This window comes from Sciurus vulgaris (assembly GCF_902686455.1).
Source record: "Sciurus vulgaris genome assembly, chromosome: 11".
NCBI classification, from domain to species: domain Eukaryota; kingdom Metazoa; phylum Chordata; class Mammalia; order Rodentia; family Sciuridae; genus Sciurus; species Sciurus vulgaris.
Window position 1 is genome coordinate 71,999,743 of NC_136472.1, and position 144,179 is coordinate 72,143,921.

Below are 144,179 nucleotides of genomic sequence, written 5' to 3' on the forward strand. Positions count from 1 at the left end.
CAGGGGGAAGCATGCACATGTCGGAAGGGCAATCTACTGGAAGAAGCTCATCAAATCCAGCTGTGCCCTTTTTTCTGCCTTCACTCCCTGCCCACAGGGGAATCTGCCTCTCTGCTTTCCTGCCACTCAACTTTCCATCAAACACCTCAGGTTGACTGAAGGCTGGCCTGAAGCGGCTAGCACGTCTCAGGGCCTCCTGCTTCCCATTCTTCAGTCATGCATTAATCTCCTCTGCTTTGAGTGGACATGATTTGCATACCACATGCCCCTCCCTACCACATGGTTTAGTTTCCATCTTACCTGCTTTTAAAAACGGCTCAAATTCCACTTCAGTTTATTATTCAGTTTATTTTATTATTTATTTACTCAGGTAGTGGCTCATTATTTGCTTTGGCTTGGTTCTGGGCACTTAGGTTCTGAAGAGAGTCAGCCAGTTCCAGCCTCAGGGAACCCATTACTGACCACACAGGAAACACTGTGCCAGATGTGGCAAAGGGACCTGAGGAAGTAGAGGCAGGGCCCTGCCCAGCTTGATTTGGGGTAATAGGCAGGTTTTGGGGAAGGGATGGTGTTTGAGTTCAGAGAGGAAGAGTTGAAGAAGAGTCCTACAGCATGCTGCAGGCTGAGGCCTCTCTGTCCACCCCATGTCAGGCAGAAGTCCCACCTTTCTCTACTGTGGGCCAGTTCTACCATTCCTAGGGGATTATATTCATTTCCAGAAACAGCTTTTTAACAATAAACTGTCTATAGGGTGATAAGGAAAATGAAGGTACCCTGAACTGGTCATGTAAGGAACTGTTAGCACAAAAGAACCAGGCCGGATGCAAACTCCAACAAATCAGCCAAAATCCTTTATTCAGGAATGGAGTCATGGTTCTGATGGACCTACTTAACTGGTGGAAAATGAACTTCTGGCCAAAGGAGGAGTTTGGGCTTACACAGGTTATACTGAGAGGTGATTCAGTGAGTGTGTCAGTCTGGGTTTTGGGATTGGGTGTCAGTGGCCTGCATCTGCAGAGGATTTATCTTGGAAGAGATTAGTGTTTCCTGGAGACTATTTATTCCAGGTTTGATGAAACACTTTCTCCCCACCAGTGGCCAGCATCGGAAAAGGATTTATCTTGAAAGAGATGAAAGTTATCAGTGTATGTCTTTCTTTTTCACTCCCTTTTCTCAGGTCACACTACTTTGGGGTTCTTCATTTTCCATATCCAATAGGAACAGTAGTTGAATTATGCATATTTAGACTAAAGTAGGAAGACTGGGTTAAAAGGAAACAGACTTGTAAAACACTGAGTTTTCAAGTGCAACCAAAGCATAGAAGCTTCAGGAGGCAAGTTTTGGCTGAACATAAAGAGCTCTAGTGGGGGCTGGGGTTGTAGCTCAGTGGTAGAGCATTTGCCTAGCATGCGTAAGGCACTGGGTTTGATCCTCGCTCGGCACCACATAAAATTAAATAAAATAAAGGCATTGTGTCCATCTACAACTAAAAAAATATTAAAAAGAAAGAACTCTACTGGACTTTAAGAGGGAACCAAATTGTCTTGGCAAGTCAGACGTGGAGACCAGAAAACACATCCCTATTTGGTAGTCATATTGCAGGAAATGATGAGAATTGAATAAGATGGCTCTTAAGGTTCTTTCCAGTGTGGATTCCTTGCACCCCTGACCATCATCCCTGGACACTCTCAGCACCTGACTGAAGGCCAAGTCCCACAGCACAGCCCAAGGCTCTACCACTGTTCAGTCACTTCCCTCCCCACAACCAGCCTCATGCTCCAGGAGCAACACCAAGCCTCTTGTTCTGTGACTGTTCTTGCTGTTTCTGTACTTAAAACACCCCCTCTCCCTTTTTGCCTAGCATTCGCTTGTTTTCTAAATATTCTCTGGCCCTGCAGTGAATGTTAGTCTCTTTTAGTATACACCATAACTTTTGATTTGGTAGATTAATTCCCCCAGTATGACTCAATGGAAGGATAACTAGTGGCCTCCCCTCTCCACCATTCTAAGGGAGCTGAGGGAATCTGATTCTTTACTTACCAGCCAGCAGGTAGGCGTGGGACCATATCCACCTTTTCTCAAGGTGGGCCTTCTCTTGAGGTCCTCTGCATCCTAAGACATAAGGGGTAGATAAAAGTGATATATCTGGTGCTGTGGGGGCAGCGGGAATTATGTCCTGAACAGGACACTCAGGCAATGGTTACTGTTTTTTCCTACTTTTTAGCCTTCTAGGGTGCCCTCTGTTCCTGTCCATTTCCAGGTTAACACATATTTATAAAACAAATGAGTAAAGCAGAGGGATATAGGTCAAAGACTTGATTTAAAACAAATTACATGTAATGTCGGACCACTTAATGATTAGAATCAGAGGTAAGGAGGAGGAAATAAAGAGGAGAATCATAAAGTTATAACGAGGAAGCGCTAGGTCAAGGAGGGCAGATGGTAAATAACAAATTTTTCATTATAATCCCCCTCTAAAACTTTTATACACACTAACTGTTCTCCTTTGGGGGTGATAACAGTCGTCTTAGGTTAAGTTAAGCCTCTTTGTCTCTGTTTAGGTGGGTCTCAAACCAATGACCTTGTCTTTACTGTAAAGACTGTTAAAGAACTTGTTGATTTGCACATTTCCAGTGCAGAAGAAATCAAAGATGACCTAGAGTTTTCAAACCAGGAAGATAAAAAGCCCATAAGGAAAATAAGGAAGAAATTTTTTTTTTTTTTTTTTGCGGTGCTGGGGATTGAACCCAGGGCCTTGTAGCTTGCATGGCAAGCACTCTACCAACTGAGCTATCTCCCCAGCCCAGGAAGAAAATATTGAGCCTGAGATTTCAGCAGGATGTGTACTGTGGGTAGAGATGACCCAGTGGCAGCAAGAGGCCTCTGAAGCAAGTGGTGTTGCTGCTGTGCATTTCTTACCACGTGCAACTCTGTGCACCTGCAGAACCAAGGACTAATTTTTTGTCTGCAAGAGGAAACATGAGATGGGTTCATTCATTTAAAAAAAAAAAGTTATTGGGCACCTACTATGAGCCAGGCATTGGTCTAGGCAGTGGTATATTAAAAAAGCTACACTCAGGAAGATGAATGATAACCACTACTTCAGTTCATTTGTTTACTTGTTTATGTGCTATAAAGAATAATAAAATTAAGTAAGGGTTAAAGATAGGGTCAAAATGGTTCTCAGCATTCAGTTAAGAAGGTGACAGAAGCACCTTGTAGAACACTACTCTCACTCCTCTCTTCCCTTTGAGTTTGACCAGGGATGAGACAGACAATGAAGACCAGGACTACAGACAAAACCACCCCTGGAAACTCACTCTCCACCACTATTGCATCACACATCTGTAGTTGCTACCTTGATGGATTTCCAAACCTTTTAACTTTCCTACGTTATTATGGAAGCTAGTGCTAACATGGGCAAACAAATTAGGTCTGCTGAAGGAAAGAAAAAGAAGAAAACTGAAAGAACTCTAGTACTAGCTTTTACTTCTAGGACATCAGATGAGTCAATCAGGAAATATTTTACTGAGTGATCAGTCAGAATATTTAGACTCAAAAGTAGATTCTAGTGTCTATCATGCATAAATTTCAAGAACATTTTCAGTTTGGATGGAACATTTTCAGTTTGGATAGCAAGCTTTATGAACTACACATAAATAAGATAATAAAAATTACACAGAAACTCATGCTTATGAAGAGACCTGTTTATTACTGATAACACTTCATTTGGCTAAAACCACAAGAAATCCACACACAAATACATAAAGTGCAAATTCTCATAGGCAGTATTTATAATACACCCTGGTATTTTGTTGGGGAAAATGAGATGTTGACAGAAACTGTTAAAATAAGGGCACAAGTTTGAACTACTTCTACACACTTAGTCAGAAAAATAATTCATTCTTAACTGTATTTTATCTGGGATAGTCAACAATGTATACCAAGAGTTTGTTCTAGCCTATAACAAGACCTCACCATATATAGATGCAGATTCTTGCCTGAGTTGCACATGATGAATCATAATGCTGGACAAAAAATATGCCAAATAATACCAAATTTAGTTGTGGCTCATTTGGAAAGTAGTACTAATAGGCTCAAAATGGCATTTAAACGAGTAATATTAAGCCTACAGAGATACATTCTGAGCCACATTCTGAGCCTATTAGTACTGAGCCTTCCTGGTCAACACTTTGCTTTTGGATGTAAAATACACATTATACACAATTTCCGCATAGAAAAATGCTCGGCTCTCTCAAAAGAAGTTGAGTATTTAAGGGTGTGCATTCTTAGTAAATATCACTTATTATAAATTTCAGTAATGAGAGTCTTTAAAAAATTGAGTTAGAAAATCAAAATTTTAATTACTTTTTAAAACTATTCATGTCTTTAAAATAAGATCCCTTAGTTACTGCATTTAAGTACTGAACTAGGTACTGTAGATATGAAAAATAATGAGCCCTGATTCTCGCTCTTAGGGAGCTGACAGGTGGGTACTCCTTCTTAGTCAAGGAATGCCAAGGAATTGAAGAGAACAAACAGGTCAACACCTCAGACTATCTTGAAAGGTTCAACAATAACGTGTTTCGGGTCAGTTTAATTAGGCGTTAATATTTTAGGAGATCAGCTTCTATGGGCAGGGAATATCCTAGATATGTTCTATGTTTATGTTTCTCACACGAGAGTCAGTGTGTGAACCCCTAGGGATATGCAGTCACTGGGGGTGGGGGCAATGAGGAAGGAAGTTGAGAGGCCACGTGATAAAGGTGGTGCTCCTTTCTGGTAGACCAGTTTCATTCAAGACTGAAGATTTAATTTTTATATTAAACAGTTTTATTAGGAAAAGGCAAAATTAATTTAAAGTTTAAAGCCAGAACACGAAATTTCATTGTCAGTGATGGGCTACTTCTGATTTTGCTCTCAGGTCTCCTTCCCCCTCCTTAATGCTCCTCTGCTTTAGGGTTCTGCTGGTGAAAAAAACTGAGAAGCAAACTCTAGGTATGTCCCTTTGCCCCATATCTTAGCCACTTTATTTATTCTTGTAGGTCCTCTTCTTTAAGAACATAGTCTTGACTTAAACAAGAGGAAAGATACCTTAGTGAATGTAATAGTATGTGACTATTTAAAAATAACCAATAGTCAACATTAACTGTTTCCAACTGAAACTGAAGTCAAGCTTTGTAGAGCCAAACAATGAGCCAGTCTCTTTTTTCTATTTAGATTTCTTATGGCTTATGGTAAAATGCTTTGAGAGACAAATATCAGAAAAATTTTCTTGAATTGTGTGCTTTGGCTACCCAATGTACAAGGAAATCTCAAATAAAATGCTAGAACAAGTGACCATTTTGGTTAGTATGTCTACTTCCTCATCAGTTTCTAGAATAAGCTCAGAAAACAAGTGAATTGTAAAAGGCTATAATAAATTAACATATAGTAGTATCCAGACAGACTAAAACAGGCTATGAAATAGATTTAAAATTACTTCTTACAATGTCTTAAATATTCTGATAACAGTAACAAAATTTTAAAAGTTCATAAACAGTTTATGAATAAGTTTAAAGCTCTGTGAATGAAAACAGTTAAATTTCTTATCAGTGAGGTAATAGGGCAAAAGCTTTTCACAGTAACAAAATGTAGAAGAGTGTGTGGCAAAAGAGGGAGGTAGAGAGAAAAAGGCATAAAATTAAATGTATCAAAGAGGAATTTGGATTTTTCAAGCATTACAAACATCAATGGAAAACATCTGGAAAATAAAAAACAATAGCAGTTCATAGAACAATTTCTCCATCAGCCTCCAGCTAACATGCTGTTGCATCAGCTTCAGAAGAATTCTTCCTAAGAAATGGGAGGTCTATTTTCTATATGCAGATTTTCCAAAATGTCTAATCTCTCAGATCCTCTCTGTGGAAGTTTCTACATCTAAATAATGATCCTTTATGTTTAAAGCAAAAACCTCAAAATATCCTATAACACTACATTCTTCAAGATGAACATACTAGTGTTCAAGTCTCACTTGATTTGCAAGGTCAAATTAAAAATAACATCCAAGCAGGTTTTTATTCATTGCATTCATGCATCTACTATTCAAAAAACACAAAATCTTGTGAGCTGAAGTCTTCTAGATGTGGAGTGAAATCCAAATGTTACTGTTAGTGCTCTTTACAACATCATTTTTGTTCCAACCTGAATTTTAAAAAAATGTGCTGGAAGGAAGGAACATTTAAAGTCATTTAATATATCCCTAAATATTTTTAAAAATATTTCCTTAAAAATAAAAATGATTCCAGATAGATTTTATGACAATCTCTGCTGAATAAGTTCTTAAACATTTCATGCTGCCTATTTTTTTTTTTTTTTTCAATCCAAAATTTCCTCTGGTCTATCTTCACTAGAGATGGAAAACAGTATGGCAATAGTACTTCTTGTTTTGAGTCCTTCAACAAAAAACACTGATTAATGACTTAGTAAATAATCTTAACAGCTTTCTCTTCTTCAGAATTAAATGATTATAATTTCTTGAACTTTTTCCTGGAGGTCTTATTTGTATAAAATTAAATGTATTCAGGCAGAATTGGGGTAGTTGATTTCTTTTTATTTCTGCTCTATCTCCTCCCAAGTTCTCCCATGATTCTGACACAGCATCCTAGCAGGAACTGATTCCATAATTAGCAATACTTCTTCTCAGTTCCCAAAACTTGAACTAATAAAATAAAACAGGTTCACTGCCTGCTCGTATTAACAACAAATAAACACAAGTAAAAAACTGTGTACATGGCTTATTCTCTGCCTTTATGGTGTTAAGTTTGTTCTTCACAAGAAGAATTTTCTGTCTTATTGCCCTTAGATCATTTATTTTTTACTTTTTTCTTTGACCTTGTCCCACTAATTCTTTTCTTTTCCCCAAAGCTTCAGAAAATCCCAGTTTTGATTTATGTGCTGAATGAGAATGTACATATTTCCATGATATTATTAAAAAACAAAAAACAAAAAAACAAAACAAAACAAAAAACGGCCCAGGGTTGAGACCCCAGGCTAGCATTTCTGTCTTTTGGGCAGTCTCTGAATGTATCCTGTTAGGCAAGGTACACAATGTAACATTTATGTTAAATATCATGCCCAGAAAGACTCAAGAGTTTGGATAGGAATCAGAGAGTTCCCTCAATTTATATATTTTGGGAACCTTTATAAAATTTTGTTAATTTTAACTTTAGAATTAGAAATTTTGAGATGAGAATCCAAGCTTCAATAACTTTTCACCTTAAGATGACTTACATGTTGCATTATATTAAAGCACACAAATGAAACTGTTTTCTTCATAAAAGGACACTCACGACATGGCTTTAGTGATTCTGAATGGGATGTTGTATCACTTTAAATTCATTTCAAATAGAGTTTTTAACAATCTCTGAAACACAGATACTAAAACCAAATATACATGTTTTCCGTATATATATATATAACATTGTTCATACTTTGTAGAATATATGCCATTTCCTAAATTACAATCTATATTACTAAAAGCCAATAAAACAAAAAATGTTTTATACATTTTTAAATAAAAATTCTACACAAACTCATTCATAAAAATGGTATTCTACATTTAGCTAGCTATTATCTATAGTCATACAAGATCCAGCTAGAAGAAAGCAAGGAAGGAACAAATTAACAATAGTGGCAATACAATAATTTAAAAATTATGTTTGTATTATATCAGCTTAAAAGTTAGTTGATGTCTGTAACAAACCAAACCATGACATTCACTCAGTTCAAACTTTTATATCTTTGTCATTATTTTTAGGAAATAATTTCTCTAATACCAGTGTTATCTCCCATAGGCAATCTGTTTAGGTGATTACATTCAAGGCCTTGTTATTCTTACCTCTTAGTTATACCATTTGCATTCTGAAAACTGTACAAGAGAAAATACACTTTAAGAAGATTAAACTGTATTTCTGCATTGTCTCTTCAGATTATAGAATCAACCAAAAGTGACTTTCCTAAAAATTACTGTTTTCCATATTAAAAAAAAATAGTACTTGTGATGAAAAATTCCACAGTTCAGATGTTATTTTTAAACAGTATTTTTAGTGTTCAATTAATACTTAAAATCTGGGTGCTTTCTTAGTAAAATTAGCATTATTTCATCAGCTAAAGAATAAATCTACTTATAAACATGTGATTCAAAAGTTAGACTGTCAAATTGAGAGCTATTTCTAGTTTCCTTTTTTTCTTTACTTAAAGATTAAGATAACTAATGCAATTCTAATTTGAAAACTCTTGACTATAGTTACATTAAGCTTGCTTTTAGTAAGACCTTCTTCTACAATCATAGGATTTTAAAATCAACAAACCCATTTGATACAGAGGAAGCACCCGTAAAGTTTGGAAGATTTTTCCTTAACTATTTGAAAATTGATAAGATTAAATTCAGTGCAGGAACATTGTTTCAGTTCATAGCATTCTCGTGAGAAGGCACTGAGAAATTTGACAAGAATAAAAGCCACTAGGAGTGTTGCCACTATTGTTTTATGTTCAGTAAACATCAGAGTTTTTAATACATACAGTAAATTTACACTGCACCAAGGGCACCTGAAACAGAGGTGCTAACCCACATATTGTAACATCTGTCCTAAACTGGAAGTACTAAATGCCCTATTTCAAATACTCTAATTTATAAGTTAATACTTGTGATACAACAATGACACTCTTCCATAATGCTCTAGTAAGAGAACTATTTTCTTGCCAATTTTAGTATTTAATTTCCTTAGCTACCACTATAATTATATAACATTTATCTATTTACCCTTTTTTTTAACCATGCTATACACAATTACAAGATATAGAACTAAGCTTAATCACACTACAGTAAGAAAACTCACTTTTATATTGTTAGTTTTGTTTTAAAGGAAGAATGATATATCACTATAACATTTTAATGTAATGACTTTCATTCAAGATTAGGAAAAACTTGAATTTCATTTCCTCCAGATATTTTATTTTCAAATTGATACTCTTAATTTAGTCAGCTGAACAAAAGAAAAAGAAAAAAAAAGGAAAAAAATACTTGGCCAGATGAGATAGAGAATGCTAACACGAGGTTCAACACGTGGAGTCTTGGGTTGTCTGTTCCATAAGCCAGTGCAAAGTCGTGACATGCTGACATGCCCCTACACAGAACGCCAGATCAGTCCATTCTTACTAGGCTCAAGAAAATTCTCTATCAGAGCGTCAATGAGTTTCTTCAACTCTTCTTCTAGCAAGGCAGTATCACTAAGGAAAAAGATTTATAGTTTCGAAATTCTTTATTTTCATAGATTTTAAGTTTGTTTAAATTATTTTTACTTTTTAAGAGGTCATATGCTGATGTAATGATTAAATAATTGATAAACAAAAGACATATTCACTTAGTTAAAGCTACCCCTTCAAATAAAATCACAAACAAAGAAAACAACATGGTCATAAGCTAAAACTGAACTTCATTAATAGGAATTCCTTGACTTATGATAAAGAATGAATTACAGTATATCTAAAGGATTCTCTTTAGGTCAGGCAATTTAATAGCTTTAAACATCAATACCAGTATTATAAAAGAATGGCTTCCTGAAATGCTTTGAAGGAAACTCAATATAGGTGTTGTGGGATAATGTGACATTATCCTTCAGGTTGCTGGTAGTAGAAGAATGAGGTGTTTAAAAAAATAGATACACATAAACTTACAAGCAAGCCCTTCAAAATTGTCACCGAGGAGCCTCTTTCAAACAGGCTTCACAGTCATCTTACAAGCTACACAACAAATCAGTTATTACTTTAATAATTGTCCTTTGTTTTTAACTAAATATAGCATTACTTAGTTTGGTTAACTTTAAATGCTGCTCTGAAGACTTTCGGAGGTCTTTTTTCTCCCCCAATGGAAATAAAATCTTAATGAAGATGTGAGGAAAATACAAAGTAATGCACCCTGGTTGGGTTCTGAAGCCTATTTCAAAAAATAGAGGGGCTTGAGATATGTGGAGCTGGAGAGGCTGCATATTCACAACCTGGAGCATCAGAGGTGGTGAATAATAGCTCTTCAAGTCTGCAATGAAAAAAAGGCCTCCAATAAAACTACATTGCAAAAAATAGAAATAAAAGAATGGAAAGAGTAAAAAAGTTGAAGAGCTAGGGCCTGAAAAATTTGTGGTGGAAGAAGTATTAGAGTGGCATGTAGTAAATGGAAAGGTGGAATATTTCCTGAAGTGGAAGGGATTTACAGATGCTGACAATATCTGGGAACCTGAAGAAAATTGAGATTGTCCAGAGTTAACTGAAGCATTTCTTAATTCTCAAAAAGCTGATAAAGAAAAGGATGGTACCAAAAGAAAATCTTTATCTGACAGTGAATCTGATGATATCAAGTCAAAGAAGAAAAGAGATACTGCTGACAAACCAAGAGGCTTTGCCAGAGGTCTTGATCCTGAACGAATAATTGGTGCCACAGGCAGCAGTGGAGAATTGATGTTTCTCATGAAATGGAAAGATTCAGATGAGGCAGACTTGGTGCTGGCAAAAGAAGCAAATATGAAGTGTCCTCAAATTGTAATTGCTTTTTATGAAGAGAGACTAACTTGGCACTCTTGTCCAGAATATGAAACTCGGTAACTGTTTGCATTGCTTTTTTATATATATTTTTATATATAGAAAATCTGGGTCTTGGTTTTTGATTAACTAATGTGAAAAAATAATTACATTCTAATGAAAATCAAGTTTGATGTGCTGCTTTTGAAAATAGTATCAGGGGAGTTGTTTTTTATTTTTTTGATTTTGCATCAATAGCACTGGTTACTTTGAACAAACAAAAGCTTTCTGTAGTTGCAAAAAAAAATGTTGGTCAATGACAACACAACAAGGACAGGCAATACTATTTTCAATAAGTTTAAATAGTCTTTGGATACGTTTATTAAACATGTTAACAATTTGTGACAGAGTCATAATTCATACTCTTAGAAGGAAATGAACTGGGCAGATTGTGTCAAATTGAATTAGACACAGAAAACAAATATTTGGCAACACATTTTTTTAATCATTTCCTTATGCTCATCATATAGCAGTTAAAGTTGAGAGAGTCTTCTCAAGAACAGAAATTCATGGGCTGGGGCTGGGGCTGGGGCTGAGCCGTGGAGCACTTGCCTCGCACATGTGAGGCACTGGGTTCGATCCTCAGCACCACGTAAAAATAAAAAAAATAAAGGTATTGTGTTCATCTACAACTAAAAATATTTTTAAAAAATAACAGAAATTCACTATGACTTTGAAATTCAATTCCCAAAAATATAGCTTCTTTGGAAAACAGTCTGGCAGTTTCTTAAAAGGTTAAACATAGAGTTATATAACCCAACATTTTTAATCCTGCATACCTAGTCAAGAGAAATGAAAACATATGTCCACACAAAAATAGTTGTTCACAACTGTTCATAACAGTACTATTTATAATAAGCAAAAGTACAAATAATCTGAACATCCACTGATGAATGGTTTAAAAAATGTGATATATCTATACAATGGAATATTTGGGGCCAAAATAACAAAACTTTTAAAAAAGTGAATAAAATACTAACTCATACTATTAACATTGATAAACCTGGAAAACATGTTAAGTAAAAGATGCCAGTCACAAAGGACCACATATTGTATGATTTCATTTATATGAAATGTCCAGAATATGCAAATCTATAGGGAAAGAGAGTAGAGTAGTGGCTGCTTAGGGCTGTGAGGGAGGAAAATAGGAATTGATTTCTACTGGATATGGGGCTTCCTTTTGGGGTAATGAAAATGTTCTAAAGTTGACAGTGATGGCCACATAACTCTGAATATATTAAAAACCACTTAATCATACCTTTTAAGTGGATGAACTTACAGTATGTGAATTATATCTCAATAAAGCTTTTAAATATGTATCTAAAAAATCAATTCTCACCTCTGGTCAGGTGATGCACACATCTCTGCATAATACTTTATCTTTGGTTCTGTCCCACTTGTCCGAAGAGTAGCAACACATCCATTTTGAAAAGTAAAAGTAATCATTTGACTGTTTTTACTCACAGGCAGCACCTATGCAAGATTGCAACGACAGCTTAATTACATCTGGTATCTTATTCATTTTTCAAGAATTACAACAAACATTCCAGTTATGTGAGGTATCTAAACTAGTCTAATTCATTGAAACAGAAAGTAGAATGTTAGTTGTCATGCTGGGGGAATGAGACTCGGCAGTTGTTGTTTAAAGGGTTTTAGTTTAGCAAGGTGAAAGATTTCTAGAGGTCTGTGGCACAACAATATGAATATACTTAACATTATTTAGCTGTAGCCTTAAATATAGTTAAGGCAGTAAATCCTTTGTGTTTTTAGCCACAATTATGAAATTTTTAAAATGAAAAAGAATGAAAATATAAAAGATTACCTACATAATAATTGATAAGCATATCATTTACTGAATCCTTATAATAATCCAGGCTTTGGTTTATATACTTTACATACATGATTTCCAGGTTTCAACAATAACCCTACAAAGTTAGTATAATTGCCATTTTATGAACAAGGCTCAAAGACAGTAAACAACCTGCTCAAGACAACTAGCTAAGTGATAGAACAAAAAGTGGAAGTTGGAGCTATCTGCTCCAAAGTGCCTCTGTATTCGCAAAGTACTTTCACAGTTTATGGCCTCCAAAGATGAATATACATATCCTAGAGTATATGCAAAAGAATGTACTAGGTGCTGACAAAAACTATATTTTTAAAAAAGAAATGAAGTTTTACTGACATTGAATGTATGAATCAACACTGCTACTCTTCCTCGTTTACACATTAACCTGTTGAAGTATCTCGAGGGGACTGTGCGGTTGTCCTGTGACAGAGAGGTTGGCAGTGCTACTCCTCCTCAGGTCTCCCAAGCCCTGGTCCTGGCCTAAAGAACCCTCCCTCAGTCAATGCATTACGATAAACCAGATGCTTGAAACAGACCTTCTGCTCCTCTTTTTCACACACAGTCCATTAACTACCAAGTCCTGTTTATAATATCCTTCATTCAATTCACCTTTCCAATTCTCTCCATCACTACTGCTACTCTATTAAATCCTGGCCATGGTTATCACTCACCTAGACTGTGAAACAGCTTAGTAACTGATCTGTCTGCCTGGAAGTCTGTCCCAGAGGTAACCCACTCACCAGGCCATTCTTGCTCTCAGCCCATACTCCAGTTACAGACAACTACTTGTGGTTTTCTGAAGGAGAACATGCCTTCTTGCTGCCAGATCTTGCACTTCCTGCTTCCTTTGGCTGAAACAGTCTCTACACCTGGGTACCTGGTAATTGCACCAGGGTAACTCCTAATTATACTTGAGAACTCAGTAGTCTCAGTAAGAGGTCTTTCCCATGCTCTTCCATCCCTTGGTAGCATGCATCATTTTGTAAAGTAATTGCTGTTTACTTGACCCTTTCCACACTCATTTTGTGAGTGCAGGAAGGCCTTTGCTATCCCTATATCTCTAGTGTACCTGGGTTTGCAGCACAGAAAGATTTTGATAAATGAATGTACAGATAAATGTGAATCTGAAATGTAAAGACAGAATTCAGGAAGTCTTTAACACTTATCAGGAATCTTGGGATAACATCATCTATGCTACCCATCCTACAAAGCTGTTTCAGAGGAGAAGAGATGAAGAAGCCCTTAAATCTCACTTAGCATTATATTCTCCAATTTCATCCATTTGCCTGCAAATGCCATAATTTTATTATTCTTTGGCTGAGTAATATTCCATTATATATATATACACACACACACACACACACATATATATATATACACACACACCACAGTTTCTTTACCCATTCATCAATTGAAGGGCATCTAGGTTGGTTCCACAGTCTGGCTATTGTGAATTGAGCAGCTATGAACATTGATGTGGCTGTATCTCTGAAGTATGCTGATTTTAAGTCCTTTGGGTATAGGCCGAGGAGTGGGATAGCTGGGTCAAATCGTGGGTCCATTCCAAGTTTTCTAAGGAATCTCCACACTGCTTTCCAAAATGGTTGCACTAATTTGCAGCCCCACCAGCAATGTACGAATGTACCTTTTTCCCCACATCCTCTCCAACACCTATTGTTGCTTGTATTCTTGATAATCACCATTCTAATTGGGGTGAGATGGAATCTTAGTGTAGTTTTGATTTGCATTTCTCTTATTACTAAAGATGGGGAACATTTTTTCATGTTTGTTGATTGCTTATAGATCTTCTTCTGTGAAGTGCCTGTTCATATCCTTAGCCCATTTGTTGATTGGGTTATTTGTATTCTTGGTGTAGAGTTTTTTGAGTTCTTTATATATTCTAGAAATTAGTGCTCTATCTGAAGTATGAGTGGCAAATTTTCTCCCACTCTGTAGGCTCTCTCTTTGCACTGCTGATAGTTTCCTTTGCTGAGAGAAAGCTGTTCAGTTTGAATCTGTCCCAGTTATTGATTCTTGCTTTTATTTTTTGTGCTATGGGAGTCCTGTTAAGGACATCTGATCCTAAGCCAACAAATTGAAGATTTGGACCTACTTTTTCTTCTATAAGATGCAGGGTCTCGGGTCTGATTCCAAGGTCCTTGATCCATTTTGAGTTGAGTTTTGGGCAGGGTGAGAGATAGGGGTTTTAGTTTCATTCTGCTGCATACGGATTTCCAGTTTTCCCAGTACCATTTGTTGAAGAGGCTATCTTTTCTCCATTGCATGTTTTTGGCACCTTTGTGTAGTATGAGAAAACTGTATTTATTTGGGTTTGTGTCCATGTATTCTGTACCATTGATCTACCTGTCTATTTTGGTGCCAATACCATGCCGTTTTTGTTGCTATTGCTTTGTAGTATAGTTGAAGTTCTGGTATTGCGATATCCCCTGCTTCACTCTTCCTGCTAAGGACTGCTTTGGCTATTCTGGGTCTCTTATTCTTCCAGATCGATTTCATGATTGCTTGCTCTATTTCTGTAAGGTACATCATTGGGATTTTAATTGGAATTGCATTGACTCTGTATAGCACTTTTGGTAGTATGGCCATTTTGACAATATTAATTCTGCCTATCCAAGAACATGGGAGATCTTTCCATCTTCTAAGGTTTTCTTTAATTTCTTTCTTTAGTGTTCTGTAGTTCTCATTGTAGACGTCTTTTACCTCTTTTGTTAGATTGATTCCCAAGTATTTTATTTTATTTTTTTGAGACTACTGTGGATGGGGTAGTTTTCCTAACTTCTCTTTCTGAGGACTCATCACTTATGTATAAAAATGCATTAGATTTATGACCATTGATCTTATATCCTGCTACTTTACTGAATTCACTTATGAGTTCTAAAAGTTTTCTGGTGGAATTTCCTGGTTCCTCTAAATATATAATCATGTCATCAGCAAATAGGAATAGTTTGAGTTCTTCTTTTCCTATTTGTATTCCTTTAATTTCTTTGGTCTTTCTAATTGCTCTGGCTAGAGTCTCAAGAACGATGTTGAATAGAAGTGGTGAAAGAGGGCATCCCTGCCTTGTTCCAGTTTTCAGGGGGAATGCTTTCAGTTTTTCACCATTTAGAATGATATTGGCCATGGGCTTAGCATAGATGGCCTTTACAATGTTAAGGAATGTTCCCACTATCCCTATTTTTTCTAGTGTTTTGAGCATGAAGGGGTGCTGTATTTTATCAAATGCTTTTCTGTATCTATCAAAATAATCGTGTGATTCCTGACTTTAAGTCTGTTGTTATGGTGAATTACATTTATTGATTTCTGGATGTTGAACCAACCTTGCCTCCCTGGGATAAAACCCACTTGATCAAGGTGCACTATCTTTTTAATATATTTTTGTATGCAATTTGCTAAAATTTTGTGTCAATGTTCATAAGGATATTGGTCTGAAATTTTCTTTCCTCGATGTGTCTCTGTCTGGTTTAGGTATCGGGGTGATAATGGCTTCATAGAATGAGTTTGGGAGGGTTCCCTCCTCTTCTATTTCATGGGCTACTTTGAGGAGTATTGGAATGAGCTCTTCTTTAAAGGTTTTGTAGAATGCGGCTGAGAACCCATCTGGTCCCGGGCTTTTCTTTGTTGGTAGGGTTTTGATGACTTCTTCTATTTCATTACTTGAAATTGATCTATTTAAATTGTGAATGTCCTCCTGGTTCAGTTTAGGTAATTCATATGTCTCTAGAAACCTGTTGATGTCTTCTAGATTTTCTATTTTGTTGGAGTATAGATTTTCAAAATAGCTTCTAATTATGCTTTGTATTTCAATCATGTCTGTCGTGATATTTCCTTGTTCATTACAAATTTTAGAAATTGAGGTTTCTCTTTCCTTCTCTTTGTTAGTGTGGCTAAGGGTTTATCAATTTTGTTTATTTTTTCAAAGAACCAACTATTCATTTTGCCAATTTTTTCGATTGTTTCTTTTGTTTCAATTTCATTCATTTCAGCTCTGATTTTAACTATTTCCTGTCTTCTGCTACTTTTGGTGTTGCTCTGTTCTTCTTTTTCTAGGGCTCTAAGCTATAGTGTTAGGTCCTTTATGTGTTGATTTTTTTCTTCTTTTATTGAATACACTCCATGAAATAAGTTTTCCTCTAAGTACTGCTTTCACAGTGTCCCAGAGATTTTGACATGATGTATCTTTGTTCTCATTTAGCTCTAAAAATTTTTTTGTTTCCCCTGAGGTCTTCTGTTACCCATTCATCATTCAATAGTGTATTATAATCTCAGTAGTTTGTTTTTTATTGTCATTTATTTCTAATTTTAATCCATTATGATCTGATAGAATACAAGGTACTCTATCTTCTTGTATTTGCTAACAGTAGCTTTGTGGCATAATATAGGGTCTACTTTAGAGAATGATCCATGTGCTGCTGAGAAGAAAGTATATTCTCTCTTTGTTGGATGGTATATTCTATATATGTCTCTGTTAAGTCTCAATTATTGAGATCTATGGTCTCTTTGTTCAATTTTTGTTTGGAAGATCTGTCCAGTGGGGAAAGAGGTGTGTTAAAATCACCTAGTATTATTGTGTTGTGGTCTATTTGGTTTCTGAAATTGAGAAGGATTTGTTTGACATACATGGATGAGCCATTGTTTGGGGCATAGATGTTTATGATTGTTATATCTTGCTGATTTATGCTTCCCTTAAGCACTATGAAATGTCCTTCTTTATCCCTTCTGACTAACTTTGGCTTGAAGTCCACATTATCTGAAACGAGGATGCTCTGTAGTGCCAGCTTTCTTTTTGTACATTCTTTTAGCTTTTGTTTATCATGGAAGGATTTTATTTCGTCGTCAAATCTGAAGGTAAATTTTGCTGGGTGTAAGATTCTTGGTTGGCATCCATTTTCTTTCAGGGCTTGAAAAATGTTGTTCCAGGCCCTTCTAGCTTTTAGGGTCTGGATTGAAAAATTTGCTGATATCCGTATTGGTTTCCCCCTGAATGTAATTTGATTTTTCCCTCTTGCAGTCTTTAAAATTCTGTCTTTATTTTGTATGTTAGGTATTTTCATTATAATGTGCCTTGGTGTGGGTCTGTTGTAATTTTGTATATTTGGAGTCCTATAAGCCTCTTGTACTTGATTTTCCATTTCATTCTTCAGATTTGGGAAATTTTCTGATATTATTTCATTGAATAGATTGTTCATTACTTTTTTCGTTTCTCTGTGCCTTCCTCAATCCCAATAATTCTTAAATTTGGCCTTTTCATGATATCCCATAATTCTTGTAGATTCTGTTCATGATTTCTTACCATCTTCTCTGTTTGGTCAACTTTGTTTCCAAGATTAAATATTTTGTCTTGAATATCTGAGTTCTGTCTTCCAGATGTTCTATCCTATTGGTTATGCTTTCTAGGGAGTTTTTAATTTGATTTATTGTTTCCTTCATTTCAAGGATTTCTGTTTTTTTTTTTTTTTTCAGTATCTCTAACTCTCTATTGAAATGATCTTTTGCTTCCTGCATTTGCTCTTTTAACAGTTGATTAGTGCAATCGTTCAAAGCCTGCATTTGCTCTTTCCTCTCATCGTTTGCTTCTCTGATCATTTTAATTATGTACATTCTGAACTCCCTTTCTGACATTTCTTCTGCCATGCTGTCATTGGATTTTATTGATGTAGCATCTAGGTTTGTTTAGGACATTTTCTTCCCTTGTTTTCTCATATTGCTCAGTATCTACCCCTCTAGTAGTGAAACTCTTGAGATATTGCAGATTTCCTCTTTTGACTTATAGTGTCCCTGTAGATTTCCAATAACTCAACTCCTAGCCTTCAGTAGCCTGAAGTCTTGGAGGAACTTGATAATGCGGTACTCCACAAGGAAGCTGCCCCTCTAGGGGTGGTGGCCTTCAGGTGGGGTATATACCCTGCTAGTGGGCAGAGGAGCCTCCACTTGTTGACTGATGGTCAGCCAAAGGGGGACTAGTTTGCGGGCTGGGGCATGGCCGGTCTGGGCCTGTGTCTCTGGTTCTACCACCCTGGTGGGGAAACCTCCACCGGCAGGGAAGACTCACCTGGTGGGGATGTCTCGCTGGGCAGCTCTCCTCTGAGAAGTTCCCTTTGGTCCAGAACTACTGCCCGGGCTGGGCAGACCTCCTCTGTGATGTTCCCTGGATCCAGACCTACCACCTGGGCCAGGGAGCCTTGCCCTGCACCGAAGTCTCTTGCTGGGTGGCCCTCCTCTACAATGCTCCCGGTTGTCCGGGTTCATGGCTCCAGTGGGGGGAGTCTCACTGGGCAACTCTACTCCACGAAGTTCCCTGAGTTCTGGGACTACTGCCCCTTCCAGGGAGCCTCGCCCAGTGGGAGAGACTCACCTGGCGAGTCTGAGTTGGTCCTGCGTCTCTTAATACCTCCTCTTCTTGAATCCTGAGTCCTGTCAAAGGGCCTGCAGTCTCTTGTAGGTGTCTCAGGAAGGGAGCCGCCCTTCCAATGATGATGGCCACACCCTCAGGAATAATTCAAAATGCCTGCACCAGCCTCCAAAGAAGCTGGGGAGCCCCAGCGAGGGTGCGCTGAGTCAGCACAGAGGCAAGTGCAGTGTCCCTCAGCAGTAGGGGGGCAGGCAGGCAGGCAGGCAGCCTCAGCAATGGCGTCCGACCCCGGTGTGGGGGTCGGGTGGGTCAAGTATTTTCTTTTCCCTTCTTCTCTTCCCTCTCTCTGGTCCCCTTCTACTCTACTGATCTCCCTCCAATTTTCATGAGATCTTCCTCCACCTTTCTTTTCCTCTTTCCTCTCCAGTTGTCACAGATGAGAGAAAACATATGATCCCTGACTTTAAGAGTTTGGTTAATTTAACTTAACATAATGCTCTCAAGTTCCATCCATTTTCCTGAAAATGCTATAATTTTGTTCTTCTTTATGGATAAATGAAACTCCATTGTGTATACACACCACATTTTCTTTATCCATTCATCTACTGGTGAATGCCTAGGCTGGTTCCATAGTTTGGCTATTCTGAATTGTACTGCTGAAAAACATATTTTAGCATTAGAGAAGAAGAGTTTAAAAAGCACCTTAAATAATAAAATCATAAATTTTAAAGACAGGCAAGAGGGAAAAAAAATCATACCAAAGACTAAGTATATAGAGAAATAAAAAGAAATCGAGATTTAATTTAATTAATTTACAAGGACAGAAACACACACACATACTGGTTAACATACACAGAATATTACTGCTGTAGTATTCTGACTTTAATTCTTATACTGAGGAGTAATTTAGCTGCATTATATAGGGGTTCCATTCCTAGTCTTTTGAGGAAGCTCCATTCTGATTTCCATAGTGGTTGTATTAATTTTCAATCCCACTAACAGAGTAAAAGTGTTCCTTTACCCCCCAGATCCTCTCCAGCATTTATAATTGTTTGTAATCTGTCATTCTAACTGGAATGAAATGAAATTTCAGTGTAGTGTTGATCTGTGTTTTCCTAATTGCTAAAGATGTTGAATAATTTTTCATATATTTGGGGGTCATTTGTATTTCTTCTTTTGAGAAGTGTCTGTTTGGTTCATTTGCCCATTCATCAATTGCTATTCAGTGTTTTGGTGATAAGTTTTTTGAGTTGTTTATATATTCTGGATATTTATCCTCTGTCAGAAAAGTAGCTAGCAATGATTTTCTCCCATTCTATAGGTTCTCTCTTCACATTCTTAATCACTGCCTTTGTTGTGCAGAAGCTTTTCAATTTGATACCAACCTGTTTATCAATTCTTACTGAGCTTAAGAGGTTCTATTGAGGAAGTCCTTGTCTGAGCCTTTATGTTGGGAGTATGGACCCTATATTTTCATCTAGTAGTTGCAAAGTTTCTGGTTTCATTCCTAGGTCTTTGATTCATTTTGAGTTGACTTTTGTGCAGGTCCAGAGACAGGAATTTAACCTTATTCATCTGCCTATGGTGAAACCAGTTTTCTCAGAACCATTTGTTAAACAGACTGTCTTTTCTCCAACATGCTTTTGGTGCCTTTGTCAAGGCTCAGATACTGTATCTGTGTGGGTTTGTCTTGGTGTCATCTATTCTGTACTACTCTTCCATGCGTCTGTTTTTATGCCAGTACCAAAACTGGCATGAAAACTGGGTATGCAGTTTTCGTTAGTATACCTCTGTCGTATAATTTGAAGTCAGGTGTCATGATGCCTCTGGCGTTGATTTTTTAACTTAGATTTGCTTTGGCTGTTCTGGGTCTTCTATTCTTCCAAAATGAATTTTAGGACTACTTCAGTGAAGAATGTCATTGTTATTTTGATGGGAAGTGCACTGAATCTGTATATTGCTTTTGGTATATATGCTTTTTTTTTTTTTTTTTTTTTGTGGTGCTGGGGATTGAACCCAGAGCCTTGTGCATGCAAGGCAAGCACTCTACCAGCTGAGCTATATCCCCAGGCCCAATATGCCTATTTTAATAATATTAATTCTGCCTATCTATAAGGAATATGGGTATTATCCTATATAAGAAGCTGCAGAGTTCCCAAAATACATTATGTCCCTAGAATCTTTTAACAACATTAGAACATTACAAATGGAAATTTAGGCTAATAATCACTCATAACAATAACAATAACAAAATGAATATGACCAGCAATCTATTGTATATAAGTATTTGCTTGAGCACCTATCACATAGCCAAGGGCTTTGAGAGGCATAAAGTTCCATTAGAAATGGGCCTGCCAGGCAAAACACAACAGTAACATAAATACACCATGTAACAAAACCTCAGGAGGAAGCTATCTGATTGTGGAACCTGGAGGTCATATTTACCTTAAGCCTTAAATAATGTCAAGGTATGAATCTATAGCAGTGGAAGAAAAGGTAAACTAAAGAAACAATTTGATTAGAAATACAGAAATTACAGAAAGAAAAAAGGTAAAAATATAATTTAACAAAGAAAAAAGAAATACGGAACTTAAAAAAATATATATATATACATATACATACATATGTTTGAAATTATGTTACTCTTTTTGGCTAGAGATACAGGAAGTAAAGTTGGAAAGGGAAGTTAAAAGTAGACAAATAGCCCCACATGGGGGATGGTCACACCTGTAATCCCAGTGACTCAGGAGGCTGAGGCAGGAGGATTCCAAGGCACTAAGCACCTTAGAGAGACAAAAAATGGCTGGGAATGTGAATGACTTTGAAATTCTAGGGTTTTAGAAAGACTATATTTTCGACATTGTTTTAGCATCATTGTACATTCTCTTTTTCTCTCTGTCTATACCTTCCTCTTTCTGTCCTCATACCCTTTGCCCCAGGGTATTAGAGATGATTACCTGGAAATCTATGAAGATCACTGGTCACTTAAAACTACTCTAGGGATAAACAATGGATCCTAGTCTCAAGAAACTCACAGGTCTGAATTTCTACTATTTTGGTATAATATGAATTATTACAAATTAGCAAAAAAAATTTTCTTAATTGTTTTTTAGTTGTTGATGAACCTTTATTTTATTCATTTATTTATATGTAGTGCAGAGAAATGAACCCAGTGCCTCACACATGCTAGGCAAGTGCTCTACCACTGAGCCACAATCCTAGACCTTGTTTTTTTTTTTTTTTTTTTTTTCCAAACAGGTACTTTCAGGAGCTTCCAGATTGGTGAGCACATGAACCTTCTGAGAGGGTGGCGTGCCTGGAAAGGGCATGAGCTCCTATTCTATACCCAGCCCCAGTACTCTTCCCTATGCATCTCTTCTGTCTTGGTTTTCCTAAACTGTAACCTTTACAATAAACTAGTAAACATAAGGAAACAGGATTAAGCCTCATATAAAACCTACCTCTGGACTTTTTGGTGACATGAGCCATTAAATTTTCTTCATTGTTAGAAAAATAAGGTACTTACTGATTTCTTATTAGGCTGGCTGCTGTCATATCCAGTGGTAACATCCCGTATATGCAATATAGTAAATGTCCCACAAGATTTTGGATATTCTTTTGGAGAATCAAAATTGCGAAGCCTTTCGAATATACTTTTGATGGTAGGTGGATCATAACACAAGAAATATGAAGTTTTTGACATATGATAACCGTATCTGCACAAAGATTTAAAGTACTAAAATCAGATTTCAGATAACTTTAGAAATGTACACATTAAAGACAAACCTATTAGAATAGTTCATAGAAAGTGGCAGTCCCTAAATCAATTTTAATGTTTTTTTTTAAAAAAGGATGTTAACTATTCTTCAAAAACAAATTTAGAAGCCAGGCATGGCGGTGTATGCCTGTAATACCAGTGGCTCAGGAGGCTGAGGCAAAAGGATGGGGAATTCAAAGCCAGCCTTAGCAATTTATCAAGGCCCTAAGCAACTTAGTGAGACTCTGTCTCAAAATAAAAATATAAAAGGCGGGGGTGCAGGGGATGTGGTCAGTGGTTAAGCACCCTGGGTTCAGTCCCCAGTACAAAAATACAAAACAATACAAAAACAATTTATAAAACGAAGGATGGGACAAAAAAATTGAAAGAATTGCATATGAACTTACTTTTCATAAACCTTAATAAGTTGCTCCGTCAATGTTATACTCATGGTTTCCAGGTAAGACGCCATCTCAGCAACAACAACAGCTGCACTCACCCCATCTTTATCCAAAACAGAAGTTCCACATAGAAAACCTGGGAATTAAAAACATCTTTAGAATAGGGAGAAACTTAATTCTACAATTTCATTAGTTTCAAATTTCTTCAGAAAAGGACTAGTGAATTTAAGAGCCTAGAAACAGATGAAATCCACCAAGATTGAAAGTATTCAGGGGACCTTTAAGTTTCTTTTTTTCTGATGAGACATGCATCTACATATTTTTGAATTCTCTGCAATTTTTACAACTCAAAACATAAAGTCAGAAGGCAAAAAATTCCTCCTACAGGATTGTCACATTTAAAAAAATGTTTTCAATCAAATTTCAAAAGATTTTAATATTTACTACATACCAATAGACTCTTCAAATGCAAAAAGGACTTCTTTCCCATTTTCCAGGAGATCTTTTATCCTACTTCCAATCCATTTAAAACCTGGTAATGTTTCCTGAAATGCAGAGGAAGTACTATATAGTTTAAAGTGACTCTTCCATAAACTTGGAGAAAAATCTATCGATAAATGCACATAATTCCTGAATGGTGGTCTTCTATTAGGTTCTTGGGTCCACAAAGATTTATACAGTGGTAAACATATAGTCTACAGTATAGTAATAGATGATTTATACCAAATAGAATCCCATGTTTATATGTGCTGCTGAAAATAGTTACAAAGTAACATAAATATATACCTATATTATTATCTTTAACATAGGTACTATATATATTTGTTAAGTACTATATTAGTCCTATTTATTAAATACTCTAATAGGTACTTAATAGCACTATAATAGCATGATCTTTTCTTTTTTTAATATATTTTTAGACGTTGATAGAACTTTATTTTATTCCTTTATTTATATGTGGTGCTGAGGATTGAACCCAGTGCCTCACACAGCTAGGCAAGTGTTCCACCACTGAGCCACAACCCCAGCCCATAGCATGATCTTTTCTAAAGTTCATAAACAGTTGCCAGAAGAGAGGCTCAGAGATTAAATAAATGTGCCCAAGATGAAGCATATACAAGATGGAGGCAAGTTTCAATTACACTGCTTCCCAGCAATTGTCCTTTAAGCCATACTATAGCACTAACTAAGAGAGCTGGTGATTTAGTCTTCCCAAGTAATCAAAAGCCATTATGTTTTTAGCAACACATTATCAAAACATATGCTTGAAACAAGTACACCTTTCCATAGCACTGTGACCTAAATAAAACCACCAAGACAATTACCAAGTAATTCATTAATAATTATATTTGAGGAATTTTCATCTGATGAGCTTTAAAGACATGCCCTGTTCTAGAGTCAACACATGCACACTTTTCTGGGGTTTTCCAATACTAACTTTTTAAAATATCTTTTTCAGTTGTTGATGGACTTTTATTTTATTCATTTATTTACATGCAGTGCTGCAAATTGAACCTCACATGTGAGGCAACTGCTTTACCACTAAGCCACAACCCCAGCCCTACCATTACTAATTTAAATTTCCTAAATCACTTTTCTATGAAAAATTCACCAAAAATAAAAATGCTGGCAATCCCCTCAAACCAAAACAAATTTATAATACTGATGTTCAGAATCAGGTTCTTTTCTTTCTTTTGTGCACATACTTTTCTTGATATAGAAGAAACACATTATAGTAATTCAGAATCTTAGGCTTGAATAAATTTTCAGTATCTTCTGCTATTGGTATTTTTGGAAGTCTAAGATTTAAAACTGTATTTCATAAAAATAAGTACAATTTTCTTTTACTCAGTCAATTAGTATTGAGACTTCTAGCTTGAGTATGACTCAAGGAAAATGCCTTGAGGTAACACTTTCACTGACATCTGGTAAAGATGGCAGAGTAAAAGTAATACAGCTGGCTTTGGTCCAAGTAGCTGCAAAACTGGTCTGCCTAACTGTTTGAGGTTCACAAAGATTAATGATGTGGTTGAGATAAAGTCATTATGATGATGAGGAGGAAGAGGATGAAGATGATGTAGAACCAATCGATCTCAGTTTGCAAGTTAGAAGTCTACTTAAAAGTTTATTTATTAATACTGTGCTTGAAGAGTATAAACAAAGGGTTGATGGCATTTACAAGCTTTTTGGGGTAAAGTCTGTGTTGGTGATGAGGTCACTAGGAAACAGATTTTCCATCTGAAAACCAGATGTATGAAATAATATGTGCTAATGTAATTTTTGGAGAAAATGTCATCAAAAATTCACATACTAGATGAATTTGACTCTGGGTATCTAAGTAATTAAAAATATTGAGCAAGTATCAATGATTAAAAAATGAGGGAATCATAAATGAGTCAATGAAAAGTCAGTTTTCCTGGAGTCTTTAGTGTATAGAAATAGGTTTAGAAAAGCAGCACATGGATATTATTTATTCTTACTTCAAAATGAAATCCTTCTTCAAGTGCAATTGCTTTCAAAATTTTAGAAGAGACAGTGGTGGCTAACATATAAACATTCTTCACATCAGCATTTCTTGGTTTATTTTTCTTCCAGCAATCAAACATCCACCATCCAAACAATGCTGCCAGCTCATTTCCCGTGAAGACTTTCCAACGACCACTGTTGAAAGAAAATTCCAAGTCAAGACCTTTCTAGTTTCTCACTGAAACTTCTTTACTCTAAGCCCTACAAATTCTCATCCTTCAGATAGGAAAATCCTAAAGCTAGGCGACTTTAAAAAATTAATCATTTTTAGTTATATACAACATCAGGATACACTCTGAAATTATTACAAAAGCAAGAAAAACAGCCTGTTCCAATTCAGTTCTATAATATGGGACTTTTGAGAAAATATTTACTGCTACTTTTACAAATGACCTGGGGTAAGAGTGGTTATAATTGCTCTCTCTCTCCCCGACCCTTCTTTTTTGTACTGGGGATTGAACCCTGGGGTATTCTACCACTGATCTATATCCCCAATCCTTTTTATTTTTTTATATTGAGACAGGATTTTGCTAAGTTGCTGAGATTCAACTTGAACTTGGGATCCTCCTGCCTCAGCTTTCTGAGTTGCTGGGATTATAGACATGTACCACCACACCTATTTTATTCTTTTACTTAAAGAGAAAAAAATTGTGATAAGTGTTTAAGTCTACATAAAGACATATGTCATATCAAAATGCTGAAAATACATAGCAACCCAGAGGACTAGGATTAGGAAATGATTATATTGATAAAGCAATCTATTGAAATAGGCTGTGTTTAAAATTAATATTTTCAAATATATAAGAATGAGAAAAATGCTCACAGTATAACTGGCATGGAAAATAATCAAGATATAAAGCTATATACAGTATGACCACAGTTTCACAATTTTATAAGAACAAACATATCTTTCTTTCTTTCTTTCTTTTTGTGGTGCTGGGGATTTAAACCCAGGGCCTTGTGCTTGTGAGGCAAGCACTTTACCAACTGAGCTACATCCCCAGCCCCTCACATCTTTATTTGAGTAGGAAAAAAAGGAAGGAAATGTTGAAGTATTGACTTAGGTAGTTTTCTCTGGATGGTGGGGTTATATAAGATTTATTTTCTTTTCTTGTATTTTTACTATTTCAATGAGCCTGTAAAACTTAATTTTTTAAAACACTGCTTTTCAAAGCTCAAACTTTTTTTTTTTTTTTTTTTGATGCTGGGGAGTGAAATCAGGGTCTCACACATACTAGTCAAGTCCCCCACATTGTGTTTTGTAGTCCCAACCCCTCATAGCTCAAGCTTTTAATCAAATAACAGATTCTACTACTTACTTCTCCTGAAGTTCTGCCACTGCCAGTCGATCTGCATCAGGATCTGTGGCTAGCACTATCCGGGCATTTTCTCTCTCTGCCAGTCTCAGAGAAAGTTCCTGAAACAGTAACCCCAAATGCTGGATTGTATTGAAGAACCTAATCAATACTAATATTCCTAAATGTAGGCACTATGTTAGCGATATGAATTTTAGAAGGCATACAATGTGGCTAAATTTAAAATAAGTTGCTTAACATAGGGACGCCTATCATAGATTTCCAACAAAACACAATTATGACTCCAGAATAATTTAAATGATATAAACTAAAATGGTTTCTGCTTTTGTAAGTAATCTCTGAACTGTCAATAAGTTCTATTTATTCTGATGGTTTAATTAACTAATAATAATTTAAATATTAAAAAATACCAGCACAGATTCTCCTTCTTCAGGATTTGGGCATTTAACAGTAGAAAAGTCTGGATCAGGATCTTTTTGTTCTGGTACTGGAATTGGAGGCTTAAAACCAAACGCTTGAAAAGCCAACTGTACGTAGTCATGTCCGACCCCATGAAAGGATGTATGCACAAATTTCAAGGTGGTCTTTGAGTTTAATTCCCTGTAAGGTAAAAGTCACCAATCAACATCATAAAACTTGCTACCTGTGATATAATTCAAAACACTTAAGTTTGAGTGATTAAAGCCTTCAGCAGAACTGTAAGATATTTTTAAAAAATATTTTTAGTTATAGATGGACACAATATCTCTATTTTTTAAAAATGTGTTGCTGAGGATTGAACCCAGTACCTCACACGTGGTAGGCAAACACTTTACCACTGAGCCAACCCCAGCCCTGTAAGTTTTTTTTTTTTAACTATGTGGTATTAAAGTAAATTTCAAAAGATTTTTTATTCTCCCTTTGTGGTTCAACTTCCTAACCTGGATTGCTTCCCTCCATTTCTATACCAATATCCTAACCAAGCTGCTATAGTATCTCTTACCAGATTAATCACAAAAACTTCCTAAGTAGCCTTTCTTATTCTCTGCAGACCCCTCCTTTTTTTCTTTCAAGTCCAGCTAAAACTCCAAAGTTCCTAATTTCAATCACCTTCTTTTATTGTCATTTTGATTACCCTGATCCTTCAAAACCTTATCCTTCACTGAACCCAGCAATGTACCTTTTCCAGACCTGTACCAAAATAGCACAATACTGCTAGAGTAAATCTCAAAAAGGGTTGAAGAGCTTCACTTTCAAAGGGCACTCAACAATGCCAGGCAATCCTACTTTGTTACTCAAAAAACTTACTATTTTACTCTCTAAAATGGTATAAAATCTTTTCTTCTCTCTTATTCCTTTTCCTTCACCTAATACATCAATAATACAGACATCATCTGATGGGAACTTCCTAATCTTCCTACATCAAATCCACAATCTAACAGCATCCATGTATCTTTTCCTTCTTCTGACAACAGTGAGAAAGTGTTCTTTTTTCTCTCAAAGGTCAGTGCCTCTACTTTGACTCTGATCCTCATCTATTCTCACTCAAGAACTTTACAATTCTTGTCACCTCTCCTTTCTGCATCATTTCCATTAACGTCCACTCACAGTTTCTTTGGGTGTTCCACACCAAAACTTTCTACATTCTTATCTACTACTTACTAACCACTCTCTGTAATAAATAAAACTATTAATTAAAATAAAATTTTATTATGACAATTTTCAAAATACACTTAAGGAGAAGAATGCCTAATATCAATATACTTATCACTTCAATTCAACATTTATTAACATTCCATTAATTTAGTTTTAAGACATCAAACTATTTTACATACAAATGCTTTAGTATTTAAAAACATAACCATAATACCAATATTGTACCTGGCAAAATCAACAATAATTTCTTAATGTCATCCAATATCCTCCCTAATGTTCAAATTTTCCCCAAATGTCTCAAAAATACAGTTGGGTTTACTTGAATCAGAACATGAATGAGGTCCACATCATCTGGTCACTATGTCTCTCAAGTCTCTTGTTATCTATACATATTCTTTCCTTTCTTCTCCAATCCCCATGCCTTATATAGAAGAAACTAAATCATGTGCCCTGGAGAATTTCCTGCATCTTGGGTGGGCAGATTACATCCTTTTTGTATTAACATGTTCCCCAAAACTGCTTTTTCTATAAATAGGTAGGTGAATCCCAAAACAACATTAGATTCAATTTCAAATCTTTAGGCAAGAACAGGTATTGAATCAGGAGGGGAGGCATATAATGTCAATCTTACTTTTAATAGTATTGATTCATCATCTTGTCATCTTGATCCATCCATCAAAAATTTCCCAATAACTTTTCACTTACAAGTCTTAGCAGCCCTTGATGATCATCACCTTTTATTAGTGGTAATAAAATAGTGATGTTTTAATTCTTTTATTCATTATGCAATTGTTTTTTCTTTAAAAATATTTATCCTTCAGCAATTATTTAATTAACCTCTAAAGTCAGTTCATATAGAAAAGACAAAAGAAGATCTAAGCATTTATCAATTTGCTGATTGAAAATTCAGAATTTATCAAATTTCACAATGAGTAATTTTTAATCTAGCAACTCTCAAAGGTGACCAATGAAGTGTTTGTGTAGTGTTAGTACCAGCCAATGACCTTGTATGTTTAATGTCTTAATTCATTACAGTTAATTTTTTTTTTTGGTTTTTGGTTTTTGTGGTACTGAGGGATTAAACCCAGGTCTTCAGGCATGGTAGGCAAGAAGTGCCCTATCAGTGAACTACTCTTCAAGCCCTTGTTTTGAGACAAGGTTGTGCACACCTATAATCCCAGTTACTAGGAAGGCTGAATCAAGAGGATTACAAGTTCATAGTCAGCACGGGCAACTTAGTGAATATTCTTTTTGATGCCCAACTGTCCAATCTTTGGTCAACGGAATCTCCCTTCAAGTATGCTCTTATATCCTTCTGATATGATCCCATCTCTCCCAGTACTTCCCTCACTTTATAACAGAGAGAGACTGAGACAAAAAAGACAGATAGACAGAGATAGAGATACAGATACAGATACTGAGATTGATCCCAGAAGCACATTTTTTTGCCCCAGTCCTGGATTTATCAATTTCTCCAACAGTCCTAGTTCCTTTTAATGGGAAATGTTATTTAGAAACTACAATCTGTGCTTTAAGTCTTTTTAGCAACAGAATTAGTAATTTGGAACAAAGTAAATAAATCATGAGTTCATACTAATGTTTCAAATTCAAACTTAAAATATAATCTTAGAATTACTGTAGTTTACATTTGCTTCTCTTATAGTAAAATTTTAGTTCCTTGTTGACATCAAAATAAATATCCATTTGTTTTATAATACACCTATGTATATGTATATGCATATTTATATCAATAAAACCATCAATGGTACTAATAATAGAGATGCCAAGTACAATTCAGGTGTGTGGTTCTTTATCCTTAGATATGACTCATTAGAAAATATAGTAAAATTTAAAGTTATTTGAAATCTGTGTGATTATACTTTCAGCTTGATATATAATTAGATTCATTTGTTAATTTGCTTTCGCACATATACTTTTTCAAAAATAATTTAACCTTTATTTTATTTAGTTATCTTTATGTGCTGAGGATTGAACCCAGGGCTTCACTCATGCTAGGCAAACGCTTTACCACTGAACTATAGCCCCAGCCCCTGCACATATACTCTTTAAAAAACAAGAACTTAAAAAAGCAAAGATAGAAAAGATCAAATTGGTTTTGGTGGTACTAGGAATTGAATCTATGGGCATTCTGCTACTAAACTATAACCCCAACCCTTTTTATTTTTTATTTTGAGACAGGAGCTCAATAAGTTGCTGATGCTGGCCTTGAACTTGCAATCCTCCTGCCTCAGCCTCCTGAGTCACTGAGATTATATGCATGTGTCACCATGCCTGGCTCAAATTCCTTTTAGATTTATTATAGCTAGCATTTAGCTAGTACTATAGCCCACTTATCATTCTGAAAGGAGAAGCAAACAACTGATAGCTGTGATGGGTAAACTTTTGAAAAATAAAATAGAGAAAAAGCTAAAATCAATTTTGTGGGATAGGCATCTTACACAGAAGAAATACATATAATTAAGTATAATTAGTTTACAGCTTTACTGAGATATAATTTGCTTACTAAACAATTCACCCAGTTAAAGTATAAAATGAAATGGTTTTTACTATATTCATAGAGTTGTTCAACCATTATCACAATTAATTTTAGAACATTCTTTTTTTAATTAAAAAATTTTTAGTTGGCAATGGACCTTTATTTTATTTATTTATATGTGGTACTGAGAATTGAACACAGTGCCTCACACATGCTAGACAAGCACTCTGCCACTGAGCCACAACCCCAGCCCTAGAACATTCTTATTACTCTCAAAACAACTCTAAACCCCATTTTTGTCACCCTCCGAACTCTGATTTCTCCCACCCATAGGCAACCACTACTCTATTTTCTATTTTGGTCTCTGCAGATTTACCTATTCTGGACATTATATATGAATAAGATCATAATATGAGGTTCTTTGTAACTGGCTTCTTTCATTAGCATGCTTTCAAGGTTTATGAACCTTTAACATAATCAATACTTTCTTTTTATTGCTAAGTAATATTTCATTATATGGATAAATCACATTTTATTTATCCATTCATTACTTGATGGATGTTTGTGTTACTTCTACTTTTAGTCTGTTATTAGTACTACTTAGCTATAATTTTAATATAATGAATAGAAAACATTTTTATCACTTTTTCTTCCCTCACTTGCTAAACTTATCCTAAGGTAATACCATCCTATATTCCCACTTGGTTACCTGTGAAAACAGATCTTTTTCAGATCTTCCATGTATCTCCTGCAAATGTCCTGCAGAGGATCTTTCTTCAGTGGACTGGTGTCCACTAAATTATCATTCCAGGAACCATTCCAGGGTTCTACACATTCCTCTATACATTTCAGAATTTCTTTATCATGAGGAGATGTGATTTGAGCACCATTTTCCCAATAAACCTAGATGACAGGTAAATATTGCTATAATTGATGTACTGAAATACTTAAATGACCTTTTCTTAGCTATAATAGAGATCTTTGGCTTTAAGAAGCATATCAAATGAATCGAGAAAAAGAATGTCAGCATGAGACTAGTAAATACCAAAATACACTGATGATAATGATTCCACAGGCTCAATAATAAAATAATTATGTATTATTTCCTTTTTTAAGAATTTGCTTAGAAAACAATATAAGTAAAATATAAGCAGGGCAACATGACAACATTAGAATATGCATTCACCACAGTATCCAATCATACTCTTAGGTTTATAACTGCATATTAGAGATGATCTAAAAAACCACAAAATATCCCATAAAACTTCATACTATTAAACTCAACATTATAAAGTGATTCTGTTTTGTGATACAGAAGTTGTTTTTATATTATAAATTAAAGTAGAATTTATGTCACACTAAATAAAATCTGTATCAGGAAATATAATTAACATGTCAATTATCCACATACATCTCAATAAGCTTTCAGTTTGTCAAGTACTTTGATCAACACAGCATTAGGAGCTGTTATCAAAAAAGCAAAAAACATAAATTCTAATAATTTACAGGATCTCAAAATTAAAAGGGACTTTGCTCAGAGCGTATCTATGCTTATTTCTACCATGTATATGACATGAATTCTATTGCATCCCAAATGAAGGAAAGAAAAATACACTTGAATATGTACTATGTACTAAGCTCTATGTCAAGCAATATTGTGAACTATGTACATTGTTCTTGTTCTTATGTACATTATGTGTCAATTAAAAATAAATATATATTTTTAGGGGATGGGGTTAGAGCTCAATGGTAGAGCACTTGCCTCACATGTATGTGAGGCACTGGGTTTGATCCTCAGTAACACATAAAAATAAATAAAGGCATTGTGTCCATCTACAACTTAAAAAAGTTTTAAATAAAATACAAAAATAAATACACATTAAAAAAATTCTTGTTCTGAAAGCAAACACCTCAAATGAAAGATAAAATAGCAAAAAAATTACAATTAAATACATAGCTTAATTCACAAGAGAAAAGGGAAAGCTCTAGGCAGTGGGGAAAAAGGAAAGAATTGAAAACCAGAGTGATAAGCTTGTAAGGGTAATGTTATGGGTTGCCTGGGGTTTGGGAACTGTTGGTTTATCTAGTTCCTGGGTTGAAATGACCATGTTCAAGGGAGGGAGCTGGAACTGAGACCCCCTAATAAAAATGGGAGTCTTAAAGTGTTTCATGATTAGTCAAAGTATAGAACAAAAAGAGTTCTATTCACTATTATAGGGAGATCATGAGGAAGCAGGTCTATTTCTTCTTGGGTTCCAGGCAATTAAAAATGTTTTTCAGCTCTTTGTGTCTGCTACCTGGTTCTAAGTCCCAAGCCACTTCCACCACGATGTTGTGCCTCACCTTGAGCCCAGAGCAACAGAGTTGGCCATCTATAGACTTAGACCTCTAAAGCCCTTTAGGATGTGACTTTCTGGAGAAATAAGTCCCAGATACTTCTGAGCAAACAGTGATCCCACTAACATTAAAGCTAGAGGTGTTGCTTGGCCATTTTAAACCTCTTATACCAGTAGACCAGCAGATATAAAAAAGCATTAACACACTGGCAGGGCCACTTGACCCTGATTTTCATAAGACTGCTACTACAAACCAGGTGCCTAAGCGAATATTTTTTGTACTCAGTTTACTGGGGTATGGTACTTCTATGTCTCGTTTTAACTGTAAATAAAAAAAGTATAGCAGCCATGGACTAATATAGGCCTTATTACCAATGACCCATCAAAGGGTCACCTCACAGTATGATCGGCTGACAGATCTGACTCCATGAGAATGTCATAGGCCAGACTCTAAGGGAAATGACTAAACTGACTCCATTTTGCTCTGAGACTCCATGTTATGTAGGAAATAAGCTTCTCCTATGGGAACACCCCAACATCAGTTACTTAGTGTGACATGTTTAACAATACAGAATGACAATTCCTATGTAAAGAAAAATTGCTTTCTTTTGATTCCTATTGCTCCTAAACAATATACCATGTAAACAGTGATTGTGTGGATGTTAGTAACCATTCTTTAGTTTGTACCTAGGTAAGGGTCATTTTGACCCACTTCCCCCTCTGTTGATGATCTCATGATGTTAGTTTGTAATTTCAAATCATAGCAACGGACACTTATGATTGATGTGATTTTTGGTATAAGAACCCCCACAACCCTATGGTTGGGGCTGTTCTCCCAATAGCCATTTTTTTGGGGCATTGTGTGAGATAGTCAGCCGGCCGGCTTAATAAAGACTCTCAAATTTGGACTTCTCAGTGGTGATTGGTCTGTTCTTAAGTTGCGCCCCATAACAACAGGACTAGCCATCTAGACGAGAAAAAATAACTACCAAAGGAGCAGGGAAGTATAAAGGGTGTGGTCAAAAACAGCGATATGAGTAATCAATTAATTCATCAGAAGCAAATGCAACAGTCAGGGCTGTGGTCCATCCCATAAATCCTCCTTTTATATGTATTTTCAAGAAATTCTGACCAACCAGAATCCTAAATAAGCTGGGCCTGAATGTAATGAGTCAAATGAGAATGGGAATGATACAAGTGAAGGACTACAGTGATATTCTTAGTACCCATTCAGATCCCCTTAGCCAGACTAATTTATCTATAAATTAGCTGCTATGTTGCCTGCAGCTGCCCCATTCTCTGGAGGACTGTCCTTGTCAAAAAGTCCTTGGGAAGTTACCCCATTACCACCACCAGCAACTCTTGGTCAATGACTGACTAACATGGGGGTATGAAGCCTCAAGATGGGACCAGCTTGATGATGTCCTGTGATGCATAAGTTTTGCTCCTGCTGAGACCACAGAGTTGCTTGGTTTCTCCCCACCATCACTCCACCCTCTACCTGCTTCTCTCATTTTCCTATTTCCAAAAGTATTTCCTTAATAAGCTACTTTCACAGAAATTCTCATCTCAGCTTCTGCTTCCGGAAGACCCAACCTAAGATACTATCCCTGATATTACTTGCCTACCTCTCTCAGAGGTAAATACTCTTAGAAATATTTTGTTTATATGCTTGTGCACTTTACTATATGTGCATGGATATCTGCATAATATACAACATTGTTTGAATATTTACTAACCTTATATAAATTGTATTAGTCCCCCCCCCCCGCAACCCAAAAATTCAAATGTGAGAATTGATAACATTGTTATCAATTGTTAACAGAAATTGCTCCCAATGAAAGCCTTGAGGTTCTGGCAGACATTAAACAAAACCTACTCAGAAGAGATGCTCCCACATTCCAAGCTGTAAAAGAAAAAATATTCTCTCTGTAAGCCCTAAAAAACTCATAGTGAGAAAACTATAAGTAAAGGTCAGGAGTCTAAGGTTTACCTTGTATCCATTGTCTTCCTTGCGATTGTGAGATGCAGTAATCATCACACCTGCAACTGCTTTGAGTTCCTGGACTGCATATGGCTAAAAAATAATAACATCATATTTTAATTTTGTTTCAATTGATGTTAGAGGAACTTCGATTAAATAACAGAAAAAGGTATTATGGCTTAAATGACCAAAAACCTCATGAATTCCATGTTGGTTGGGTAGAGTTCACTTCTTTCTCTTTTTTAATTTTTTTAGTTGTGGATAGATGAAATATCTTTATTTATTTATTTTTATGTGGAGCTGAGGATTGAACCTACTGCCTCACATGTGCTAGGCAAGTGCTCTGCCACTGAGCCACAACACCAACCCCTTCCTCCCAGGCTTGTTTAACTTAGTCTAATAAGCATTTCTTATTTTTTTGTTTATTTAACAATATTTAATGAATACCTACTATCTGCCAGATATTCTACCAAACTCAGGAGATGTGACAAATAGAATCATAAAATATTGGAGTTGGAAGTAAATTTAGAAATCATCTAATCCATTACACTTTACATTGAGGGTTATCCAACATTATACAGTCATCAGTAGAAAATTCAGAGGGAGAAGAACATAGGTTTCTTTTTTTTAAATTTTTTTTAGATGTTGATAGACCTTTATTTTATTCATTTATTTCTATGTGGTGCTGAAAATCGAACCCAGCACCTCACACATGCTAAGCAAGTAAGTACTCCACCACTTGAGCCACAATCCCAGTCCCAGAACATGTTTCTTGCTTTCCAATTTAAAGATTTTTAAATATATTATGTGGCCTCTATGTCATATAAGTTTCAACTCAACATCTTCTCTCACAGAGTTAATTCTTAGGTTGCATTTCCCTTCTCAGTAGTAGCTATTATTTGTCTCCTTAGGATATTTTCCCTCTGTTTCTACCATCATGTCTGACTGCCCTCCTGATCATAGTTGTGGGAGGGGAGTGTTGGACACATGAGCCAGGTCTAACCATAGTAATCTATTGCCTTGGTGTGATTCATTCAGAAACTGTTTCATCACCCAAGGCTGATCAGAGCCTTTCCCCAAGATATTCTGACAATAGTCAGTCAAGGAAAACTGCCTTTCACTTGAAGTCATGATGATAAAAGGGTGTGAAATCTGGGATTGCTAAAAATAACTTCCCTACCAGCTAGAGCAAATCTACCTGCAATAAGAGAGAAAAGTCAACACAACAGGACTGATGATGACTGGAACTAACAACTCAGTGGCAGAATCTTACAGAGATGGTCTATATTTCTAGATTCTCCCTGGATTCTACTATTTTATTTTATTTTGGTACCAGGAATTGAACCCAGGGGTGCTTAACTACTGAGCCACATCCCAAGCCCTTTTTACTTTTTATTTTGAGACAGGGTCTTGCTAAATTGCTTAGGGCCTCACAAAGTTACTGAAGTTAACTTTGAATTTGCAATCTTCCTGCTTCAGCCTCCTGGGAATACAGGCACGCACCACGGTAGCTGGTTCTGGCTTCCATTATTTATTGGAGATATGTGTGTGTGTGTGTGTGTGTGTGTGTGTGTGTGTGTGTGTGTGTGTGTGTGTGTGTGTGTGTATACACATTTTATATGTATATATATACTTTATATATATGACTATATAAATAATATTTACATAAATATATAAATAAATGTATTCATATATAAATATATATTATATATACATAAATATATATACATATATAGCAATTACTTTAATTCTTGAGTCAATAAATTTCCAATAAATCACTAGAATATTTATATAAACATTTTTCTATTGCTCAAATATTTGGTAAAACTTACCTATAAAATCATCTGGACATTGTATTTTAGAATATTTAAAAAATACAAGTTCAATGTATTTAATGATTATAGGTTTATTCCAGTTTCTATTTCTTATCAGTTTTGATGTATCAACTATTATTCTAGGAAACTGGCCAATTCATTTACTCATGCAAATTAATCTGTGTTAAGTTGTTCAGAATGTTGTGATTTTCTTAATCCCTACTTTATTATGCTCTCCTTTTAATTTTTAAATTTGTGCCTTCTTTGTTTCTTGAGGACCCTTTCCAGAGTTTTGCATATTTTGTTATTCTCTTCAGAGATCTAACTTTTGCTTTTGCTGACATCTTCTTTATTTCTTATTTACTTGATTTTTTTCTCATACCTTTATTATTTCATACCTTTTACTTAATCTGGATTTGTTCAGTTTTAGGACAAACATATTAAGTTAAAGCCTTAGCTTATTATTTTCTAATCTTTTTTCCCTAATGTATTCGTTAAAGCTATAAATTTCTCTTTACATGGGGCTTAGCTTTAACCCATAATTTCTGCTATTTATTTTTTTCATTATTGCTCAGTTTTAAATACAGGCAGCCTTTGCTTTACACAGTTCCAATAAACATTAATTTCTACTACCATAATGTTGTTGAATAGTACCAACTTCCTAACAATAGGTTCAAGTTACCATGGTATACTAACCACTCAAGCACAAATGTGATTGCTAACCCCTCAGTTCACAAATCACTATATCCATCCTGGTCAATGACCAACTACATCACTCTTTTAAAGCCTATCAGTGTTCAATCACAAACTGCAAAGCACATAGCTATGTTGCCTCTTTGTTTCCCAGTGATAAATCCACATGACAGGTTACAAAAGTGGATAACTGAAAGTGAGAATTAGTCAACAAAGATGGAAGTGCTGCAAAGAAACAAAAAATAATAATGGTGGAAGGGAAATTTGAGTTGAACATAAATGGAATTATAAAAGAAATAGACAGAAATGCTTAGACTGCCACCATTCAAGATGCAATCAAAGAATCTCACCTGCACCATCTGCAAGTGAACACATGGAGGAAATGAGGAACAGGTTGTAATTAAACGGAATGAAAAACATTTCAGAAGTGATGTCAGCAAAGCACTTTTTAGGCAAAACACATTAAAGGAACTCTCAGAGATATTTCACTACATTAAAAATAACACAGGATAAAATGTTGGAAGCTGATCCAAATTTACTAAGATAAGTACTAATTTGTCAAAACAGAAAAAATGGTTACTCATATCGAAAGTTATATAACAGGAAGTAAATACTATTCATACTCTTGAAAAGTTTTTTTAAAATAAAGAAAACACTTTAGTTCTAATGTTTCTATTGTTTTAAATTATACGGTATTTTTACCATTTTCCTCTTCCCTTAAATATTTTAATCAAGAGTAAACTTTGGTGTTTTTAATGTATTGTCCAGATATTTTAAAGATCATGGAATAGCTGAAGTTTTCCCCATTGATGACTAAGAATACTTTGCATGCTTTTAGCCTGCACAGCTGTCTTTACAATTCTATAGTATCATTCAAAGCAAGAACTGTCTGTACCTTTTCATCTTCATTATGGTATCTTCTTTAGCCATGAATTAGTTATGAATGTGTTTTAAAAATTCCAAACACAGATAGTTTGGGGGAATTTTTTACTTTTATTTTATTGTATTGGGGCCTAGGTATATAGCTTGTTTGCTTGTTTTTGGTACTGAGCGTTGAACCTAGGGGTACTTTACCACTGAGCTACATCCCCACCCTTTTTATTTTTTATTTTGAGATAGGGCCTTGCTAAGTCACTGTGGCTGGGCTTGAACTTGCAATACTCCTGCCTTAGCCTCTGGAGTTACTGGGATTACAGGTGTATGCCACTGTATCTGGCCAGATATACAGCCTGATAAGCAGTTCTCTGGCTATTGAGACTTCTTTTGTGACCCTGCTAAATAATAATGTGCATTCTACCATCATGGAATACAGGGTTTTTACACACACACAATCATACCTGTTAACATTCTTCAAAACTACCTGTCAGCCTGATCAATCTATTTCCGAAAGAAGGGTAATGCAATTTCCCAACATAACTGTGAACTTGTCAATTCTTGATCAAATTCTTTAGTGGTTCAACAATTGATTGATGAAATAAAAATAAGCTCAGAGTAAAATTGGTTTTCCTTCCTTTGGTTCCTCATATCCCTCAATACAGAAACATACTCATAACAAAGATTTGAATCCTAATTGATTTAAAAAAATATTTTCAAGGATTGAAACTGAATGATCATTAACACAACATACTTACCACAAAAGGTGTAGGAACATATCTTGAAAAAAGGTACACAGGAACATCTTTAGCCAGCAAGACTGCAGCAGTGAGTTTAGCAAGCCTAAAATAAAAGAGATCTCACTTATTCCTTAGTTTACCACTTTTTCTTTTTTCTTTTTCTTTTTTTGGTACCACAGATTGAACTCAGGGGCACTAAACCACTGAGTCACATCCCCAGCCCTTTTTATATTTTATTTAAAGACAAGGTCTCACTGAGTTGCTTAGGGCCTCACTAAGTTGCTAAAGCTGGCTTTGAACTCGTGATCCTTCTGCCTCAGTTTCCCAAGTCACTGGAATTATAGGCATAAGCCACCATGTCCAGATGAGTTTACCACTTTTTAAAAACCAACCTTCCACATAAATAAATGTTTCATATTGCAATTATTCTGAATATACGGTATCTTAATATAAACCAGTTCTTATAACCATTGATTATTTAAGCATTGCGTTCCAACTTGAAAATGTTAAATAAATACGATTTTTTTAAAAAAGAAGCTTTGGGGTATGGATATAGCTCAGTGATAGAGAACCTGCTTAGCATATGCAAGACCTGGGTTCTTCCCCAGTACCGCACAAAAAGAAAAACCAACACAAAATAAGCAAAAAAAATAAAAAAATAAAAAAAAAAACCCTAAACTAAAAGGAACTTAACAATTAACAGAATTGACATTACAATTCTCCTTTTTCTCTCAGTCATCTTTTGATGGGTCCTTTACTAAGAAATATAACCTGCAAAAGGTAACAAGAATGGAGGAAAGTGAAAAAAATAAAATAAATCCAATATGTATAATTACCCCTGAAAAGAAGTTATCACATCATAATTATCTATTTGTGAGAAAACTAAAAATAATCAGATAGGATTTTAATGAGAATACAAGCTACATAATCATTCCTACCCAGTACCTTCACCAATATATTAATTTACAAGCTATGACATCATTCTGAATATGACCTCTAAGTAGTTGAACAGCTTATTTCTTTCTGTAAAACTAAAGCTTATCTTTGAAATAATTTTACTTCTATTCCAGCTCTAAAATAAACATTGGCATGTGTTCACACTTCTGTTTGACAGTTTCCTGCTTCAGAAATTCTACTACTAGGAAAAAAAATTAATGTTTTAGTTCACTTCAACTTAATCTTTGAAACAAATTAACACTATACCTCTGGCTGCTGCAGCTACTAGTTACTTGACCCCGAGTGTCATATCCAACAACAAAGCCTCTCTGCTTGAAGTCTGAGAAACATCTCTCAAGGTATTTGTACATCCCCTGAAGCAAATAAACATAAAAGATCAGTTCCTGCTGAATGCTTGCATGTTCTAAGACTTAAAACCTCTTTATGTTTGGTGAGCAGCTTCCTGGCTTCTGCCTTTATGCTCACATTTACTAATGTGGACACAACATTGTTCAACCCACAAATGTGGATAACAAACATTTCTTGGATTTTTAGACACATTTAATACAATACAAATATAAATTTAGAAACCATAAAATTCATAAAACATGAGAGGAAAAAAGGTGAAAGGTGAGTCAGTGGCTAAAAAATATTGTCGAAGAGCCAAAATAAATCGTTTCCTGCTTCAAGGCTCTAGAGAACAGAATTTAGCCATTTAGGCCCTTGCTAAATCACATCATTGCAGTTAACCAAAAGATCTGACCTATTTATTACACAAATATTTTCAATCAGCCACACAGTTGGAACATTTCTTAAGATGACTGATACCATCTATAATTTCTTGGTTTTAAAATCTCATAGGAAAAGAAGTCAGACTAGTAACATTCACAATCAAGGGGGACAAAAAAATGAAATATTTCATGTTGAAACTAAATGATAAAATAAATCCACTTATCTTAGAAATGATTTATAACTTTAATAGGCATTTCACCTAAAAATAACATTTATATCCTTACAATTTTTTAAAATTACACACACACAGATACACACAAGGATAGGAAATTTAATCATTATAACAACCCTGAAAAGAAAGAAATACAAATACCATTTTTGTCTTTTAATATTTCTTTAAAAAAAGAGGAAACAGAATAAGACTGAAGCTCCATGTAATGAGACTTGCTCAAGGCTCTTCATTCAATTAAAACTTAAGTTATTTCAGTTTATTGAATACCTATGATATGGCAGGCACTGTTAAGTATGTGGCAGCAACAAAGCCCCAGTGATGTGCAGTACATGGGTCTTTCAAGCACACTTATTTCTTCCAAGTACTCCCTATGAATAATTGAGTGATGGAGATAGAGACAGGTTACTGGGGCCCAAATGGGCTAGTTTCACATTTCTAATGACAACACTATCCTAAAACCTTACAGACCCCCATATTATTGTCTACTATGAGAATCCATTTTATCTTATTCCCTTACACCCAGAGTATGAAAAGGGTTAGGGCTTAAGAACCAGATCTCATTTGGCCATGTTTAGGAGGAAACTCAATAGATACATTAAAAAAAAAAAAAAAAAAAAAAAAAAAAAAAAAAAAAAAAAGACTGAACTGTAAGCATTTCTGGGTGGGGACAAGAATGGATGTGGAGAAGGGGAAGGAAGGTAGGGAAGGTGACATGTATCCTACCTATCTAGCCAGCCTGTCATCCCTTCTTCTCTATCCCCTGCATTAGCCCTTGGCTTTAGAGAATGCTTTTAGAACAAAAATAAAGATGATTTCGTTTGGCAGTATTAATTAGAATTATGTCCACTGAGGTATTCTACAGCCTGGAACTATTTTTAGTATATGCTAAATGCATTACTGGCCTCAAAAGTGTGGTTCCTTCAAACAGTGAGGATGATTCACTGGGAAGAGAAGCAATTTGTTTCGAAAATAAGTTTCATAAAAATAGAGAGAAATAAAAACAAATTATATCTTATAAAAAAACTCTCAAATGGATTTGGAAAATGATGTTTAAGTAGAATATTTTCAACTAAAATTTCTGGTTAACCTTTATGAATACCAGATACCAAAATGAGTAATCTTCTTAGTTTGTTTCTTTATGTTGTCTGGACACATCAATATCCATTTCTTGGTTTCAAATACAAAGTAACACTGGCCAGAAGTCCACAATGACTACCAAAATAACTCTTAATCAGAAAGTTAGTCTGTGATCTTGAAGATACAAAAATTACTTCTAAGATAAATCTCAGGCAAGAACAAAGGTCAGAATTTGGTCTATACTCCTTACTTATGTGAGAATACAGTACCAGACAATAGGTTCCCATCTGTCCCCAACCCATCCACTGCCCCCACCAGCTCTTTTTTTTTTTTTTTTTTGTAAAGAATGACACCACCTAATTTATAAAGCTGAGTGACAGAGTGAGAAAAAGTACACATCTAATTTATAATACCTACCTGTGTTGACTGTATTACTGTAAGATCATTAATATAGCAAAACCCTGCCCCCATGGCAGAACGAAGTCCTGCAGTCCCAAAAGTCATTCGGCAGCAAAGACGATCCCGCAACTCCTTATTCATCCCATTCCGTAAAAGATTTTCAATTTGCTCTTTTGTTTTAGGATTCTACAAAAGAAGTTAAAGCTAAATCAGGATTAGAGTCCTAACAGCAAACTCTTGCTATATATGCATATATCACAAGGTTTTACATTCACTGCAAATTCCATAGTGCTACTTATTAAATTAAATTAGTATATAGCATAAACGCAATACCTGGTTTTATTGAATCCCACAAGGTCAGGTTCCATTAAAAGTGATTTATATACTTCCAATTTTTAGAACATTTTAAAATAGCATACTCAAGAATGTTCTTCTTAACAATTTGATAAACTTAAAAGCTAAGGATCCCAAATAAACTTGTCAAAGTGACATAATTTAGAATCTATATTGTTTTAAAAGAAAGATGAATGCTACTGGATAAATACTATCCAAAACATGCCTACCAACTACCTACCTAAACCTCCGCAAATCCAAATAACTGGATAAACTTTACTAGTCTTCAGAATCACAGAAAACCATTTAATTTATCTGTAGCTGAATACAGAAAGGTCTTAAGTGTTGAGCATATTATGTTGGATTTTCAACATAGCTTGAGAGGCAGGGCAATGCCAACATTCATGTTTTAGGATTCTGTATTTCCTTAGCATATACTGCAACATATTTTCATAAATCTCAAGGAAACTTATGACTGAAAACAGTGCTTTACCAAAAAGTAGCAGATTTGGGGTTAGAGGTAAAAGTTCAGTGGTAGAGCATATACTTAGCACGTACAAGGCCCTGCATTCATTTTTTAAATTAAAAGTATAAATTAAACAGTAAATTACAATACAAAACAAAATTTAAATGGAAGTTTCTAATATTTCTTTTTGGAGAGTCGATTACTAAGAAAATAAGGTGAAATACAACCTCTCAGGTTAGTATGGACTGAGTTTGTACTATTTATATCTTCTGTATCTACAGCCTATAATGAATATTCAGAATTAAAAACCAAGGCAGCTAAAAGGTGCTATTAGAGTATATTTATACTTACAAAGACAGAAATATATTAATATATAATTTAACAAAGCAGTTTTCTATTTATAATGAAAATTAAACAGTACATGGTCAAACTAACAAGAAAAACATTAAAATTCTGGTTAACTGGAATTTTAATCTGCTTACAATTGATGAATGTTGAATATATGTACGTGTGTGTGTGTGTATGTGTGTGTGTACTAAAGACTTAAGGAGTTTTCATTTCAAATGGCACAAACTAAGAAATACACAGCCTACATAAAAAGATGCATAGCTCTTAAAAGGAAAAATCTAAACGATAACAATATCTGGGTTACTGAAATATAATTCCCAAGACTAAGATATCACCAGATTTGATAGAGACATCAAAGAGACTCACAGAAGGTTAATATTTAAAGATTGGCATAAGAACAGCAGAAACTTAATGGATTTTTCACATGTAGGAGGTACATGGCATTATGTCAGTGCGACTGCAAATCAAGATGATCTTTCCAGAGTGATTTAAATTAAAAATAAAAGCAGAGTATTAAATTTTAAACTGCACATGCTTATTGGTTCACAGATTTTTCTGTCCATGGCACTACCTTCATACAAACAAAAATATTTATCCATACAGGAATATTCATTGCAACATTACTGCTGGTAGTATTATTACCACAAAGAAACTAAAATTTACAGGAGCTCAGAAGCACTGAGCTAGTACTGGAGATTTAGACAGGATTTGAACCCACACTGGTCTGGCTCTAAGGACTATATTATCTCACTAAAACAAAATAACTGTATTGAGCAGGTTAATAATGCTTCTAATAATTTAACTTTAGCTACAAAGCAAAACAATATTCATTTTTATTGCTATAGAAGTATAAAAATGATACCCCAGACACAAATGCTATGAATTTACTGAATATTTCCTAATGCTTAACTAAACAGCTACTAGAGTAGGCCCTGAAAATTCCATTTCCTACTACAAACCTCACATTGAAATTTCTGGTTCTTAAAAAACTTGTAAGGTTGAGAAAAATAAAAACAGATAAAGAATTGGGGCTGTGGATATAGGTCAGTTGGTAAACTGCTTGCCGCACAAGCACAAGGCACTGGGTTCAATTCCCAGCACTGCAAAAGAAAAAAAAAAAAAAAGAATCATGATGCATTAAACATAATTAATAAACTTGCATGATAAGAGATAAATAATTATGATAGGCATTTAAAATATACTTTATTTATTTATTTATTTGTTACCATCCAGAAATATTCCATGCAAAAAGGGTTAAGAATTATGATCCTCAAAAGGGGATATCAGAGATGGGGTTGAAGATAGAAAAGTGAATTTTTTTTTTTATAGCTATGGTATTGAGTATTTCCTGTACATATTACTTAATTTTTAAACTACTTGATGTCTATGTGAATACTTTTCACCTCACAAACTGCCTTTATTTTCCCACTCACAGAAAGCTTAGTAATACAATCTGAATTTATAAAACATATATTAAAGTTTTCTCAAATACAAATTATTGTTTGCTTTCTAAATGTGCTTTCTTATTTACAATTCATTCTGTACTTAAGGACAGGAGAAACCAGTCAGGAGGAAAAAAAAAAAAAGAAGAAGAAGAAAATTGTTCAGCTGTCACCAATTATTTAAAAAGTACAAGTAGTGTTATTTAATTTACATAAAATGAAAATTCTTTAGAAGTAAATACATTCAATCTGAAGTAAATTTACTCTTAGCTGGCATCTTAGAATCTTAATAGTATCTCCAAAAAGTAATCCTGTAGAAAATCCAGAGAGATTTTAGTGACTACTAGAATTTTCTATACTTCATAATGAATAAAATAATTGTTTAGTATGAAATCAGTAAGCTAAAGAATACAGAAAAATTCATGCATTATTTCAAATTTTACCTGTATACCAAAAATTTTCCTTTAGGTTCTAATCCTATGGATTGCTGCAACTTTATATGGCTGAAATGAAGAAAAGAAAGTGTCCTCTTACATAATACTCATGGAGGTTTTTTTTTTTTTTTTTCCCATACTGTAGAACCAGAAGGCCCAATGCAAAGAAAATATGGAAGGAATTATTTTTTAAATGTTAAGTATATTAGAAGGGTTTCTTTTAACAAATATAACTTTTTATAAAGTTCACAGATGTGAAGAAAGCTACATGCCAGACCAAAATCACACCAACTCTTCATGCCATCAAGTGGAAGTATCAGCATTCACTTAAGGATCATTCTGGACTCACCAAAACTTTCTGAACCTGCCAATAACTTGGGGCTCCTGTATTATTTATGCACAACAAATACAAACATATACAAAAGTGTGTTAAAAAAAAGTGATCAAGTTTGCCAATGAAGAGTTTACCTGCCTTTTTTTCTATTTTATAATCCTAATAGTTTTATAAGTTGTATGCAATTTGAATCTATTCTATTAATATTCTAGTTCTAGATCCAACAGCTTAAAAACAATCTAAATTATGACCTTCATTATTTAGAAGATTGGAACAGATCTAAAAGAACATAATATATATTAATAATCCCAAATCCTAATATTGTTATTCATGTAAGGGGAGCAAATATAGAAAAGTGACTCTTTAGTAACTTGAATACATCTAAAGTTATAAAACTGCAAATAATATTCTAAAATATTACTGTCAAAGACTTGTGCCTAAATAACAAATATTAATTTAATATAACTACAGAGAAAAAATGTAAAGCTTATTTCTAAACAGAAGTTAAAATAGGAAACTGCAATCAAAAAGCTGAAGGGTGAACACAGCTGACATTTACTTCTGAGCGTCAGCCAACTAGACGATCCATTTCCAGAGTCCTGGAGTAGGGCAGGTTTTCCAAATTGGATGCTTCCTTATGAAGTTCAAAATATAGTCATGCTAAACCAATCAGTGTTTTTCTATTTAAAGGATTTTTGTATAATTTTAAATTTGATTTCCCTATCTTTAAAATTTTGGTAGAAATTAGCATGAATTGGCTTAGATAAAAAACTCAAATGAGTATACCTTTCATATGAGATTTACTTGAATAATCAATAAATACAAAAATCAACCAAGAAAATGATGTAAACTACCTCCAAAGCAGAAAATAAGCCTTGAAAAAGCATACTGTTATCATTTAAGGATAATATTGGATATGCCAAGATTAGTGTGAGATATAAAAATTAAAATTTTAATTATTTTAAAACTTAAGCCTACCTAAACATGGTCCTTGGGAACTCACTAAGTTGCTGAGGCTGGCTTTGAACTTGAGATCCTCCTGCCTCAGCCTCCTGAACCACTGAGATTACAGGCGTGTGCCACCATGCCAGGCCCTAAACATAGTCTTAAAACACACTGTATTTTTTTCTAACAAAGCACATATGTTGAGCCGAAATTTACTATTCAGTAACACTTATCTCTGTTAGGTTTTAACAAAAAAAAAAAAATGTTTAAAGAAAAAGTATTTCTCATATAAGTTAGCCAACATAAAATATTTCAAACGCTCATAATCTTGCTTAGATATTCTGACACATCATGTTTTTCTTGACAAATGAAGGATACAATTATTGGTCAACAATACAGTGGATAATTACAGGGTACTGGAAAGATGAATTATCTATAATTCTGATCTCCAATCTGCAAATGGTCAGCTAGATAATCATGAACAAATCATTTGATCTCCCCTTGACCTTTAGATTCCAAGCAGATGTGTTGAATTTGACATCTTTTTAAGTTCTATGGGTTTTATCAGTAAGCCATCATGTAAGGTACTGAGAATACTAAATTCAAGGGCTCTAGTCAGTACCATGTGTTACTAGTTTTATGACTCTGAACAGGTAATTTCATTGTAGTATCTTTACTTGTAAACACAGGCATAATGCTCTAATCTTCCTGGGCACATGGCTAGGATAATTTGTTTTGGAGCCTTTCTTGGAGATATATGAGAGATGTGACAGAGGTATGGTCAGAGGATAAGAGAAAAAGAGATGTGCATCATTTCCAAGCTTAGCCTATAAACCTCCCCTGTCTATCCTCTTTTTCCATTTACTCAGCAACCAAGAACCTAAAGGAGTTTGTAGTAAAAGGATGGAAGAAAAGATTCATGGAGCAAAATGCCCTCTTCTTTACCTTCTACCTCATGGGCCAGCATTGCACTGTAAGGTGAATAGGAAATAAACTTTCATTGTTGGACCCAATGAAATTCTGAAGTATTTGTTACCACGGTTAGCCTGCACTATTTAATACAGTTAGCATACAGAGAGAATGATTCATATCCCTCAAAACACTTTATAAGGTGGTTTACTGAAAGAAATAGCTTCATTCTTCACATCTGTATTTTCAGCTCATGCTGTATCCTGGTTGGGCTCTTCCACAATGTTCTTAGTCTCTTTATTGCCTAAACTTGGAGGGCTTGAAGCCTTCCTGAGGCTCATCAGTACAATTTGGGGGCTTAAATTTACCTGAAAAGGTCCCCTCCTAGTTTTCAGTTTCTTTATATATTTTTTAAAAAGAAAAGATCCTTTCCAATTCTAACATTTTGATCGTCAGACCCAAGACTGACTTCGGAATCTAGTCAAGAACTCAACCTCTTCTTCACTATTTGATTTTTTTCCCCACAATGAACCTTAAGCTCTGAAAAATTGTTTATCTTAGCTAAGGGCTACATCTTAGTTTGCCTTTATAACTAGGTATAGTTACATAACAGTTATGGTCAATAGCATGAAAATGGAAATATGTTCTACTTTCAGGTCTTGTCTAAAAAGGATTAAATGTATCCTTTCTTAAATCTTATCCCTCCTCAAATGGGCTCAGCAATATGAAAGTTGGAGTAGCCAACTATGGACAGTCACATATTGAGGACGGGAGAGCCACTGTACCAGACCTGAACGTTGTGAGAGAAATTATCTTGTCTCTTCTTTAAGACACTATATTTTAGTCTTCAAGCTCAGACTGTGCTCTAAGTAATACAGTAGGTAATGTTTGTGCCCAGAGTGAAATGAAGACTTGAGTCTTCTGATAATCTTGTCCCAACCTAATCTTTTCCATAGAGTTCTATCCTCTATCAGTTCTCCTTCTTATCCTCAATCTTCTTGCTATCCATACATTAAATCAACATTCACCAAAGTCCTTATTTTTCAGACATTTGAGGTATGATTATGTTCTTGGTATCCTATATTTTCCCTATAATCCAAGTGCAGTGCTACCAAAAATAAGCATTAGAAAAACAGTTAATGAAAGATAGTGGGAATTCCCTTAAAAACAGTAGTCAATTATTCACATGATGGGGGTACTTTCAGTTGACAGTGTTCCTAACTTCTTTATATCTGTCCTCCACAGTTCCTTGTATACAGAAGATGCTTAATATGTGTCCACTGGTTATGAATCATAATAGTGACAAAATAGCAATGTTCTTTTAGAAAAAAGTAAATATTAGAGAAACAAAATATGTCAAGAACTTCCAATAGAAATGAATTTCCTAAATAAGGGTATATATTTTTAAGATAAAAGACATAAATAATTTCATGTTTTCCTTCAGGATTAAATATATACTTCATGAAAAAAACCACTCAAATATATATGTACATAGAACATTTACTTTTTATCCAACCTCTACTGGGGACTGAACTGAGGGATTGGCACTTAAGCACTCTAACACTGAGCTACACACCCAGACCTTTAATTTTTTTTTTTTTTTTTTTTTTTGAATCTTGGGACAGGGTCTCACTAAGTTGTTGAGTCTGACCTCAAACTTACAATCCTGCCTCAGCCTCCCAAGTAGCCACTGCTCTACTGAAATTTTAAATACACAACACTTGACTCCATAATTCCATTTCTAGGAATTGATTCCATAGAGATATTTATACATGATATTTATACAATCAGATGAAGATTATACACTAGAAACATTACTTAAGTATTGTAATAACAGAAAGAGTGAGAAAAGCAAAAAAGAAATAGAAATATATGACTGGTTAGTTTAGAATGGAGCAGATATATATACATATGTGTTTATATATGTGTATATATGATAAAAATATGTTAAATGGGAAAAACGCAAAGGACAGAACATTGTCAGGACAGTATACTACTATTTATACTACTTATATTAGCAGCACATTAAATATCTGTGGAAATATATATATGTATATATATATGTATGTATATATACACATACACACTAATGATAGTGTCTGGATAAAAAAACTAGATGGTTACAGGAAAAAATTGAGAGGTTACATAGTCAAGTAGCTTTTTCATTTGTGTATATATGGGATATTTTTCAAATAATTAAAAAATTATACAGAATAGAAAATATAATCAGCATGGAAATGTGTTCAGTAGGAAAAAACTACAAATTTAAATGCACTGTGCTAACAGGCAAAGAAAAACTAGATATGCTTATTGACAAAGATTAAATCGGAAAAAAAGATAAGGATTCAAATTACAGTGTAGGTTTTCCATTAATTTATACTAACATATTAAAGTTATTTATATATATGTTATAGTTTGGATTGAGGTGTCCCCCAAAAGTGTAAGTGCGAAATAGTGCAAGAAGGTTATGAGCCTTAATCCAATCAGGGAGATAATCCCTTGATTGAATTAACTGAGAGGAAGCTAAAGGGCGTGGCTGAATGAGGTGAGTCATTGAGGGCCTGCCTTTGGGGCATCTAGTTTGCACCTGGCCAGTGGAATTTTTCTCTCTCTTCTTTCTGATCATCACGTGAGCTGCTTCCCTCCACTACACTCCTCTGCCATGATGTTCAGCCTCACCTTAAGCCCCAAGTAATGGAGTCAGTTAGACTGAGACCTCTGAAACTATGAGCCCCCAAATAAATTTTTCCTCCTCTACAATTGTTCTGGCTGGGTCTTTTAGTCACAGCAGCAAAAAAGCTGACTAAAATAATGTAAAATAACTGGTGGAGGGGCTGGGGTTGTAGCTGAGAGGTAGAGTGCTTGCTAGCACTTTTTTTTTTTTTTTTTTTTAAGATATTGATAGACCTTTATTTTATTTGTTTGTTTGTTTACATGTAGTACTGAGGATCAAACCCAGTGCCTCACACATGCTAGGCAAACACTCTACCACTGAGCTACAGCCCCAGTCCTTGCCTAGCACATGTGAGGCACTGGGTTCCATCCTCAGCACCACATAAAAATAAAGAAATATAACAAAGGTATGGTGTCCATCTACAACTAAAAGAAAATTTTTTTAAATAACTGATGAAGGAAAAAGATCTAGATGTGTGAACTTACATGCTTGAGAATGTATTTGGTGACCATGCATGTGAATGTGAGTACATCTAGAAAAGCCCTGTCTAGTACCTGGTCATTCACTGATGCTAAATATTATCTACTCCCTTCCTATCTTCACCCCTCACAACTACCCTAAAGGATGCAGGTCAACATCACAGTTTGTTTTATTTAGCCTTTTATAGATGGGTCACTGAGAGTAAATTCTGGGAGCCAGTCCAGGAAATTTGTGTCTAAACAAGCATGCTCTAGACAAATCTATATTTGGCAATATTTTAAGAGTATTCAGTATTGGATAATGTGCTGGGTCTCACACTAAAATGATTTTTTCTTTTTAATTTTTTAAACAGATCCTGGCAGATACAGGTACAGATTCTATCTGGAAGACAAAGATAAACATCTGTTACAAGGTAATCCAAAAGAGCACTACTGACTTGGACCTTACTGGAGCAAAATTTCTTTCTGTAGAAGCACCCTAAGACCTGACTCCAAAAAGGAAGAAGTTTCCTAAGTTCTATCACAAGTATACAGATCGCTGACTCAAAATGGTTCAAAGTAGTGAATTCTGGAATGTTTTATTCAGAAGTAGAATCTCTTGCAGAATCTCAACTCTTAGACTATATTTTGTTTGAAAAAAAAACTTAAACATTCATTTTAATCTTTAATACAAAGGGCAAATTTAGGAGCACTCAAGTGTTTACTACATATTCTAAATTAATTAAATAGGGTATTATCTATTACAAAGTTATAAAGTTATATATATACTTGCTCCAATTTATGCAAAAATTAAAATAAGGCCTAATGAACTTGTGAGCAAAATAAAATTATTGATATACTTAATAAATATTTGTCAAATATGTGCCATGTACTCTAAAATGTACATATGAGTTTTTTCTCCTGACACAAAATACATGGTATCTTTCCCAATATCAATTATTCACTTCTGTCCATAAACTGAGCATTTAACAATTTAATTCTTGACACCATCAACATAGAATTAGCATCAGAAATCACTAGTTAAAAGGCTTAGCCCCACAAGACTGCCACCTCAGATGTCAATCCCAAATTCTGGGCCACAGTAACTTTTGATCTATGAGCTATAAGCCCACAAGATAGAATTCTCAAGACCATTTCTTTATGTTTAAGAACTTGCTAGAATAGCTCATAGAACTCAGAAAAACACTTAAGTTTACAAGTTTATTATAAAGGATACAACTCAGGAACAGCTAAATGGAAGAAATGAATATGGCAAGGCATATAGGAGAGGAGGTATGGTGTTTCCATTCTGTCTCCAGCATATCACCCTCCTAGTACTTAGAGATGTGTTTACCAACCAGGAAGCATTCTGGATCTGGTTGTTCAGAGCTGTAACAGAGCTTACTTTCCAGTCCCCTGGCCTCTCCTCCCTATAGGCTAGAGGTTGGTGGGTAGGTTGAAAGGTCCAATCCTCTAATCACTTGGGTTCTTCTGGTGACCAGCCCTATTCTAAGGATATTCAGGGGCTCCACTTAAGTTACTTCATAAGCATCAACTCAGAACAAAAAACACAAAACATAAAAGACATTCCTATAACTCAGGAAATTCCAAAAGCTGAGCCAGGAATGAGAAACAAAAACAAATATATTCCTTAAAATAACACAATACTAGATCATTGTAAATCCAAAATCCTATGAAATTTAAACTGTATGTATAGTATATATATATATGAGAAACACTCTTAAAATACAAGGACTAGAAACTTCCTGATTCCGATAATAGGTAGCTATATTAAAAATAGAAAAGAAGAAAAACAATAGTCTTAACTGAGCTAAAAAGGAAAAAGACATAAAATAAGAATATGAACTAAAAAACAAAAACAAACAAAGCTCATATTTTTCAGATGAAATGATTTGCACACATGTGCACATATACACACACACACAAATCCAAAGGACCTTGGCATGGTGGCACACACCTATAATCCCAGCTGTTGGGAAAAGGACTGCAAGTTCAACACCAGCTTGGGCAATTTAGTGAGATCCTATGTTAAAATAAAGATAAAAAGGGCCAGGAAGTAGCTCAGTGGCAGAGTGCTTGTCTAGCATGTGTGAGGTTCTGGGTTCAATCCCCAGTACTGCCCCAAAATAGTCAAAGTCGCAAATAATTTTCAGATGTGTTAGAATATAGTAGGGCTGCTGGATACAAGATTAGTATACAAAAGTTAATTGTATTTCTGCATATCAGCAAACAGAAAAATAAATAATTTTATAAGGCATTTTAAAAAAAGTCATATATTACCTAGTGTGGTAGCACACATCCATAATCCCTTCTGGGATCTGATCTGCCCTTCCTAACCTTTACATTTGATTTAACTGGAATTGGATCCTATTTTTTGTTAATTCCTGACTGACTCATCTGCTGCACTATGAAATTAGGATGAGACAGATGGGAATTACGGAGGGGAATTACAGAGGGTAGCCAGAGATTCTTAGAGAAATGTTACTTTAGGATGCTTATAGAATCTTTGAAAAAAATTAACAAGTGATGACACTTGTTTTTTCTTCTTGAAAAGACAGAAAATATTAATAGAGTTCCTATTTTGTTAATCATAACATTTTGCTTAATTTGAATTAGCTCTTTTTAAAGAAATAAATTGTGGATATAGTTTAGATTCTCCTCTACTGTCATTTGTAACTAAAAATAAAAATAAAATTTAGAAAAAAAAATTCTCACGTTCACTTCCCTGATCTTCCCTTCTTCCTTTCCTCATAGTTACTAATGCATATCTAGGAACTAGAGTTTTGTCTGGAACTTCTTGTTTGGTTAAAAAAATTTTCTAACCAGGCACAGTGGCACATGCTATAATCCCAGCTGTTCAGGAGGCTCAGGCAGAAGAATTGCAAGTTTGAGGCCAGCCTAGGTAAGATAAAAAGGTCTGGAAATCTAGCTCAATGGTAAAGTACTTGCCTCCATGCATGAGGCTCTGGGTTTAATCCCCAGTACTGAAACAAACAAACAAAAAGATTATCCTGGAAGTTAAATAACTCTATTAAAAAAAAAAAAAAAAAAAAACACTTAAAACTATTTCAGTGCCAGAACACTCAAGCCAATATTTATTACACTTCTAATATAGTTAATATGTAATTTTTGAAATGTGGATGTTATTAACTGATCCCTAAATAATATAAGAATTTCAGAAGTTATAGTTCCTTAACAAAATGCAAGCCAACAATAAAATAACACTGCAAATATAACTTAAGGTGTTCTCTAAATAACAATTTTATATTTTACAAAGATATTAATTTCCATTTTGGTTTCTATAAAATTTGGTTCTTCTTTAAAAATTTTTTTTGATTTGTTATTTTTTAGTTATACATGACAAAAGAATGTATTTTGACATATCTAATGTACATGGAGTATAACTTCCCACTTTTGTGTTGTACATGTTGTGGAGTTACACTGGTTGTGTATTCATATGTGAATATAGGAAATTTATGTCCATTTCATTCTACTGCCTTTCCCATTCCTATCCCTCCTCCCTTCTCCCTAACCCTCCCCCCTCCCTACTGTGAGTCAGCATCCTCATATCAGAAAGAACATTGGGCCTGTTTTTTGGGGATTGGCTTATTTCATTTAGCATATCTCTCCAGTTCCATCCATTTATCTGCAAATGTCATAATTCTTTACGGCTGAATAACAGTCCATTGTGTATACGTACCACATTTTCTTTATCCATTCACCTGTTGCAGGGCACCTAGATTGGTTCCATAGTTCAGCTATTGTGAATTGAGCTGCTATAAACATTGAGGTGGCTGTGTCACTACAGTATGCTGATTTTAAGTCCTTTGGGTATAAACCTAGTAGTGGGCTAACTGGATCAAATGGTGGTGCCATTCCAAGTTTTCTGAGGACTCTCCAAAATGCTTCCCAGAGTGGTTGCACCAATTTGCAGTTCTATCAGCAATGTATGAGTGTACCTTTCCCCCAACATTCTCACCAACATTTTATTGTTACTTTTACTCTGACTGGAACGAGATGAAATCTCAGTGTAGTTTCAATTTGCATTTCTCTAATCGCTTGAGGTGTTGAACATTTTTTCATATATTTGTTGTTTGATTATATTTTTTCTGTGAAGTGGTTGTTCAGTTCCTTTTTTCATTTATTCACTGGGGTTTGTTTTCTTTTCTTTTTCTTTTTCTTTTTTGGTGTTTTTTGAGTTCTTTACATAGCCTGGAGATTAATGCACTACCTGAGGTACAGGTGGCAAAGATAAAACTTGGTTCTTGCTTATACAAAATAAGTGGCTTAACCTCCAGTCCCTCAAATATCAAAAAAAAAAATTTACATTACTATAAACAAAAACTTAAAAATAAGTTTTGGGGCTGGGGTTGTGACTCAGTGGTAGAGTGCTTGCCTAGCATGTGTGAGGCACTGGGTTCAATTCTCAGCACTGCATATAAATTAAATACAGAAAATAAAGATCCATCAACAACTAAAAATATATATATATAAATATACATATGTGTATGTGTATATACATATATAAAATAAGAGAACTGATGTAGAAGCTAGAGAGAAAAAAAGGAAAAGAAAGTGGGGGAGACCTTATGAAAATCAAAGGGAAATCAGTATAATAAAGGAAAGGAACCAGGGGAAGGGAGGAGGGATTGAAAATGGAAAATACTGGGGAATGATATTAGCCAAATTATATAATTATATGCATGTAAGAGTATTTAACAACAAATCCCACCATTATGTACAAATATAACGCACCAATAAAAATACGGAAAAGGTAAGTTGATAATATACTACAATACGAACAAACACAAATTGATTTTTTTTGTTGTTCGTTTTGCTTTTTTGGTGCTGGGATTTGAACCTAAGACCTTGCATGTACTGTGCACACTTTAACACCGAGTTGCACTCCATTCCTAAATCTATTTTTATAATTTGCATGCCTTGAAAAAAAATCTCTGCTTCATAAGAAGCCACTATGAATTCAGGCATATTTCAAGTATTGGGTTTTTAACATTAAATTATATTTTCCAAATCTTTTATAAGAGAAAATGAGAATATTATCAAGTATTTTTGCCATTAATTCATACATAAAAGCAAAACACTACCTATTGTGGTTTATCCATACATCCTCTACAATATCAGTTTTAGACAGGGCTTTTCTGTGTACTTTTTTTTTTGTAAGTCAGGTTTATTGAGGTAAAACACATTTACATAATTAGCAGTAAATATCGCCCTTTTACATGTTCAATTTAGTGAGTACTGACAAGCATATACAGTTGTCTAACCGATACTACAATAAAGATACCTATAGTTAGCAATATTGTATTATACACTTGAAAATATGTTAATAGGGTAATATCATGCTAAAAAATACACAAATCTTGTGGGGTGCAGGGGCCCACACCTGTAATCCCAGCAGCGTGGGAAGCTGAGGCAGGAGGATCGTGAGTTCAAAGTCAGCCTCAGCAACTTAGCAATGCCCTAAGAAACTCAGTAAAACCCTGAAAATAAAATACAAAAGGGGGGTAGGGATATGGCTCAGTGGTTAAGTGCTCCTGAGTTCAATCCCTGGTACCAAAAAGTAATAATAATAATAAATAAATAAATATCCGGAGGTTATTTTAATACATATAGATCTGTGCTACATTTTCCACTGAAGAGTGTTTGAGTTTATTTAACCATTCCCCTATAGGTACATGTTATAGTTTGGATCGTGAATGTCCCCCAAATACCCATGTGTGGTTTGGTCCCAGGAGGATGCTACTGTGAGGATGCAGAAACTTTAAGAGGTCAGCCTTCTGGGGAGGTCCTCAGGTCACTGGGGCTGTGTAGGGGACTTTGGCATCTTCTCTCTCTTTTGCTTCCTGTCCATCAGGTGAATGGTTTTGTTCTGCCACATGCTCCTGCTATGTACTGCCTTGCCACAGGCTCAAAGCAATGGGGCCAATGGATCATGGATCAGAACCTCCAAAACTGTGAATCAAAATAAACCTTTTCTCTTTGTAAGTGGATTACCTCAGGTATTTTGTGTAATAGGAGACTGAAATACACAGTGGGCATTCAGCTTTTTCTAATTTTCACTCATCTAAGTAATTAAATATTTCAAAGAGAAAATGATGTGAGAAAATTCTGAAGCAGAAAATCAAACTACTACCTACGTTAAAAGATTTTCTAACAAGGTACGGTTCTGTTTAGCTGAAAACTAAAATGCCTTTGTATCCAAGAAAATATATTTCATTTACAGTATTGCAGGTTTCATACTCTTTTGGCCATTAAATATGACCATTTCCATATTTTGGTAAGATACAGTGCTCATTCAGTTATTTTGTATAAAAGATCCTACGCAGGATTGGTGACATTATCCCACTAAGCATCTCCCTGCCTCTTTTCCAACTGCGTAAATCATTTTCTCCATTAACTCTCAACACCAGAGGGCAGCAGCCTTGGTAGTAACTAGCAGTAATGAAGAACAATTAACTAATGAAAAATATACTCCTTTAGTAAAACCTACACTAAATTACTAATCAAACTTTTATTGTGGGAAAATACTTCTACAAAACAGAACAAATGTGTAAATTAGGTAAAAATAATGAAACAAGTCAATCATGCTGTCTGCAAAAAGATGGAAAAATCTAATTTTTACACAAGAAGGAACCATGAAAATCTGAACTAAAGGAATATAGTAGTATTTATATTCTTTTGTTAATTCAACATACCTCACAAGTAAAATCAGGGGGAACCGAATGATGATAAATTTCTTTTTATTAGATTCTCCATATACTGATTTTTAAAGTAAGAGAAAGGGAAAATAATTCTAGACCAAAGATATAAACAAATAGGCTTTCTAATGGCCTTGTCGGAAACTTGAAGGAACTAAACAAAAATCTTTTCTGAAAGAAAAAATAAGGCAGAGTGTCCCCAAAGGACAATCAAAAGTAGCCAGTCTACCTATTTTGAAAATTGTCAGGTAGAAAAGAAAGGACTTTCAAATATGAATTTCTTCCCTTTCAAATACATATATTACTATATATTATATATGTATAATAGACTATTTATATATATATATATATATATTTTTTTTTTTTTTTTTTTTTAAGTTTTGTATGTGGTGCTGAGGATCGAACCCAGTGACTCACGTGTACTGGGCAAGTGCTCTATCACTGAGGTACAATCCCAGCCTTAGACTATTTTTAGAACAGTTTTAGGTTTACTAAAAACTGAGTATATATTCTCACATACACATCCCCTTTTCAGTTTCTTCTATTAACACTGTATTGTGGTACATTTCATACAATTAATCCAATACTGACACACTATTATTAAAGTACATAGACTACATTAGGCTTCACTCTTCCTATGGTAAAGTTCTAAGGTTTTAGATAAATTATAAAGACATGTATCATTATTGTATCATACATAATAGCAATGCTGCCCTAATAATCACTGGTGTTACACCTTTTCCTCCTTCCTTGGTAACTACTGATCATTTTACTGTGTCCATAGTTTTGCCAAAATTTTCCAGAATGACATGTGATTAGAATCATATAGCATGTAGCTTTTTCACATCCACTTCTTTCAGTCAGCAATCTGCATTTAATGTTTCTTCATGTGTTTTTATGGCTTTATACCCTATTTCTTTTTTTTTTTTAAATTTTTTGTAGTTGTAGATGAACACAATACCTTTATTTTGTTTGTTTATTTGTATGTGGTGCTGAGGAGTGAACCCAGTGCCTCACACATGCACTCCACCACTGAGTCACACCCCAGCCCACCTATTTCTTTTTAATATTTCATTGTGTGGATATACCAGTTGGTGTATCCCATCACACAGTGAAGGACAGCTTAGCTGCCTCCAGTTTCAAGTACATTTTTAATTTGAAAACTAAAAGAAGAGTCTTAGTAAAATGAAAGACTTAAATCACTTGTCTCCTCTCCTTCCTGAGAACTTATTAAAATGACAATGAGGAAAGAAAAGGAAAAAGTCAGTGCCTACAGTGGAGCAGATGTGATTTCAACAAATATTTGAATGACAAAGTCTGATGATACAAATCACAATAACAAAGAACAATAAGTCAAAACCCAAAATAGATTGATTACATCTGCATTTTGATCTATGATCAAAATTAAATCTTATTGCTGGGCTGTCTGTAATTCCAGGAAGATCGCGAGTTCAAAACCAGTCTCAGCAACTCAGGGAGGCTCTAAGTATCTTAGCAAGACCCTGTCTCAAAAAAAAAGGAGGGGGGGAGAGGCTAGGGATGGGCTCAGTGATTAAGCACGCTGGGTTCAATCCTGATTTATTAAAAAAAAATTAAATCTTATCTACAACATGAATGAACCATGAGGACATTATGACAAGTGAAATAAACCAGTCACAAAAAGACAAATACTGTGTGATTCTACATATATGACGTACCTAGAGTAATTGAATTTGTAGAAACAGAAAATATAATGGTGGTTGCTAGGGGAAAGAGAAGGAGGAAATGACAGGTTGTTTAATGGGGATATAGTTTCAGTTCAGTAAGATAAAAATATTCTGGAGATTTGTAACACAAAAATGTGAATATACTTTCAAAAACTATTGAACTGTACACTTAAAAATGGTCAAGATGGTTACTTTTATGTTATGTTTTCTACTATAATAAAAAAAATTGAATTGTGTGCTTTGTCTTCTAGTTGATGTTTAAAATAGTGTAATCACTAGGTGTTACGGATTGGATCTAGAATGTTCGCTAAAGGGTCATGTGTTGCAGGCTTGGTTCCTAATGCAAAAATGTCCAGAAGCATGGCTTTTGGGAAGTGATTGGATCATGAGGGCTTTAAACTCATCAGTGAATGTGAATAGACTACTGGGAGGAGGGGGAAAATGTAGGCAGATGAAGAGTAGCTGGAGGAAGTACATCATTGAAGACATGCCCTTGGGGACTATAATTTGTCCCTTCCCCTTTCTTCCTGGCTGCCATAAGCTGAGCAGCTTTCTTCCAAAACACTGTTCTGCTGTGATGTTCTTGCCTCACCTCAGGCCCTAAGTGGTGTAGCCAGCTACCTATGGACTATAACCTCTCAAACCATGAACCAAAATAAACCTGTCCTCCTTTAAGTTGTTCACATCAGGTACTTTGGTCACAGGGATGGAAAGGTGACTAATATACTAAGTTAAGACCATCTAAATAGTCTTCACTTTAGACCCCACAGTGAATTCAGATTAAGCTTTCTTTTCTTAACATTCACTTTGTGTCACCTGTGAGTTTTAAGATCAAATGCATTTTTTCCTTCAGGTTCACTGATTAAATCTTCAAAACAATGGCCTGTTTTAGTTTGCTTCATTTTTGGACTATAACTTACCTGTTCAAGTCTGTCCTCCCTTTTTTCCTCCTGTGGTGCTGGGAGGAACCCAGGGCCTCATGCATGCTAGGCAAGTGCTCTGCCTCTAAGCTACACCCCAGCTCTCCTTCTTCCCTCTTGCTTACTCAGGTCTGCCCTTCCAGCTTAGTTCCCTCCCTCCAACCCTCCTTTCCTTCCAAGAATAACTGCTTTTTTTTTTTTTTTTAATATTGTTGACAGAAAAAATGCCATCTTCACCATATCAACAACATCTTCCAATTTTACTACTAATAGGGCACAGATATTGCATTCTTTTTCAAGACCTATTTCTTGAAGCCTCTTGTGGATCTAGTGCACTGTTAACAACTAGAATATCTACATTAGGCTGGGGTATTGCTCCACATTGAACTCTTCACATATTTCCTATTTCCTTTTGCCATGTTTTCCCAACTCTAACTTTAATAATTTTTATTATATTTGACAGAGGGTGGAGGTGAAATCACTTTTTATTCCTAATTTCCTAGAGCTCATTCTTGTTTTGTCTCTTTTTCATTGCTTCTTTCTTTCTTTGATGCCATAATCCTCTATTTTAATTTAATTAGAAAAATTTAAGATCTTATGTTCCCTGATTTATCTTTGTATAGGTCCACTGCTTTATCTTATTTTGCATGTAAACTCTTTTCTTCATATAGCTTGATCCTTAGTTATTGATATCCACAGACTTTTCGAGGAAGCCATGGGTTTTCTCTACTTTTGCACAAAGAATATATTTTCTGCCAGTATCCTCTAAAACAGAATGCCCAGTCGGGAGGTCTGTGCTTATGACTTATTTTCCTGCAGACTTCTTTATTATTTAAACTTTCAAAGTAATAAATAAAAGAATAATAGCATAAATATCAAAATTTAGGAAGTGTTACAATTTGGATGTGGTTTGTTTCCCTGTGGTTCATGTGTTGAAGGCCTGGTGCTCAGCGTGGAGGTGTTGAGTTGGTGGGAACTTTAAGAGGTGGGGCCTAGTGGAAGGTAACTGGGTCACTGTAGGCACTATCTTGGGAAGGAAATGCTGGTTTTGTGGAAGGAGTTCCCACACACTTGTTATTTAAAAAATAAAATAAAGAAGGTTGGCCCCTCCCAGCTCTCTGGCTTTCTATCTTACTATGTGATCCCTCTTGCCAGTGCTCCTGCCATGATGCCATCAGCCATGAGGCCCATGGCAAAGCAATGGGACTACCAGGTCTTGGTCTTTCTGTCTCCAAAATAGTGAGCTATATACGTATTACCCAATCTTAGGTATTTATTATAGCAATGTAAAATTAACTAATGAAGGAGACATAGAAAATATAGTGTGAGTGAGCGCCCATGCTTTTACAGCACAGGCATATGTCTGACATACTATCTAAGTTTTTTTTAAATCAAGAATAATGACAAAAAAAAAAAAAAAAAGAAATAATGACACTAGCATATTATTTTGTCTATTCATGGTAATTCCAAAAATAACTAATACACTGTTAAAATGGCATTCAAGGAGCAAACTAAGGAAGGGAAGACATAATTAGGAGCACTGCTTTCCATGATAATCCCTTCTGTGCTATCTTTAAAAAATTGTATGTATTTATCCAAAATAAGTACAAATAAATTGAAAATAAAGTGATAGAAACTGAGTAGAAAGAAAATTTGGAAATAAAAAATTAATGTTAATTCTAAAAAGAAAAAATTCAAACACCTATTTATATACTACATTTCTTGGACAAAAGGGAGAATATTGTTGCCAAGGAGACCAAAGCAACTGTTGAGCAGCTCTTAAAAACAACAACAAAAAAATCCATAACGGTTTATTCTGCAGGATCTTATATCTTCTAGCTTTACAAAGGCAATAAAATGGTTTTAATGAGGTCCTTGAAATTTGGTTATGATATCACTAACATTTACTGGATATTCAATTTATAAAGTCTATTATAGTGATAAGAAGATTAAAGTAAAAGTCACCTGACAGGTTCTAATTCCAAATCTTCCACATAAAAGGCCATATCTTCTTGAGTAAATCATTTTCCTTTTCTAGCCTATTTCTTTACTTTTAAAAATGGGCATCACTACCACCTTCCTACCACACAGGGTTGCTGTATCAGACGAGATTTAGAGCATTGTACAAAGATTGAAATACTATGCAAGTAAATACCAGGAATAAGTACTAACATTTCCCCAAATTCATAAAGCCAATATGTATGCTATATTCTTCATTGATTAAATGCTAAATTGAGTAAAGTATTAGAAAAATGTGAACAAAAAGGTTATATAAACTAGTATCATAAAACTTGTATTAAAATGGTAGCAAATTCAAGTTCAGATTCCACAAAAGGATGATTTCCACAACTTTTTTGGATCGCTACACAATGAAATTGGACTAGATCCAACTTTGCAGAGGTGCTTCATGGGTCTATTTTCCATCATACAATATTGATTTAAAAGGGAATTCATCCACCACCTCTTTTTACCTGGGCTACATTTTGCATGAAAAACCTTCTATTGTTAAATGTTTGAAAATCACTGGCTTATACCAAAGTCTTTTATTTTCAAGCTTTTGATACGCCTAACCTATCTTCAACTGTGTAGTCTACTCTTTCTCAAAGCAGACCTACTTTCTCAGACCAGAATACTCTACTTAGTATTTCTTAAAATTCAACAACCAGTTTCTGCCTCCACATTGTCGTCAATATATAGGAAGTTCAACACCTTTGTTGTTGCTATTATGGCTGTGGTTGAGGTGCTCTGCACTGCCTCAGTCCCACTCCCTGTCTATTCACCCACCCAAGCTTTGCCAGTGCTTAATTTATAGAATTTATGACCACTTTCAGTTAAAATTCGCAATGCATTAGAAACAGGACAGTTACCATGTTAAACAGAATCTGGTTTCTAGGTAAGCATGACTTGTCTGTAATTTGACAATACATGATCACACTGAAAGAAAGAAGTGAGGAGGAGGTAGGAGCCTCAGCCCTAGAACACAGGGTGTTCTAGTGGTGGAAGAGTCATCTATGCACTGCCTGGAGGAGGAACACCTTGATCCATGGACTTATTGGGTTCTAGAGGCAGGATCATCCCATCAAGAAGATGAATGCATTTACTTGTTATAGGCTGATGCTGTTAAATTTATATATATATATATATATATATATATATACATACATACATATATATATGTGACTCCCAGTGATTTGATTTCACAATCACCAAAACCTCCTTTTTCTTTGACTTCCCTTATGGTGCATCTATAAAATGTCCTGACTAGAAACAAATCCATTTAGCTATTAGATCTGTACCATAAATTAATAAAATAGTATTCTTAAATAGGACATCAGTTTCTGTGACCTTGAGTATGAAGAGTCCATCCTGAGACAAGGTAGGCTTAACATATTAGACTGAAGGTCTGGGAACTGGGAGGTTAGACCCTAGACTGGTAAATGTACCAACAGAAAGTCACTCCATGGAAACTACATGGAAAACCTTAGATTGCCCCCAATAAACTTCCTATTTTGTGCTATTTTTAACACATATACTTGTATTTGTTTAAGGCCACTAAACATATACTAAAGCCCTGCTATGACCTGGTCTTCACATACCTGTCCAAAAATTTTATGTACAGCAGAAACAAATATGCTAACTATTCACATTAAAGTGTTAATCTCTCTGCTTGTCATTGTCCTCTCTACCTTAGCAAGTCTAAATCTTAACTAATTCTGAAAACTCAACACAAATAACCTTTTTTCATGAAGCTATTTTAAAGTATCATCAAGGCTAAAATTGGTGATTTTGGTGGCCAAGGCAAATAGCAATCTGCCCTGAGGTCAGTTTATAATTTATCACATACCACTGGAGTCATTAACAATCAGCAGCATTTGGTACCCAGGGCCTTATGCTTAAAAGGCAAGCACTCTACCAACTGAGCTATAGCCCCAGCCCTGGTAGGTTCCTTTTCTAACAAATAGGTATTAATCGGTGTTAAATTTATTTTCTCTATATTAAAAGACTATGTGTGCTATCAACAAATAATGGAATAAAATGCTATAAGTCTGATTTATTATTTTACATTTCTGTCCTCTAAATTTCAGTTCCCTGGGACTTAACCTATCTTACTTACAGTATCCATCTACTGTAGATACACTTTTGTTTCCCAATTACCATATTTTCCCCATTAAAAATGGATCATGATCACACATGTAATGATAAATGAAGAGCCTTCTAATATTATATGGGTACTCTTAAGAATTATTTCATATGAATACAAAGAAGTTAAGAGGCCTCCTATCTCATTCACAGCAGTTTCTCCAAAATAATTTGGTGTTTCAAAAAACAAATGATAATAATGTGGTTGGAATCTTCAGGATCATGAATAGATCATTTGGTTTTACCATAGCTGCCAAGTGGTGGGAGGTACCATACATGAAAATGTATGTTTGTGTTTGTTGTATTTTTTTCACATTTTGTGAATGAAGCACATTTATTAAAAATTTTAAATTTAAAAAAGGGATCATGAAGATATGTATTATACCTACTAAAAATTAATAAATACATTTAAATCTATCCTTTTGCTAAGGGCATTTATTTTGGCTCCCTGCATTACATTTGTTAGCCTCTGTTTCATCTTTCCTTCTATATTCTTTGAAGGTTTGATCCATGTCTGTCTAATCTTTCTATCTCCCACAGGTTTTCAACCAGTGCCTTGTATGTAGAAGGCACTTTCAAATAAATTAAGACTTTCTCTTCCACTTTTAATGAAGGTGCTCCTCATTCTTTTTATATGTATTCTACCTTTTCATAAAGTATCCTTGACCATCCCAATCCACAGATCACTCCCACTTTTGAACTCCTATGAGACTATCTATAAACCATTAATTGCCACCAAAATTATTCTAGCAGTTATTATGTGCAATTTATAGTTTTTAAAGATTTTAATATATCTCAACAGTATCTAGGCATAAGATGGGCAATTAATGAATGTTAATTCATTCAACCAATCTTTTGAAAATTAACCAGGACATTGATTAGGGAAAATATAGTAAAAACAAGCATCAAAGGGCAAAGTCTTGCTATTTCAAATGTGGTCCACAGACCAGGCTCATTGGTATTACCTGGAAGCTCACTCTAAGGCAGCCTCTCAAGCTCCACCCTGAATCTGCATTTAAAGACTGGTTTAGACTCTAGAAGAATGAGAATGCCCAAGATGCATATGACCACGCAATGCCGAATACCTCATCATATAGCTTATCTGTTGGTTATCCTTATCTACTGACGGACAGCTTATTGAGGACAGGAATTTTCTATATTCCTTACCACTAGTATTTCTTGACCCTAAATAGGGCCTAGAACATCTCCAAATGCTGTTTTTTTTCCACTGAACACATGAATGATTGAACAAAGTAAAAAACAGAACTTTTTCAGAAATCTAATCCTTTAGAAATTCTTTTGTACAACATGATTTCACATACTAGTATGCAAACCCCCTAATTCAACATTATTAATTCAATTTTAAATGTGTTGCTTTCTCTGCTTCAACAAATGTATTTTTTATGCACTTGACAAAGCAAAAGCTTGGTTTATCATCCTCTGTTAGAGCCTCCAATGGCCTGTATTACAAGTGAGACAGCTGTATTATAATTTCTGCGTTCACAAATCTATCCCATATGCCTGCACAAGAAGGGCAGAGCAGGGGAGAGGGTAAGGCAAAAACAGTTCTGTATCAAGAGTTATCATATGAAACTCAGAAAACACTATTCTTTGAGCAGGATACTTCCAGAAAACAAAGGCCAGCAAGGAAAAGAAATGAGTTAAGAGAATCTTTGCCTTTGGCAAGAGCAAAAGGTGATACTACAGAATACCAGGGAGTGATAAAGACCAGCGACTACCTAGTGACAGAAGATGGAAACACACTAAAGCGGATAAAGGTTAGAAACTCCGAGAAGGATGCCAGAAACCACTTGCAGGTTTGCAGAGAAGGAAGTTAAAGGAAAAGATATAGCTCTGTGAAGGGCATAATTTACGATGACGATTATTTTTGAGAATGAGAGATGACACACACTGAAGGGAGGAGAAAGAGGGGTTTGCAATTTAGCGCACTGCAAGAGGAAGCGATTGCCGATTCCCCTGACCAGCCCAGACCACCGGAGGAAAGCAGCCCAAGCTTAAGCAGGTGGCAACGCCCGGCTCTCCTGGCCATCTCCTCCGAAGCCTGTGGAGCCCTGCCTGGATGGGCACTGGAAAGGGCGGACTGTGCGTGGGAGGACGTGCAGGAAGAGGGGCTGGATGACGGTTGAGCAGGTACCTACCTTGTCCCAGCGGAGCCACTGCCCGATGGCCGTGTCTAGCTGAGGGTCGCCGGTGCGATAGGGGGCGTGGAGCAGGTTGGAGTTCAGGTCTCCCTCTGCGTTTTCAGCCATGGCAGCGAGACGTGGGTATGCGGGCCTGAGGAGCCGGCGAAGACACCGAATTGGGAACCTGGATGTGCTCACCAGGGTCCGGACTCCCCCTCCTCACTGAAGGGCATCGGAGACCAACTGCAGCGTATTGGTGCCACCTCCCGTTGTAGCTTTAGGGAACCGAGAGAGAGGGCGGATACCACCGCCCGCGTCCCAGGGGACCAGGTCCGGGTCTCTGGGCGATCTGACTGAGGCGGGCGTGCGCGGAGTGAACAACAACAGTCCCAGATGTCTGGGTCGTGGCCGCAGCCGCCGCCGCCACCGCCCTCGCCGCCCCAGGCCCCGCCCCTCAGCCGTAGGCCCCGCCCCTTCCCCTGCTGATTTGAGTCCCGGAGGCAAGAAGCGCGAGCCCGGGAGCGCGTCCCCGGCGTCCCCGCAGCCGGGCGAAACTGCGGTCCGCTGGAGTAGTGAAGAAAGGGTGCACGGCTCTGTTTTTTAATTTGCGTTTCGCCAAGCGTCTTGTCCTCGCTACCATCCCCACAGTCCTATGCCTTTCCTTTCTCCTATCTGCAGTCAAGGCTCCCCGGGGTAGCCCGCCTCAGCGATTGCTCTCTGGTGCCCCCAGCCAGCTTTGTCTAGGGCACGCGCCTGGCGGCAAGGTGCGCGCTGGCAGCGCGCGGCCTCACGGGAGTGGTAGTTTTTTTCCTTTCCGGCGCTCTGTGGAGACCGCCAGACCGCTCGCAGCAGTCCGCGCGTCCCCTTCCCTCAGAGGAAAAAGCTCTTCCTCGAGTCCGTGCCCTATCAACACGCCCTGTGCCTGTTATGCGGTGCTTGGGCATTAAGTTAAACAAGGAGTGGCGTGGTCAGGCAACATCGTGTATCCATTTATCCATTTAACGAGGCGCGTTTTGTGCCTCCAGCCATCCTGGTGAGGTAGGTGGGTGTGAGCCATTCTCCTTGAACACACAAAGAAGAAACAGGTGAAGCGAATTTTCTAAGCAGCAGTGTTTTGCTCAGCTGCCACAGAGGGCTAGGAAATAGGAAGAACTAGGTGACTACAAAATAGATAAGAAAGTGGTTAAGCGGAAAGATGACTAGAAAATGGATAAGGAAGCTGTTAACCACAATGTTAAGAATGTACAAGTCATGAATACACTAGGCAGTGACACTGGAATATAGGGGGAGAAGAAATCGGTTCTCCAAAGTGCAAATAATCTTTGATTTCTTCTCATCTTCAATGGCATGTGCACCTTTCAAGTCACATAACTTGAGGTCGGGGAAAGTGCTGTGTTCTTACCTGTCGTCCAGCCCAACTGCTCCCTAGTTTCTTGGTGTAGCCTTCTTACAATAGTTATGATTTTGATCAAGTCTATTACCACTCTCCCTAATCAGCTCTTTGTAAGGAGGATAGAATAATATTTACAGCACAGCTGCACAGTAACATAATAAGTGGTTTTAGAATGTTTTAAGGTTCACAGATAAAAGAGACAGTAAATTCAAAGCATTTCTTTCCTTTAAGCTTCTGTTTACCATAATAAAATCCAAACTACCAAAATACAAAAAGAATTGTGCCAGTTTCTAAAAAATGTCGTGCCATTGTTGGAAATTGGAGTTTTTGCTAAGCAATTGAATGTTTCTTTTATGGACTCAGCAGGTTCTTTTCATCACGGCAAAGCCTGGAAAACAACCATGTGTCCAGGAAAGAAATTCATCTTCTGTTATCATCATGATTATTGTCCATGACAAATATTGAAAGTTTACTCTATACTAACCATTATGCTAGGAGTTGAGGCTGCAAGAATGTTTGTAATTGTGTATTTCAAGAAGTAAAATCTGTCTAGAGAGAGGGAATATATGCAAGAAAATAGAGCCATGATAAATAGCAAATATTGTTGTAAGCAGCTGATAATTTAAGTTTGAGGTGACCAGTAAAAGCATTGAACTGCACTCAGCTTTCAGGAACAGAAAATAAACAAGTCAAGGAAAAAGGTAGAGGGCATTTCAAATGCATAAACCAGTATTTCTCAAATCTCCTTAGGAGATTGTTTAAAATGTACTGTATATTCCTGGATACTGCCCCCACACATTCTGAATCAGTATATTTGGACAGGACCTAAGTGCCTACATGAAAATATCTATTGACTGTGAAGTGGCCATAATCTTACAGCTCGAAGTGTGATGATAGGACCAATGTATTGGCATCCTCTGGGAACTTACTAAAAAATACAGAATTTCAGACCTTAAACCAGCTCTACAGAATCAGAACCTACATTTTTACATGATCCAATGATGATTTATATTTAAATTTTAGAAGTAGTAGCTTTTATGAGATAATTTTATTCAATCCTGCAATATGCTACCAAATCAACAGAACATTTAAAAAATAGAATTATGTAGGGCAGATGTAGAAAACAGGAGAAACGCAAGCTTTAATTTGATACCAGAGTCAGCTAAACTTCACTTTTATCAGTAAGATCATGATAGACATTAACTGGTTACCAGAAATCTTCCAGCAGATTAAACTTATTGCTGAGGCATTGATAGGTAGCCAAAGTCATTGATGGGTAACCCAAAACTCATCAAATTTAGGAAGAATGTCAAAGTGTTTCCAGAAGGGGGAGTATAGTAGTTTCTCTAGTCTGGAAAAGTTCAGAAGTTTTCATTTCTGTTGGAATTTGCCCTTGGCATCATGTATTTTTTATTTCCTAAGTCTGTCAACCCTAACCGTGGTTATGAAAGAGAATATTCCTCTTGGTTCTCAGAACAGAAATGTCTTCTGAAGAATGCGTTGTTAGGCAATATCATCATTGTGTGAACATCAAAGGCTATAACATCACTACATGATGAAATCTTAAGGAACTACCATTGTATATGCAATCTACCTTTGACCCAAACATTGTTATGTGATGCATGATTGTATAATATAATTAATTTGTAATACATATAACATTATCATTATAGTTATGATATAGTATATTGTGTTAGCGTTCTGTTACTCTGAAAAAATGCCTCAGCTAAAAAAAAGCTTCATAAGAGGAAAAGTTTATTTGGGTTCATAGTTTCAGCGGTTTCAGTCCATGGTTGATTGATTCCATTATTTTTGGGTCTGCAATGAGGCAGCATGTCATGGCAAAGCTCCTGGGAATGATGGGCAGGAAGTAAAAGAGAGTCAGGAAGGAACCAGGGTCTCAATATCCCCTTAAAGGGCACATCTCCAATGACCTAACTTCCTTTTACCACTTCATAAAGGTTCTAGCACTTCCCAATAGTGTGACAGGGTGAGGACCAAAACTTCAGTATAGGCCCCCATTTGGGGAGACATTTAAGACCCAAACTATAACATGATATTTTTATAGAATATATTAATATATATATGATACAAAAACAAGTAATAGACTTAATATTGTGGAATCACCCCCTCATATGGTTCAGAAAAATAATCGCATATCATATATATACACTTATATATGTGTATTCATATATTTCTATATATGAATATTTATTATATATTATATGGTTAGATAAGTAGTAAATGATCATGCAAACAGGGAGAAATGTTAACAATAGGTATGTGTGGTATATATAGGTATTTTTTGTACTATTTCTATTTTTCTAACTTTAAAATTATTTTCAAATAAAAATGTATATAAGAAAAAACTCAATTGTCCATTTCTTGATTATTTTTTAAAAAATTGAATTCAAAGACTTGATGCTCTCATTCTGCTAGGGTAGCAAGAGACTACATTTTTATTAATATCAGAATGTTCCCCCTTCCAGCTTTTTGTAGTATAGGGGAAAACACAGAGTGAACAACTCTAGCTCAGGTTTCCTGCTAACATCTGCATTGTCTAGGGCCATACTGATCACTGACACTGGAAGTCTGACAGCTTTCTCCTTGCATAATATTCATAAGCAATCACCAGGAAACTTGGTTGAGGCTCTGAATTTGAAAGCCTCTGTCTAGGTTTACAATTCAGTCATCCCCTCCAAAGTCCTGCCAATTCCTGAAGTACTGCCACCAAGAAGAGTTCAAGGACTGTATCATCTTCCTATTTTAAGACTTTAAATCTTGAAGAACTTTACCATTCTGCTCTGTGATTACTCTGTAAAAAGAAATATTTTCTTGTTGCTCACAAAGATACTTGTCATAAACATTAGTGAGCTTTTTATTTAAAAAGAGAGAGTATCAGAAAAGGAAGTACCTTGCAAACAACTCTACTTTTAGCCCTATTACATATAACCTCCTCTTAGGCAGGGAGATACAACACCAACAAATAAAAAGGTAGTTACCTTTGCGTAAGGGAGAATGGATGCAGAACACAACCAGGATTACAGAAAAGTAAGGTGAAGAACCCAGATGCAAAATGCAAAAAAGACATTTAATCTCAGGTTTGCAGTACACAGTTGTTACCTGAGACTGAGTATCTCATTACATTTTCAGTAGCTTTACTTACATAAATCATGTATCGTATAATTTATCCATTTAAAGTATACAATTCATGGTTTTTTAAATCACATTCACAGGTATGAATAAACATTATCACAGTCAATTTTAAAACATCGTCATCACCTTAAAAGGAAAACTGTGCCTTTAGCTATCAGCTTCCTATGGGTTTCTCCACCCTTGGACTAAGCAGCCTCTAATCTTTCTTTCTCTGTAGTTTGCCTTTACTAGACATTATATCTAAACAGCATTATATGGTATTTGTGACTGGACTCTTTTAGTTACCATAATGTGTGCAAGGTTCATCCATATTATAGCATGTATTAGTATTCATTCTTTTTTTACTCTTGAATAATATTTCAATGCATGGATATACCAAATATTGATTCATCTGTTGATACACCTTTGGTCATTTCTGCCTCTTGGCTATTATGAATAATGTTACTACAAAGATTCATGCAAAAGTTTTGGTATGAAATACATTTTCATTTCTATGAAGTATACAACTTGGTGAATTTACTGGATCATATGGTAACTCATTTGAGGAAGTTCTATTAGCTAATTATGCTGAGAATCTTTTTTTTCTTTTTTTGATACTAGAGAGTGAACCCAGGGATGCTTAAAACACTGAGCCACATCCCCAGCCCTTTTTATTTTTTTATTTTGAGAGAGTATCCCACTAAGTTTGCTTAGGGCCTCGCTAAGTTGCCGGGTCTGGCCTTGAACTTGTGATATTTCTGACAGCCTCCTGAGCAGCTAGAATTACAGGCATGCACCACCATCCCTGGGATGCTGAGACTCTCTTTACATGCTCATTGGCCATTTGTATATCTTGGAGAAATACCTGTTTAAATTCTTTGTCTTTTTATTATTGAGCTGAAAGTTTTCTTGTATTTTTAGAAATAAAGGTAAGTTATAACTGATACAAATCAGGTATATGATTTGCAAATATTTTCTCTTTCTGGATTTTTTCATATTTTGAGAGTGTCTTTTGAAGCATAGAAGTTTTTAGTTTTGGATGAAATCCAATTTACCTATGTGTTCTTTTGTTGCTTGTCCTTTGGTGTCATATCAAATCCAAGGTCATGAAGATTTATTTACCTTGTGTTTTCTGCTAAGAGTTTTATATTTTTTAGCTTACCTTTCTGACCTTGATCCATTTTGAATTCATTTTTGTTGTTTTTTTTTTTCTTTGGAGGAGGAAAAGTTTATTCTGGGGCTCAGGGTTTGAAAGGTCTCAGTCTATAGGTGGCTAACTCCATTCCTTGGGGCCTAAGATGACAGAAATCACGGCAGGAATGTGTGGCTAAGGAAAGCAGCTGGAAACCTGGCACCAGGAAGCAGAGAGCTCTGCTCAACAAGGACAGAACATAAACCCAAAGGCACGCCCCATGACCCACTCTCCCGCCACACCCACCCGCCTGCAGTCACCACCCAATCCCTAAGGGGATGGACACTGACTGGGGTAAGGCTCTCGTAACCCAGCCATTCCACCTTGAGGCCCGTCAGCTTCCGGGGACACCTCATATCTAAATTGAAACTCTACACATGATTCATTTGCTTCTGCTCCTCTTCTCAATGACTTCGCCAAAGGATGTCCACTTTATCATGCTTTCAAAGTCTTTCAGTTTCTCATGCTCTCAAAGCCTCTGTCCCCTCTGGCTTTCTTCCTCCATTCTGATCTGCTTCTGCTGTTCTTCCTATGCCTTGTGGAGCCAGGTGCTGGGCCCAGGCCCTGGGCTCTTCCTGCCAGCCCTCCAGTGGCTTTACTGCCGGGGCTCTCAGTGGCACCCACAGAGCTCCAGGAGCTCTACCCTGTGCGCTGTTTTGTCTTTGACTTGGGTTATTTGGGTTTTCTTTTCCTGGAACGTGAGTTTCATTTAAACAACAAAACAGACCTGCAGGATCTGGCCTTGCTGCTTGGTGTTGTTCTGCAGCCTCAGAAGAAATGGGAAATGAGCTCACCTGTCTGTGAGAGAAAGATGGCAAGAGAAAGCTAATTTTGAAAAAAAAAAAAAAAAAAAAAAAAAAAAGAAAGCTAATTTTGGGTTGGCTGGGTGATTTATCTCATAGCCATCAACTGTAATAAAAACATATATATATGTACATATATTTATTTGTTTATTTTAAAAACCCTCCAAAATTATCATTTGCTCTTTTCCATGGTGAGTTTTAAAATTCTGCTTCCATCTTTTTCTGGGAGAAGCATCTAGGGCCACTGGCTTGTATGGACACCTCTCCACACATATGAGTGTTCGGTCTCATTAAGAACACAAACATGTGAGAAGACCTAGTCTTTTTTTGTGGTTCCAGGGATTGAACCTAGGGATGCCCTACCACTGAACTACATCCCAAGCCCCTTTTAAAATTTTTATTTTGAGACAGGGTCTTGCTAAGTTGCTGAGGCTGGCCTCAAACTTGTGATCCTTCTGCCTCAGCCTCCTGGGTAAGTGATTTCACAGTTGTGTGCCACTGTGCCTTCCTAAGAGTTAGCATTTGTTGACCCTTCAGTATGCACCAGACCTATACTTAGACTTTCATGCATCAAATCACAGAATTCCTGGAGGCCCTCGGGTTGAGCACATCAATTTCACACAGGAGGAAAACAAGGCACGAGGTGTTTCACTGACATGCCTGAAGCTCCACAGCCGCAATCCAGGGCCAAACCAGGGCCTTCTACGCTCTCCAGCACCTCCCTCCCTCACAGAGATCAAGGACACTGGGTTGAAATACATCTCTTCTCCCCTCACTGAACTGGCAAGGGTGAGAGCCCCACAGCTGCTGGAGGCAGGGGCAACCCTGCTGCCTGCACTGTTGCCGGTGTCTTTGGGCCGGGCCCAGGGGCAGGTGCAAGGCAGCACAGCACTCTGCGTCTGGAAAACAGCATTCACCGTGCCATCGCTTTTCTTGTCTTAGTTTTTCTCATCTTTTCTTGTCTTAGTTTATCTTTTTTTTCCTCATGAAATTATTTATAACAATGTAAGCAAAAATCTGTGTGCCCAGGTTAGGGAACAGTTAAGTCAGCTCTGACCTTCCTAGTCAACCGATCATAAGGCACTCATTAAAAAAGTCATGCTTGCCAATAACAGGAGGGAGAAATCACTGAAAAAGCACAAGAATTCAAATGAATCACAAAGCAGCTGGGCATGGTGGCACATGTGTATAATCCCACTGCTGCCTGGGAGGCTGAGGCAGGAGGATCACAAGTTCAAGTCCAAGTTCAGCCTGGGCAACCTAGTGAGACCCCGCCTCAAAATAAAAAGGGCTGGGGAGGTAGCTCAGTGGTAGAATGCCCAGGGTTCAATCCCCAGGACCAAAAGAGAAAAAAAGAAATCAAACCAAACACAGATGCCAGCAGGGACATGTGGGAGTCCCCTGGCCGCGATGGAGGTCTAAGGCCACTATCCTCCTGGCATAGCAAGCAGCAGAGGGCAGTGTAAGCAGCTCCCTGCCACCCTCTGGCTCCTGTGTATGACCTGTACCCAAGTCTCCTGACTTCCTGGCCAGCCTTTCATGGCCAACATCTAGTTCTGAAGGACTTAAAAGATCCATAGAAAGTTTGCAAAGAACAAGCCCGCAAGCTTTCTGTGGTCTGAATACCCTAACCCTGTACCACAGATAGGCAAAAGACAGCCATGACCTTTTCTACAGGGTCTGGCTGGCAGTCTTGCTTGTCTGCTCCACGCCATCTCTACTGCTATTGCACTACACAGTGACTGAGGTGCCATGATACAGACCGTGAGCCTGCAAAGGCAGGAACACTTGCTCTCTGGCCTTTCATAGGAGACACGTGCCAACCCCTGATCTAGTCACTCAGAACCAACACTGGTCAATCTGCTCTGCAGCTCGGTATGAACACACATTGTTGGCATTGTTTTTTGTTCAACATCTGAACATAATGACACCTGAAATGATGCTGAGCCCCTGAAAACCTCTTATCTTTAATGACCAAGAGGTGGGCTAGGGAGCAGGCACCGCTTTGTTACCTGGTGGTTTCAAACATCCCAGCAATGTGGGCACTCTCCCAATCGAGGACCTCGTGCTGCATGCATGAGTACACACGTCTGCCACACCAACTTCGACACCTGCTTTCCTATATTCCTTTAATTCCATTTCATCAGATCTCCACTTCTGAGACTACAGGCTTCCTCTCAGGACTGAGGTGATCAAGCCTGGGCAGGATGGCCCCTGGGAACAACTAGTGAAGAGGTCCCAGGGTAGGAGGCTCCTCACCTGGAATCCTCTGCCTCATAGGGGTAGTACCAGCCAAGGTCCCCTGCATCACTAAGAGCTGTCCAGGTGGGCCACAGTTGCCCGGCACCCCAGGCCAAGAGCAGTGAGTTGGACGAAGCCCCAGGGAGCCTGGCCTCAGAGACTATTCCAGGGATCTGTGAGGTGCTGTCCTGTGGGCCAAAAGCTGGCCACGGGCAGGTGATAGACTGAGTGCCAGGACCTGCCATCATAGATCAACTGGGTCATAAGCCAAACTCCTACGGCAGGCTTTCACTTGGTTTTGGAATGTAGGTGGATTTTTCTTTTTTGGAGAGTGGCGATGGGGATTGAACACAGGGGTGCTCCACAACAGAGCCACACTCCAGCTCTTTTAACTGTGAGACAGGGTCTCACCAGGTTGCCCAGGCTGGCCTCGACTTGTGTTCCTCCTGCTGCAGCCTCCTGAGCAGCTGGGTTTAAAGGCACATGCTACTGTGCCCAGTTGATTTAGGTGAATTTTAAGCTAGTATGTGTGTGTAAAGCAGAGGGAGGCTGGTGCTAGTGACTTCAGCGTGAACCTTCAGAGAACTGGCTCAAGAGCCGGGGAGTCATGCACCCTCTGCATGGGCCACACGCCAGCCCCAGGTGTCAGGTTCAAGTGGGCTCCTCAGGCCAGGGCAGCTAGCATGCACCAGCAGGAAGAAGTATGCTTTGTGAATACTGCACAGCGCTCTGCAAGTAGAACTGAGCACAGGGGCTGAAAGTGTGTTCAGAATGGCAGGCCACTCTGCAAAGATGGCAATGCCTGTGATGCCTCAGGGGACGGTGGCCACACAGTGGCACTGAGTGTCATAGCTGTTAGGGGACTCAAGAGCAAGAGCTGTTAACCTGGTAAAACATTCCTACTGGGAATGGGACCATCTCAATCATCTGGGGTGGTATCCCTTCCTTGGTTTCTGTGACTGCTTGATGGACACGCCATCTTCTGCTCTGGCTAGGAACCTTTCTTTCTGGGCAGAGTCTTCAAAGGACTCCATTAGGATATTATCAGTTTTTATATCTAGTTGAAAACATGGGTGCCAGCATTCTCTCGATGAAAAGCTGTCCTGCCTCTCGGTCGGCACTGCTCTGCTGCCACTAAGAGAACAGAGCCCCATCCAAATCACTCTTGGGACACCAAGGGCCCACACAGCCATGTGGACTTGAAAGACTTGGGGACAGGCAGGGAGTGGAGGGCCACCATGGGGGCAGGGCCACCACTATGTCTGAAGGCCAAGTGGATGGAAGCTGCAGGTAGCACCCTGGGGGCTTACCACAGGGCCAGGGCAGGAATCTCTCAAGGTGGCAGCATTCAAGAGCCTGAGGAGCCTCTGTCTGGGTGAGTCAGGCTGCCCATCTGGGAGCTGGCTAGGCCGGGAGGGCAGAGATGTGGCTCAGTTCCAGGGGCAGGGGCTGAACTTGGGGCCTGGAGCTCTAGCCCAGGTAAAGAAGCCAGAGCTGGCCACAGACCACTGTTCTCCAGCTTGGGGTCCCAGGTGCCTGCTCAGCTCCTGGGACTAAGCATCCACAGATGGAAGTCTTCAAGGTGTTAGTGAAAAGGCCAGAGGAGAGTGACACATAGGCAGGACCACACAGGAACCGCTGGCCTTCACCAACAACAGTGTCACTCCTGCCGGGTGCCTTCAGGGGTCCCATGGATGGCACTTAACATGCCCGTTTGTTCTGTGCTGAGCACTGAGCAGCACGGAGTAACTGGAGAATGGCTGAAGCCGCGAGGGGCTTCCCTGCCTTCACTCTATCTCGATGCAGAGACTCCCTGAGGCAGAAGGCCCTTGCCCACTCATGTCTGATGGGTGGGCTTTTCTGGTGATGACAGGGATGGGCAACCAGAGGCACACCCAGCACACTGCACCGGAGCCCCAGGCCTCATCAGATGCTGAATGAGGGAGCCCTGGCGCCATGGCAGGAACTCTGTGACCTGCAGGCCACGCCCCACTCAATGCTGCTTCTGTGGGTGGCGTTTCCGGTGCCGGATAAGACAGGAGCTGTATGCAAAGGTTTTCCCACACTCTTGGCATTCATATGGCTTCTCTCCTGTGTGTGTTTTCTGGTGTTTTAGGAGGTTGGAGCCGCAGTTGAAGGCTTTCCCACACTCCCCACACTTAAAAGGCTTCTCACCAGTGTGAATCCGTTGATGTTTAGTGACGTCAGAGCTGTGCCGGAACGTTTTGCCACACTGATCACACTTAAAGGGCTTCTCCCCAGTGTGAACTCTCTGATGGCGAATGTGATCTGTCTTGTGCTTAAAGATTCGTCCGCATTCACTGCATTCATAGGGTTTCTTCCTCTGAAAAGGAACGAACACAGGGACACCCTCGAAGTCATCTTTAAATGAGGCATCGAAGGCATCAAAGAGCTGCGCCTCGTCCTCCGGGCTCAGACTCAGCTCCTTGCGATGCTCTCTGGGTGCCGCAGGCCTCTTGTTTGGCCTCGTGCCACCAGACACTTTCTCTCCTTTGAGAGTGGCCTTCTGTCCATCTGCCTCCACCTTCGAGGCTGGGGTCCTCCTTTTCCTGCCCGCAGATTTTTCCATACTGATCCTGGGAGAAGGCTTCTGGGAGCTGAGGGCTCCCCACTCCTCTGTGGCTCCACGCCCCTAGTGGTGGCGTCCCACTGTGTGCACAGCTCAGGCCCTGGGCCAGGAACACAGCGCCCCTGACCTCTTGTTGCTCACAAGGAGTCTGAGTGCTGTTTCCCAGATGGAACTGCTGAAATGATTCAGGTACAGGCCAGTATCACTATCCAGGCTCAGCCTGGAGATGCCTTCTGCGGGATGGTTCAGGGTCAGGTGGGTGATGGAGCTTAGGTGAAGGAAAGTCACGTGTGCTGGAAGATACTGAGAATACGGCAGCACATCTAGGGAGGGCAGAGGCTCACAGCCCCAGGACACTCTGAGGCTGGGTACTAGCTTTAGTAGGAAGGAGGTGAAAACCAAGAACTACTGTGAGGTACCCTAAGCCTCACAGGAGACTGTACTCTCTGAAGTCCTCTGGGCTCCACAGCACTGTTTCCTCCACATGTGGCTTGTCTCCTAATGAGGTAGGGGTTCTTCAGAGCAGGGCTGTCTTTGTACCCTTAGGTCCTGTCAATGTCACGTCCTCTGCCATCCAGCTGGCAGGCGCTAAGGCAGGGACAGGGTTTGCTCACTTCTCTACCTGCTGCCCACACTGAGAAATAAAACCACCATTAAAAACGGGGCCCCTCACTTCACAGGTCTGTGGACACGCGCAGGTGTCCACTCAGTCCACACCGGCCTAGGCTGCGGCTCCCGGCCTGCTGTGCAACTTCGAGGTAGCTCCTTTACCTCCCTGGTGAAGCTTCTTGAAACTCTGGGCACCCAGCAGCAGGAAGGCCTCCCGGGAAGCCCGCCCAGCCGGCCCGGCTTTCGGGAACTTGGAACCTTCGCGGGCTGTAGAGTCCAAGGTGGACCGGCACCCACGGGGCCCGCCGGACCGCGCAGGCCTGCTGCAGGCCTCCGCAGCGGGCCCTCCGACGCCAGCGCCCGGCCGGGCCCTCCTCCTGCCCATCCCGCCGCGCGCGCGGCCCGGAGACGCCAAGCGCGAAAGCAGGAGGTACCTGGGGGAGGCCGGGGTGGCGAGGGCCTCCACCCCGAGGCGCAGACGCCCGGCCGAGCCCGGCTAGGGGCGGCCGGCCGCAAAGCACCGCTGTCTCGAACCAGCACGATTCTCCCCAGTCAACCACGCCTTGAATTCATTTTTGTATATGGTGTGAGAAAGGGGTCTAACTTTATTCTTTTAGATTGCAGCTATCCAGTTGTCCCAAAACTCTTTGGTTAAAAAGATTATTCTTTCCCCCATCATATGGGCTTAGCACACTTTTTGGAAGTTAGTTGACCATAAACATGTGAATTTCTTTCTAAACTCTAAGTACTATTACATTGGTCTAAATATCTATGCTTGTGCTAGTACCACAATGTCTGGATTACTGTGGTTTTGAGGTAAACTTTGATGTGTGGAAGTATGAGTCCTTTTATTTTATTTCTTTTTCAAGATTGTTTAAACAATTCGATATTACTATTCTATATGAATTTTACAGGCACCTAGTAAGTTTCTACAAAAAAGTCAACTGGGATTGGGATTGCATTGAATCTTTAGATCAGATTGGGATTAATCAACATCTTAACAATGTTAATTCTTCTTGTCTATGAACATAGGTATTTTTCTAATCATAGATCTTCTTTAATATCTTTAAAAATGTTTGTTTGATGGGTTTCACAGTATAGGTTTTGCGCTTTCCTTTGTTAAATTTATTACTATTTTATTCCTTCTTATCCCATTGCAAATTGAATTTTTGTTGATTTTCTTTTCAGATAGTTCAAGTTTATGGAAATAAAATTGATTTTTTTATATTGACCTTATATCTTGCAACCTTGTGGAACTCATTTATTAGTTCTAATAGATTTTTAGTGGATTCCTTAGGATTTGTTATTTATTTATTTATTTATTTAGGTACCAGGAATTGAACCCAGGGGTGCTTAATCACTGAGCCACATCCCCAGCCCTTTATTATCATTATTATTTTGTGATAGAGTCTCACTAAGTTGCTTAGGGTCTCCTTTAGTTGCTGAGGCTGGCCTCAAACTTGTGATCCTCCTGCCTCAGCCTCCCAAACCTTAGAATCTTCAATATGCAAGATTGTGTCACCTGTCCAGATAGTTTTACTCCTTTTTCATTCTGGATGCCTTTGACTTATTTTTCTTCTTTAGTTGCCTTGGCTAGAACCTTCAACAATACAATGTTAATTTTTTTTTTTTTTTTTTTTTTTTTTGTAGTGATGGGGATTGAACCCAGGGCCTTGTGTATGCAAGGCAGGCACTCTACCTTGCTACTGAGCTATATCCCCAGTTCCAAAAGTGTTATATTTTTTAATACCTTTTCTCTATCTGTTGAATTGATTATGTGAGTTTTATTTATTATATTGATATGAAAATTAATTTTTGGAAGTTAAACCAAACTTTCATCCTATTTGGTCATGGTATATCATTGTTTTGTGTTTCCTGGATTTAGTTTGCTAGTTTCTTGAGGATTCATGTGCTAGTTTTTGTGAGGATTCAGAAGAGAGATTTTTCTCGAGTTTTCTTTTCCTGTGATAAAATTTTCTTGTTTTGGTTTCAGAATAATACTGTCCTCGTAAAATGACTTAAGAAGTATTCTCTATTCTTCCAATTTTTTGGAAGAACTTATAAAGAATTGGCATTAGCTTTGTGTGGTGGTGCATGCCCATAATCCCAGCAACTCAGGAAGCTAAGGCATATGAATTACAAATTTGAGGCTAGCCTTGGCAACTTAGCAAGACCCTGTCTTAAAATTAAAAGAAGGTCTGGGGATATAACTCAATGGCAAAGCACCCCTGGGCTCAATTCCCAGCACCACTAAAAACATGGCATTAATTCTTCCTTGAATATTTGGTAGAATTCATTGGTGAAGCCATCTGGGGCTGTACTTTTCTTTGTGAGAAGTTTCTGAATTTTAATTCACTCTTTTCATATACTAGATACATTCTCATTTGTCTGTTTCTTCGTGAGACAATTTCAGTGTATGTCTTTGTAAGAATTTATGCATTTTATCCAAGTTATCTAATTTGTTGATATACAACTGTTTATACTATTACATTATAATACTTTTTATTTCTGTAAGATCAGTAATAATGTTCCCTCTCTCATTTTTGCTTCCAGTAATTTGAGTCTTTTTTCTCTCCCAATCAGTTTAGCTAAAGATTTGTCAATTTTATTGATCTTTTCAAAGAACAAACTTTTGGTTTCACTGATTTTTTTATTGCTTTCCTATTTTTTTGTTTCATTAATTTACACTCTAATCATTATTATTTCTTTTCCTTCAGTTTACTAATTCTCTTTCCAAAAGTATCTAATCCACTACACTGATCTTTTGGTTTTGTGTGTTGCATTGGTATATATCCAATGAAACTCTACTTGCAAAAACAGGTAGAAGGCCAGATTTGTCCCATGGACCACAGCTTGCCTATCTCTAATGGTTCCTAACTGTGAACCATTTGTGAAACTTCTCACAAAGAAGAACTTCTCACATCTTTTTGTGAAATCAATCCCTGGGCTTCACCCCTGACATTGGAGCAACATTAATAGTTTTTATTTGTCTATTTTACGCTCTCCCAGGTATTTCCAATGTGCTGCCAAGGCTGAGAGCCATTTCTTCAGGGCAGGTATCTGACATTTGGGTTGATTGTTGTTAAGACAGTAGAAATTTATTATCTCAGAATTCGGGAGACAAGAAGTCAAAGGTTAAGATATCAGCAGGGACAAACTCCCTCTAAAGATTCTATGGAATAGGGGGCTGGGGAGATAGCTCAGTTGGTAGAGTGCTTGCCTTGTAAGCACAAGGCCCTGGTTTCGATCCCCAGCACCCACCCCCCCGAAAAAAAAAAAAAGATTCTATGGAAGAATTATTTGCCTATTATAGCTTCTAGTGGCTGCAAGTGTTTCTTAGCTTGTGGCTGCATAACTTAAATCTCTATCTCTGTCTTCACCTTGTCTTCTCCTCAATATCCAGAACAGCCAAATGGAAGAAAACATAGGACATATTATGGAGGAGCACATGACATGGTGATTTTGTAGCTTCCCAGGACACACCTCCCAGCACCTTACTGTAGTTACCAAGCCAGACGTTCCACCTTTGGATTTTTTATTTTAATTTTCATTTTTTATTTATAGAATTCTTTAAGATTATTTTGCAGATTTTCTTTAGTACTTTTCCTCATTTCTTATTTTCTATGGAGATCTTCAAACTCGGTTTTTACTTTTTTTTTTTTTTTATCTATAGTCAGCATAATTGTTCAATGTCTAAAATCTTCATGGGTCAGTTTTTTCTTGTCTCTTGTTTTTGCTAGATCCTGCTTATAGAATTGAGTTTATTTGTGAGCCTTGTGTGTTGGACATTGTATTTGAAAAATCATTTGTGGGAATAAATTTAGGCTTGCAATGAAACTTCTTTTCTTTAGAGAGGATTTGCCATGTGCCTGATAGTTTGATTACTTTAAGATTTGAAATTCTCTGGAGCTCTGATGCCTCTTATGTCTTCTGTAATTTCATGGACAATATTTCTCTTTTAGTTTATCCTCACTCTAAGTGTGTAGCTCTTTGGGATCCCAACATATTGTGAGAAGGCTTTCCTGTTAGTCTGTCAACTTTGTGTAACCCTGGGACTTTATTTTCTATCTCACTGCCCTATTAGAGTTTCAAAATTTAAGTTCAAATTTTTCAGGATTGGCAGATGCTTTCAGGGCAAAAGCCACATTTTGTATAACTCTGGGATAATGTTTTCCCTTCACCTTTGCCCTGGTAATTTCTTACTGGTCTGTCATTTACCCTCTGTAGCTTAAAAGAAGGTTAAAATTTATGGTTGAGCTTTGTTAATCATCTAGTAGCTGTAAAATATGTCAAACTGATCTACTGTGGTATTTTAAAATTATTCTCATTTGAAAGACTCTCAGGTTGTTTCCATTTTTTTTCCTGAATAAGTAACAACAATGAATACCTTTGTGCATAAAGTTATTTCTGCCTTTTGCATTTATCCATACATCTAAATTCTTAAGAGAACAATTACTGGGCAATATACTATAAATATTTAAGATGTTTGATTTCCAAGAGTTTGAACCAATTTCTTAGGGAATCAGATTGTGATCTTAATCTTTTTCTCTCTGTTATAGTAATATTAGTATCTTTTAAAACCAAGTACAATAAACTAGTCCTGGATACCTGAATAAACAGGCAGAAGGTGGAGCTTTGTTTTAAAATATTAACTCTTTTGCATAAATTACTTAAGTTCAACTTTATGCAATGAACATTAACTTGTTTATAGTGTACAAGTACCTTTTCAGGTATTCTGGACTCAGGAGTAAACAGGATAAACAAGCTCATTCCTTGTCCTTATGAAGTCTTGGGTAACAGACAAATAACACATCATCGAAATACACTGTGATAATTGTTTTGGTGACAGTAGTCCATAACACTATGGAACTACAGAGGAGGGGCACTAAATTCAGACTGTGAGGGCTAAGGTAGGTATCTGAGAGGAAGGCTTAGCTAAACTTGGTAAGTCTTGAAGTCAGAGAGCCTAAATTCTCCAACTCTGGTCATTTTTTTTTCAAGATTATTTGAATTTTCCAGGTCCTTTGTATTTTCATGTAAGTTTTAGAACAATTTCTACCAAACAAGTCCACTGGGATTATGATTAGGATCATGTTAAATCTCTAGATCTATTTAGGGATAATTAAACCTTAAAAATATTGAGTTTTCCAGTCCATCAAAATTGTATATCTATTTTTAAAAGATTTTCCTAATTTTGCTTGGCAACAATATGCAGTTCCCAGTGTAGACATCTTAGAAGTCTTAAATGTATTTCTAAGTATTTTATGCTTTTTGTGCAAAGGTAAATGGTTTTGTTTTTATAACTTAGCTTGGAACTAAAGAATAAATAAGAGTTAGGAAATAGGGATATGGCATTCTAGGCAAAGGAAACAAAATAAGAATATTTGGATGCAGAAACCTAAAAATGACAAATATCTGCTACAAGCTCCTTTTATGATACTGACAGGGAATAAATGGTGCTAAGTAAATAAAAACAAAAGGCATATTCTTTTTGAATTCCAGAGTCTGTAACTATATACCTAACAATGCAAAACTATGTAGCAATATCTATCAGGTAGACACTCAAATCTAATAATAGAATAATAATTTCTAATAAATTGCTACTTTTGTTTAAGGTTTTTTGTTTTTTTGTTTTTTGTTTTTTTTTGTTTTTTTTTTTTGAACCTAGGGGAGCTTAACCACTGAACCATATCCCCAGTCCCCCTTTTTTAAAAAAAATTTTATTTTGAGACAGGGTCTTGCTAAATTGCTGAGGCTGAGTTTGGACTTGGAATTCTCCTGCCTCAGCCTCCCAAGCCACTGTGCACCCCGCTTAATTTAAGCTCTTTTGTAGAATAAATTTGAAGAACTTATGCTGCCTTACTTCAAGATTTACTAAAGTTGCATTGATCAAAAGTGTGTGGGACCAGTATTAAACAAATAGATTGATGGAACAAAGTAAATGGCCCAGAAACAGACCCACAATCCTTTGGTTCTCAACAAAATCACCAAAGCAAGTCAATGAGAAATGGAAAAATATCTTGAACATATGTTGTTGAAACAACTGAGTATCACCCATCTGGGTGGAAAAATCAAACTTGACCCCTACCTTCCACCAAATACAAAAATTAATTTGAGACAGATCATTGAACCAAACAGAAAGCTAAACTGTAAAGCCACTACAGAAGAAAACAAATTAAAATATCTTTGTTCCTAGGAAAGATAAAATGCTTCTTAGCATAGAGAAAGCATTAATCGTGGAGAGATAGAATTGATAAATTGTATCATTAAAATTAGAAACTTCTACTCATCAAAAGACAGCCTTAAGAAAATTTATATTTTGGGTTACAAATTAGGGGAAAATGTTCTCAAAACATGTATCCAATAATAAATTGCTATTGAGAATATATATGCAGAATTTCTACAAAACAATAATAAAAAGAAAAAAGCAAACAGGGCTGCAGATATGGCTCATGTGGCTCAGTGATAGAGCCTAACATGTGTGAGGCTTTGGGTTCAATCCCCACCACTTCAAAAAAACAAGCAAGAAAAAAAATCCACTACATCTTTTGATTGCAAATGACAAAATCAAACTTAACATAGTCAAAGCAGAAAACTGGGTTTTCCTGTCAGTGTAAAAGTACTTAATACTACTGAACTTTATACTTAAAACTGGTTAAAGGGGCATATTTTATTGTTACATCTGCTTTCAAATATCTATTTTCATATATAATTCAAATTTTTAAAAATTGAATTTATTTGCTATATACCTGAGAAAGGTAGGGGAGGAGCAAGTGTCATGTACTCCCTGGATCCTGACAAAAAGACTGTCTCCATCTTTCAGCTCCACTTTTCTGTTTTCCCCCAATTGCTCCTACTTTATTTTCAGAATAAGACAGTTGTGATTACACAACTCCAGGCAAACATCATCCCAGCTTGAAGCCCCAAAAGGAAAGAGAGGGTTTCTCTCTCTGGTTCAGTAGATAGAAATTTCAGGGAATGCTTGATCCAGTTTGGGTCACATACTCACTATGGCCCCTGTGGCCATAGGGGGAAATGTAAAATGATGAATCATGCCATTAGAGTCATATAAAATGGATAGTGATGAGGAGCAGTTCCTGAAAAGGGAAAAAGGGATGCAATACAGACAAGAAAAGCAGATGTCTTCCATATTGATTTGTTTTTTCTTCCTTGACTTTAAACAAATGTTACCATCTATCAATCATTCTTCTCAATTCCTTCTAAAGAGTCCTAAATCTCGTTTGTATTTTCAGCAACTTTATATTGTTGTGCCATGCAGTCTTCTAAATGTAGGGAGAGTGATGAGCAGATCATGCTACTCTTGTAGCATGAATGATTTCCCCTCTTATTAACAGTCCCACATCTTGGCATTTCCAGATACCATCAGTGAAGAAAAAATTTTTTGTTGTTATTGAAGGAAAATGTTAAATAAGTCTGCTACATTTGAAAGGTCAGAAGTAACTTTCCACTTTAAGTGATATACCAGTATTTTTTACCTAGAGCACCTTAATATATGTGTGTCATTCTGAATTTCAAAAATTGTGAAGTGACTTATTTGCCTCAATCCTAAACCTTTATTTCCCTGGTTTGTCTTCATTTTCTTTTCTGTATACCTCATACCTCACTTTGAAATTATGTTGCTTTCTGTTTAAGAAAATAATCTTTACACTTGTGGATACTGGTACTTTGTTCTCCTATCATTCTTTTGTGTGAGGATTCTATTTATTCAATTGAAAGAACCTGTAGTCTATTCCATATTCCTAACAGTGTTTTATTTCCTGATGAAATCGAAGATCCCCCTTCAAATATAATATGCAGACAGTATGATACATTGTAGACAAAGGGAAATTAAATCTATTGGAGCCAGCTCTTGGTGAGAGATTATGATTTTACCTTGATATGCCCTTAGCCTGATATATCCTGGAAAATTTCTAGAATTAGAAAAAAAAATGACTCATTCTGGACTCAAGGAGACAGAGGGGAAAAAACACATTATTTGATAAGGTGAAAACTAAAAGGTATCATTTTCTGTGGATTTTGTTTGAAAATTTCTATGTAAATCATAAATCGGAACAATTTATACACATGTATACATACATTATTCTTGCTCCATGTCCCATGTGGGCAAGGGAGTGGGTATCTGTTGGAGGGATGGGCTGGCTGTGAAATAAAAGCTATGAAAGTAATATATCAAGAAATAAAAACAAAAAGGCAAGAATTATATATTTTCAAACCAGGGGCAAGATCAGTTGAGGTGACCAGAGGAGTCTGACTTCTAACAAAGAAAAAGCCCTGCTTGCTTTATTTATAGTGGTACAGATCAAAAGGGATGGGTAGGTATAAGGTTTCAGTGTAGCAGGGGATCTTGGGTAAACAGGTTGCTTCGTGCTTGGCAGGTCTTGCTCATCTCCGCCCATCTCCAGGAGGCTGTTTGAATCTAAGGCTGTGAGTTAAGACAGGACGCCAGCATAATCTGGGTTTTCTTGAACAGGAGGAGTTCACCCAGGAGTTCCCAGAGAAGCAGCTTCCCTGCCTTAATGGCTCAAACAAACCTATAATTAATATATGGCCTCCAGCACATTACTATGTGTATGTATATTATATAATGTTTGTATACTCAAGAATTTTATCTTTACTTTTTCTGCCCACCTTTTAGTTAAAATTATCAATAAGAAGTGAAATGGTTAAAAGTATCAGTTATGATTGCCTTTCAGCTGCATGTAGTTAAAGCCAAAATAAATTGACAAAGAGAGGAACATTTTTCTTTTCTATTTAAATAATAAATTCTAAGGAAGGCATATCATATGCAGGTAGTAAAAGAAGTCTCCCAATCTTCTTTTATCTTTATGCTCTGTCTAACATGTTGCTCTCAACCTGATGGCCAGAAGATGATGACTCTGCCATCTTCAGCCTAATGTCTGAATTTTAGGCAAGACAGAGGGTGAAGGGCAGAAGGTTCATATCAGCCAGGCCTGCCTGCATCCCCCTTTTAACTGTTTTCCTCTGAGCCCCTCCCATATACTTTTCCTTCTAACTCATTGGCCAGTACTATGTTTTATGGATTCCTAAGAAATCGGTTTTGAGCTGGACATGCTGTTCTCTTGAACAAAAGAGGATTTCGGATGGTAAGGAAACAGGAAGAATGGATATTCTGTAAGTAATTAGCAGAGCTGCTGCAGGTGTCAATAGGGGGAAAGAAGGTTGGACTCAAGAGCTCGATAATCTACAAATTATGAAATGTATTAAAGAGTTTATTACAGTGACTGCTTTAGAAACTATAACATGGATCTTATGAAGTTAATGAACATATCAGTATCATTTATCCAACATCTAGATAAAGACCTAGACTGTCTCTATGGCAAACACAGCAATGAATTTCAATCTAGCAGTGGGAGCCAGAGATGATGAATTTTATGAAGAAAATATTTTATGGAGTAAATTCTGTCAAACTGATTTAATGCCATGAGCAATATTGTATTTTAAACTATTTTCTTCCAATTTTCCATTTTTGTTTTTATTTTTTCTAAAATTACTTTTGAAATAGTTCCTTTCTTCTTATATCTTACAACAAAGAATTGACTTTTTGATCAGTATTTGCCCATATCAAATGGACAAGAGTTTCCATAAATTCTGCCACTGTGCGATTTCTTTGGTAGTCGTTATTTCCATAAGATCAAATTTTTTCTGGAGTGGATTTTTAAATCTAGGTTTCTTTTTTTTTTTAAAAACCGATGAGTTGCTAGGAAAAAATAAGGGGTGGAACAAAGTATAGATTACAAGAGACTTAAGAAACATGTCAACCAACTGCAATTTGTTGATCTTGTTTGATCCTGATTTGAAGAAATGAGACAACCCGGGAAATTTGGACATTAACAAGATATTTAATGACATTGATGAATTATTAATTTTAGGTATGATAATGGTATTTTCATTATGTATTTTAGGAGTATCTCTTAGAAAGACCTAAAATCTTTATTATTGAAATAATATGAAGTCTTGAATTTGCTTCAAAATATCCTAGAGATAGCCAGGCACTTGGGAGGCTGAGGCAGTAGGATTGGGAGTTCAAGGCTAGCCTCTGCAAATTAGCAAGGCTCTAATCTCAAAACGAAAAATAAAAAGGGGGGTTGGAGAGACAGCTCAGTCAGTAGAGTGCGTGCCTTGCAAGCACAAGGCCCTGGGTTCGATCCCCAGCAAAAAATAAATAAAAAACTAAAAAGGGCTAGGGATATGATTCAGTACCAAAAAAAAAAAAAAAAAAATCCTAGAAATAGGTAGGGTTACACCCACAAAATTAGCCTTGATAATTATTGAAGTTAGGTGATAAGTACATGGAACTTCATTATTTAAGTTTTCTAAAAGAGTATTCACAGTTTATTTTTTTTCTTTCCAAAAATTAAGCAATCAGAAAATGCTTAAACTGGGTATAGTGGCATATGCCTGTAATCCCAGTGACTTGGGAGACTGAGGCAAGAGGATCACACGTTTCAGGTCAGCCTTAGCAATTTAGTGAGACCCTGTCTCAAAATAAAAATAAATAAATAAAAAGAGTTGAGGATGTAGCTCAGTGGCAAAGCACCTGTGTGCTCAATTCCCTGTACCACAAAAAACAAACAACAAAAACCCACAAAGATGCACTTAACATTTTTTTGTCTCTGTCCTTCACAAGTAAAAGCTTATGGAGAAAAGTTGCAATTCTGTTCAAGTAAGGTTTGACCTAGGATTTTGTAATTCAGCAGAATGATGTGAAGACAAAATCTATCATCACATGTCTGGGCAACATTTAGAGTGGCCAGCTATAGCAAAAGTGCACCCCAACCCACCTCTTCCCTTCCTGAAGAAACAGAAACAAGAAGAGCACTGAGCACTTGACAGTTCTTTGAGAACCATAAGCTGGGAAGGGAATCCTTGACACATTTTCTCTTGAGGATGGCGGATTAACTATTAAAATGATGGCCATGGGTAACTTGGGAACTTTCTCCCCATTTACAAATTATTTGTGGTCTCTCTTAGGGGTGTATGTGAGTGATACTTTGCAGTACCCTTGCGTGTTTTTCTACTTCTCTCTTCACAAGGTAAGCACTGGAGCCACAGAATGTGATCAATCCTCCTGTAACTAATCTTGTTGCCCAAACATTCCTTCTCAGGCAAGTAAGATAATTGAGCTCTGGATTCAAATTCCAGTTCTGTTACTTTCTAACTCAGTAGTCTTAGACATGTACTGAACCTCTCTGAAGTTCTCTCAAATAAGCTAATAATAGTGTCTAATACAGGATTCTTGTGAAACTTAAGTACCTTAACATAGTCATATACTTTGTCTGGCACTTACCAACTGTCCCCAGTATCTTAGCTGCTGTCACGTTTTTCTGTTTTTAAAAATATGTTTTACTTTTAATTGACACATAGTAATTGTACATATTTATGGGTACATGCGACATTCCAATATATGTATATAATCTGTAATGGTCAGATCAGATCATTTATCAGACATCTATCATTTTTTGTGTTGGGGACATTCAGAATTCTATTATCGATTTTGAAATAATCAATTGTTGTCAGTCAATGGTCTATAGAATATTAGAAGTTATTACTCTTATCCAATTGCACCCCTGCACTGGTTATCCATACTTTCTTCATCTCCCTCACCCACACCCTTACCAGGCTCTGGTAACCACTATTCTAGTCTCATATTATCTGAGACCAACTTTTTAGCTTCCACATTAAAGTGGAAGTGTCTTTCTGGGCCTGAATTATTTCACTACCATAATGTTCTTCAATTCTATCAATTTTGCAGCAAATGACAGAATTTGATTGTTATACGGCCAAACATTATTCTAGTGTGTATATATACCACATTTTCGTTATCCATTCACTCCTCAGTGGACACCTAGGGGATTCCATGTCTTGGCTATTGTGAATAGTATTACAATAAACATGTGAATGCAGATATCTCTTTCATGTATTCATTTGAGTTCCTCTGGATATATAGTGGGATCAAAGGTTTGATAGTTCTATTTTCGGTTTTATTTGTTGTTATTTGTTTGAGGAAACTTCATTATGGCTTTACTAATTTGCATCCTTAGCAACAGGATATTAGAATTCCCTTTTTTCCACATCCTTGCCAGCACTGATTATTCTTTGTCTTTTTGATAACAGCCATTCTAATTAGAGTGAGAAGATTCTCACTGTGATTTTGATTTGCATTTCCCTGATCATTAGTGATGTTGAACATTTTTTCATATATTTCTTGGCCATTTGTATATCCTTTTTTGACAAATGTCTATTCAAGTCATTTGTCCTATTTTGTTTATTTGTTTGTTTGTTTGTTTCAGTTCTGGGAATTGAACCCAGGGCCTTATGCTTGCTAGGCAAGCACTCTACCACTAAGCTAAATCCCTAGCTATTTTATTTTTAGTTTGTATCTCACCAAGTTACCCAGACTGGCCTTGAACTTGCAATCCCCCTGCTTCATCCTCCTAAGCACCTGGGATTTGCCCATTTTTAAATCACTGTTTTTTTTTTTTTTTTTTTTTTTTTTTTTTTTTTGCTGTTGAATTGTTTGAGATCCTTATATACTTTTTATTAATCCCTTGTCAGATGAATAGCTTGAAAATATTTTCCTCCATTCTATAGGTTGTCCCCATGAATGGTGTTCCATACGATTCCTAGGCTTTCTTCATTTTTTAAATTTTTTCATCTTTCTTTCATCTGCTTAATCAAATCTGCTGTTGAGGCTCTAAATTAAAAAAAAAAAAAAGAACCAAACAGAAATCTTAATTTCTTTTTCATAATCTCTAACTCTGCTGAATTTATCATTCAGATCATGAATTGTGTTCCTGATTTCATTGAAATGTCTGCAATTCATCAATTTCCTTTTCTTTATGGTTAGTCTCTATAGAGTTATGTTCCTTTGGAAGCATCATGTTACCTTATATTTTCATGTTTCTTGTATCCTTGTGTTGATATCTGTGCTTCAGGCAGATCAGTAGCTTCTACTGATTTTCTAGGGTGACTTTCATACAATAAGACTGTCCTAATAATGTGTCTTAGGGTTTTGGTTGGGTAAACTGCATTGGCTTTGGTTCCAGGTAGGTTTGCTTATTTGTTTGTTTCTAAATTGTGTGTGTGTGTGTGTGTGTGTGTGTGTTGGCTGGAGATCAAACCCCAAACCCAGGGCATTGCCAGATGTTTTAGTGTAGTGTCTACATGCTTCTTTAGCTGTAAACAGTGTCTCTGATGTCTGTCATCTGTGGGTGTCTCAGTGGTCTAGGGTGCAGGGGTTGTGGGATTTCATCACCAACTAGGATGCAGCTCTCTTAGGTGGGGCAAGTGTGCAAAGGCAGCTCTGGGCATGATGTGCCAGGCTTCAGGTTTGGGGTGCCCATCATTGTCAGGGGGATTGCAAGGAATTGAGGCAACCCTGATGCTTCCCAGGGCCAGGGTTGATGGGCAAAATCAGCTGTCTGCTTCTCAAGGCCTTAGCAGGCTGAGATTCTGAGACAGGCTGACTGGCTGCTTCTTGGGGTTGTAGGAGGATGGGCAGGGCTATGTGACTGCTTCCCATGGAATTCGACTGGCTTTAGCACTCAGTACAGGCTGCTTGACTGTCTTACAGAAGTTTCTATACTTTGAAATATCTGGGATTTTTTTTTTATTGTAAAAAGTGGGATATAGAAATAAGTCCTATGAAAATTTGATTCTCTAAAACAAACAAACAAACAATAACACCAACAAAACTAATTTTACCATGTGCAATTTTAGGCATGACCAGGTTTATTCTAATTTATTTTAATTATTTCTATAAATTGTATTTATTACAAATTGGAAATCAATAACTTGTACTCATTCCTTAATTATCCCTAAAAAACTCGTGAGAAATTTTCAGCTACAAGTAACTGCAAGCCTTAACTCAATTGGTTACAACCATAAGAGAACACACAATTTCTTGTGCAGAACTCAGGAAATTCTGCATTGAGACCACTCCAGGATTGTTTTGATTAAATGGCTCAGAACTCTGCCATCCTCTATGTATCATCTTTAACCTCATGCTTGCAAGAGGCTGCTACTGCAATTTCAGGTATCATGTTTGAACACAATAATGTCCAACAGCAGAAAAGGACTGTGCGTTTCTTAGCTAAGAAACCTTTTTCAGAGATCCTTGGGAAACTTCTACTCCAATCTAATTGCCGAAATTAGACACAGCTTAATTAATCCCTGGCAGGATGAATGAGACCACATGAGTGCCTTAGATCATCAGAATTTCCTCTTGGAGCAAGAGCTAGAGGGCCTTGGGCAGGAAAGAGGGAACCCACTCAAAGAGGAGCTCTGCGGAGCTGGGGTTGTAACTGAGTGGTAGATGGCTTGTCTAGCACATGTGAGGCACTGAGTTTGATCCCCAGCACCACATAAAAATAAACAAGTAAAATAAAGGTACTGTGTCTACTTACACCTAAAAGTATTTTTTAAAAGAGTGGAGCCCTTGAAGTACAGGAAAAGGAAGAAGTGGCGATGGAGAAGCTCCAGCAGTATCTGCTAAAGATGGAGAAAGACAAGAAAAGTTAACAATGGGAAGAGAGAGAGAGATATCAATGACAGTGAGAGACAGAAAGGCCACAATCTCCTAAGCTCTTGAATGCTCAGCAGCATCAAAATATCCTGAGAGGACATCAAAATGTCATATCCAGCCACAGGAACCTCAAGAGAGAGAGAGAGAGAATGGAATTCACAAAGAAGTTAGTAGGTGCTTATTTCTTATGTTTGAGTACATGAACCTTTAAACTAAAGGAAGTTATAATTTGGCCTTATGAAGTACCTGTTCAAACAATTGGTATACACTGTCCCAAGAACAGTCCACTCTCTCATGTTGTGTGCTCTTTGAACAGTTGAGAAATTATTTCTATGCTTGATCTCAATCAGGGCAAAGTAAACAAGAATAGAGCCCAGTGGACTACCTGTTTATACATAAAACTTCCTATTATCAAGAAATGAACATGTTTGTCTGAAGTGAGTAGAATTGTTAAAATCCTTTGTGAGTCATTTTTAATTTTTTTTCATGATGTCTTTAAAAACCCAAGGCAATTAAAGCAAATAATCATTGGCAACAAGCCTCTTTTAAACAGGTTGAGCCGGTTTCCCCCCCTTTTTAACCTAAGCATGTAAAACAGTTAAAACTAACCACAAAGATTATAGTTTATTTATTACACATATTCAAGATGAAAGAAAGGAAGTGGTCTCAGCAAGTCAGTTGGGGATAGCTTAAATTCTGTATCTAGCCTTGCTGTATGGTTTTTTTCTTTGTACATGGCTTTGGTTACCATGACAACTGGAGGCATCAGGGAGAGAAGATTATTTTGACTGCTGTACTGAGAGACAGGAAGATTTGGGATAGATGTAGAAACATGGTGTGGCTGGTTGATTCAGGAAAGGGAACAATGACAACTAGGGACGATGTGGATGTGTCTATACTAAACATTTCATGTTATTTCATAAAGAAGACAGGCATGATGCTAAGGAACACACAACAATGCAGAATACCTGAGTAAGATGTGGAACACCTAAGGATCAGGGGAACAAAACAGCTTCATGTAGCTACAGCGTTCCTTGGTTTTCTCCACCACTGATTCTGTGCCCTTGCCCACAGAGCGTGAGTGGTACATCCACCCAGTGCATCAGCCAGGCAAGCAACATCCCACCTTTATTCCACCTTTATTCCATAATGCTCCCTATTATGAGTACATCTTGAAAAGAACAACACAATCACTTTAGCAGTTGTTCTTGACAGCTCTTTTCTGAAATGAAGCTAGCAGAGCCCCCAGCTTGTAGAGCAACCACAGCATATTGGGTACAACACCTCCTGCAGGAAGCCTGGGGATAGGTACTAACAATTGACAAGCTGAGACTAACTTAGAAGACATCTATTACTGCCTAAGTTGGAACTCCTATAGTTTGGAATATATTGGTAGAGGCTGGTCCTTACATAGGATGCCCCCTTAGCAATTCATTCTGTTCAGTTCTGCCCTGAGTACCTCTACACGTTGGTATGGAAAACCGCGCTTCCTGCCAGGGCTGCTTCAAGGGCTCACGCCGCACTTACGGAAAACCATGGCTTTTTTGCCTGGCTTGCTCCAAGCAGCTTGGCGCTGCTTCTCGAGCTTACCGCGGACCAGCGGGTCGAAAGACACGTCCGCTTCAGCAGTTCATGAAGCAGCTTCCCGTTTATTCAAATAACACCCTCAATATATAAGCAGTCTCATGCATAAGCAATTGTAACCAGATATGTCCATCCAATCCTGTTAAAGGTCAAGCAACCACTCGCTCGAGCATACATGTAAAGTATATCTGTCCACGCGCTAGGCAGCTGAACTGATTATCATACAGCCAATTGTAAACGTGTCCTGCCATTCTCCAAGCATAATCAGGACGCCATTTGCTCTCTGCCAGTTGCCATCTTTAGATGCATGTGGCGTAACCCTGGGCCCTGGTTTCGCCCGCCACACCTTGGGGTCTAGCGGCCACTGGTATAGTTTTAGTATTGATTCTAGTTTCTACCTATTGTGCATGAAGATCCATCCTTCAATTTGTATTTTAAAATTTATTTATTTATTTTCTTATTTATTTATTTACTTATTTATATTGGGGATCAAGTCCAGGGGCACTCTACAATTGAGCTACATCTCTAGCCCTCTTTATTTTTTGTTTTGAGACAGGTTCCTCCTAAGTTACCAAGGTTGGCCTTGAACTTGTGGTCCTCCTGCCTCAGCCTCCTGAGTTGTTGGGATAACAGGCCTGCACCACAGTGCCAGGCTTTTTATTTAAAGATATATATATATATATCTTTAAAATACATATTTGTTACTTTTGATTGATGGCAATGATGACTTGAAGTAGGATAGAGCAATGTACTTGGCCCCCAAAATAAAAAACGGAAAATTTATTGCTTAAAATTGATGATGACTCATTTGACCCTTGGGAACTATTTCCAAATGAATCACTGACTTGAATTATGTCACTTAATTATTCTAAGTCTGCCTCTTTGTGTTATTTCCTCTACTTCCCTGACCTCATGTTGGTGAAAAGGGAGTTTGGTAATGTGTAACCTTTGAAAAGTACATTCATTATGCAGCTCTTACAACCATGTAATTTGAGCATTGTAATGCTCATTTTGTGTCTTTCCACTTGTTCTCAGTTTTTTATTCCTGAATATTTTGCAGTTTCTCTTTATACATGCTTGAATTACAAGTATACATGAAAAAGGGCAGCTTTATGACATGTTAAGACAAGGATGGTGTGTTCCAGCTTTATAATAATAGCATTGGAGAAAAACATTTTATTTCAAAAAGACTGAATATGTTCCACTTCAAAAGAGTTTCAGTTAATTAAATTTAGGCTGAAAAGCCTAAAGAGTAATTCTTTGACCCTATAGTATTTTTATTTAGCTATTAATGAGTTGTACTTTCATTGCATTTCTGGCTTCACCTATCTACTACTTTGTTTTCAATTAGTTAAACAAAAATGGATATGCAAGTTGAACTGCTTTTCTTATATTCCATTAATTCTTTTTACTACCTTATGTCCTGCTTAAAATAATTTCATATTTTTTTTTCATAAGAACTTTTTATTTGAGGCAAAGAGAAGTCTGGCTGAAAGGATTACAGTTCCAAGCAGTCAGAACTCAATGGTTAGTGGCACTATTTTAAATTTGTAGTTTTTGCTTCTCTTTAGTCAGAAACGTGTGCTCAGGTTGTGTTTTCCCAGATGAACAAGAAGAAAGGCAAAAGAAGATTGACAGAGACACCTAATCTACTGATACTGCTCTTCACATCCAATGTCAAGCTAGCAACCCAGTGTTGCCCATTGCTGAGGGACACAAGCCACACTAACTTGCAAGGAAAAATGAGGCAGGAACAGGTGCAAGTTCCTTGTGGAAAAGGGCATCCACAGCTTCAAAACTCTGCATGGAATGGGTAATCCTTGTGGGTAGCACAGCTCACCCAGGCACATACCCTCCAGTTCTTGTTGTAGCTGAATAAGGTGGCCATGTCCTCACTGCTCAGCTCAGAGTTCTCTGCAATGCGTGCAGGTGTCACAGACTTGGGGATCACCACCAATTTCCTCTGCATGGGGAATCGGATCAGCACCTGTGCTACCGTTTTATTGTACTTGTCTGCAATCACCTTGATCCTGGGATCCTCCAGGAGGGAAGGGTCCTGGTGCTTGGCCCAGGGCCTGTCAGGAGAACCCAGGGAGCTGTAGGCAGTCACCACAATGCCTTTGGAATGGCAGTACTGGATCAGCTTCTCCTGAGTCAGGTATGGGTGGCACTCCATCTGGTTAACTGCTGGCTTATATTTCAAGCCAGGTTTGTTTAAGATCAGATCCTCTTGATCTGGAAATGGTTGAAGTTGGAGATGCCAATTGCTTTACCAGCCCTCATCCACCAACTCTTCTATGGCCATCCAGGTGTCCACAAAATCAGTGTCACTGGGAACCACACTTCCTGCCACATCCAATGGAAAATAGATGTCACCATGCTTAAAGCCCATTGGTCAATGAGTCAGGTAGAAGTCCAGGTAGTCCAGCTGCAGGTTGCTGGGAGTCTTCTGGAAGGCTCCTTTCACCAACCTCTTGTCATGGAACGTGCACTACAGCTTGCTGACAATGAAGAGTTCATGGCACTTCACCACCTGCTCCTTGAACTTCTCCTGAAAGGTCACCCCCACCTCCTTCTTGTTCTGGTATACCTGAGCACAGTCGATATAGTGGTACTGAAGGTCAATTGCTACCTTCATGGCCTTAGTCACCTGTCCCAGAGATGACTTCCAGGTGCCCAGCCCCAGGAGGGGCATCTTGGCACCGTTATAGAGCTCAATGTGGCTGGCCATTGCTGTGGAGCATTAGAGACCCCAGCCCTCAACCATGCAGCTCATGATTTCATATTTGTTGACTTGGTATGATGATTCACATTTCTCACACCGTTAATATGTGAATGTTTTACCTCTCGGAGCAGCAACCTGGTCATCTGTTCTATCTTCTCCCCCACAGCCCATCTGCTTTCTCTTATGAACAGCAGTACTGCTTATATATATCACATGCTGTCTTTGACAAAAATTCATTCATTTACTGACTACCCAAAACATCCAAGGCAAAATTATATAGTATATGCTGTGAGAAATACTTAAAAACCCACTAAATCATATAACGTTTTACAATTAAAAAAAAAAAGTTTACAATGTGCCGTGGGTAGGAAATCGTCAAGGAAGAGATAGGGTTCATTTGAGATGAACCCTAAGGTAGATGGAAGGATATTGACAGACAATTGAAAAGGAGGAGATTCATACGTAGAGAGATGTGCAGTAGGTAAAGTTCATCCTTCTCTCTCCTACAGTATCCTCTTCTTCATCCCAAACTTGTTCCTACCTCATCTCCCTACTACCTACTCGAATGAATGTAAGCTTTATAAGGACAGGGATTTTTATCTATTTTGTTTAATTCTGTATTCAACACCAATAATGCTTGGCATATAAGAGATGTTCACCAAGTGTTATGAATTTTTGTCAAGTGAATAAACAGATGAATGAAAAGAGACAATAACATGTGAGGATTGGAGTCTCTAAACTCTGTCTGCTTATTTTACCCCTCAAACATTGGCCAGTACAATTCATTATCAAACTTTTAAGTGGTTTTACATTTCAGTTTATATTTTCTTTTAATATTGATCTAGGATTTCATTAAATAATTTGAAAATTTGAAAATCATAAAATATTTCATCAAAGTATAAAGTTTTTAGTCAGTGTTGGTTCGTTCTTTTGGTAACAGACCTTAAGGAAATGATTATAATTCAACTTTGCAAATAATTTCCAACTTGGTATGTTCTTTGCTGTCTTCATCTGTTGTGGTGGCTAGAACAAAACACTACAGACCAGGCAGCTTACAAACAACAAAAATGTCCTGTTCACAGTTCTGAAGGCTGTGAAATCCCAAATCAAAGTGTCAGCAGAGTGGTGTCTGGTGAGGTTCCCTTCTGCATAGACAGCACCCTTTGTAGCGCAGAGTGGAAGGGTTGAGGCGTCTCAGGCCTCCTTCATCAGGCACTAACACCATTCGAGAGGCCTCTACTCCAGTGGCCTGATCACCTCCTAAAGGCCCCACTTCCTAGTACTATCACCTGTGGGTTGGGGATTTCAACATAGGAATCTTGTGGGGGGACACAAATGTTTAGACCATACATTATAATTCAACTTTGCAAATAATTTCCAACTTGGTATGTTCTTTGCTGTCTTCATCTGTTGTGGTGGCTAGAACCCTTTTTAGACCCTCCCACCCACATTGTGCACATTTCAAAACAGAAACGATGACAGTTTTCAACTTACTCAGTGAACTTCATAATCTTGCTCAGTAAAGTTTGAATATCCTCAGGGTTTTTTTTTTTTAAGTTTTTTAAAAAAATTTTTGTAGTTATAGGTGTACAGCATGCCTTTATTTTGTTTATTTTTACGTGGTGCTGAGGATGGACCCAGTGCCTCACACATGCTAGACAAGTGCTCTGCCACTGAGCTATGGCCCTAGCCCCTCACATTTTAAAATGCCTTCTATCACTAGTAAACTCAACCTTTTTTCCTCTTAAAGATTCCTCAGGCTGAGGAGATAGCCCAGTAATAGAGCACTTGCCTAGCAAGCTTGAGGCCCTGGGTTTCATCCCCAGCATCACAAAAAAGAAAAAAAAAAAAGATTCCTATTAGCTTATTGATTCATTCTTGAAGCTGTAGAATTGATTCATTCTTGAAGCTGTAACCATGAGTCCAAAAAAAAAAAAAAAAAAAGGACTAAAGAAAAAAACCCAACACTGGAGGGTTTTATTAATGAAAAAGAAAAGAAAAAATCCTTCTAGTTTATTTAACAAAATTCACATAATAATTATACAGTTCCTTTTCTGTAAATGTAACTTGTTAAAACTACTACCATCTTTCATAGACATGGATAAGTAGAAATATTTTAAAATATTTCTGATAAATACATTGCTACACTGTATCTGGCTTGGATAACACTTTTCTGGATGGCATATGCTGGAGCCAATTCTGTGTCATGGTCAAGTCCTAGATCACGGTGTTCAAACTCTTTATCTCAAAATTTCTTTATCACCTGAAGAAGCTCCTCGTATTTTTCAGGGTCCTCCTCCATTAGCATCCTGATCTGGTTGCTAAAGTGATGTGCTATGGACTCTTCCACCCCTACATTGCAGGCCATCATGCTTTCCTTCCCCAGCAAGGGCTCCCAGCCCCCAGTGCAAAGCCCACCATGTTCCAAAAGGGTATGAGAATTGTCAGTCAGACCCTGAAAGCACCCATCAGCTCACTGAACTTTTTCAAATGGTCCTTTCCTTGATCCCACATTTTCTGAATGACTGGTCCAACACTTGTCCTGCCCAGGATGGCCGTCTGACCAGGATGGATATGGTTTGCTCCATTTTTGCCTGCAAGATCCACCCGGATTATTTGATCCCTGGCTGTCTAACATCATCATTGAACTGTGAAACCTGACACTGATTTTTCCACAAGCTGAGAGGGACCCCTGGGTGCTGGTGAGCAGACACCACAACGAGGAAGCTGCCACCGCCCTATCAACTCATCTCCCAAATCGCAAAAGCAGACACCACTTAGCTTCCCAGGCAATTATACTCTTGGCAGGGACTCTCAACTTATATTTTCAAAATTGTGATATTGCACATATTTTGCATATCAAAGTATATATTTTGCAGCCATCATTTTAGTTTAGACCAGAAGAGTTGTATTTCTTTCTTTCTTTTTTTTCCCTCTCTCTCTGTCTCTTTGGCTCCAGGCATTTTAAGGAAAACTCTGTTAGATTGTTGACTAACCACTGAAACAGTGGATCAGTCTTCACTGACCATGCATGACAATGAATGCAGTCTGCAAAAAATAGTTTGAAATTAAATGAACAGATCACTACAGTCCTCAACAATTGACAACATCAAAACTCAGTAAAGGGTGAATATCTGATTTCCAGATATCTTCCAGACACTGAATTTAGTAGACTTGGGAAAAAAAAAAAAAAAAAAAAGAAATCACAGACAAAGAACTAAAGGAAACCAGGAAAACAATCTATGAACAAAATGAGACTATCAATAAAGAGAAATTGTTAAAAAAAAATGAACCAACTGGAAAATTTGGGAGCTGAAAAGTATAATATTTCACTAGAGGAGTTCACCAGCAGATTTGAATATATATAAGAAATTAAATTTGAAAAATAGGACAACTGAAATTGTCCTGTACAAAGAGCAGAAATGATTAGTCACAATTTATCCAGTCCCTATGGGTAGACGCTTGCATTGTTTCTAATTTTTTCTTAATAATAACTATGTTGCAATGAACATCCCCCCTATACATTGGACTTATGTGCATGAGTTACTTACCTTAGGGTAATGGCTCTTAACATCCCTCCACATACACAAAATATTCTGGTTTAATTTGTTTACCATGGGCTCTGTGTATCAGTATTTTTTTTTTTTTTTAATTCAGGCAATTGAGAACCACTCAGTTGGGTATAGATGTAGATTTGGGATTACAAGGTCAGAAGCTAGGCATGTCTTCATTTTGTTAGTACTGATAAATTGCCTTCTAAAGTAGTTATCAATATACAATCCCAAAAGCAACATAGCTGAGCTCCTGTTTTCCTACATTCTTTTTTTTAATTTTTAATTTTTTTGGTTGTTGATGGACCTTTGTTTTACTCATTTATTTATATGCGGTGCTGAGGCTGGAAGCTAGCATGTGACACATGCTAGGTAAGTGCTCCACCGCTGAGCCATAACCCAGCCCTAAGCCACAACCCCAGTTCCCGGTTTCCCCACATTCTTATCAACATTTTGTTGTTTTCACTCTTTGCCAATTCAGATGAGCTTAGAATTGTATGCCATTTGTTTTCATTTGTATTTTACTGATTTTTTTTTAATGAAGTTGAGCCTCTTTTCGTATATTCATTGGTCTTTGAGGTTTCCTTTTCTGTGAATTGCCTGCTTTTACCTTTTGTCCATTTAAAAATTTTGTCATTTACCTTTTTCTTATCAATATGAAGGTATTCTTTGTATGTTCTGGATATTAATCCTTAATGCTTTGTTGGTAACAAATATCCTTTCCCAATTTATGATTTGTCTTTTTACTTCATATGTTATTTCCATCACACAGAAGACTTCGTTTTAAATGTGATCAAATTTAGCAATCTTTTCCTTTAAAGTTTGTGGCCTTTATTTTGTTTAATAAATGCTTTCCTAATTCTGATGTCATAAAGATGTTCTTCTATAATTTCGTCGTAGATTATTATAATAATGGTTCCAATGAATCACACCTTCATTTATCCATGCTCTTATCTGCACTGATTCTGGACTTGACTGAATAGACTCAATGACTTGCTTTGGACATCAGAAAATGTGATATAACATGAGGCTGGAAAAGTGCTTGTGTACCAGAACTTGTGTCTTGGAACACAGCCACGTTCAAGGCTTGCCTGCTAGAGACATGTGACCTAACTTATGGGCAGCAACAATTGCCAGTAATGTGAGTCTGAGTTAGACTCCTCTAATGTTGCTGATCCAGCCACGTGAAAGACCCCAGGTGACATCACCTAGCACAGCATGTATGAGGCCCTCGTTTAATCCCCAGTACCACAAACAAAACAAAACAAAACAAAACAAAAAAACCTTTCTTCTAAAGTTTCGCTTTTCAGATTTGGCTTTATAATCTATCTTCAACTGATTTTTTTAAAAAAATATTTTCTAGTTGTAGATGGACACAATATCTTTATTTATTTATTTTTATGTGGTGCTGAGGATCGAACCCAGTGCCTCATGCATGCAAGGCAAGCACTCTACTGCTGAGCTATAACCCCCGCCCTTCAATTGATTTTTGAGTATGGTAAATAATAGGGGTCTTACTGAATATATTTTTTATAAGTATCACCTAGTTGAACCCAACCTAAACTGCTGACCACAGAATTAAAAGTAAGGTAAATGATGGTTGTTTCAAGCCACTCAGTTTTGGGGTTGATTGTCACATAGCATAAGCAATAATTTTTCCTTAAATAACCCTCGAGGTGGAAACCTTGAGCATGGTGGTGCTACTGGAGAGGCTGAGGCAGAAGGATCATAAGTTTTAGGCCAGCCTGGGCCATCTAGTGAAACCTTGTTTCAAAATAAAATTTTAACAAGGACTAAGGATGTAGCTTAGTGGTAGAGTGCTTGTGTAGCATGTACAAGGTCCTGAGTTCTCTCCCAAGTTCGAAGGAAGGAAGGAAGGAAGGAAGGAAGGAAGGAAGGAAGGAAGGAAGGAAGGAAGGAAGGGGAAGATTAAGAAAAAAAGAAGCTCCAAGAACCTTTCTTCAAAAGTTTGCTTTTCAGATTTCAATTTATAATATACATTTGATTTACTTTTAGTGTGGTAAAATATAGGGCTGTCATTGAGTATAGTTTTCATAAGGCTAACCTATTTTTTAAAATGTTTTTATTAGTTGTTGATGAGCCTTTATTTATTTATTTGTATGTGGTGCTGAGAATAGAACCCAGTGCCTCACACATGCTAGGCAAGTGCTCTACCACTGAGCCACAATCCCAGTCCCCTAACCTATTTTTCTAGCATTATTTATTTAATAATCCATATATGTTTATTTGAAATGTTATCTTTATCATGTACCTAGTTCTAGTACATGTTGGTCTCTTTCTCAGCTCTCTCCTTTGTCTCATTAGCCTATTTAATTTTCTCAGCACCAATACCACTTTCCTTATTACCAATTTAAAGTTTAAGTATCTGATAGGAAGCTTGTTTTATTTGCCTACTTAATATATTATGGTTCCTCTAAGAGAGCTACAAGTCACCTTAGTGAATAGGCTGTTCTCTAAATTCAGATTTGACAAAATACATTATTTTTCAATTATAGAAAATTATCTCCACCTAGGACCAAAGCGTCATGAGAAAAAGGTAAGTAAAAAGATACAGAAGACTTCTAGAGATTTGAGGTACTCAATAAGGCCAGAGGAAATTCTCAACTTTGATAGAGTTCATGACATCAAGTGTGTGTCCCCTGTTAGAGGCAGTGAGTTCTGCTGCTAAAGGAATTTCCAAGGGTTGAATGAAGGAAAGATTCAGAAACCTGAAACTTCAAAGACCTCAGGATAGGTACAGGCTCTGAGTGATGTGCCCGGCTCAGTCCTGGTTGCATGTCTCTGTTCTGTTTTGGTCCCTCAGTGGTTGCTTTTGTGGCTGCCATGGCTACTGTTGACAGTATTTGGCCTAGTAACAAGCACCCATAACTTGGTGCTTGTTTTGAGGCAGTGTTCTTCTCTCTTTGTAGCTTGACTACAGGTTATCCTCAGAGTTTCTTCAACTCTCCTAGATGTTTCCTACTATAGGTGGTGCATTCCTGATGCTGTCTCTGGAAAAGGGGAAGAAGACATTAGTTCCTAGGGTTCTTGCACCCTTTACACCTGTTCTACTCCCTCTTGGATGTTAGTTAACTGCCTGACTCCTTTGTCTGACTCCTCAGTGTAGCATGAATCTGATTTTGGTCCTCCACATGTCTGGTTGGGTAAGTCTGCTCCACAGAAGTAATGTTCCCCATGTGCAGGTCCAAAGCCTAGTTTTGGGGAGAGGTCCAATTCATGTTCTCTAGTTCAATTTTCTGGAAATAGATACCATTTCTTAATTCCCATCTGACTCCAATGAACATTTCTGAATTATTTCAGCATTCAGCTGAAGAGAGATAAAAAAGATGGGACACCCATCAGATCTCAACTGTTTTTAAAAACTGATCTGAGCTTCTGTTGACCAGTGTGTATTTCAACATATATGCAGCTCCCACTCTTCCCTTTCAATACTAGATCCCATTAATGATCATGTTATTACATTATGTACATTATCTTAAATCTATAAGAGCCTAATTATTGTCCTTATTTTACAGATGAAGTTTAGGGAGATAATGATTTGCTCAGTTTCACAGACTGGTAAGTAGAAGAAATGGAATTTGAATACATATGGTTACAATTGCAAAAATTCTGCTGATAATAATTAAAGTTTAAAATAATAATAGCAGTAGTAGTACTGATAGTTTTGTTTAAACCACAGTAAAATAATTGTATAATCTAATAATAATAACATAATTTATTTTTGAAAAAATAAATAGGTGCCTAATAACACTGCTACATAGGTATGCTATGCTTTATGATAGCCCCAGCCTTACATTAAATTCATACATTAAAAAGGTCAGTGGAAAACCAGGTAAGATCTAAATATTCTTTGATTCATGGTGATATAGAATATTTTTTAGGAGCAAGGAATATTTTATGTGTTTATACAGTTGATCCAAGAAGTAAGCCACTGTGCCAGATAGTGCCAAAACCCTTTTCTTTTTCTGGTCTTGGCATTCAGGTGCTATTAAGAAGAAAGAAAGAAAGAAAGAAAGAAAGAAGAAAGAAAGAAAGAAAGAAGGAAGGAAGGAAGGAAGAAGGAAGGAAGGAAGGAAGGAAGGAAGGAAGGAAGGAAGGAAGGAAGGAGGAAGGAAGGAAGGCTCTCATTCTGCAGAGGTTACTAACCTAAGGGTACTGGATATCTTCTACTTGCTCCTTTAAGTCCACCCTCCACCCTTTTATAGCCCACTCAGTGCCTCAGGAGGTTGACCCTGAGGAACTCATCCACAGGCTTCCTTTCCTTCTGGTTTCTGTCAGGGTTGAACTATGGTTCCAATTACCTGGAACCAGCAGGTAATTGGAGGGAGGAAGATGTTGGAAAGTAATTTGATCTATCCCTTCCAAGTAGTCCTCTCCACATTGCCCTGTCAGTCTCTGGTTCCTTCCCCTCATCCCTTTAGGCTTGGAAGTGGTACCATCTCCCCACCAGGCTTTTTCCAGCCCTGGGGCACTGCACTATTCTTAGTGGTATTTTTATCCATATCTTTGTAAATAGTCTGTTTATTAGACTTTCCTCAGATTATTCAATCTGAAAGGCACCTCTTTCCTACTGCAACCCTCACCAATAGACTGATCATGTCCCTGACACATAGTGAAAATTTACATCTTTTGTAGAAGAGAATAAGAGATGGAGGTGGGGAGGAGGGATGTGTCCAGGTGCCATTGAGACCCTAATTCTAGTCCCCAAGGTTCTAATCTCTGCAGTTCTTCCTTTCATACTATGAATTACCTCATAGTTGTGATAATTAGTTTATTTTTATTACTGTTAACTGTATTCTCCATGGCATGTCAGCAAGTAACAGGAGGCCCATTAATGTTTGAGTTGGGTTTTCTGTTACTTGCCATGAATTGGACTAGGATAGTTTGTGATTCATGAAACTGCAAAGTCCAGAGAAAGGCTGTGCTTCAGGATTAATTGATTTACTAGCTTGACAGTGTCACCAGACTCTTGTTTGTCATGCAGTGTCAGCTTCATTCCCAGGCCGGCTTTCTATAGAGTTGTAGAAAGACATGTGCATGTACCTTCATATTTGGTGGGAGACAGTTTCTTCTAGGTGCTGTCAGAAAGTTCAGGAAGTTCTTTCCCAGAAACCCTCAGCAGAACTCTCTTTGCTTCTTATTGGCTGAAATAGTGTCACATGCCTGTCCTTGAGCCAGTAGCCAAAGCCAGGAAATAAAATTGTGCTGATTTATGTTAATCTGAGCCAGGAGCTCTGCCTCTTGAGTCAGGAATGAGATTACCTTCTCCAAAAGCACTTGGGCTCCACAGTTTAGAAGCAGGGGGAGAATGATAATGAACAACAATTAGGGGAGCAACTAAGAGAAAAGGAAATTAATATTAAGGAGATAACCACAATATCTTCTATACCTTCCCATCTACAAAAGCCAATAGTCTATTTCCTGCTTAAACTATTTTATATTGTTTTCCTTCTTGTCTAGGAAGATCTTGGTACTAGTCCTATCTCTGCCATTGACAGCTGTGTGACTTTGGGCATGGAGAAATGGCATCTCAGTCTTAGCTTCTGCTTCTGTAAAATTAAGATTAAGAATATCTACCTGACAAGATTACTGGAGGCTCACATGGGATGAAAGATTTTTTTTAAAAGCACCTTGTAACCCATATTAAACAAATGTAAGAATTTTTTTTACTTTTATTTTATTGTGGTTAGAACACTTAACATGAGATCCACTCTCTTAACAGATTTTTAAGTGTACAATATAGTATTGTTTTCTACAGGCACATAGCAGTGTTCTCATAATACCCTGGAGATCTTGTTGCTCTCTTTGGTGAACAAATTAAATATTCCCACCTGACTTAAAAATGCTAGATTGTTAACAACCCTCCCTAAGGTTTATCCTCTCCCCTTTCCTTAGACTTTCCACTGAACTAGTTAAGAGCCAGAGTTGGTTTGAATTAGAGGTTCTTCTCCAAAGCCCCTCACAACCAAAATGTATGGTTATTCTAGTCAGTCAGCCCAAAAGTATTATTAAGCACTTTCAGGTGTCTCCTCCTGTGCAAGACACAAATATAACTATAACAAATAGTGTGAATTTTCACAGAGAAAGCAGACTTCTATGCATCTGGAGAGTAGTCAGGCATCAATAGTTATTGTGTTACCTTCAAGCATTATACAAGCTCCCATCAATGTAAAGACTTTTCTGACTTGACTGTGATAGGAGTAAAGTATAAAGTTAGTGACGATATGATTAGGAAATGTGTCAAGGTGGGTTTTATAAGTAGACCATAGAGAGCTTAGGAAACTTATGAATCTCTGTTCCCCTTTCTAGTCGCCTGGAAATGAACACCCTATTGTGAGGAAAATAGTAACTGTTTCAGTTTTAAAAAATGGTTTTTTAGTAATCAGAATAATATGGAAATATGGGCAAGATGCTTTCCTCCCTACAACCTGCACAAGTTAATTACAGTGGATATCTTAGATGCTAAGGCTGTCATTGTTCTCACTGAGAAAACATTTCCCACATACTTCTCCTATCTTTGCCCTGTCCTATTCTACGTGCATTAGTGGATAAGGGAAGGAGGACTCAGGTTTATATATTTTGATAAAAGGCAACACACACACACACACACGCACACACACATACCTTTAATACCCACTGGCTTAAGAGCATGCATTTTGAGTACTAAGGGCTTCACTCTTCTCATCCAGTGTTTTCTCCCATAGTACCAGAGAAGCTTAAAGGGTAAGTAACTTCTCGGTCCACAACACCAGAGCCAGCACATAAGCTTAAGTCCTGTGGTTCTAAGTCCATTTTCTTTCCCACTGTTCTATAGCTGCTTCACTCACTGTCCACATAACCTCAACAGAGAGTATTCGGAAAATGTGTTCTATTATGTTTTAGGGTATGATGATAGAACTACAAGATAAATAAAATATATATGTGCATATATGTTACATATATGCATGTATGTAAAGGTTCTTGGTTTTATTAGTATTTTTTATCCAGTTTGGGATATAGGACAGATCCACAAGGATTTTTTAAAAGGAGCATGTGTTTAGTGCCTAATGAAACATTTAAATCAGTGAAGCATGACAAGTAATTTGTTGCTAATAATAAGGTAGCAAATTTTGCAAATGATTTGCCTTTAAAGCAGTTATAGGGATAATAAAGACTTTCTTGTTCACTTGCCTTTCAATAGAATTCTTTAACTGTGAGGAAAGGCATAGTATTAAGATGCCAGTTAGTTGGAGATTATAAACTGTGCATAAAAATAAATAATTTTACATGTAAAGCAAATCTGTTAAGTTCTTTCCCCCTGTGGAGATGAGAGAAAGACTGAGAACAATGAATACATACACAGGACTTTGGAATTTCATGATATAGACAGTTATTAACGGTTGATGATTTTGGACATTTTTGTAGAGGCCATGAAGGTAAAGACACACCTTGATGAAAGTATAGTATTTAAACAGACTGTGGAGAGATTATGGGGAAGGGGAGGATGGCTTCACTCCAGGGCCTAGAAGTGGCAAGTAAAAAAGTGAAGTGACATAGAGCAAGGAGGACTGACATTGGATGAATGATTGCTACTAGACAGGAAGTTTGTTACATACTAACCTATTTCTTTTAATGCTCACAAGAACCTGGGATAATTGGGATTACTTTTTCAATTGTATAGATAAGGAAATTGATCTCAGGAATGAAAATGTAAATTGTCTTCAGTTAATCAGCTAGGAATTGAAGGAAACTAAATATCATCACAAATTCTTTTCAGTAGCTCTCATCAAGGCCACCATCTAGGGAAGTTGGTCTAGCTGGGAGGATAAGAGGCCAATGGAAGGTTCCTTTTCAAGCCAGACATGTATGTGAGGTGATGGTGAACCTTCCAGCCCAGCTGACCCTCCAGCTTAATGTAGCCACATTAGCAACCACAGGAGAAGCCAGCAGATGAACTGCCCAGCCAGTCCACAAAATTGGGAGAAGAAATTGCTATTGTTCTTAGCTGCTATACTATAGAGTGATTTGTTATTAGGGAACTGAAATGGACAACTTTTGATGTTAGGTCTTCCTTGTTGCAAAGATAGTATTCTTTCCAAAACACATATTACTACTTTGTCACCTATAATACAGCAATACTTGATAAGGTACTGTATTATTCTCCTTTGAATTGTTTTAAAAATTACATTATTAGATCCATAGAATTGGAAAAACCCAAGTGTGTTTGGAAAACAGTAGACCTGCTAAGTAAGGTGGAAGGTTGTTGTAGAAGAAATAGTAGAAGGAAGAGTCTTACAGCATAGTGATTCAGAGTAAGAGCCAGGTTTGTCTCTGCTCCATCACTCAGCACTTTATGACATCAGGCATCATAGATTTCCCTGTGTTTTGGTAGTGGCCATCTGTTAAAAAAGTAATAAGAATAGAACCTTGCCTCAAAAGCTTGTAAATGAGGTAACACAAGTAAACTTAGAGCAGAGCTGACTCATAGTGAGCGCTCAAGAACATGGTCACCAAGCAATGGGCAGGCCAGCCTGCCATCAAGGTGAGGGAGACATCCCAAAGGCAGTATTTTATTCTGATAATGTGTTTGCCTGTGACAGTAGCACAGATCTTCTAAAGATTTAAGTGTCTGACCAACTTATGCCTGATGTCTACTGAATTTTTTTCATCTCTGTCAAAAGCAGAGAAAGCTTATATTATAATGATAGTGAGTATGAGTCCCTTTAGATAATAAATCCTTAATATCTGCATTATGTGTTCACCTATAAAACATTTCAATCTTTTTGTCATTTGATTACTACTGTTCAAATAATTAGGAACATGAAGTTAGAGTTCTATTCATTGATTCAACAAATCGTTTTGCAGTATTTGTCATTGGCATCAGGCTGTTTGCTGGGTCATGGGGAAACAATGGTAAGAGGAAAAAGAAATTGTTTTCTGTTGTCACAGATTTTACAGAAGAGCAGAGAAGTGAGATGAAGTCAGCAGGTGATTACATAAGGCATGAAGACCTTTTTATTGGGGGTAAGTGTGGGGTACTACATGATGCCTCTAGGAAGTATCCTGACTCAGGCAGGGGAGAGAAACCAAATGAAATGCATTTCACCTCTTGAAATAATGTGATCTAAATGGATACCCAAGAGATAAATAGGAGTTGGCCAGGATTGTGCCTGAAAATTTTATGTTAGGACTAGCTCACTTTAAATAGTGAGCTCACGCAGAGGAGCAGTGAAGAGAGTGCCACATCAGTGAGGTGTAATTTCTGGTATTGGAATTTCATTCCTGATGGCTGAGAATAAGACTACTAGTTGACAATAACCCGAGGTGAGTAATACAGTGAAAGTGATCAGAGAAGGCATCTCAGGAGGTTGACCGAGAGAGAAAAGAATGGGAAAAAGGTGAGATTGAGGGATTGTTCATCTTAGGTCATAGAACTGCAGAAAAACAAAAAGAAGCATAATGGGAAAGTCAAGTTTCTCATAACCTAGAATCTGATCTTGGTTTTAGCCATAAGTTCCTTTTTTATTATGTGATGTTGGATAGGAATTTTCCTTCTCTGAGTCTCTGTTTTTCCATCTATAAATATGCGGGTTGAAGGAGACAAAAAGTGAACACTCCTCCCTGGGAGTTCAGCAACACTAATACTCCAGTCACAGCTGACCAGAGCATAAAGGAATGTAGGACCTGATGCTGAGCCAGTGAAGTCACTAACAATCTAGAAAAGGGAACCTAACCTTTCTAATTTCCCTAGCTCACTTCTCTGATTAGTGAAGGTTTGCAGAAGAAAGCACACTATGATTTATTTTAGTTACCTATCTCTCTCCTGCTCTTGGCAAACTTCTACTTTCCTCTTTCTATTATAGAACTCAGAGAAGGTATATGGGAAAATGATCTTAGAGGAGCAGGGCCCCAAACAAAGATACCTGATTGCAAATGGTGGCACCTCAGATCTCAGTGGGAGAAGGATCTTTAGAATATTGTAGTGGACATCAATCATTTTGTCTGCCTAGTACCCATTCTTTCTTCTTGAGGACAGTGTCCCCTTCTTTTTCAACACTGATTCCCCCACTTCAAACAAGTAGTTCCAGTGAAGACTGAAAATCATTAGCACAAAGGTAGATGTGTCACTTCAAGCCAGGGTGAGGAGAGATTTTGCCAATTTGAAGTAAAAGTAGGGGCTCTGTTTCTCTCAGATGGCAAAACTGTGAGATGGAACCAGAAGTTATTAGTAGTTGTGTCCTTTTTTGTGAGGAGGAAACAGGTCTGTAGTCAGTAGGCTGACACTCAGAGAAAAGAGGAAGGCGACATTGCATAGGAGGGTGAGAAGGAGGGGAGAATAAGAATATAATCTGCTGGACATAGTGAGACATGCCTATAATCCCAGCTACTCAGGAGATTGAGACTGGAGGAACACAAATTCAAGACTAGCCTTGGAAATTTAGTAAGATCCTGCCTCAAAACAAAAAATATAAAGGACTGGAAATGCAGCTCAGTGTTAAAGTGCCCCTGAGTTCAATCCCCAGTACCAAAAATAAAGAGAAGAATACACTCTGCCTTATGGCATTATTATATCTATTTTCAGCACTTTTTTATGTGAAGCAATAAATTTGTCCTTTGACATTTTGGGCTTTCTGTCCCCAGCATCCAGCCCTGTCCCTGACCCCAACTTTCAGGTCATAAACATGCAGAAAAACAAAGGGAAGTTTAATGGGAAAATCAAGTGTCAGATAACCTGGAATCTGATCTTGGCTTAGCTGTGAACTCCCTTTTCTTATGCGGTGTTGGATAAGAAAGTTTCCCTCTCTGAGACTTTGGTTCTTCTCCATCTATAAGCTATGTGGGTTACACCATTTGAAAGAAGACAAATTTTCTGCTGGAGGTGACTACATGTGGTCCAGCTTCTCTGGGGCAGCCCCTCACTTCTCGTGTTCATTATTTTTATGGTTTACCAGGTGATAGTTCTGGGGTGTGTGTGTGTGTGTGTGTGTGTGTGTGTGTGTGTGTGTGTGTGTGTTTGGTAGTGGGAGTGGAACCCAGGGGTGCTTTACCACTGAGCCATATCACCAGCCCTTTTTATTTTTATTTTGAGACAGGGTCTACTAAGTTGAATAGGGCCTTGCTAATTGCTGAGGCTGGCCTTGAACTTGTAATCCTCCTGCCTCCCAATTCACTGGATTACAGGCATGCACCATCACATCCAGGTAGAATAAGATCTTAAACCAGGATGTAGCTAGTACTATTTACTAGCAATGCCAAGTTCTCTGTCTACTTGGGCAAGAGCATTGAAGTGGCTCAGAATATGTTATTCATTCAGTCAAGGAACATCATTGATCCTGGGGCCAGGGCAAAGTGCCATTCTAGGATCCAGAGTATAGGGCTAAATAAGACATACTCTCTGTCCTCACAAGAGATGATAATATAGCATAATGTATAGCTCAGTAAACTGGAAATTAAATAAACTATGGGTGGATGGAATGGTGAAGGAGTCCTAAGTAGCTATGAGAAGCACTAAAACCTTATCTCTTTGATAGAGATAGGGAAGGACTATCAGCAGGGCTGGTCCAGTCCTCATAGTAACCTTTCTGTGAATCAGAAAGAAAAGAAAAAAAAAAAAAAAAAAAAAAAAAAAAAAAAGCAACCTTTTTCTCAAAATTCTTGATGCCAAATGACAGAAAACGTTATAAGTCTGTATTTTGCTGTGTTCAGCACAACCTAGGTGTATGCACCAGCACAACTGTGTGTGACACTCTGTGTCCCAGAGGAATTACATTTAAGCTGAGATCGAAAGACCAATGTGCATTAGCAGGCTGCCTACCTACAGGCCCCAGGCCTGTCCCAGAACTGGGTCAACTGCCAAACGTGGCCATTATTTATTGAGGCAGTATGGCCCTCCTGTGGCTGCTCTGGTGTCTTTGCTAAAACCACAATTCCTTCTTCTCTTCAGTCTGGTCTCCCATGAAGCCCTGAGCACTCTCTCCCTTCAGGTCATTCAATCTTCCCAGATCTGTTGTCTATCAGGGACTAGGTTAAAGAGTTTATGTTTCTGGACTGTAGCCCTCAGGTGGTGCTTAATTCAAAAAGGGAGTAACCCCAAGAGAAAACCTGATCCGCTCTGGGAGGGCCTAGCCTGGAAGGTTAAGTATCAGAAGGCCTGAGGATTACATAGCCTCTTTATGATTGGCTGCTAAATATGTTATTCCCCTGGACTTCAGTTTTTGTTTTGTTTTCCTTCTTTTTCCCTTTCTTTCTTTCATCTGTGGCATTTTCTTAGTTCAATGGAAGAAACTAATAAGGGTGCAAGTGTCTCTGTTATTCTTAGAGTCCTAAAATATTACTCCTGGGGAAAAAAACCCTTTCAGCATTCTAAGTGGAAATAAACAGCAAAATGCAGATTTAAAGGGGTGTAGAAATTGTTTTTTTTTTTTCAAACAAGAAAAAAAACTGGAAGAGAGTTCAGTACAGTTTCATCTTTTCTTTAGTCACATTGAGTGCTCATGTGTTGATGGAATATATATGAATCACAGATCTTTTAGAATCAGCTGACAGGTGGAACAGCTTTCCTTCTCCAGCCATCTGCGCTTCTAGATAAAGATAGAACAGAATCATATTTTGATGCCCTGGGTGTCTCAATCATGAAATTAGCTCCACCTTAGAGATGTCACTGGTCCCTATTACCAGACTCCACAACCATGGTAATGCTTGTTAGGTTAAGATAGGTTGTGAGAATGTTGTGATATGATGATATATTATTTCTGGATTCATGGGAAATTCTTTCCATCCTATTCTGTCTCTCATGCCTCTCTGTAGGCTCTTCCAAAATTACTTTAAAGAAGCTGTTAGAATTCCAGACTGTTCAAACGGAAGAACTTTAAGAAGTATCTGGTTTAGCTCTGCAAGATTATAGCCAAGGAACACAGGCCCAAAGGGGCATTGAGTGACAAAGGTCAGCCAGAGAGTAAGAGGCAGAGCTTAGATATCATAGCCAGTGCTCTTTCTATCACTGATGCTTTCTTTTGTGCCAGGTGATTAGATTGGAAAAATTTTGATACAGTTCTAAACAGCTTTCTGTCTTACCTCTTCTAGCTACAAATTCCTCTTTTCCAGTTCCTCCTTCTTCTTCCCTCCATTCTCAAATTTTGAATCTCATCCAGGAGCCACAACAGGTGTTGGGCCTGCCTCTCAGCAAATCCAGAATCTTGGCTGGCAGGGTCCTGGGGGTGGAGCATGCCCTTGCACCACCAAGCTGTCTGTCAGATCAGTTTCAAGGTCTCTTTGGCAATCTCCAAGGCCAATTCTACTAAAAGGCTCCTATGTCCTTGGAGCATTCAGTGACTGGCATGAAAACTCTTTAAAAGTCTGTTCTGAGCTCCCCAAAGGTGAGGGATGTTTTATTGCAAACTTACCTTGAGCTCCCTAAGGATTCTTTTCTTTCATTTTAAGCTTGACCTTGTGTTAATATACAATGGACGTTATTAAGACATGCATATTGTTGACAACACTGGTCATAACAACTCCCCTAATTGCCTGAAATCCTCCCAGACTAGCATTTTTTTAGCTTTAGTTATGCCACTGGAGAGGGAAGGGCTGCTGCAGTTCCTAATGCAATATCTTTTATACATGCATTAAATATTTGTAATAAATACACACAATAGGCCTCAGTTTGAGTTTAAATTAGTCCACTTAGGCCAGCCTTAGCAACTGGCAAAAGCACTAAGTAACTTAGTGGACCCTGTCTCAAAATAAAAATAAAAAGGACTGGGGTTGTGCCTCGGTGGTTAAGCATCCCTGGGTCCAATTTCTAGAACACCCTGCCAAAGTATGTCCATTTTGTAATTCAGACTGTGGTATATGCAGCAGTGGTGGCAGGCCCTAGTGGGGTGTGCTGCTCAGATCTCCCAGAGAACCTGCTGGGAAGAGTATAGTCAGCTGTTGGCATCTAGCTGTACCTCCAGGATCTACTGCAGTGTTTACCCTAACCTACCCCACTCCATTACACTCTCCCTGGTCCAACACCAGAGCTCCTCAAATGGACATCTCAGCTTCCCATCAACGGGCTGAGACTTTCTCACATCAAAGTCTGAGACTCCTCTACTTGATCCTGTCCCCTGTTTTAAAACTGGTATTAGACCTGCATCACAACCTGCGCTCTCCCACCTATACCAGATGCCTGCACACCTTTATCCTACCTTTATCCTTTCATGGGTGTTTCCCCCAATAAATTTCTTGCACTTCTTACTCCATCTTGGTCCTGTCTCCTGGTGTAACCCATAGAGGCACTCCATAGAGGCCCGACTCATCAAAAGTCTGTTTTTACATGAGGGTTTTAGGTCTCTCCTGGGAGAGAACTCATTCTAAAGAAGTGAAAAGATAAGCAATGTAGGTCCAGTAACAGAATCTTCAAAATTAAGGAGGAGTGGGTTCAAATTCAACATTGGGTTTATTGTGCAAAATCTGTTTCTTGGCTTCATGGCAACTGTACTCTGCCTATTGGCTCTACCACAATCCTACCCTTGGGCCTCATATTTAGTAATTTGTGGAAAGAAAATGGGGGGTGAGGGAGGGATCAGAAAAATGTTAGAGAATTACTTTACCAAAAACTCTGAGTCAAAAGGGCACATGTAATACCTATTAGAGGCCCAAGCGACAGTGTACAGCATGATGGGTGGAGAGGTGCTCTTCTCCCTGCTGTACATTCCATATGATGGATTCCATGTACAGAGAACTCCAAGAGTCCATGCCTCCCGGCATCTCATCAGTGTAGCATGTGAGATTCACCCTCTGAGCCTCTCAGTTATTAAGAGGAGCATTTCTTAAGGAGAAGGGGCCTTTGTTAATAGGCAGAGTCAAGAGGTCACCAAAACTATAAATTCGAATCACAGACTATAAGACTGAAAAGACACTATAGAGATCATCTAGTCTGCTGGTTTCCAAACTAAGTACCATAGAGATTTCATGGGCTTGGAAGGAGAGCTACAGATGAAATCTAAAGGTTGATAGTTCAAAGAAGGTAACAAGTAGGGCTGGGGGATGTAGCTCAGTGGTAGAGCACTTGCCTATCATAATGTGAGGCCCTGGGTTCAATCCCTAGCACTAAAATAAAATATAAAAAAAGAGGCAAGAGGTTAATTTGATTCAAGAGAATATTGAATAAAGTAAAGGGATAGCAGGTGAATTTATCATGGCTAATAATTGTGGGGCTGAGAATTCTGATTTTCCTGTATCTTGTGTGACTTTATATGGGAAACTAGCTTTTAATTTTGTAATGTTAAGATTATGAGAAAATTACCCAAAGTGGAAAGAATTTTGGGGTCGTAGTGTATGTTTTGTCTTTGTATTTTCCCTCCCGGGAGAGAGGCATATTGGATCTGCCTTTTGGATGCAACTGGGTGACTCTAACAAGTATGCTTTCCTGGAATCTGGTTTTCATTAGTTTTATGTCCTCAGGCTCACAAGTCGGCTGGGACAGGGATGCTGACAGAAAGACCTAATGGAAGGAATATGTGTGCTTCTAATTTGGAATAAGAACAACCACACCCTGCAGATCAAAACCCATGGAAACTTCCACTGCCCTAAAGCAGTGTATAGAGCAGCATTTCTGAAACAGTTTTAAGAGATATTTAATACGCTCCTGAAAGAGGTTTTCATATCAAATAGGCTTTTGGCTGGGTTCCATATGATATCCCTGTCTTGGAGATTCATGTTGCAAAGAGAAAAGTCTGAATAACTCTGCAAAAGTTGTCTATTTAAACTTAAACCAATGTTTTACAAACTTTCTTGTTGATGGAAACTTTTATTCATGGGATATCTATAATCACTACACAGAACACACTTGGGAAATGCTTGGAACAAAGAAGGTTCTAGGTTGCAGTCCTGGCTTTGCCACTAACTTGTATTTTTACTCTTCTTTGAGCTTCAGTTTCCTCATCTGCCTAAGGAGATGATTAGAATCAATGATCTAGAGAGAAAAAAGGGATACAATTTGTTGCACACCTAGTCTGGTGCCACCCTGGGTCATACAATCAGGACTTTGTGTTTAGAAGAGCCTTATACTTTGTTTAATACTCTGCTGTCACCATCTTGAAATTCTTTATCATTTTTTAACAAGGGGCCCCATATTTTTATTTGTAATGGCCCTGAAATTATGTAGTTGGCCCTGTGTACCATTATCTCAAATCTTTACATCAGTCTAATGAGAATGTAGTGTATTATTATTATGATATGCAGACATGCTAGCTGAGAATCAAAGAGGCTAAATAATTGCTTAAGGTCACAGAGGGAGTGAGGAGCAGAGCAAGGATTCAAGTCTAGGCTAAACTGGTCTTTGTTCTTCTCACTAGACCAGCTGCCAGTGCACACAGTTTATTATTCTAAAGATTCTTTTGTTCTTTAAACTTCTACTAGATCTGTCTCAGTGGTTAACAAAATATTATACTAATCCCATTTGCTGTCTGAGTGCATGTCTGGCTAATGAATGGTGAGTGATAAACTAGATGTCCAGGGAATGGCTCTAGGAAGTTAGACGGGAGTCCAACAAACTGGGTTTCTGCCATTTACTAGCTATGTGACCTTGGGCAGCCCACTTTTCTAAGTCTCAGTCTACCTCATAGGTATGTCTGTGAGGATTAAACAAAATAGTGCACTGCCTAATACATGGTAATCCCTTAATAGATTATTACTATTTTTTTATTAACCTGGCCAGACTAGATTTTGTGATATTAAAGCTCCAAATATTGTAACTCATTTTAGTTGTAGTAACTAGTACGGAGACATTGCCTTTCTTTACATTAAAAAAAAAAAAAAAGCTGAACACAGCAGTGTACACCTGTAGTCTGAGCTACTTGGGAGGCTGAGACAGGAGGATCACTTGAAAATCAGGAGTTCAAGACCAGCTGGGGCAATATAATGAGATCCTGTTGCAAAAAATAAATAAATGAAATTTTGAATAAATAAAAATTTAGAAATCAAGATAAATTTTAGCTAGATGTGGTGGCACATGCCTGTAATCCCAGCAACTCAGGAGATTGAGGCTGGAGTATCCCAAATTCAAGTCCAACCTTAGGAACTTAGTGAGACCCTAAGCAACATAATGAGACCCTGTCTCAACATAAAAAATAAAAATAAAAAGGGCTGGGAATATGGCTCAGTGGTAAAAATTCTCTGGGTTCAATCCTCAATACCAAAAAAAAAAAAAAAAAAAAAAAAATTAAATTTTGCTTCACTTCCACCTACAATTTCAGCTCTTTTGTGGGGGTACAAAATCCCAGGTCTTACCAAATCTAGAAAATCTGGCAAATTGTCTTCAGTTCATTGTAGTTGTAGTGAAGATGCTGATTTTCCAAGCAGGTGTAGTCTGGTCAAAAATCCCTAGTCCAGTTGTTCAAGGCATCCATTTATACCTTCCATTATAAACCTGGCTGCCATGAACTTCTGATTGGCTTCTAAGCCATGGTTTGGTATCCACCCCCCAGGTATCCTGGAGTCATCACTGCCAGGGGTAGTGGGAGGGCACTGAGAGAGGGTCAAACACAGGTCATCAACACCCCTCTGCCCTTCCAGTTTTATAGAATCCAGCTCTGTTCCCCTTAATCCTCAGAGCTTTCCTGCACCCAGGCATTGTAACTCTGTCCCTTCAGAAATTTATACATTGGAAACAGCAACCTCTAAGTGTTTCCTGCCAGCGGTAAGGAAAGTCTCCAACCTTTAAAGGACTAAATGTTTTTCTAAATAGGGTGTAGAATAACATTTCCTTTAAGTCTTTTTACTAAGTACACAACAGAAAATTAATTCACTTAATTATACAATGTTGTTGAACTTTTCATTTTTGCGAAGGCTCCCATGACCCTTTCTCCCTTAGTCACTACATCTTACATCTAAGCCTATATGTCCTATCTTCACTGCAAATTGGAGAAGTAGAAGGCGTGAGGCAAGTGGCAGGTCTGAACAGATTACTTTGCTAATTCTCTCCATTCCTAGATGAACCATCACAACTATTTGGAATTCCACATTTCATGTCTTCAGAACCCCTTGGAATAATGAGGGTAGTGGGTAGAAGAAAAAAGAAAACAAACAACAAACAGGCTTTGGAAGCCTTGATTTATGAGAATAAGTTTAGTATATGTAATGGTACAGAGGGCTCAGTGCTAAGGGTATTGGAAGAGCCTAGGACACGGGGATCCCTGGAATACATAAAGCAGAAGGGAATAATGGGCCAACAGTTTTTTTCCCCCATCATAGACAATTATGCTGGGAGTTAAGGGTGAAAATCCGTGCTATGAAGAAGCAGAGCTATAGAGCTGTAGTGCTGGGCCCTCTAGTGGCTGGTTGTTTTTATTCAATGAATATAACAGGCTGTTTCTACGCTGCTGCTCTCTATCATTGCCTTTTCTCCTTTTTGGTTTGGGAGCCAGACGTCATCCGTATTCTGTCATCCATTTCTCTAAGTATTACTGACACTGACTTTGGAACAGGCTCAGTATTAGGGCACAGTTCTTGAGAGAGATATTAATTCCCTTTGGAAACAAACTACAGTAGAGAACATTTCATGCAGAAGGATTTTGGGGGGTGTTCTTGGAAGATATATGTGTAAGGAAATGAGGAAGTAGGAGTGAGCAGAGGAAGAAGCTAACTCACAATGTGGTTGCAACTGATGACTCAGCTGATCCTACTCTGGAGCTGAGATGATCCCTCAGAATTGTCCCAAATTGAGGTGGTAGAGCAAGATCTTTGTATCCCTGCATCACTGGTTGTGAGAGGCTCCTAGAGGGGATGTAATCTTAGTGAGACAGTCCCCTATGGCTCAGGGAATTTCAGTAAGGAAAGCAGTTGTTCATCAAATTAGTTTTTCTTCCCTTTTTACTGATTCTGACTCCCTTATTCCCAGGAGCTCATTCTCCGTCAGTTTGCCACAGGTGGGGGTCTGTAATTTCAACCAGGAAGATTATGTTCTTGACTTCTTAGTGGCACTTGAAAGAGGATTCTTGCACAATATTGACTAAAAGCCTTGCTTTATCTATTTCTCCTATGGTAAGATAATATCAATATATTGATATTATTATTTTAATGAGAGGAGAAACCAGGCTCAAAGGTGCCATAAAAAAATGAGAAAAAGTCCCAATCTCATGGCAGAATTAGTTGTTTATACCTATAAGACTCCCACCCCTGCTGAAGGGAACCTCCTTGCAACCCTCCTCTGATCACTGCAACTCAGTAGGATGGCTCACAATAATGACCGACATAGGTTCCTTTGCCTTAAAGGAGTATGCATTCTGCCAAGTGGTTTATGTTCCAGCCATCTATCACAGTTTCCTGTGGATCAGACCAAGGTCAGACATGACCTGAAACACTTTGACTCTTTTCCCTTCCCTGTCTGCTTCACTCTCTCATTTGTAGGTTTTTCCTCATCAGCGAATGCTTGTCTCAGGTTCTGTTTGTAGGGAACACGGCATCAGGCCACTGGTGTTAATACTCAGCTCTCATTTTCCCAAAGCACCTTCTTACTCTTTTCTGGGGAATTTCAGATGCACACTCTGGGTTGTGAGTGCCACAGGACCTAAATTGGGTTGAGGGTGTGTCCTGAAGGCACAAGATAAAAATGTGGGCTCTTGTGAAGTAATCATAAGAAAGATCTGCAATACAGGGATATTCTGAGGTTAAAAAAAAATTAAATGAGTTTAAAATGCTTAGCCAAGTGCCTGATATGTAGTACATTCTCTTAAGTATTAGAGCAGGAATTTCTTTGTTTTGTTCACTTATGTATCCCAAGTATGTCCAAGTGAGTGCTTAGCCCATAATATGCACTCAATAAATAATCTGTTGAAGGAATAAATTTGGAGGGTTCAAGGTGATGTGCTGGGATTTAACCAGCAGAGGGCAGAACCTGTGCAAAGATCAGATGGGCTGAGGGAGATGGTTGGGACAGAGATTTCAGACAGGCTGGGGCAGATCCAAGGGAGGGTTGAGAGAGCAATGCCTACATCATAGCACATTAGAAAGTTTAAATATACCCCTCTAAAATCCTAAAATTTTATGTAGTCCAATCCTCAGTAACGTCATACACTCAACTCCTATTTTTTGAATTCAGTTCTAAGTCCCTGAGCTCCCTAGATTTGCCTTAGTATCTGTAGCTCCTCTTTTGAACTTAGAAGTTACCCAAGACTTCTCATACATCCCCTTTTGTGCTTATGCTAATTTACACTGGGTTTCTGAAATTTGCAAGCAAAAGCATTTGAGTTATTTTATTCTTAGGCCCTATGAGTATGAAAAGTGTGCAAGGGAGAACCTCCCCTACCAATGGGGACACTAAAGTCTTAGAGGAGCTGTACCAGGCCTGCTTCCTGCTGTCTCTCCAGGAAGGTGTTCTCCAACACTTTGATCTCCAAGCTTCCTTTGTCTTATTCCCTTCATTCCCTTTGCCCACTAAAATCTGTCCTATCTTTCAAAGCCCAGTCAGTGACTCTTTTAGAGCTACTCAGTCTCATTTATCAAAACCCTTAGTGCACTCTCCCCTGGCCATTCATTCTTGCACTCCATATTTTATTTGGAGTTTGGACTGGGCAGTCTCTAAAGTACTATCAGCTATAGACTTCAGAATCTGTTCTTTCCATAGGTCACAGCTCCTTAAGAAGGTCTCGACCTTCTCCCTCAAGAAAAGATAAAGGAGGGCTTGAACACAGATGGGGCTCAACACGGATTTGCAGGTTGTCATACAACTGCTTGTGGGAGAGAATGCGTCCTATACACCTCCATTCAACAAACCCAAAAGGCATTTATTTTTACTTTATCAAAGAGGAAGTAGCTCCCCTCCCTCCTGTTACATAAGTAACATACTTATGGTCAAGTAAGTCAAGTATTACATACATTTATAAAGCAGAAAGGGAAAAATCATACATAATCCTATTCCTCAGAGATCAAAATTTTCTTTCAGAGTTTTGCTATATACAAACAAATATGTTTCAGTGGGGCCTGCTGGGCACCACATAGAGATCTCTTAAATTGAAATCAGACAGACAGAATGGTGGACAGCTACAGTCAGGGATTCCAGGCAAATAGCTTTTAAAGAATTCACTCACCACATTGTACAAATTAGACTGAACCACATGAAATTACTGATATTTGGCAGCTTCTGTCCTACGAACACACAGTGATTTTATATGGTTCAACTTAATGCAAATGAAGCCTCGAAGGTCAGAACTCAAAGGTTCTTTGGAGACTTTCAAGTCTAATTATTATATTGTGCTGAAGAAGAGAAAGGACTGAAGAGAGAAATGTCCAACCTAAGGTCATTTACCACATTAGTGGCAAAAGCAGGGCTTCTCCATCTATTGAACCATGTACCTGCCCTTCACACTCTGAATCTGTTAATATGATAATCTTATAGGTGTGATAATAATGATGATAATGTTCTAGAAGCACATTTCAACTTGGTATCAGAAAATGCGTCAGAATTTAATCAAAGCAGAAGAGGCTGCTTTAGAGGTAGTGAAGTCCCCATGACTGGAGACATGGCTGGCATAGGAACTGTGATACAGCTCAAAAGGCACATAAACCACGGAACTAGTGGAGCATTCATTCAGGGCCTTGCTTTGCATAGGCCCCTTCTTAAGGTCTTAGGAGGAGGATCCTTAGCAACATATTAACATGGCATTTTTGTAATCTTTAAAAGTAAGATATTTCTGATTTTTCTTCTTCTTCTTCTTCTTCTTCTTTTTTTTTTTTTTTTTTTTTAGTACCAGGGATTGACCCCAAGAGTGTTTTACCACTGAGCCATGAGCCACATCCCCAGACCTTTTTTATATTTTATTTTGAGACAGGGTCTTAATGAGCTTAGGATCTTGCTAAGTTGCTGAGGCTGCCCTCAAACTCGTGATCCTCCTGCTTCAGCCTCCCAAGTCACTGGAATTACAGGTATGTACCATCATGCCTGGCTGAATTTTTTTCCTTAAGAGAATCCCCAGAATTGTATAGGCTTCAGGTTTGGCTCCACTCCAGTGTGACAGAGAGTTCTGAAGTGCTAGGCAAGGAGACCAGAACTCCTTGGTTCCAGTCAGGGCACCACTCCAGCCCAAACAGGCAGCATGGCACTTGCCCAGCTTTCTGTGCAAGAAAGGTAAAATCACAAATGTTAAATGTGTTTTTTAAAAACACCAAAAATGTGAACTAATATAAATAAGTAAATTTACTCAGACTTCCTATATGTGATATGGGATAATCATCACTGCATCTCATGGTTGTTGAAGATAACATGTTAAAAAATATGTCTCCAGAGCATCTTCCTATTTCATTTCCTTTTGCTCCAACGTCCTCTTCTCCTTCCTTAACCCCATGCCCCCAATATTCCAGCCACTTGACCAATCATTGGTCATTATCTTTTTGTACTTTTATGTGTTTGTTCATGGGCTTCCACTGTTATATAAAGTCTGTCTTTGCCTGGAAAAAGTCTTGTCTACAAAGCCCGCGTCTACTAGCCCTTCTTCTCCCACCCCAGTGATGACCTCCCTTCGCACTTTCTTGTTGATTTTATAGCTAGAGACACAGAAGGCCAATGTGGTCCACAGCTGAGTTCTGGAGGTTCCGGAAGACACAATCCTCAGGTGTCTTAATCTTCCACCATTCCCCGCCCCTTTGTGTCAGATCATAGACACACGATTCTTGATGTATACATGATAGGGGTCACTACGCTTGTCCACTTTGCGAGAACGCGTGTATCCTAGGATGAGGCTGCCCACAGTGACAGCAAACAGGAACATGACAAAGAGAATATACATGTAGGAGTTGTCATCACGGCCGGGAAGGTTGACCTGACGCTCCTCAGTCTGGTTGTCTGACCCTGGTCCTGGTCCTGTTCCTGGTCGGCAAAGCAAGTTGCTGTGAAGAGTAGCATTTAAGGCCTTCAGCACAGCATGCAGGCTTTCATACCAGGTCTCAGTCCCATTTTTAGTTTCCATAGCAACAGAAATTGAGGCTGACGAAGAATCAGTGGATGCTGTGATGGTGAGAGAAAAGAGGGAGAGGATGGCTTCTATTACCTTCAGCTTGAGTGACTTCCCCACTTTTCAGATCCTAGCTAGAATCCTAACATTATAGTCCACTCTCACTACTTGTTGACTTGTCTGCCTTCTCCACTATACCACAAGCTCAATAAAGGCAGGAACTACATCTGTTTACTCACTAATATATACGAGCACTTGTAACAGCATTTCATAGTGCTCCAGGGATACCTATGGAATAAAACCTTCTCTGACCATTCAGTGAAACCCACATTAATCTCACTTTTTTCTTTTATCCTAGAAGTCACTGAACTTTAGGCTAGAAGGGCCCTAGGGATTATTTAATCTAGCTCCTTCCAGTTTATGCACAGGTAAACTAAGACCCACAACAAACAAGTAGCTTGTCCATGATCACAGGGACTGAGAGGTATGGCTAAGATAAAGTCCCAGTCTTTGAAGACCAACTTAGAGCTCCTTTGCCTCCCATCCCAGCTCTCCACAGGACTGTGCAGCACCATTAGAAGAGAGTTGTCAGAACTCTCCTGCAGAACAATTCTTTTTTTATATAACACACAGCCACCATTTGGAGGATGTTTGGGGATGGCTTAGATTTCACTTACCTGGGGTCAAAGCCTGAATGATTTGACCTCTCAAGCATCCTTGGTGTCAAATACTAGGTATTCCTAACTTTTTGGGAAAATTGTGTTGTAAAGGAGGGGGCTAGAGGAGCAGGGAGATTCCTTCAGGCACTGGAGAAGAAGAGAACAGATCCAACTGACAGCAGGAAGTAAAAGGAGTGTTCAGTCTGTTTGGGGGTTTTCCTGCAGCACCTGAACTATCCTGCCTCCTGAAACGAAGGCACTACATACCTGGTAAATAGTAGGTGATAATAAATGCTCCCTTTCCTTCCTCTCAGAAACCCTTAGTCTATAATATAGAAAAACATCCTAAGACAACTTTGCATCCTTGTCTCTAAAAAGACACATCATTCCCATTAAACCAGGCTCCACACCTACTTCCATCAGGAAGCCTTCGTCCAGCGCTCCCACCCTTCAACCATACCCTACAAGCTTTACCAGCTCAGCTTTCCCTTCCCCCAGCATTTACATAAAAGGCAATGAGTAGCTGAACTCTTGTTTTTGATAAGCATATCATCAGACCACATGGCCATATTTAGCAGGGCTATATCTCTCCTCCAAGTCTAGGAGACTACACTGAGATTCATTGGGTATTCTTTCACAGGGGACTGGCTAGGTATTCCCCTCTTCTCAACAGTCTCTGGTAAAGATGTCTATTTTCAGGACTTTATAGGTCAAACACCACAATTCACTCACTGGTTACAAAGCCCTCCTTCATGTAGGTAGAACTGTCATAAGCCAAAGTTAATAATGACTGTAAGGTCTCTCTCGCAGAGAAGAGGAGGAATATTGGTGAGTGTCTCTTTGAATGCAGAAGTTGGGAAGAAGAATCTAAACAATACATCAGTCCCCCAGGACTGGTCCACTCTTCATGCAAGGCCCTCTGACTTATGCTGTCTCACCTGGATGGAGGAGGGGAAATGATCAAGGGTTCATTCAGTTAAGATCCAGGAAACATAGGTTCTCATCTGCTGCTCTTTTTTTTTTGGGGGGGGTACTGGGGATCGAACTCAGGGCCTTGTGCTTGCAAGGCAAGCACTCTACCGGCTGAGCTATCTCCCTAGCCCTCATCTACTGCTCTTAACAGGCAAGAAATTTGCGTCTTTGCTTGTATGTGCTAATGAATCACTTAGTCATCATTCGTCTAGGCCAGGCCCTGTGCTGGGACCTCGGAGAGGCCTGAACCCAGTCCCTGCACTCAGAGGCTTATCTCCAGTCTTAAATTGTTCAGGGATCAAGCCAGGAGCTACTGAGGCTTAAAAGAAGTGATGAATTCTGATCAGTGTTCAGAGAATGTTCACAGTGAGGGAAACACTTCAATTGGACCTCAAAAGATTTATAGGAGCTAGAGAAGACAAGGGAAGGAAAGGGTTGAACAAAGGTACGTCAACAGAAAGTGCATAAAATGCTTAGATGAATGGAAGGTAGCACAAGAGGTTAGAGCATAAGGTCATGGAAGGGCAAGACAGGATGTGGGACAGGAGAAACTGACTGGAGCCAGATCACAGAGAGCTGTGAGTGCCATGCTGCAGAGTTGGACTCTATCCTGTAGTAGGATTAAAAGAAAAAAAGAAGAATAGAAAGAAACCATAGGAGAGCAACCTCAATCTAGAAAACTCAACAAATGGCAGGCAAACTCACTGACTCTAAGATGGCTTTTCAGAAATCTCTTTGTGGCTACCCAAAGGCTCCTTAGTTGCTCAGCCTCTTCAGGATGTCTCTGAACATGTCTGGGGTCTCAGGATTGACTTTAGGAATTAGAAAGGGCCAAAGCTGGAAAATGGGAAGGAGACAGAAGAGGAAGAAACCAGACACACAGAACAAACTTTAGAACAAGGGTGGATCACTCAAGGCCAGTTCCTAAAGGTTGTGCAATAGTCTTACTGTGGGCTCTGACCCCCTTCTGGTTCCCCTCCCCGTCCTGCAGCAGCTGGGTCAGGCCAGCCTGGGGCTGTAGTTACAGGAACTCTGCAATGGCCAAGGGGGTACCTTGGTTGCCCAGCTCCAGACTCACAATGACTTAACTGGATGACTTCATGAGAAGCCTCAGTTTAATATGTGGACTCCTGCTCTGGGATCAGCTAATGGTGCAGCTTAAAACATTCGCTACCCAGGGGTACGAGTACCTTAGTAGGAGCCTTTTAGAATCCTGAGGGAATGATGCAAGTGCTAGAATGGTAGTCAGCAGTCATGTAGGAACAAATGATGTGCTACGGATCAAATCTATTCGAACCCTGTCTATCCAAATAGATTCATTTGTCTCAGAATTAACACTATTTGTACACACCATTTTGGGAAAATTAAAGGAGGATATAATGAAGCACATGGAACTAGACACTTCACAGGTGGTGGTGGATGTTTTATTTTTGTAGAGAAGAGGCTGGGAGGGCCTTCAAAGTCCATCTAGTCTATGAGAGAAATGGAAACCCAGGGAGGTGCCTTGGCTCAGCTGGGCATGTGACATCCTTTTTTTGGCTTTCAGCTTCTGTGTGCAACTGTAACATGAAGGGGTCCTCATCAGCTCTAACATCCTGTGACAGTACAAATCACAAACCATGCTGTGAGATCTTGGGAGGGTGGATAGGCTGGTGGGAGAGGCACTTCGATGGTTTTTCTAGAGCCCCTCAATTCCCAGGATAGAGAAGGCTGCAGATGTTTTCCTCAGGTAAGATACTCCTGAGCCCTGGGACCAACCTACGCCTAATATTCCAGTCTAGATAAGCTAAGGACCAAAACAAGTGACTTGTTCATTTTTCCTCTTAGCAGCCTCCATCCCTCCCTGGTAGTGTAGCTTGGGAAGGAGGCACACCATGTGGAAAGTGGTGGATGGGGCAGTGTGGAGGACAGGGTAGGCACTGAGTGGGGTTCACTGAAGGGTGTGAAGATTCATCATCAGGCCATCCTGCCAGGGCTTCCTTAGATAGATTCAGGTACCTATGGTTCTGATGGGAGGCGCAAAGAGGCCATCTGCTAGGGATGAGGGCCTGGGTACAAGGGCATCCTGTTTTAGTCAGGAGAGGCAGAGAGCTGATGAAGGGACAGGTTGGTTCTCTATGACCTGCCTGCCTCTCATTCCAGATTGGGGATTGGCAGGAAGTAACTTTGGGCATTTTGCTTTACTTTCTTGTGCTCCTTGGCTTCTCTCTCTAGGAGAGACAGCAATAGATGACCAAGCTCCCAGGATGGAGAAGCCTTGACTTGAAACAGGAGAGAGACCAATTTAGAAGGAAGGTAAAAAGTTCCTGAGCAAGCTGAAAGGAACTTTAAAGATTATCTCCAGTCTGGATTCTAGGCCCAAGCCTTCATTCATAACTGGGGAAACTGATGCTCAGAAAGGGGAAGTAACTAGTCCAAAATGAAATGACCAGTATGTGGCAGAACTTGGATGAGAATCCAGGTCTTTGGGGGTGCTGTTTGGCTGCTTTTTCTATTACAGATGACAGTGTTCCCTGGCATCTGAGCTGGATATTACACCAAACACTGTCTCCTCAAGACAGGGGGCATCCTCCCCTGGTTCCATTACCACTCCCTTTTCCTGCATTACGGATTCTTGCCAGTCATAGTCAAGTAAGGGTAGAGTTGATAAGTTTTGAAAGACAGTCAGCCTTCCTCTGTAGTCTCATTTCCCATGGCCGCTCTGCTCCAGACCTACTCCTGACCCCAGGCTCACTCTCTGTCTACACTGTGCTCCTGCTATTTCCATCATATGAATGGGTCCTCTGTAAATGTACTTGACTTGACCTCACCCAGCCTCTAACATGGAGGTTGGGGCACAACTGTGATCTCAAAGATAAACTTAGAGTCTTGGTGACATTTTCTTTCAGGTTTCTCTGGGGAAAAGTGAAATGCCACCATTGGTTCTTTTAGCTCCCTTGTTGCTTTGTTTCAACTACTCTTTCTGGATGAGTGTCTTAAGGCCCTGGAATTGAGGTAGAGAGAGGCAGATAGAAAAAGTGACATAAAGCAAGCAGGGGATCCAAAGATAGCCCCTGAGGTGTATAGTGTTGCCACTGTCCTTTTGATGGTCTTGTCACTACAGTAGACTGGAAAGCCTATGGAGTGGGAGAGGAGTTTAAGGGTGGATCTCAACATCTAGTTGAGAAGAAATACAGGAATGGAATCTGAGCTGGAAGGGATCTTAATGATCAGGTTGTGAGTGTACCCCCTCATTCAACCAGTGGGAAGATACAGTCTCCACTTTTTGAAGAATCACTTGCTCAAGGTCTTACAGCCTACTAGAGGCAGAGATGGGACCAGAAATCAGGTATTCCAACTCTGCTCCCACAGACATTTCCACTATACGTTCCCTCATTCCTATAAGGTGGTGTCTAAAATCTTCTGATTATCATTCAAACTTCTAAAATCTTCTGATTATCATTCAAACTTCTTTGCATGTGACACTGACATATCCCTCTACCCATTCTCCACACATTCCATGCTGCAGGCCACTCTCAACATTCCCTGCCCGTGCACACCTCTTGCCTTTGATTATGCTGTTCTCTTAGCAGGAATTCCCTTCCACTCAGCAAGCATCTACTCATCATCCTTCAGGATCCAGCTTGCATGTCAACTCTTTCAATCCTTTCCTTCTCCCTAGACAGTTACTCTTTCCCTCTTATCTATTCCCAAAGTGCTTTGCACAAAGCTCTACTAGAGCACTGTGCTGTACTGAAATTGTGTGCATGTGCAGGTGCTGTGAGGTGGTGAGGGCCGGGACCTCTGCCTCAAGCGTAGTTCATTCCCCAGGCCTGAGGACACAGCTGGCACTCAGGAATAAATGAACCAACACTTCTTCTATACAGACAACCCTCTTCCAGTGTGCACACACAGTCTCCTCTCTCTCTCTCTCTCTCTCTCTCTCTGTGTCTCATGAAAACAGCTTATAATACTTTTTAAAAAAGGAAAAGCAACATCGAGGACAGGCAAAAACAGATTTCATTTAGTCTGGGAAAGGGAAGGTTCAAAGAAAAGAAGCCACCTTTATCAGGTGGGGTTAATTAAGGGAGGAAGAATTATGAGCGGCCTTTGGAAGTCCAGACACTTCCTGAACCTGAACCCCATTTAATCCAAAGGGCAAACATTCTTGGGCCCCAAACACCAGCAATGGTTTTGCAGTCTTCTTCCCTGTATACCTACTGAGGGTGTGGCTCTACACACCCACTACTCTTCACACACACTTAATCCAGGTCTCATTCTTGGCCTCTGATCTTTCCTTTCACGGGTGCCTTTCACGATTCCAATTTTGGCTGTATGTTTGGTTGTGTGACTTTGAGCACCACATTTATTTCCTCTATGTGATGGGAATAATTACCCCTGCCTAGCTTACCTCACATGAAAACCGAAGGAGACAACAGATGAGAAAGTGTTTTAGAAACTGTAAACATAGAAGAAAATTACTGGGGAGCCTGGTCACACTGTTTGCCTCCCTGTCTCCACATCTTGCTCTGCCCTGTATTACTTTGACCGACCATTTCAATGCTACCTTCTCCCCACTCTACCTCTCCTTACCCTCAGAAGAAACCAGGGAGTATTTACTACTCTTCATGATTTTTCTGAAATGCTTACCTCCTTCAGAAACATCCTTGTTTCCTGCCCTCTCTAATCGTTCTTGTTGTCCCTTACCATTGGGAGGGACCATTCTGTAAGTCCTGAGAATCAACAGACCTGGGTTTCTGCCTCCATTAGCCAACGTGTCTAGCCATGTGTTAAGAACTTCTCTCCTCTGGGCCTCGTTTTCCTTAGTAAGATGGGGTTTCTTGTCTTGTCTTCCTCTTAGAAGGTATTCAAAGCACCCACACATTAAGTTTATGGATAGGAATATACTTTGAGAAGTGTGAAGTGAGAGGAATGGAGAAGGTTGTTGATTTTCATCCCAAGGAGTCAAGAAAATCTGAAAGCAGTTTCCATGCCTCTAGCACGTTATCTCCTCCTATTTGAACTGGCAAAGTGGCTAGATGCCAGGAGATAATAGTCTCTACACTTACAACATCCCTTTGTAGGTGATGTGAAGAAAGCCCTGGATTAGGAGTGAAGAACTTGGTTCTAATTTTGTTTGGTTCCTGGTGTGACCCTACGTAAATCATGTTGTCCAGGGAAGTTTGGAGGGAGACTAAGAGGAGATGATCTCAGTGGGCTCTCACACTAGGGCTGAGCTTGGCTACTTTCTAGATAAAAGACTTCCAGATGCAGTCCCTTGCTGGATCCAGTCCCTAGTACCCCATAGGGTACTAGGCAACAGGAGCAAAAGACCCATTTTACTGGTGGTGAACCCGGATAAGAAATCACAAGGCACAGAGTGGGCAAGTAAGTGGAAAGGCTTTACACAACCTGCAAACTAGAACCCAAATCTCCCAAGCCCCAGCCTAATCTTGTTACTAGCAGCAGGAGATGCCTCCGCGAGTCTGCATGCTTTCCCCAGTACTGGGTCAGTTAGGGTGAGAGACACACAATGGAGCCAGCAGTTCTGGCCAAGCAGAAAACTAATTGCACTGGCCCCTGGAATGGTGTTCCTCGTGCGCACTAGTTGCAGACCAGGTATTCTCTTGCACATCGATAGGCATGGAAGAGTTTTTATGCCATCCTGCGGGGGCCTGGGGGCATCGGTGCGAGCTCCCACCCCGCCACACACACACACACACACACACACACACACACACATACACACACACACACACACACGGACACACAGGGTTTCCAGGCTTAGCATTAGCATGCAGGGAGCCCAGCTCCCCATGCCCAGAACACCTGCTCTCCGCCGCCAGGAGGATCTGCTTGGTACTTGAACTGCAACTGATGTTGGATTCGCGCTCTCACGGAGAACGCACCTTGACCCTAGGAAGTGAGGCCCCAAAGACCTCTCTTTTAAAATCTCTAGCTGCAGCTCAGCCTTCCCAACCCTGCGAGTGCACCTTACCTGACTCTTGGCAAGGCTCCAAGGGCGCGGGTTTGCTCGTGGGACGAGGCGCCCTCTGCCCGTGATGACCTGGGCACTGCGCCCCTCTGAGCTCGGCCCCCTCGGGTGAGCTCCGCGTGCGCACAGCACTGCCCTGCGCTGCGCCCTTGCGGCTCTGTGCTCCAACCCGCGCTCAGCTCCTTTTCCCTTCCCCAGGGAGTCTCCTCCCCCGACCCCGCCCGGTCTCAGCACACCCACTTCTTCGCGGGCTGGCTTCAGGCGCCTCCGCCCAGCTCCTTAGCCTCACCCTGCTGTGTGCTCCGACCTTCCGTCGCCGGTACCGCCTGCTTCCTGGACCTGAGACCGAATTCCTTAGCTGTGTGATGATGGGCAAATTACTGCTCCTTGCTGAGCCTTGGCTTCCTGTCTGTGAAGTGGGTATGGTTCCTACATACGTTCTTCACGATCTTTTGGTGGGGTCAGATGAGTTCTCGGAATACAAAATATGAAAGCTGGAGGGTCACTAGAGAAAACACCTGATTGTAACACAAATCCTTTTTTCCAGATAGGAGACAGACGCCCAAATTGGGGAGTGGATTTGCTCATGCTTTACCCAGCAAGTCAGTGGCAGAATTCAGACTCAGAATCCACTACATCCCTCTCCTTAGCCCCAGCAGGTGTCTCCTCCACCAAGCCTCAGTAGTCCTTCACATGCCTGACCAGCTTGTGTCTGGTTACATTTTAACCTATCTCTGTCCCAGAACACTCTTCCTTTTCCAGCCATGGTTGCTGGTGACATGGTTGCTTCTCCAGAGAAGACAAGCAGCCAGAAAAGCTAAGAAATGAAGGCCAGAAGGCTAGCAGAGGAACAATCTCTCAGGGACTCTGTGGGGGGCCTATCCAAGTCCTCTTTACCAGACCAAGGCCTTGCAATAGTTAGTAACAAACTCAGCCTTTGCAAAGATCTGTTCTAGGATATCTGCAGTTCACAGAATCTCAGAAATCTCACAGTATCTAAGAAATGCTATCATTAAAAAAAAAGGCCTACCACATGGTGGACATTTTGTACAAAATTACTAGTCTCCATTATTTCTGGGTTGTTTCTGTGGTCACATGTTTTGACCCAGTTATTCCTTCTTCTCAGTCTGGTGATCACTGCTCAGAGAAGTCATCCTGACCACCTAGGTGTGCAGTCTCAGTGTTCAGTGTGCCTAAGAATCAGCCAGGGAGCTTGTTAAAGTAGACTTTTGGGCTCTACTCCAGAGGTTCTGATTCAAGAGATCTGGAGTATGTCCCAGAAATCAGCATTTTTAACAAGATTCCCAAACACTTTGATGCAAATGGTGTTTGAGACTATCTTTGAGGAAGTAGCCCTGGCTCAGTCGGGGCTCCCTCCCAGATCCTGATCAGGTCTTGCAGTCACTCCTTAGTACTACTAATTACAGTTAGTGGAAAGAAACTATTTCTCCTCCTTGGTTACTAGATGGTTAGTTCTTTGAAGACAGAAATTGTCTCCTGTTCTAATAAAATTTTAGAATCATAGTTTTAAATTCTTACCAACTTGGAGTGCTAGAGTCATTTAATGATAGACCCTAAGTTGGAAGGACTCTTACAGTTTTCTAGTCAAATCTCTCATCTAATGAAGCTTCTATATTTCATTTTTAACATGAGGCTATCCAGCTTTTTGGTAAACTTCTAGTAATAGGGAGATCTTTGCCTCCCAGGCAGCCAAGTGGCTCAGATCTTTAAGATATTCTCACATTTCAACAAAAATTGCCTCCTTTTGACTTGGACCCTTTGGTCCTTTCACCCATGAGACATGAAATATAAGTATGACCTTTATTTCTTTTTTCAGCTCTTCAGGATTTTATTTCTCCCCCCTGCCCCTTCTCTGGATGAGGATGGTCAGGAAGCTGTTAGGAAAGGCAGCTGGCCAAGGGGCTGTTGGAAAGTGGACTGAACTGATTCATTTTCCTCACCTGTACCTGACAGCTTCCTCTGAGGCTGTTTCATTAGATGAAACAATGTGTATAAAATGCCCAGAGCTAGACCTAGCATGAGGCATGTGCTTAACAAATGACAGCTTCTATTGTCACTGGATGAGAAAGGGAAAGAGAAACAAAGTTCTTATTCCTGAGAAGCCTATTGGACCTTTAAGGAACTCCCTAATCCAAAGAGACAAGGCCCTGACCTTGGGATGGGGATGGTGGGGGAGAGGGGTAGAAGTTGCAGTTGGCTGATTGAAGTGATGAGGGGAAGACTCATCTGGAGATATATCTCCTTCAAGTCTTTGCTTAAATTGAAACTGAGCAACTTCAAGAGAATCTGATGAAGGCTTAGAAAACCAGCAAGGAGCAGTGCAGTACACCTAGCTAGCAATGGTGGGGAGGGAAACCACACTAAGCTGAAAGCGTGAGGGGAATGAAGGGGTTACCAGAACCTGGAGATGGAAGTGTTGGGGAGGGCAGTCAGGCTGGAGCTGTGGCCTTTGCTATAGACTACAACCAACCCAGACTGACCCAGCAGGGAGAGACCCCAGGATAAGTACCATCCCCTCCTTCCTCTCCTACCCTGTGATCTTCTGCCACTGACTCCTTATGGGCTCCATCCTGATGGAAGTTTGAGAGCAAGGAGGCCTATGTGGGCAGAGAAGAGTGATGGCAGGCAGAGGGGCAAGTGAAAAGATCTAGAGAAGACAGTGGCAACTGTCAGATGGGTGGGCTCCTCCCTGATTCCCTTTCAGCCTGACCTGGAACAAGGGTGAGAGGGAGGAGTTGGAGAACTAAGGAATGTGGAAAGAGGCTCTGAACTGGGTTATTCACCTTAGAAAAAAGGAGGAAGACAGTCTTTGGTTCCTGAATGCCCACATGCTCTCCATCACCTCCAGGCCTCTGCCTACGATATTCTCATTGCCTAGAAACCCTTCCTCTCAGAAACATCTGCAATAAATTGGGTGTCCTTGCCTGTGTGACTACACACCCCTGCAACCCTCTAATTTCCCCTTTTGTGCATGTATTAGTCTGTGCATGTATTAGTGGTGTCGTAGTCCCAAGGGGCCATCAAAGCATCATTTAGTTTTTGGTGCTTCTGATCTCCCTCCTCCCAGTTCATCAAACACTTGGGAAATAGGCAACAGATGTAGGTGTCTTTACTGGAGCTCCTTCTGAACCCACAGAGAAATGTGGGATCCCCTAACTCTTCCTAGTGGTAAGAGGTCACCTGCATGGTGCTGACACAGGGGCAAGCAGAGGAAGTGGTCAGCTAAGGACCTGGGCCGAGTCACTGCACCACTGTAGACCTCTGATTCCTTACCTGCCAAACAGGAATCTTGATCCTGCAAACCTCATAGGGTTCCAGGAAGCAAAGGAAGTCATGGCTGGAAAAGCACTTTGAAAGCTCTGGGGGGATTATTATTGATATCCACATGAGACCAGGAGATTCTGGAAGGAGGGGCCATGCCTCAGGTTTTAAATATTTGTAAACCCATATGAGTCAACAGGATAACGTGGCAGCAAAAGAAAGCAAACACATTGGCACCAACTTAGGTTTTCCTTTTAGAAGAATGGTTGTGAGGTAAATCTGGATCTCCTAGAAGCAGACCCTAAGGAAAGGATCTGAGCACAAGAGGCTCATGTGTGAGGTGATTCTAGGAAACACTATTAGGAGAATATGGAAGAGAGACAGGGGTGTCCCCTTGGCAAGCTTAACCCTGCTAGGGACCCCTAGAGGCCCATATAGAACATCCCCCGCCCCCAGTAATCCCTCTCTAGAGGCAAGGGGCAAACAGTGGGTCACTGGTCCTAGAGCTGTTCCTAAGGGACAGTAATTCTCCACTGTGTCTAACCTGGCACCTGAGTCAAAGTAGACCTGTGACCCAGGAATGGAAAGGGCACCTGAAGCATCTGCTGTCATCTGGAGCAAGACAGGCACTTGAGTCCCCAAACAGCTTCGCACCTCAGAGACTCACTGTGTGTCCCTTTGTTTGGAACATCCCTTGTCTTCTTGACTATCCCCAGATTCCTTACTTGTCTTCTGAGGCCAGAGTAGATATCCGATGTCTTGGCCTGCCCTGAATCTCTTCATTTGGGAATAAAACCTCTCTTCCTTTTGTGAAGTCACCTCACCCTCCCTCGCTTGCTCCTAGGGACTGTGGTTCAGATGGGGATGAGTCCCTCTTGCCATGTAGCCCTTCTTGATACAAGGATTTGTACAGAGTCCTTCCTGGGCCTTTGGCTGAACATATACTAAAGTAGAGATGGTTAAACTATAAAGTTGAGGTGTGACATTATCTACAGTCATCTTTGCTACCACAACAGTGAGAGATAAATCAATTCCAAGATAAGCATAGAAGAAAGAGCAAGTCCCAATGCCATTACTTGAGACTCTGGATCAATCGTGCCTGAAGTTTATCCCTAGACTTTTCAGTTATGAGATCCAAAATCTTTTTTTTTTTTTATTTGAGCTAATGTGAGTTGGGTTTTGTTGGTTATAGCCCAGAGTTCTAACTAATTCAGTGTCACCTTCAGCCTTTACTGCCCTGTTCCTCCCTTTTAAAATTTATCAGTTCTTTCATGCTGTCAGTTTCCTATGCACACTTCTCTCCATCTGTATAATATTTTATTGCACATATTTCTTTATAAGTGTGTCTCTTGCACAAGAATGTGAAGTGCTTGAAAACAGGGACTGAGTCTAATCCATCTCTGTATCCTTGCAATCCAAGACAAGCTGACACACTTACACTTGCCAGACCATACCAGGCATGTTATCTTCAATTCCAAGCAACACAGAGTAAGGGAATATTAGCCAATAGGGAGCCCATTGGCTAGAGGATGTGGTGTGGGGTCTGGAATCCATGTTATATGAAGAACAGAAGAATCAAGAATGTTTAACTTTTAAAGGAGACCACTTTTGAGACAGAATTCATTTGCTGATTCAACAGACTATCTCTGAGCACCTCCTCTGGATGAGGTACCAGGCTGTGCATGGGGAGGCCACAGAGGACCCAGCTACAGTTCCTGTTTGGATGGTGTTAGACACTGAAACAAGATGCTACAATATAGTGTGGTCAGTGCCACCAGAGAGGGATGGGGATGTGTCCAGGAAAGGCCTCTATGGGGAGGCCTCCCAGAAGGGCAAAAGTATGATAATGTCAGAGGTAGATTTCAATTTAGGATGAGAAATAATTTTCTAAGTATCAGAACTATGTGAGAATGGAAGGTAGTCTCATGAGGCAGGAAGTGCTCCTCCAGATCCGAGCCAGGTTGCCACTAAACAGACTGGATATTGATGTCTGTCAACCAAAGGATCAGTGTGGTGGCTGTAGGGACTTCCTCATAACACAAGTCATTAAACCACTGCTTGTCTCTATGCATTAAGTACTGGGAAACAAAGACAAAAATAAAAATAAAAAAGAACAGTCTTTGGTGTAGAAAAGCTCATACTTTGGGGAAATTGGAAAAAATGGACTATTATGGTCTAAGTCCAGAGTCTCTTGAACTTGACTAATAATATATGCACCCCTTTCTAAAGAGGAAAAAAGCAAATATTTTATGTAAATTTTATTCAATACAAACTTTTACTAAATATAAGCAAAACTAAAAAATTAACAAAAAGCTAGTAACACTAATGCTCCCTCTCATGTTATTTTGAGATCAGTCTACTGATTCTATGGAAGTATACCAACTATTAAATGAAGAAGGAATGCTAGAAATAGTATCACATTTTCAAGCTCCTAGTAAAATAAGAGACAAAAGAAATAATCATCACAAAAAGAAGAGGAAAAATAGGTATTAGATGTCCCTCAACATAAGAACATACCAATACCTACAAAGAAGACTTACCCCCCCAAAATCATACCAAGCCTTAGAATCCATCTTCAGGGAATACAGGAGACAGACTTACTTGTTAGATGATAACAACACAAGGAATAATCAATAAAATTTAGACTATGGAAAACTTTACTGTCAAAAATATGTCAATTTCTTCAACAAATAGCAAGAAGGGAAAAGATTAAAAGGTGGAGAAGGAAACTATAGATGAAAAGAGAGTTAAGGAAGATTTTTGACAGGACTGGGGACACAGCTTAGTGGAAAAGCACTTGACTATCCTGCAGGAGGCCCCAGGTTCAATCCCCAGAACCACACAAAATTTTTTTTTTTTTATTTTAAAGAGACATTTATGATACACATGAACCAAATGCCGTAGGTAGAATTAGTTTGAATCCAGATTTAAATAAACCAAATGATTAAAAACAACATAAAAAGTCAGAAAACAAAAAATCAATTGGAGAGATATAGATAGTAACTGAATATCTGTTGATATTATGAAATATTTTTAGGTGTGATAATGATATTGAGGTTAAACAGAGTTAAAAAAAATCCTTATCTTTTGGTAATATATCCTGAAAAAATTATGAATAAAATAATATAGTATCTGTGATTTGCTTCACTATAATTCAGTGGAAAGGCAGGAAGTGGGTACCACTTTAGGTAAACGAAGACTGGCTGTAATGTACAAAGCTGCTCCCCCCCCCCCAACCTTTCCGGTGCAGCCATTTTCCCCACCTCCCAACTACTGTCAGTCTGTGAACATCCTAGCTAGCTATTGGCTCATCAGTCAGCTTGCAATCCTTGTATCCTTCTCCATTATTGGTCCCCTGTTAGCCCGGCGCAATTCAACTGCTTTACTGTAGCTACCCCACCATCTTTTCTCATCCTTCTGTCTCTCCTCCTCACTTTCTCTATCCTCCTGGCTTTCACACTCCCTCTAGTGCACACCCTTTCTCATTCTCTTTCTTTTCTTCTCATTTTCTCTCTTACCCTGCAGGGAGACACTCTGTTTGCTTAATAAACTCCGTTATGTGATTTCCCGTGTCTGGTGTGGTTTCCGTGGGATTCCTTACATTGGTGCCGTGACTCAGATGGGATCTTCCACTGTCTCTTAAGCTAGTGAAACCCCATCTAAGCCCCAGTGCCCTCTGGACACAGCCCCATTTTCCATTCTGCCCGGACACTCTGCTCTGCATTCATCACCGGACTTCAAATTGGTGAGTCCTCTAGGCCGGTTCCCCTAGGCCGATTTATACCCTCGAGGTGGCTGAGGGGTGGGGGTACCCCCAGCCACAACTTTTATAGTTATGGCTGGCCCCTACAGTCGGTCTTATCTGCCGGTGGATTCCTGATTTTATGGTGGAGATTCTCTCTCAGGGTTGAGGCTCATCTTGTACTCACATTCGCAATAGAAAACCCTGATATCAGGTCCTCAACTCTTCTCGGCTTTTGCCTGGCCCCACATTGATGTTTGTGTAACGACACCATCTATGTGCCGCCTTCTCGTCTCCAGTCAACTACTCTGTGGCCTCTGGACACCGGGGCACAGACTTGGCTGTGTCAGTCCCCACCATGGAATCTGGGTCCTCCAATCTGGCAGATTCAAACCTGGGAACCCTTTGCCCGACCCCTGACTTAAAGCCATCAAAATTCGTTTGTGTAGTGGCACACGGCTTCCGTGAGCGAGGGGGCAGATGAAAAGGGATTCCTTATCTTCAAGTCTCTTCTTTCTTGCTTCTTGGCTCTTCCTGCAGGCTCAAGCGCCTCCAGACCCTACTTCTCCGTCTTCCCCAGCTTCCCTATGTAATATAAGCAGCCCCATTCCCCACAAGTAGTGGGAGATAATTGCTTGACAATTTTCTGCATCCAAATCTAAATTAATTACTAACCAGGAAAAAGGGTTAAAAAGCCCTAAGCATCAAGTTTCTGCTAGAACATTTTAGGCCCTTTCAGATCCAGATCTCAGTCGAGGCTTACATTGAGATGTAAATGGAGGAAACCAGAATGCTCAGTGGGAAACCAGTCTCAAACCCAAGGAAAAAAGTGTCCATTTTAAATTTCTCCTGGGCTACAACTCAGAATACTTTTCTCCCTTTCACCTCTTCTCTCTTTCTCATTTTTTCATGCTATAATTAATGGCCATTATCATTTTTCTTCTAGGACTTTTGTTTTTCTTAAATGCTATATTTTTGAGCTCACAATTTTGATCCTACATACCTAGGTTAATGATTTTTGATCAGTTCTTTTTATCCAACTCGAGAGTTATTTTTGAATATCCATTACATTGCAATGGAGATAAGCATTACAAGGTCTTTACTTTTATGTTAAATATAGGCGTGCATAAAAATTAAAATTTAAAAAAAGGAATCCAAATACTTTTAATTCACGTGATTTAAAAGGTTCAATTTCAATTGGGTAAACTAATAGAAGTAAAATGTCTTTAAAATTAACTCACAAGTCTCTAGGTGGTCAAACTAATAAAATGTTGATGTTTATAAAATGTCTAACATCAATTTTTCTAGGACTTTTCTTCAACAGGAAAGAGACGGCAAATACTATTTACACTTGTCTGACATCTTGTTTTTTTTTACACTTGTCTGATATCTTGGGTTTTTTTTTTTTTTTTTACAATAAGATAAGTGAATTAGAGTTGACATGACTCAAACGTGTTTGTTAGAGACATCTAATTAATTTACAAAGTTATTCCATGGAGTAACATACTTAAAAACATTATTCTTTGTGTATTAAATGTGTTCGTATTTTCCAGGTATACAAGCCTTTAAAGCAGAAAATTTATCAAGCTGCTATTCTCCAAATTAAACTTGTCTATAATGGTAAGCCTATCATTTAATGTTCTATTATAGAACCTGTCATCAATAGGGTATATGTAAAATTTGTTAAATGTATTTCTAAAAGTTATTGAAAGCCTGATTTATTTAAAGGTTAAACATGAAAACATTTTGCCACTTTGCCACACAAAAGGAAACTTAAAAGCTCTCTCAGTCTTTCTTTAATTCATGTTTTAGATATAATGTTAAATTGTGTTAACTAATGTTCATATAGACTCAGGAGTCAATATATGTAAACTTCTTAAAATAACATTTAAGAAAGAGTGTAATGTGCAGTAGCAAAAATGGGACAACAGTGACTGAGATTGGGGTCTCTGATGACATCATGGTCGTGGCATGCCTGGTGCCTGGGAGTGCTCCTGTGCAGGGACACAAGATGCCTAACTGCTGTGGCAGTACATTGATCTCAGGCACACAGCTCTTGGCAAGAAGGAATTCTTTTGCTAGATAACCAGTGTTTCATCAGCTCATTTCTCTGGTTCCTGCCCACCTTACAGTAACTTTGAACAGTGGACTTCCTTAAGAGCTACACAGAGCTCCTAACATTGCACTTTGCAGCTCTGAAAAAAGTTATGTTAATGTCCTAGTCTCAGTAACTTTCCTGAAAACAAAGAATAATGCTTACACACATATATAAAGATTGCTGACATAACTCTTTAGATCTGCATTTCCATCAAAGAACAGAGCTCCATCTGATTTCAGCTTAATCTTCAAACTCTGTGTTTATAAACCTTTATTTTCTAATACTCCTTTGCCCCTCACTGAACTTGAGAATTTGGTCATGCTGGTCATGGCAAAAGAGGAAAAATTAGCTTTAGGATTAGAACATTTTACCTAAGATTTGTGAAAAGCCCCACCTTACTTGAGATAAGGCTCTGCCTCACCACCCTGCTGCACGTTAGAATGGCTCCAAAGTAAGCCAGACTTTAATTCATTTCAAATTGTGTTCAAAAGTTTGATGTTTGTTGTAAAGATTACTGTGATCTCAAATGGGATATAACTCAGCCAAAATTCAAGATAGCTATTGCACAAACTGAATGTTTTACTGTCGATAATTCCATTTTGTATTTTCCTTGTAAACTCTGTTGCCTGATTAATATTTTGCAGAAGTACACCGTAAATTAACTTGGAATAGTAAGCCATCACCTATAGGACAGATAATGTAAACCCCAATTATATAAAAGGGGGTAAATAACTGTAAAGTCATAGACATTGAAGTTAAAGCAGTACTCTTACTTTATGACTGGTGAGACTGACTTGCTTGATGGTTAAGATCAAACTTAGAGATTGATATTAAATACAGAAGTCAAGAAAAGTCCATATTTGGGTCTTGCCCTCAAAGTCAGCCTGAACCCGGGGAACAAGAGGACTTCTCTAAGGAGGTTTGCAACTCTGGGTCACACAACCTCCTGACCAAGAAGATTGATGAGGCCACTAGAGGAAAAGCCACTCAGTGCACCTGCTGCAGGGGAGGGTCAAGGAAAAAGGGAGACATCCCTGGTGCTTTCAAGGGAACCACCTCATCAAGGAGACCCTGCCTAACCAATGGCACTAATGGAGCTAAGAAGCTGCTCTTTTTTTTTTTAATTTATTTTTATTGTAAACAAATGGGATACATGTTGTTTCAGTTTGCACATGGAGTAACAGCATACCATTTGTATATTCATATATTTACATAGAGTAATGATGTTTGATTCATTCCGTTATTTTTTCCTTCCCCCCACCACACCCACCTCTCTTTTCCCTCTATACAGTCCCTCCTTCCTCCATTCTTGTCCCCCTCTCACCCCCCATTAAGTGTCATCATCCGCTTATCAGTGAGATCATTCCTCTTTTAGATTTTTGAGATTGGCTTATCTCACTTAACATGATATTCTCCAATTTCATACATTTGCCTGCAAATGCCATAATTTTATTATTCTTTATAGCTGAGTAATATTCCATTGTATATATATTCCACAGTTTCTTTATCCATTCATCAATTGAAGGGCACCTAGGTTGATTCCATAGTCTGCTATTGTGAAATGAGCCGCCATGAACATTGATGTGGTTGTATCTCTGTAGTATGCTGATTTTAAGTCCTTTGGGTATAGGCCCAGGACTGGGATAGCTGGGTCAAATGGTAGGTCCATTCCAAGTTTTCTAAGGAATCTCCACACTGCTTTCCAGAGTGGCTGCACTAATTTGCAGCCCCACCAGCAATGTATGACTGTACCGTTTTCCCCACATCCTCTCCAACACCTATTGTTGCTTGTATTCTTGATAATCACCATTCTAATTGGGGTGAGATGGAATCTTAGTGTAGTTTTGATTTGCATTTCTCTTATTACTAAAGATGTTGAATATTTTTTCATATATCTGTTGATTGCTTGTACATCTTCTTCTGTGAAGTGTCTGTTCATTTCCTTAGCCCATTTGTTGATTGGGTTATTTGTATTCTTGGTGTAGAGTTTTTTGAGTTCTTTATATATTCTGGAAATTAGTGCTCTATCTGAAGTATAAGTGGCAAAGATATTCTCCCACTCTGTAGGCTCTCTCTTTGCATTGCTGATAGTTTCCTTTGCTGAGAAAAAGCTATTTAGTTTGAATCTATCCCAGTTATTGATTCTTGTTTTTATTTCTTGTGCTATGGGAGTCTTGTTAAGGAACTCTGATCCTAAGCCAGCAAGTTGAAGATTTGGACCTACTTTTTCTTCTATAAGATGCAGGGTCTCTGATCTGATTTCAAGGTCCTTGATCCATTTTGAGTTGAGTTTTGTGCAGGGTGAGAGATAGGGGTTTAGTTTCATTCTGTTGCATATGGATTTCCAGTTTTCCCAGCACCATTTGTTGAAGAGGCTATCTTTTCTCCATTGCATATTTTTGGCCCCTTTGTCTAGTATGAGAAAATTGTATTTATTTGGGTTTGTGTCCGTGTCCTCTATTCTGTACCATTGATCTACCTGTCTATTTTGGTGCCAATACCATGCCGTTTTTGTTACTATTGCTTTGTAGTATAGTTGAAGTTCTGGTATTGCAATACCCCCTGTTCGGTTCTTCCTGCTAAGGATTGCTTTAGCTATTCTGGGTTTCTTATTCTTCCAGATGAATTTCATGATTGCTTTCTCTATTTCTGTGAGGTACATCATTGGGATTTTAATTGGAATTGCATTGAATCTGTATAGCACTTTTGGTGGTATGGCCATTTTGACAATATTAATTCTGCCTATCCAAGAACATGGGAGATCTTTCCATCTTCTAAGGTCTTCCTCAATTTCTTTCTTCAATGTTTTGTAGTTTTCATTGTAGAGATCTTTTACCTCTTTGGTTAGATTGATGCCCAAGTATTTTGTTTTTTTTTTTTGTTTTTTTTTTTTTGAAGCTATTGCAAATGGAGTTGTTTTCCTCATTTCCCTTTCAGCTGTTTTGTTGCTTGTGTATAAAAATGCTGTAGATTTATGTGTGTTGATTTTATAGCCTGTTATTTTGCTGAATTCATTGATGAGGTCTAGAAGTTTTCTGGAGGAGGTTTTTAGATCCTCTAAATATAGAATCATGTCATCAGCAAATAGTGACAGCTTAAGTTCCTCTTTTCCTATTCATATCCCTTTAATTTCTTTAGTCTGCCTAATTGCTCTGGCTAGAGTTTCGAGGGCAATGTTGAATAGAAGTGGTGAAAGAGGACATCCCTGTCTTGTTCCCATTTTTAAAGGGAATGGTTTCAGTTTTTCTCCATTAAGAATGATGTTGTCCATGGGCTTAGCATAAATAGCCTTTACAATGTTCAGGTATGTTCCTACTATCCCTATTTTTTCTAGTGTTTTGAGCATGAAGGGGTGTTGTATTTT

At 38.3% G+C, this 144,179-nt stretch overlaps 3 protein-coding genes and 3 pseudogenes across 8 annotated transcripts; 1 reads left to right on the plus strand and 5 right to left on the minus strand.

The window, feature by feature from the left end:
• Positions 1-4,177: 4,177 nt before the first annotated feature.
• Positions 4,178-67,196, minus strand: PGM2L1 (phosphoglucomutase 2 like 1). Its single transcript, XM_079105170.1, has 14 exons — positions 66,787-67,196; positions 42,797-42,964; positions 40,606-40,712; positions 39,421-39,505; positions 35,292-35,375; positions 31,672-31,865; positions 27,241-27,430; positions 26,834-26,931; positions 25,469-25,649; positions 23,440-23,533; positions 22,995-23,124; positions 22,357-22,546; positions 11,954-12,087; positions 4,178-9,270 (listed from the first exon to the last, which is right to left on the minus strand). The coding sequence occupies exons 1-14, from the start codon at positions 66,895-66,897 to the stop codon at positions 9,168-9,170; spliced, it is 1,869 nt and encodes a 622-aa protein (XP_078961296.1). The 5' UTR covers positions 66,898-67,196; the 3' UTR covers positions 4,178-9,167.
• Positions 9,511-10,660, plus strand: LOC306638559 (chromobox protein homolog 3-like; annotated as a pseudogene). The gene is made up of 2 exons: positions 9,511-9,549; positions 10,092-10,660. The product of its transcript is annotated as a chromobox protein homolog 3-like (transcript).
• An 8,997-nt stretch (positions 67,197-76,193) lies between the features above and the next one.
• Positions 76,194-78,127, minus strand: LOC306639487 (zinc finger protein 41 homolog). The gene has a single exon (XM_079103104.1). It carries the CDS (start codon positions 78,123-78,125, stop codon positions 77,529-77,531), a length of 597 nt encoding a protein of 198 aa, XP_078959230.1. The 5' UTR covers positions 78,126-78,127; the 3' UTR covers positions 76,194-77,528.
• An 18,206-nt stretch (positions 78,128-96,333) lies between these two features.
• Positions 96,334-97,754, minus strand: LOC306639316 (aldo-keto reductase family 1 member B1-like; annotated as a pseudogene). Its single transcript has one exon. The product of its transcript is annotated as an aldo-keto reductase family 1 member B1-like (transcript).
• A 1,971-nt stretch (positions 97,755-99,725) lies between these two features.
• On the minus strand, positions 99,726-101,183 carry LOC306638560 (5-demethoxyubiquinone hydroxylase, mitochondrial-like; annotated as a pseudogene). The gene is made up of 2 exons: positions 101,161-101,183; positions 99,726-100,308 (listed from the first exon to the last, which is right to left on the minus strand). The product of its transcript is annotated as a 5-demethoxyubiquinone hydroxylase, mitochondrial-like (transcript).
• Positions 101,184-122,828: 21,645 nt separating this feature from the next.
• Positions 122,829-131,878, minus strand: KCNE3 (potassium voltage-gated channel subfamily E regulatory subunit 3). Of its 3 annotated transcripts, none has more exons than XR_013757717.1 (3): positions 131,697-131,878; positions 123,339-124,141; positions 122,829-123,252 (listed from the first exon to the last, which is right to left on the minus strand). XR_013757717.1 is itself a non-coding variant. In XM_079103831.1 (3 exons), the coding sequence occupies exon 3, from the start codon at positions 124,101-124,103 to the stop codon at positions 123,786-123,788; it is 318 nt and encodes a 105-aa protein (XP_078959957.1). In that variant the 5' UTR covers positions 124,104-124,141; positions 124,766-124,894; positions 131,697-131,878; the 3' UTR covers positions 122,829-123,785. The 3 variants fall into 3 exon arrangements, 2 of the variants coding, with proteins under 2 accessions (XP_078959957.1, XP_078959956.1); XM_079103831.1 differs by adding an exon at positions 124,766-124,894 and having other exon boundaries at positions 122,829-124,141; XM_079103830.1 differs by having other exon boundaries at positions 122,829-124,141.
• Positions 131,879-144,179: the final 12,301 nt, after the last annotated feature.

Excerpts from the sequence above, each read along its gene's own strand:
- KCNE3 (XM_079103830.1), bottom strand. The coding sequence starts at position 124,103 with ATGGAAACTAAAAATGGGACTGAGACCTGGTATGAAAGCCTGCATGCT.
- PGM2L1 (XM_079105170.1), bottom strand. The coding sequence starts at position 66,897 with ATGGCTGAAAACGCAGAGGGAGACCTGAACTCCAACCTGCTCCACGCC. Across the intron at positions 31,866-35,291 it reads AGGAAGACAATGGATACAAG|GTTTATTGGGAAAATGGTGC; the intron begins GTAAACCTTAGA and ends CCTGTCATCTAG. Across the intron at positions 27,431-31,671 it reads AAAAAGATCTGTTTTCACAG|GGAATTAAACTCAAAGACCA; the intron begins GTAACCAAGTGG and ends TTTACCTTACAG.
- LOC306639487 (XM_079103104.1), bottom strand. The coding sequence starts at position 78,125 with ATGGAAAAATCTGCGGGCAGGAAAAGGAGGACCCCAGCCTCGAAGGTG.